General features: G+C 36.7%; 1 long non-coding RNA gene and 1 pseudogene across 1 annotated transcript; one reads left to right on the forward strand and one right to left on the reverse strand.

The window, feature by feature from the left end:
- Positions 1–11,366: 11,366 nt before the first annotated feature.
- On the forward strand, positions 11,367–118,694 carry LOC143441901 (uncharacterized). The gene is made up of 4 exons (XR_013109654.1): positions 11,367–11,536; positions 98,263–98,326; positions 117,797–117,920; positions 118,532–118,694. It is a non-coding gene; the product is annotated as an uncharacterized LOC143441901 (long non-coding RNA).
- A 16,263-nt stretch (positions 118,695–134,957) lies between these two features.
- Positions 134,958–136,940, reverse strand: LOC117707418 (discoidin, CUB and LCCL domain-containing protein 1 pseudogene; annotated as a pseudogene).
- Between the last annotated feature and the right edge of the window lie 7,239 nt (positions 136,941–144,179).

A 144,179-nucleotide genomic window follows, 5' to 3' on the forward strand; every position in this document is an offset into this window, starting at 1 on the left:
GGGAGCAACACAGAAATCATAGCAAAACATTAGACAGGGAGTCCTATGGGGGAGTGGGGGGAGCACTGGAGAAACTATAGTGTTCAGGGACACAAGAATAAAGTCCACAGAATCAATTGACCAGGACTCAAGGCAGCTCACAGAGATTAAGGAACCTGCAGGGGTCTGTTCTAGGTTCTCTAAATATTAGCTATGGCTAAGTAGCTTGATTTTCTGGTGGGATTCCTAATAGTGATGGCGGGGCCATCCCTAACTCTTTTTTCTACTGGGTTCCCTTATCAATCCTTGATGTAATGATATATGCTCGGTCTTATTGTAGCTTGTTATACTATGTTTGGTTGATGTCCCTGGGAGGCTTGTTCTTTTCTGAGAGGAGGCAGAGGGACTATGGATCTTGAGGAAGGGTGAAGAAGACTGGGGAATGGGAAACTTCAGTTGGGATGTAATATATGAGAGAAGAATTTTAAAAATATGATTAATTCATTTAAATGTACTTTATTACCAGTTGATATATTGCACAGCAAAAGAATAACTAAAAGTGATTATTGAATATGGATGAGGTTTCTCCCAAATTGCATTTAAAATGTTTGATTTGAATGCCTGAAGTATCTTTGTTTATGCAAAAGAGAAAGTTAGAGAGTATTCAAATTGTCACTTTTTAATATATAGGTCCTTTAGGCTCACTTATAATTCAAGATAGTATATTAGTAATTTTTCTTACTGCTGAAACAAAACATCTGGTAGAAGTTGCTTAATGGAGTTTTTGTTTTGACACATGGTTTCAAGTCATTGAGTTTTTAATGGCAGGTGTTCTGGTTAGTTTAACTGTTAACTTGATGTAACCTCTACAATTACCTCTGAAGAGAATCTCAGTCTTGAAATTGCCCAGATCAGATTGCCTTATGAGCTTGTCTATGAAGTACTGTATTGATTACTATTTGATGCCCATTATAATTGGCACCATTCCCTAGTCAGGTGGTCCTAAAATATACATATTAAATATTTTTAGATATATAATGCTATGAAAATAGCAAGGAGGCCTGATTTCAGGTTCTTCTATTGAGTTCCAGTCTTGACTTCCCTCAGTGATGGACTCAGTGCCCTAAACCAAATAAACCATTTTCTCCCCTAGCAGCTTTCCCTCAGGATATTTAATCACAAAAGCAACAAAACTAGACCAGCAGGGAACATGTGTCAATAAGATCAGTCCATATTGGTAGGAGCCTGAGCTGATTGATCATATGATGGTGACCAATAAGGAAGAAGAAAGTTCACCCAGAAGTGGAAGCAAGTAGAATTCAAGACAAGACCCTAATGGCCTGTGTTTGTCAGCTGGTTTCCAGATCCAAGAGCTTTGGTTATCAGTCAAGAAATGACAGAAACTGTGGACAAAATGTTCAAACACAGGACTCTGTAGTGGATAGTCTACTCTTAATCAGTGATCCCTGAGAATATAATTTCTGAATTTGTCAACCAAATCTTTTTCATCGAGAGAGAGAGAGAGAGAGAGAGAGAGAGAGAGAAACTAAAATAACTAAAAAAAAAAAAAAAAAAAAAAAAAAAACACAACCAGAGACAGACCATTTTAAAAGCATGAGATCAAATACCCTGTCACACATACACAGACACACACACTCACACCCACACACACCTTCATGGTTGGTAGTCTTCACTCATGTTCTACCACCAGAATGTAGGTTTCACATGAATACCATTGAAAATTAAATTTTGGTTCACAGAATGGCTTCTAGTTAGACAGATCTAGTATCATACATAAATTTATCAGAAAATAAAATGCTTGTGTTCATACTGAATCAGAAACTATGGCCAAGTCCAGCATCCATACTGAAAGTCCTCTTGATTCAGTTCTGGCTAATATCTGAGAACTTCTACTTTGCACTGAGATGTAGGACATGGAAACACCTAGTTTTTGTGCTTTGAATCTTATCTTTGCTTCAAATCCTTTGATGTTGGTCTTGATGCAATCAGTGACATTTTCACTGATGCTATTAACTATGCTTTATAGATAACATTAAGCCTCAAACTCTTTTCTATCCAACTCTACTTTCTTAGGTGATAACTGTCTTGCATAGTCTCAGGCACATTGTGCAGATGAAGAAATCTGATGTCAAATCTGGGATTCTTATCTGTCTTTCTTTTACTAAATCTGCCCTGTAAATCATTCTCAGGGGCTCATTTTGTATGTGTCCTTTCATGCTCCATAGCTTCCCCATTCCATTTGTGACTTCCATTTTGTCTTGCTTTCTCTGGTCTTTCCCTATTAATTGCCATTATTGCCTGCACCTGCTCTAGTTCAGTGTATCTTATTGAATGAATTTTAATACCAAGTTGTTTATAGACCGAATTTGAAACTGAATGGGAGATTTATAGTTCAGGGAGCATCATGTAGAAGAGGTCCTAATTTATTTTCAGTTATGTACAATTTAGATCTCTTGTGTCTGTAAAACCACCCTCAAGCAGCACCACTTATATTTCACAGGCTAGTCTACAGAAATGATTTAAACCAGACTCTAGACCCTTTCCCCCTAGGACAAATTTGAATATTTTGTTTATAGGTAAGGAAATTACGTTAGACTATTCTGAATAAAAACAAAATTAGAATGCCCTTCCACATCAAGAACCACTGTCCATAGGCAGGCAAACTGTATCAAGTTACTCTGTTTCTCTGAATAACATGGATTCATTGTTGTATATTTAAGTAAAGAATATGTTCCATCTGGATAATTATCAATCCCCAGAAACTGTCAATGTGGCCTTTTAGTATGCTTTCCATTCTGATCCAGAGAATACTAAGACAGAAGAACAGCTATCCGTAGTCACCACTCTACCCCTGGTGAATCTTACAGATTATGGCACCATATAAACTGTTCATTTCATTTATACTGACCATTATGCTGTATATAATTAGGTAACTCAGAGACAGGCACAGACTTTAATGACATGGTATACTGACTTCATGGACTGCCCTGGAAGTTACCAGCCAGGAGATTAGCTAAACCTATTTAAATGAACAGCAGTTAACTGAATACTGGCCTCCTCCTCCCAAAACAAAAAAGTCTGAGGATGAATGGAGATCAGTTGTTCTCAAGAGAGTGACTTTGACATTTGTGACACTTAGCAACTTCTGGAGATATTTTTGGTTATCATAACTGGGGGGAGGAAAATACAGATTTATTAATGAGGATGTTGCTATGCATATGCAAGGACAGACCTTTACAGCATACTAGCAGCTAGCCCAACATAGTGAAAACAATGGAAATTGTGGATGGTAAAGCATAGATGAAAATATTGTTAACTGAAAACCCAAATATTTAACAAATATTCACTGTGTAGCAGGCTTTTACTTGGACTCAACATGCTCACTAACCTGAATGCACAGAGCTGAGACACTGAAGTTCAACCATCTTCAGTCAGCTTCAAAGAACCACAAATTTATTTTTGTGCCTCATGTCATAAATGTTTACTTTATTATTCAATTGATTCTGTCAAAAAATATAAAGAGATCTTGAAAATTTTCTATATCTCTTCTTCTGTTGAAAAGGATCCCCAAGTCAATCATAACCACAGTCATTCAAGAGCTAACAATCTGTTTTTCTATCTTCAAAGGTACTTATGGAAGGATATGAACACACAATATATAAGCAGCAAATGTTCTGGAATGGACTGGATGAATCTGTCATATGTTTTTTTACTAGAGAAAAATAGGATTAAGCAGAATACTAAAATTGAATCATAATATCAATAACTTACACAAAAAAAGAACTTAGGGAAAATACACCAGTTGCTTTTACTGAAGTTTGTTTTTTAATTCTCACAAACCAGCCTTTGAGGCAGTTTTTTCTACATTAAATGTATGGAAACTGAGGCACAAAGACATGAGGGAAATGTTCCAAAGTAAAACAACAACAAGTGATGAAGCTAAGGTATGAAGAGCTACTGTTTGGGTTTGTAATGACCTGAAGAGGGTTGGGGTTGTTTTTGTTTTTGTTTTTGTTTTTGTTTTTGTTTTTGTTTTTGCCACATACTCCTAGCCAGGATGTTCTGACTTTCCACAGGCTCAAAAGAACCAGGCCAACTGAACATGAACTGGGAAATAATAATCCATAAAACCAACCTTTCACCTTGATTGTTTCAAATACTTTATTGTGGTAATGGAAAGATGACTAGAGAGATTAGCTCCCAGAAAATTTATGACTTATCTAGTATACCATATATCTTTAAAGACTCCAAACAGATAAATATTGTTTATTTCTTAAAGACATAGCTATGAAAGGCATACATCAAAGAATTAATATATCAGTTTAATTCAGTAAACTATTAAGATCAAATAGTATCCAGTGTTCAATCTGAATGAAAATTGCTCAGACATTTGGACAAAGTTACAACATCTGCTGTGAAGTTATAGCACTTTGAAACACTAAGGCCCTCTGGTTTTGATCAAACTATTTAAATGGCCACAGACATAACCTTGCTGTTGCTAAACATGTCCTCGCTGCAGGTGACATTTCAGCAGCTTTTCCCAAGAAGAAATTATTGCTTTCACTCTGCTTCTATAAATTGTGCAAAATGGCCCATTACCTCTGATTCTTGCAAGAGGAATACTTCAAAGGCAAACTGAAAGAAGAAAAAACTCTCATGTGAATGGTAAACTGTCATTGAGCAGACAAACTGACCCACTAGCCACATAGAAGTAGAGATGAACAGTGTATTATCCCCTCCTGAACAGGCAGCAAATGCGACATTATCTGATTTTCTGTTTTTGCTCCTTCAGCAAATGCAAATGGATGTGTTGCTGACCCTTAACCATAAGTTATTTTCTGTTGCTGAGAAATGTATGAACACTTTATTTTTGTTCTCCCACAGCCCATAGAAACTCTACTTTGTCTCAAGGAGAAGCACACACACACACACACACACACACACACACACACTCACACAGACAGACACACACACACTCACACATGCGAGCATGCACATGCAGGCACATTTACACACACACACACTGAAAGTGGGGAGAATATTGTAGTAAGAAAACACCGAACTTCACTAAATCAGACTTTGTGCCTGCTAAGATCACTTAACATCAGTTGGTTCATTCTGGCTACAAAATACATTTGAAATCAAGCCGATCTTTTATAAAAGGAAATTCTGCTGAAAATACAGAAAAGAGCTCAGATGTATTCATGCACAAGAATCCCATTTTTACAGTGTTTGTGATATGGCTCATTGACCAGTCCTTCAAAACATAGCTATGAACAGCAACAACGAGACCAAAGCTCACCACACATCACATAAGTAGTCCATAAAACAGATGTTCATTGCTTCACACACTGAACATTTTTTTAAATACCCTATTATTTCATTTAACTCCAGCATACTCAATGGATGTAGTTTTATAACAATGAAATTAAATTTCGTGTAAAATGTTAGCAAAAAAATCCTTAAGATGATGTCATCACTGAGGCTTCAACAAGCTCTGAAAGATTGTGAATGCAATGGACCAAACAAATTTGCCAAAGTTCTCCCAGAATATGTTCACATGCACCTAACCTCAAAGTAATAATCAGAGGAAGGAAATTAATGCTCGTTCATTATGATTACTGGAAAGTTTTGAATACTTAATATAAACCAGTCTTTATATTTTACTCCATGTAATTGGCATATGGAGTGCAAGATTTCTCCTAGTTGACAACTAAAAGGCACATACATAGAAAATCCCTAACAATGCATAATACCTACAGTACTTGATAAGAGACTTAGATTCTTTTTTTATTTTCATGGTTATCAAATTTTTAATATATCTTTAAATCTCAATATTGCATACAGGGACAGAAACAAATGTATATGTCCACACTTAAATATGTGTTACACCCTTTTCTGCATGAATTGAGGGTTTGTTTTTTTGGTGTTGTTTTGGTTTGGTTTGGTTTTGGGGGGGGGGGGTTGTTTGGCTTGTTTTGTTTTTTCTTTTTTTTGAAATTAATTTTTATTAAATATTTTATTTACATTTTAGATGTTATCTCCTTTCCCCATTTTCCCCTACCCAGAAACCCCCATCCCATCACTTCTCCTCCTGCTTCTATGAGGATGTGCCCCCACCCACCCACCCACTTTTACCTCCCTGCCATCATGGGCTGGAGAGATGGCTCAGCCATTAAAGACTAGGCTCACAACCAAAAATGTAAGAGACTTACATTCTTGTCCCCTGAGTCTCAGCTGGCCATTGTCCTGTTAAACCAGGCATTCCTCAGTGCCCTGTCACAAAGCTTCATGCATGTGCTGAAAACTGGGCACAGTGAAGTTCTTCCTTGTCTTTTAAAATGAAAATGTTCTCTTTGATAATAATTAATAATAATGATTAAAGATAAAGTAGCTTTGTGTATTTTTATTTGTTTTGCTTTTTGTTTTCTGGGTTTTTTTTTTTTTTTTTTTTTTTTTTGCTTTTTTTGTTTTCGGGGGTATTTTTTGTTTTGTTTTGTGGTTTTGTTTGTTTGTTTGTTTTTTGGTATAGTGTGCTGGACTGCCTCACTTGTAAGTATACAAGACATAACTCAAACTTCTTTAACACAGGACAATTATTGTCTTGCTGACGAGAAGAAAAAGGTTCACTTTCATAGACTCAGACCAGGCTACATCAAAGATCATCACAGGATATATTTTGTTTCCAGAATTTAGGTCTGTTTTGTGTTTTAAAAGCTTTTATTCTCAGATTTGACATGTTGGCCTTGAACGATTCAGACTCATAACCTATTTATAATCTAACAATTAGAACATTATTTTTGTCTTCATCATAGCTCCACAAATTCTAACTGGGCCTGATTAGATAACATAATTAACCCGGAGCTAATCCTTATACCCAGAAGACATGATAGTCTTTGTCTCCTCAGCCCCTTAAATCCAGATACACACAAACATCACAGAGTAAAAAATGAGAAAAAAAGAAAATCAGGGTTCTGTTACTAGATAGTGGATAAATTTGACTTGAATAAAATGACTAATAGTCATTAAAATATTAGCAGTGCAATACAATCTGTGCAACATTCTAAGTTATAACTCCTTCAAGTCCCAAAGATTTGAAATCACCAGATTGATGATTCAGCACTCAGAAAACATGGAGGATACCTTCACAATAGCCACTGAAGAATTGTTGGATGTCTAAGTAGCTGGTACTGCAACAAACAAATTAGTTGCTTTTCTTCCCTATGTAGAGGCCTCAAGGTCAAATTTGCTTTTAATGATAGCATTGTATGTCTGTGAAACTTATTCCTGCGTTTTACAACATATAGATGTACTAAAAACAAACCTATTTCCCATATAGTATATTTTTGTTTACTTTTATTAAATAAAGACAATAAAGATAAGTAAAATACCCAGGTGACTGCTGTGTATAGATTAAACACAGAGACCCTAATTAAAGACCTGGTATCATTTTGGATCTACATATTATCTCTGTTTGGTAAGTGAAAAAAATGTGTCAGGGTTAAACATACACTTTAAGAACATAGAAAGAATAGCATTTAAAATTGTCATATTTATAAATTTTGTCAGGGCTGGAGAGATGGCTCAGAGGTTAAGAGCACTGACTGCTCTTCCAGAGGTCCTGAGTTCTATTCCCAGCAACCACATGGTGGCTCACAACCATCTGTAATGGGATCCGATGCCCTCTTCTGGTGTGTCTGAAGACAGCTACAGTGTACTCATGTACATAGAATCAATAAATAAAATTAAAAAAAAAATAAATTTTGTCTAAAATTATTGATATGATAACCCTAGGAAAAAAATCTGAGAGTAATCACATTAACCCTATCATTTACCACTTCTTCATTTTGTACATACTTCTTTATGTTTCTTGCATGTTCCCAGACAGTTCATTGTAAAAGTTGTAAGAGTCATCAGTCAGGGAGGATAGAAGCAAAACTGTGTCTTCTGGACATGGCAGCACATGTGCACTCATGACATCACAGCAACTCTGGCTGTCTAGATATAATTAATGCAGTCAATATTGTAATATAGAATAAAAAAGGAGTTTGTGAGTTGCCATTCCTAAGTAGCTGTCAGTTTTCTTTAAGGGCGTGGCTTCTGAAAGGTCAATCATGAACTACTGGATGGCCTCATACCCAGAGTTGACAGAGTTGACATTCTCTCTGTCTCTCTTTCTGTCTCTGTCTCTCTCTGTCTCTGTCTCTCTCTCTGTTTCTATATATATATATATATATATATATATATGTATATATATATATATGTGTGTGTGTGTGTGTGTGTGTGTGTGTATGATGAGATATAACATCCTTGAAGAATTTGGCAGAAATGTATGTATATATGTATGTATATATATATATATCTACATATACATATATATATATGTATATACATACATATGTATATATATATATATATACACATATATGTATATATATAGAGAGATTCTATCTATATAGAGATCTCTATATCTCTCTCTAATGTGTGTGTATATATATATATATATAGAGAGAGAGAGAGAGAGAGAGAACTTGAGAGTAAATGGCCAAAATATACTGTATGAAATTTACAAAGAACAATTTAACAATTTAAAAAAGAAAACAGTTTTAGATCACAAATAAACATTTCTAATGTGAAATTTATGGGTCCAAAACTAGGTTAAAGGTTGTTTTGTTTTGTTTTGTTTTGTTTTGTTTTTCCCAGATAGAGAGCCAGATCCTTAAAAATTAGAGGAGAATTCTATTTCGTAATAACCTCACCACATAATCAAAGTCTGGTCCAGAGAAAAATAATTTTAAAAAATGGTATTTGTTTGTATTATTATTTTAATTATGGGTGTGCGCTTGTAGGTGTGTATTTAATATGGATGCACATGGTGTTCAGTTGTTCCATGTGTCGTCTTCTTTGATGGTGGAATTTCAGGCTCATAGCATCATGTTAGGGTAGATTAATAGACGTCACATTTAGTTCTTCATGCTTGTGCAGCAAGAACTTTACTGGCTGAGCTATCCTCTAGACCCATGTCAAGCAACACCAAATATTTAGGCCATATGGATTATGCAGTTATGTGGGATAATGCTTACTTACATGTGAAAGATGAGGGATGTAGGTCACAGATTGGAGACCTCTTGAGGAGTTTGGACAAAATGTAATGTAAAGTATTTACTGAATCTGAGAGCACTCACAAGTGTCACCAAGGTACGGCAATCCCCTTATAATTCTGTTATTATCATTGTCATCCTCATTTTTATGGGAGGCACTTTATTGAAGCCTTTATATGAATTTCTACTTAATGCTGCGCAGATGTATTTTTATGTATGCTCACTTTCAGAGTCCACAACCTTGAGTTTGCCCTCTGTGTTTTCAAAGTGTTTTCTTGGCAAAAACACATTGTCGGAAAGTTGCCCCTACTTTTAAAAGTCTCTCATTCTGAAAGCGACTGGTTCCAAAGTCAACCACCTGCTTTCATCTCCAAAGCTCACTTCAAGTTTAAAAACTCGCTCAACTCCAGTCTACTACCTCACATGAAAAGTTTGGGCTTGAAAGGACCTCCAGCCTGTGCCTGCCATCAGGAACCACAAAATGAGCAGAGGTATCTCTGAGCTCAAAAAAAAAATGTGTCTAAGCATGCTCACAGTGTGAGCTTTGCAAAAATGAAAGGACACTGCAGAGGTGTCCCCGCTCAGGGAATTGGATAAATGAGCAGGCAGCTCTATGCAGACCACAGAAACAGATTAATCAGGTTTTGGAACAAGTTTATTCTAGTTTGTATTCTTTAGGGAGAGCTTCCTTAGTTGCAACTAAATGGGGATCCCTGAGGCCTGCCAAATATCCCATTTAAATTAGCATACATTTGCATATGTTGACATACAAAATGATAGGCTGCTAGAAGATATTCTTCCACAATCTCAGGTAGGTTTTATTTGTTGCTTGTTTTGTTTTGCTCCATTGTCTGTGACTATCTTGCAAATACAGCTGAGACTTCCAGAATCTATAACCTGGGTAAAGAATATCTTCTTGCACTGGATAAACCTTCAGCTCTCAGAAATATCCTCCTTTAATGTAGGTCATAGGTTTCTTATTTAAAAGGAATAGTGGAATCTCAGAAAAGTTCTAGAAGTTTGATGCATTTAAAATTCTAACTCCAATTTATTACATCTGTCTGGGATACATCCTGGTGAGCTAAGGTAGAGATTGACAACTCCCTAGATTTTCCTGTTACTCATTTACTTAAGTAAAGTGTGTCTGACTTGTATCGCATGCACGCATCCATCCATTTATGTCCAGTCTATGACTGCTTTCTCATTACAGCATACCCAAGTGTATCACAACAGACTTCTCACTTGGGTGAGCCCCAAATATTTACCATTTAGTCTAAATTAAGTCTAAATTAAGTCTAAGTTACCATTTGGGTCTAAATTAAGAATAACAAAACCTTTCATTTTCAAGTCAATCTATTATACTAATAATGTCCTACATGTAAGTAAATTGAGAGGCCATCAGGAAAAAAAAATAGGGAAGGCATGTTGGAAGAAACCTGCACAGATACTTTTTCTGTTCTTAAGTAATATTTATTCAAACCAACAAAAGACATCTATGGCAAATTGCTCTGATGCTCAAAAGCATTGTAAAATGCTATCGTCACACTCAAATTAGCTTTTCAGACAAGTGTGGGCATAATCTAAATTGAGAGCCCAACTGTCATTTTATTTTAAGTCATTTTCTGACACAATCTATGTGAAATAGGTCACAGTTTGCTGTATGGGTCATTCTTATAGTCTTTACCAGATGAAAGTGATTTTTTTTTTATCCTCTACCTCTCCCCATTCCTGTTAGAATGACTTCTTAATTAATAGCTGAAGGAAGTAGTTGAATGAATTCTACAGTAGGTCCTATTTTAATTATATCAAAAGGGGTGATGTTAAATCATGCAATGAATAAGAAGGGAATAAAAGAAACTTAGCCTAGATAAAATAATTATAGAATCTAGATAAAATAATTATAGAATAAGTCTCATCTAGCTTGGCTTTAAGTATGACTCTTCTACTTAATATAAAAGAAGAACAAATATTAAGACCATAGTTTTAACCTGGACATAGGAGAAAGTATAGAAAAATATCTATCTTGAGGTCTGTGGAAAATGTCCTCATTCAGTCAGTTTAAACGTCATGATGCCTGAAGCAGAAACATTTCCTACTCTGAACTTTATGAAAACTCTTCCCTTTGCTGTCCCTTTAATTCTAGTCCCTAGTGTTCACTAAGTGGAAACCTCTGTTCCTTTGGATTCATTAAATTATATTATTTCTCTCCTTTTTTCTTTTTCTTCACTCAAACAATGCTGTGCTTAAAATAAGTGTGGAGCCACAGAGATCTGAATTTGATTTCCAGCATTCTGACCTTGAGAAAGTTTTTGGAATTGACCAAGCAAGCTTATTGCTTCGAAAGAATGTCTGACACTGGGCATTTATAAAGCTGAGACATTTGTGTTTCATCATTCCGGAAACTAGGGTGTTCAAAGTTTAGTGAACTATGTTTGGTAAGTTTTTAAAATTTCTTTGTTTTTTTTTTTTTGAAAAATTTAGTCTGTTTTGGTTTAAAGTAGTTTATTTTTCATATAATGTTTGGATTATGGTTTCCCCAGCTCCTCCTAGATCTTCCCTATTTACCCACCAAAGCAAAGCAACTCTTTTTCTCTCTCTGTCTCTCTATCTCTTTCACATTAAGATATAAACAGGCATCTAAATAGTAGTAACAAAATAAAGTAAAATGAAATTTAAAAACCAAGTAATGTTCTTGATGAATTATTCCATGACAGAAGGCAGGTAGGAGGCAAACATAGAGGGAGTGAGGCGGGGAGAAGAGATGAAAATAAAAATACATTTTTTTTTCTTTGAGAGCTGACTTTTATAGTAGCGAAATCACTCACAGTATGTGTAACAACCCATTCACCATTTACACTGTTTTTCATCATTATAATCTGGATTAAGCTTCCAACTCACAAAACTGATTTTTGTGCCATAGTCACCCACTGAGAGACCAAACCTACTCCATCTTGGGACCAACATCCATTTTAAAATAAAAAGAGCCCGAGATTGTAGCTGAACCCAAGCTGTACCCAAGTACCAGGAAGAACCCCATGGCTTGTCCCTGGCTCATACCTCAGAGTTACCCTCAGAGCAATAGCCAATCACGAGTAGTCTGACTGTTCCAGATGTACTTTCAGACAATTTGTGATTGTTCATGGTTTTGCTTCAGAGCACTCCCCACCTGTTGGCTTACAATAGTCATTCAATGAGCTCCTTCCCAGGGAAGAAACCCCCTAGCTTGCTTGCTTGCCATTTCCTATAAAACTTTGTCCCACAGAGGGCTCAGGGCTTCACCCTCCCATTCTGCTGCATCATGATTGGCTGTGAACCCAAGCTCAAGTTTGAATATAAGAAACCCTAGTCCAGTTGCATCAAAATTGGGTCCTTGGTGGTCTTTTGGGGTTTGTGATCCTACATAGGCACAACAATACAATGCCTTGCTTTCAGTCTCTACCTCAGCCATACTTTCTCACACACATAGTTTACAACAACAACAACAACAAAAAAATTATAGGGACATATTCAAGCCACACTATTCTACTTTAGCTTACCAAATCTATGTAACAAGCAATCTAAGATATATTCTTTACATTCAATGTCTCCAAATGTTAACTGACTTAAGTACCAACTCAAAACCCAAGAGTTCTGAATCTCCCCCAAACCAGGTATGAATAAGACTCAAATCATGAATCACCCTTTGGAAATTTTCTCTTCAAATATTAGGCTGTAAAATTTGCCATCTACGTGTTGCAAAAGTACTGTGAGAGAAAATGAATAGGACAGAAATTCTATTCCATAGAGCATAACTAGAAAAGACGAAAGAGGGTGTGTGAATGATTTCAAAACCAGTTCAAAGTTTAGTGAGTTCAATGACATTAAGGCCACAGACCCCAGACTCTTCCTTGAGAGTCCATATTCCACTTTCTAGGAACACTAGGATGGAAGTAATGGAAGGAGGCCATACTCAATATTTCATCTAGAAGCCACGCCTGCAAAAACTTACTCCTGCAATCGTGGCATTAGTTGGATCGTGAGGGAAGGGTCTCAGAATGTAATCACTATTAAAGGTTTCTCCTCTCAAAAATGTTACACTGAGGATTAAGACTGCAATAAACTTTAGGGAACAAAATGAAACCACACTACCAAAGCTTCTGTGCAGTCAAATCTGAATGATAATAGTTGCAATTTCCTGCTGTCCCTGAGAGAAGTCTACAGATGAAATGTGTAATTCTGGTATGTAGCATACTCATACAAATGCCATTAGTGAGCTCACCTTCCACAGAAGATAAATGAGACTTTCTTTCTCCTCCTTATATCCAAAGATTTTTCCAAAACTAGAATATCTCATTAATCATTCATTCAGTAAAGTTTACCCACTGTGGTCTCTCAAGTATTTAACTGGTATGTATCCACCTAGTCTTTCCTTTACTAAGATTTTGTTTTAAGCAAAACTATCAGAATATCATGTGACTCTTTCTAAAATGGAAATAAGACTTGTCTTAAAGACACTAGGCTTCAAGTCTTACTAATGAGATCCAGAAGATTTAAAATGTTGTGAGTCTAGCAGTCCATGAAGGCCTAGTGGATCTCTGTTACTTCATCATTCTTGACAGTAACCTAAGTGGTGGTTAATTATTTTCTACTTTCCTGAATACATCAAGTGTAAATCCACAGAATAGATTAGCCAAAGTCAATAATCAGAGAGGAATGAAACACTTAAAAGCATTACATTGAGACAAGGAAGGCCACTCTAGCTATATGCATTTAATCATGTCTGTTATTTTAAAGGTCAGCATTACAGTTCAATTAGTAGTTTTATTTGTTAGATGCATTTTTCTTTACAAAATTATTCACCCCAGCTTTTAAAGCATGATCAATCTTCAAGTGTGTGTGTGTGTGTGTGTGTGTGTGTTCTAGAAAGAGTTCCTATCAGATCTCTTGGTTCTATTTCAAGCTTCTCACTGAAAATGTCATGTAATACCATTTAATCTTGTTATCTCATAGTCGTCTCTAGCAACACATGGGATGGGAAGAATTTTTACTAATTAGATAAATGAATTAAGCAACAATTACAGTTATAAAGATGTGCAGACAATGACAATTTCTTTGTTCCATTAAATAAATAAATAACTCACTAACACCTAAGAATTTAATCTAAAATAATTTAAAATAAGAATAAGATAATCTTGAAGAGAGTACTCAAAAGCTTTCTTTTCACACACATGGCATGCACTCACTGATAAGTGGATATTAGCCCAAAAGCTCGGAATACCCAACATACAATTCACAGACTATATGAAATTCAAGAAGGAAGACCAAAGTGTGGATGCTCCAGTCTTTCTTAGAAGAGGAAAAAATACTCAAGGGAGCAAATATGGAGACAAAGTATGGAGCAGATATTGAAGGAAAGGTCATCTAGAGACTGACCCAACTAGGGATCTATCCCATCTGCAGACACCAAACCCAAATACTATTGTAGATGCCAGGAGGAGCCAGATATAGCTGTCTCCTGAAAGGCTCTGCCAGAGCCTAACAAATACAGAGGGAGATACTCACAGCCAACCATTGGACTAAGTGTGGGGTTCCCAATTGAGGAGTTACAGAAAGGACTGAAAGAGCTGAAGGGGTTTGCCACCCAGAGGAAGAACAACAATATCAACCAACCAGACACTGCCTCCGCCCCTCCCCCCCCCAGAGATCCCAAGGACTAAATCACCAACCAAAGAGTACACATGGAGGGACTCATTGCTCCAGCTGCATATTTAGCAGAAAATGGCCTCGTAGGGCACCAAGGAGAGGAGAGGCCCTTGGTCCTGGGAAGGCTCTATGCCCCAATGTAGGGGAATGCCAGTGCAGGGAGGCTGGAGTGGGTGAGTAGGTGAGTGAGCACCCTCATAGAAGCAGGTGAAGGGAGGATGGGATTGGGAGTTTCCAGAGGGGAAACTGGCCAAAAAGGATAACATTTGAACTGTAAATAAATAAAATATCCAATAAGAAAAGACAGAGAGAGAGAAAGATTTCTTTCCACAGAAAATAACTTTAACAATCTAGTCTTTTATCATATTTAACACATTACTATGACAGGAAGAGTTTATCATACCCTGTCGTGTAATAGCAGGAAAGGTAAAATTTGAGCATTATATATCTTTAAATATACCAATGAAACAATACAGCTTGAGGCAGGCAAGCCAGATACAGTGAAGAGTGGGTGAGAACATTTCTGCTCATGGTCACCTTTCAAGTTGGAAACACGAGTGAGAAGAGGAATGTGAGCCTGTGTGGGAAAAATTGTCTCCTCAAATTCCAGACATACCAGATCTAGGCTCTGAAATTCTGGTTCATATGACCAAAACATAAAGACTAATGCTAGAGGTACAAGATAGTTTTCCTCTTCTATGAACACACATGGTGGAATATTCAAGGAACATATACCTTGGCCAATGCTTCCTTGACGATAATATTAAAAGTGTACATACATGTGAAGTGAATGTGTGGGGGTAACAACCGAGAATATAGACAACATCTGCCACCAAATAAAAGCTGAAAGTGTTCAATGATAAAGATAAGTCATTAAAGTGTTGAAAAGACTTCATTTTGTGAATTTTCCTAGATAATGGAAGCCCACACTCAGGTATCTTTTTGAGCTGTCCATGTGTGAATATGCTCCTTGGAGTTACTCTTCGCTCATAAATATTTTCTGAGTAAATTGCTTTATTGCAAATTGATCATTTCTAACTAACTAGGTTTCCACTGCTGCAGTCGTCTGATAGGTTGGCAGTGACTTCCATTGGTTAATTGGCAAGTTTAGTAAGTCCACGCTTAAAGAATTAGCAAAAATGAAACCAAACTACCAGCTTAATAGCACAATTTATACCTCATTACAAGACCATACCACTCCACATCTAAGGCCTGCTACATGGAAACAGAGACTAGAATATCATCAGAGGCCTCTCCTTTGGAGCCTAAGTCTACTCCAGCCCAAATAGAGGTGTTAAACGTACTTCAACTTTCCAGGGTTCTAAGGTAGAAAACAAATTATACAATCACATAGGATACTGGTAATTATCACTTAATGTTAACATAATCGTGCTAGGCTTTTCGCCCTTTTAAGAATCTAAACTTTCTACTCATGGTTAACTATGTGCACTCCCTGTTACACCGTGTTTTCATTATTTACTTAGCATTCCTTACTTCATCTCTTGACCACCAACAGGCTTTTTGAAAGTGGGGACGTTATTTAACTTGTCTTTGTATGTACTCCCAAAAAATGGAGTAATTCATTAAAAGTTAATTGAAAGAGTGACTGGGAAAATAATTGAAACATGCTTGCACCTGAAAAAGTAGAAAGAAATTCACATAGGAATTAGGATAGATGGGCCAGGGTTAAGTAGTTATACCAATTAAATAGACATTTCTAAGTGGCATTCTCTGAGAGTCTCTGAGGGAGATTGATGGTCTTTAAGCCAGGCAGTTCCAAGATTAAGTGCCACCTAATGGTCTTAGGCAGAAAAATGTTGAAAAAACACCAAACGTTCCATATCCATGCATGTTCTTAGACGAAGGGAATATTTCCTATGGTAGATCTAGGGTGAATCTTCATGACCTCTAACACATTGAACATTGCTTAGGTTTCCATTCATCTAAGTAGTATGCACTCTGCTTATACATCCATACTGTTTTATGATAGCTAGGTAGAAATCTAGGGTTCTAGTGATCTATTGAGAAATTGGAAATATTCCCTCACTACTTACAAGTCATTATATGCCCACTTTATACCAGCTGTTGCTCTATAGTCTCACAACATGAAAGAACGAAACAGAACAAAGAACAAGCTAAGAAAGTTAACCCACAAACAGATATAAAATTGTAGTAGGAGACACAGCCAGGGAGTTATTTATTATCTTTTAGCATCTTACTTTCAGGAAGAAATCTTTAAAAAAAAAAACTCATCTATAAAGATAAATTCTGTTGTTTTTAGTTAAACCACATGAATAATTTTGCTAATGTTCAAGAGTAATTGTGGCATGAACTATTAAACAAAACTGCATAACATGCCATGAAAAGATTAACCTGGGGATTCTGATTCAATCTAGAGGTGGTTGAGGGACAGGGCATGGTGACTTCCTTAAGAAACAATATGTAAAGTGAAGACCAGGGATATATATATATCCTGTTTATATATAACAGGTCATGTGTTTAGAGAGACAGAGCATTCTAGTCAGAAGAATTGAGCATGGACAGACTTGCATAGGATAGAAACATGAATGTTGGCTAAACTGTCATAAAACCAGTTTTATTCTGAAGATAAAAAATGAAAAGGTAAAATCAAAGTATGAAATGAATTAAAGCACATTGTACAGAGCTGAAGTCCTAAGTGAGCTGTAGACTTACACTACAGGAATAATTAGAATTCATAAGCTCTTACAGGTGTAGCATGGTTGTACTTGTAAGATAATAAAGATCAATCAGGCTGCTAGCAAATGCACTGAAAGTGTTGAAGATTAGATCGTGGTCATTTGAATCCTCTGTATTCTACTTCTCTTGACTACTGTGATAGAGAGAGTGACAGAAGAAAACCCAATCTAGCAACATGTGCAACCCAAAGAAACTGGGTGTTGAGTGAGAGGAGGGGAGTGAAGCAGGGAAGATGGAAGTCTGAAGAAGAATCACAGTAGTTCTAGAGTGAGCTAAGTAGCGGAAAGGTACTGAAGTAACATAGAGAATGGAAGCCTCATGAAGACACACAGGGTTTACAAGAACAACACAGCACCCTATACAGACCCCCCCCCCCCCGCGCCATCTTTCCCCTTTTTAGTGTTTTACTTCGTGCTTTTCATATGGAGTAGGAGAAAATATTAAGCCAGGTATACATAAACCTCATATGTGAGAAATGTTCTCATATACTAGTTCCATTAGGGCATTTTAAAGTATGGGAGAGAAAAGTACATTATTCCATAGAATATCAAATATCTTCTAGCATTTTAAGGCCTTTTCCACTCTTTGTATGAGCCCCCAAGGATCTAAAACAAAATGAAGCATACACACACACACACACACACACACACACACACACATACACACACATGCCTTCACACACCTTTTAATCAACTAAACTACTTTTGATACTCAAAGTTGCCAAAACTAAGGCATAACTTAGCCACTTAGTATTGACAATGCTAATGTTCTTTACCGATTATTGATGGTTATAATCATTCCTACTTCACGGATTTACAGTTAGAATTAAATGAGGAAATCTACCTGAATTCTAGCATTGAAAATGTAAATATATTAGCTAGTCTTAAGGTAACACATTGGTAATATATTTACTGGAAAAAAAAAAAACCTTTAATGAAATAAACCCAGAACTGTTGTTTTCCAAATTTTGCTCCAAAATATTTACATTCTTCCCCCTTTATCATAATAAACTAATTTTTCTCACCTAATAACATTTTACACAGTCACAGCAACTTATATATTTCAAGGTACTTTCAAGTGCATTGCTTCATTTGAACATTACCATATCAGTAAAAGATGATCATGGCAGGTATTGTCACTAAATTTGTGGACCAAAAAAAAAAAAAAAAAAACAAAGCTTCAATAAATTTCTCCAATTATTATTTATGGGTTCAACAAATAGTGGTCAGAACTATAAACCAGGTTTCCTGATACTTATGTCAACAGCAAAAAATAGAATCCTACACAGAATCCTAGAGAAGCAATTGCCTTGTGTGTGGAGAAAATAATTCACTCATGCAAATGAGCTTCATCTTTTCTGTATTTTAATACTGTGCCTCTGAATTCCAAAAGCAGAGTCTGCAGTGGAATTTGTGAACTATATTATGCTAATTTTTCAAAAGCACCTGGGATTCTGTTTCTGAGTTTATAATCTCATGGAAATCTAAATCTTATCTGGGAGCTAATGACAGCTGCTTATCTTAGGAATGAAACACCATCAGAAATAAATTGATTGTTATAAGAATTGCATTCATTTAGTGTGCATTGAACAAACATCTATTCTGCAATAAGCATGTTTATTGATAATTAGGTTTGACATCAAAGACCTAAAGATAAATTAGCTACAGACATTATCTGAAAATCACATACTATTCAAAAGAGTAAAGATACATATAGACAAATTATTACAATGGGACTCTACCAGCACATCCCTCTGTGAAATCTATAGATTCCTGTCTCTCTTCTGGGTGAGAGACCTTCATATGTGATCACTACTTCCTACGAGGCACGTGAGTTAGGTTGAGTAGGAGGTAGGTTCCAAAAAGATTGTTCCAAGCAAAGGAAGTGGAGTGTGAAAGGGTGGGAGGTGGGAAGTCCTGTGTCCTACAGAAAGAAGTGTTCCCAGCCAGGAAGGAGAGAAATAAGCCCACGTAGTAGGTAAGAAAGAAGTCTTTAATTTCTTTCTTTATTTCTTCCTTGACCAAGTCATCATTGAGTAGAGCATTGTTCAGTTTCCACGTATATGAGGGCTTTCCATTGTTTTGTCATTATTAAAGACCAGCCTTGGTCCATGGTGATCTAATAGGGTGCAAGGGATTATTTCAATATTTTTGTATATGTTGAGGCCTGTTTTGTGACCAATTATATGATCTATTTTGGAGAAGATACCATGAGGTGCTGAGAAAAAGGTTTATTCTTTTGTTTTAGAATGAAATGTTCTATAAACATTAGTTAAATCCATTTGGTTTATAACTTCTGTTAGTTTCATTGTCTCTCTGTTTTGTTTCTGTTTCTATGATCTGTCATTGCTGAGAGTGGGGTGTTGAAATCTCCCACTATTATTGTGTGACGTACAATATATGCTTTGAGCTTTAGTAAAGTTTCTTTTATGTATGTGGGTGCCCTTGCATTTGGGGCATAGATGTTCAGAATTGAAAATTCATCTTGGTAACCAACAGATTGGGAAAAGATCATTACCAATCCTACATCTGATAGAGGGCTAATATCCAATATATACAAAGAACTCAAGAAATTAGACTCCAGACAACCAAATCCCTATTAGAAAATGGGATACAAGCTAAACAAGGAATTCTCAACTGAGGAAACTCGAATGGCCAAGAAGCATCTTAAGAAATACTTAACATCCTTACTCATCAGGGAAATGCAAATCAAAATAACCCTGAGATACCACCTCACACAAGTCAGAATGGCCAAGATCAAAAACTCAGGTGATAGCAGATGCTGGCAAAGATGTGGAGACAGAGAAACACTCCTCCATTGTTGATGGGATTGCAAGCTGGTACAACCATTCTGGAAATCAGTCTGGTGGTTCCTCAGAAAATTGGACATAGCATTACCTGAGGACCCAGCTATATGACTACTGGGCATATAACCAGAAGATGCTCCAACATATAACAAGGACATATGCTCCACTATGTGCGTAGCAGCCTTATTTATAATAGCCAGAAGCTGGAAAGAACCCAGATGTCCTTCAACAGAGGAATGGTTAGAAAGAATGTGATACATTTACACAATGGAGTATTACTTAGCTATTAAAAATAATGAATTTGAGAAATTCTTAGGTAAATGGATGGAACTAGAGAATATCCTGAGTGAGGTAACACAATCAGAAAAGAACACACATGGTATTTACTCACTGATAATTGGATATTAGCCCAAAAGCTTGAAATACCCAAGATTCAATTCACAGACCACATGAAGCTCATGAAAAAGGAAGACCAAGTGTGGGTGCTTCGGTCCTACTTAGAAGGAGTAACAAAATACTCAAGGGAGCAAATATGGAGACAAAGTGTGGGACAGAAATTGAAGGAGGGGCCGTCTGGAGACCATTCCACCTGGGTATTTATCTCAAGTGCAGACACCAAAGGGAGTTGCTGATGTAGATGTCAGGAAGTGCATGCTGACAGGAGCCTGATATAGCTGTCTCCTTAGAGGTCTGCCAGAGTCTGACATATTCAGAGGCAGATGCTCACAGCTAACCATTGATATGATCAAGGGGTTCCCAATAGAGGAGTTAGAGAGAAGACTGAGGAAGCTGAAAGAGTTTGTGGCCCCATGAGGAGAGCAAAAATACCAACCAACCAGAGTTCCCCAGGGTCTAACCCACCAGCCTGGGAGCACATATGGAGGGACCCATGACTCCAGCTGTATATGTAGGGGAGGATGGCCTTATCAGGCATAAGTTGGAGAGGAGATTCTTTTTCCCATGAAGGCTGGACACCGAGTGGGAGAGAATTCGAGGGTGGGGAGGTGGGAGTAGGGGGTGTAGGTGGAGACACATCCTCATAGAAGCAGGAGGAGGTGAGGATGGGATAGAGGAGTTCCTGGGTGGTGGTGGGGAATGGGGTAAGGGGATAAAATCTGAAATGTAAATGTAATATCCAATAAAAAAAGAGAAAAATAAAAAACAGGGGGGAAGGTAAGAAAGAATAATTTAGTGCTTTTGTATACTCAGTACATATGACAAAATCAGATTTGGGCAAAGATAAACTTATAAATGTCATGTGTGGAAATTACTGATGGCGATGACATTGAATACATAGGTTTTTCAGTCTCCAAATTAACTATTGTAAAATCTTTCTTGTGTCAATAGGAGTTAATGCAATTTTCTAAAAAGAAAACTTGTTCTAGAGTCTCTTTCAAAATAATCTCTCCCTTTCATTGCTAATAATGTTGCTTGCAGTTGAACTATCATATATTCTACAAGGAAACAGCAATCGGAGAGTGCTAGATTGAAAAACTTGTATTCTCACCATATGCTGGAATTAGAGGGGAAGTGACATGTTTCATCTCCCCTGTGACATTTGAAGGGAGTCTGACATGTAAAAGAGCCAGTTACCTTCTATTAATGCAAATGAAATATTGGAGACAAGGGTGTGGATGCATTTTTTTATCCTAAATTTGAAGGAAGGGAAGGAAGGGACAGGGAGCTTCTTAGAACAGCCTTTCTGGGCTCTTTCAGTTCTGCTATGTGTCACCTCCCTTTGTAATAATCCTCATCAGAATGTGTCTTACAACAAATTAACATCATTCTCACAGTTTCACTTAAAGGCATTCAGTCTGAATAGCTTTTTCATAATTGTTCACAGAGACAATTTGCCCGATTATTTTATGATGGTTTTAAAATTATGCCAGAAGGATAGAAATAAAGTGAAATCTATAATGCTCATTCCCATATCTTAAAACAATGCCATGAAACTGGCACTACAAGAATAACCTAACATGAAGTAAAAATACTAGATTTTTATAACTGGTCTAAACGTGTCAAGCTGGAAACTACACCTGTTTGTTTAAGCTAGTGTAGAAATTACAGTTCCATAAAACCTTCCATATCCATATGAACACAATCCCAAAGTACATTTAATCCTGATCTCCACAACATTAAATCAAAATAATAATCTTAAATGAATCAATAGAAATGCTGGAACCTGCACTTTATGTTTGTACTTCTCTAAGCTGTAGTCTCTCAGGATCAAGAAACCACCCTGAACTGCTGCCTGAAAGCCTTTGAAGATAATTAAAGTAACACAGTAGCTTTTTACTTTACCAAGGTTTCTTCTAGGGAATGGCATGCCAGAATACTACCGTTAATATTAGAAATAAGGTCCTTTTAATTTTTAAAATTTATTTACATCACAAACGCTGCCTCCCTTCCCGGTTCCTCCCTCCCTGAAACTCCCTTCCATCAGACTCCCTTTCTCTGAAAGGCTGGGGCCCCCAGGGTATCCTCCCATCCTGGTGGGGATCAAATCTCTGCCAAGCAAAGCACAAGGGGCATTCTCTTTCCCCCTACCCACCAAGGCCAGACAGGGCAGCTCTGTTAGAGAACACATTCCACAATCAGGCTATCAGGGCCTTCAATCCTTCCCCAAACTCTTCCATAAGAGTCTCCTACCCTTGTCTAATGTTTGGCTGTAGGTATCTGCATCTGCTGGATAGAGCCTCCCCGTTATGCTAGGCTCCTGTATTCAAGTAGAACAGAGTATCATTAATAATGCCAGGAATTGATGCTTGTCCATGGAATAGATTTCAAATTAGGGTGGTTATTGGTTGGTGTTTACATTATACATTGCACATTACCTTAGTGTACTTGTCATTTCCATGAAATAGAGAAAAAGAAAAAGGATGGTGGATTATAAGAACAAGATGACTAAGGGCCAACTGTATTGTTCTATCTTTGTGTCTCCGTGATAAAACTTGATCTTCAGTTTAATGTTGTTGAGTGACAATGGGGCCTTCATGAGCTGCTTGGAGAGAGATTAACACTACTCTTCTGGGATCTCACAGAAAGGAGGTCCTCTCTGACAGAACAAGGTTACTCCTGAGACAAGTCTGTTATCATGCAATGCTAACCCTTTGGCATTGTCTCTGCTGTGTGTGTTCACACAGCTACCTGATCTTGAATCTCCAGCCTCTACAACTGTGAGAGAAATGTCAGTCTTGAATGTGTTGTTCCAGCAACAGTGAGCACACTAAGCCACATTCTGAGAATTATATCCATTCATGTGTCAGGAAAACCTTGCTGACAATCTATATGGGACTATTATAATGCATTAGAAATTGGATTAGATGGGGTTTCAGAGTACTTCCAATTTAGGAGAAGTTACTATTCATAGAAAGTATAACAGTATGAGCTGAAGTTCCTATGGCAGATATTTGATATAAGAAAGTTTTAAATATTGGTAATGTTTATCAATTATTAATGTCAATATAATAATTAAACCCCTGGAAATCAACCTTTCAAAAACTAAGAAGTATTAACAGTAGCACCAATAAGTGTAATAACTCACAATTTTAAAACTTGGGATGAATCATTTGATCTATATATTTAAAGGGAAATAGGTCTATTATTCTATTTACTTTTATTATCTAGAAAACAGCTTATGAAACAGTCAAGTAATTTCCTCTAGATTATAAAGTTAATTGCTGAGTTACTCACCAGAATAAACAATTCTTAGTATAAATATAAAATATAAGACATACTTTATTCAAATATTTAACAAGATAAAAGACTTTGAAACTATGAAAATAGAACTTTTTTTTCTTTTTTTTACTAGATATTTTCTTTATTTACATTTCAAATGTTGTTTCTTTTCCCAGTCCCCCCTGAAGTCCCCTATCCTATGCCTCATCCCCCTGCTTCTATGAGAGTGTTCCCCCACCAACCCAACCACTCCTGCCTGCCCACTTTTGTGTTCCCCTACACTGGAGCACTGAGCCTTCACAGGACCAAGGACCTCTTCTCTCATTGATGCCTAACAAGGCCATACTCTGCTACATATGTAGCTTGAGCCATGGGTCCCTCCATGAGTACTCTGGTTGGTGATTTAGTCCCTGGGAGCTCTGGGAGGGTCTGGTTTTTGATATTATTGTTATTCCTATGGGATTACAAACCCCTTCAGCTCTTTCAGTCCTTTCTCTAACTACTCCATTTGGGGCCCCATGTTCAGTCCAATAGTTGGCTGTGAGCATTTCCCTCAGTAGTTGTTAGGCTCTGGCAGAGACTCTCAGGAGACAGCTATATCAGGCTCCTGTCAGCAAGCACTTCTTGGCATCCACAGTAGTGTCTGGATGTGGTGACTGTATATGGGATGGATCCCCAGGTGAGGCAGTCTCTAGATGGCCTTTCCTTCAGTCTCTGCTCCATACTTTGTCTTCATATTTGCTCCCATAAGTATTTTGTTCCCCCTTCTAAGAAGGACTGAAGCATCCATACTTTGGTCTTCCTTCTTCTTGAGCTTCATGTGGTCTGTGAATTGTATCTTGGGTCTTCCAAGCTTTTACGCTAATATCTACTTATCAGTGAGTGCATACAATGTGTGTTCTCTTGTGATTGGGTTACTTCACTTGGGATGATATTTTCTAGTTCCATCCATTTGCCTAAGAATTTCATGAATTCATTGTTTTTAATATGTTAGAAGCCATAATGGGACAAGCTAATAATTAGCAGGTGGTCATCCTGAAATGCTTGCCTTGGATTATTATATAATCTGCAACAAGTGAGCCCTTATTCAGCAAGGTTGTGAGGGACTTATTTTAGGAAAGATTCCTGTTATTAATATGCTTCTCCTATTATTATTATTAAACATATGTAACAATCACTAAGCATTTTCACACCCCTTTGGAGCAGATCTCTGCATATCCATGAAGATGTACTGTCTTCTAGTGATGCTTTATTGACAAATAGATGACTTCTTAAGTCTTAATGATGATCCTATAAGAATTCCTAAAATTATATAAATGATTATTAAGCTCTTTTATAATGGAACTGCTATTAGATCCCTTTCTGATAGTCAAAACTGCAATGAGAACTCTGCCAGTCTCCCAAGTGTCATCAGTTAATGGCTCTTAAATAGTTACCAGACTTTCTCCTACTCAGAGCACATTCCAAGAGGTTGTAAAACAATTAACCAAAGGTCACTAAAAGGGAAATAATAATTTATTATAGGTGCTAGGACAGAAGATAAAATATTGCCAGGGTTTATCTATACAAAACTTTACTAATTTTTTAGTTATAGCTTTAAACCTTCAGTGAACCTGTGGAGCTGGACAGGTGATGGATGTTTAGCTAGATAATTACTCCTAATGAATATGCATGTAAACATTCTCTGTTGTAAACTTCTGTTTCAATTTATGATTTGATTTTTGGTGTGACCTTGTGATGAACTTTGTAACATGTGACCGTGTACTCTGAAAGATGCATAAGTACTGAAGACAAAGACAAAGAGAGTAGTAGCAGCAGTAGTAGCTGTGATAATCATAGTAGTAGTCGTAGTTAGTTATTTGTCCCTTCCTTTCCTTTTCCCCTGCTTAGAATCTTTTCACTTAGAATTTTTCCTTTCTTAGAATTTTTTCCGTTTTTCCACTTAGGATCTTTCTACTTTTCCTCTTACATAGCTTCCATAGGGAACTTTTCACACTTAGTAATAAACTCTATAATAACTTCTCTAGGTGTTTTTTCTTCCTGGGACCTCAGACTAGCAGACTAGCAGACAAATTTAGAGCCCAGCAGTTTTTGCTGAGATAGTACAAAGGCTATTTGCCTAATTCTCTTCTGTTTGGCTACAGGTGTTAATCACCTAAGCCAGCAGTCTTTTACCCTCAGAAGTTTCTAGGACTTTTTAGAAGTTATCATCAGCATTTCAGTACAGGTCAGAGAGCCAGAAAGCCCTGAGACCCTCAGACTTTAAAGCCATCACCAGAGTCCTACTCTGTGCCCCTTCCACTACCCTCTCTGGGCTGGGAGGCTCCTGGCATTAATAGCTGAGTAGTACTCCATTGTGTAAATGTACCACATTTTCTGTATCCATTCCTTTGTTGAAGGACATCTGGGTTCTTTCCAGCTTCTGGCTATTATAAATAAGGCTGCTATGAACAAAGTGGAGCCTGTGTCCTTGTTATATGTTGGAGCATCATTTGGGTATATGCCCAGGAGTGGTATAGCTGGCTCCTCAGGTGTATTGTGTATTTATGTATTAATAATAAGCTAAGAGAAATCCCAGAGGCAGACTAAAGGCAGAAATGGAAACATGAGCAATGATCACACACAAGCTACTGCAAATCTAAGATGATTTACTGATCTCAGTCAAAGAGTTTTTACTTTTCATGCCAGTTATAGAACAAGCAGAAACACCTTGGTGCAAACATAGTGTAGGTTATAGAAAATACCTCTTGCAAAAAGTCCCATGTTTCTCCAGTTATCTCCAGGATCTTTAATAGGTGTGAAACCTCAATATTGTCATCAAAAGAGAAAGCAAAAAAAAGGTTAAAATTTATATGAAAGCTAAGTATAAAATAGAGTTCCCCTGAGAATTTCTTTGAGTCACATTTACAATAAGAACTCTAATTCATACTCTCTACAAGCACCAAAAGGAAAAATAGTGAAGTATTAATATTCCTCAAACTAAGACAGGTGTGTGTGTGTGTGTGTGTGTGTGTGTGTGTGTGTACAAAAAGCACAAACATCCCATGAACCAAACAAATGAAATACAAAGAAAATTATCCATTCTATGCATGAAAAGAAAAATTCGTATACATGGATGTAGACCCCAAAAGTATAGAAATTAATGGGTAGCTTTTCAATTTATCAGTCCATTTGCTTCCTTATATGTGGAATATGAATGGCACATCTATCTATCTTATATCATCTATCTATCTATCATCCATTTATAATTTATTTTTAATTTCTTGATTTATGGAATTATGAGGTAAATATATTATATGGTCTATAAATATTCAAGCAGTACTTTTGAATATGCTTATAAACATATTATACTTCAGCAAGATATTTTTGTGAGCCTATATCTTTCAAAATTGATTAGATATACAAATTATGAGATTCAGGATACTCAACAAATCATAAGCAATAAAATGGAATAATAAACTTACCTAGAATTACTCAAAGTTGAAAAAGGAAACTAAGAGAATATCTTCAAAATGTGGAGAAACAAACAAAATTCCATTTAAAAAATATGAATTCACTTGTTGTATCATTGTGACAAGACTTTGACCAATAAAGAGGCATCAGAGTCTCACAGTGTGTCCCTGACAATCCACTGCCCGTGCAGTCACAGTAGGAGTTGTTTCTTCCATCCACACATAGACCTCCATGGAGTCATGGCTAACTGGCATGTTCATCAAAGTTGAGTTGATGGTGGTCTTTAAGGAATCCAGGTGCACAGTCAGAAAAGTAAGCATGACTGACTGGTACACATGTGTCTTCCTATCTCATTGAAGCATACAGCATTATTCATGCAGGGATCAGAGGAACACTCATCCACTTCTAAGTCACAATGCCTGCCTTGGTATCCAGGCACACAGAAGCAGGAGTACACATTGATTCCATCCTGGTGCACAGCTCCATTGTGATAAGATCGGGGATTGTCACTGCTGGCCTGCTTGCAGAGGTGCCCTGTGTAAGACAGACATAAATGAATGCAGTAGTAGTTCCTGCCAATTTGGGGAGGAATGTGCTGAGGTGTCCTCAGAGGATCAATAAGGATATGTTGGAGGCCTGCCTTCCTCCTTCAATTACTTTGGAACTTTAGGCTATGCTTATATCTGTCAGCCTGGATTCACACATAGAAGCCTAGCATAAGTGTCTTCAGAGAAGCTCAATGAAACAGATGCAGCAAACTACAGCCAAACAATAGACTGAGCTCCGGAAGTTTTATGGAAGAATTGGGGGAAGAATTGAGGAATCAGGAGTGGATAGGGACTGCACAACAAGACCAACAGAGTCAACTAATCTGTACTCTTGGGGGCTCCAAGCAAAGAGCATACAAGGGCTAGACCTAGGCCCCTTGTACATAAGTAGCAGATGTGCTATTTGGCCTTCATGAGCATCTTCCAATAAGTGAACTAAGAGCTGTCCCTGACTTGGTTTTCTGCCTGTAGATCCTGTTCCTTTAACTGGGCTGCCTTGCTTGGCCTCAGTGGGAAAGAATGTGCCTAGACCTGAAATGACTTAAGGTGTAAGGGTGGTTTGGAACCCAGGGGGGAACCTCCCCCTTCTCAGTGTTCAGTGAAGGAGAGGGATGACGGATGGGGTAGTGTGCGGGGGCAATGGGAGGAGAAGGAAGCTTCAATTTGGATATAAAGTGAATAAAAAATAATGGAATAAAAGAAAAGAAATGTGAATTCAATTACCCCCCAAACCCAGATGTTTAGGTGCCAGCATAAGAGCACCTAACAGCCAGGGTAATATGTCTCCACCAGAGTTTATCTATCCCAACACAGAAGCCCCAGAATATTCCAACATACCTGAAACACAAACAAACAAACAACAAACAAACAAACAAACAAACAAAAAAAAAACTTAAAACCAACTGCTACAGCTCCTTAAAGAGAAAATGAAAAATCCCTTAAAGAATCCAGGAAGAAATAAGAAGGTTGGAGGAAATGAAAAGTCCCTTAATGAAAGTAAAAAATAATTTTTTTAAAAAAGGGAAAGACAAAAAAAGAATTTTAAGGAAACAAACTACAAACTAAGGGAGTTCTGAAAATGAAAATTTAGAGATGTGGACAAGAACTATGAGGCAAGCTTTGCCAACAAAATACAGAGATGGAAGAGAGGATTTCAGGCACTGCAGATACAATTGAAGAAAAGAAATGAATACATTTGTCAAAGAAAATGTTAAATGTAAAAAAAAAAAAATCTTGATTCAAAACATCTAAAAAATGTGGTACCAAAGCTAAGAATAATGGGAATAGAGAAAAGAGGGGAAAAAACCCAACAACAACTCCCCCCCCCAAAAAAGAAAAAACCCAGCTCAAATGCCCAAAAAAGTATTTGCAAAAAAATCATAGAAGAAAATTGTCCTAACATGGAGGAGATGTTGATAAAGGTATGTGTGAATGCATGCATGTGCATGTGTGCATATGTGTGTGTTGCTTGCATTTAGAGGGATCTCCTAGTAGCCATTGGTCACTCTTCATTTATTGATAAGACCCATTTAAATTTCCTTCAACATTACTGGCATGTCAACTGGTGTTGTCATTATGATGGCTTTATTTACAGAACCATAATGTTGAGATTTCATGAGTACAGCTTTCCTATCAAGGTTAGGAGACACTATCTCACTAGAGCTGCAACTTTCCCTAAGCCTTCTGTGTATATGTTGAATTATAGGTGCATCAGTAAGGGCTGAAAATTCCATGGTCACCATTATTTTATAAAGTAAAGTAAGATAAGTATATTTTTACACATTTTTAACAAGAAAAATCTGATGTCATTATGAGTGCTGAATAGGTGATATTTAGGAGGAATTTATATGTGATTATAAATTAAAGTTGATATTAAAAACAAATAAAGGATTTTTTGTAAAATTCACCTTATTAAAGTCCTTAGGGTATTTTTGGATGATTATCTTCATCATTGAAATAATGAGTCATTGTAAACCGTGTGAACCCATTACTACACTATATTTTTAGAACACCATGATGGTGAATACCTTTCCTGGAGTCTTTTGCTACCAAGTCTTAGTTCATAGAAAGTGATGCTCTTGAGATACAGACCTGATCATTTCACTTTGAGGTAGAAACAAAGTCAAGGTTTTAATAATATGTTCAGTTCCAGTTTTTAAAAAACAATAGAAAGTAAATACAGGAATATGAAATTGTACTAAGCTAGCATGTGTGCACACAGTTAAATTTTTATATGAGAATTGAGCACAAGTTTACTGAGTATTTTTGAATAAACCATTTATGTCACTTGATATTTTAAATAAACCATTTATGTAAAGAGTTTTTAAAAGCTGATAGAAATTACATTTCTAATTATATTGTTGTGCTTAAGGAAACAACTAATTCAGAATAGTTAGTAATATGTCACTTATGTATTTCCATGTAGTCTTTGAGCTCTATATATACTATAAATATACTTTATATAAATGAAAATTTTATCTATGTAAGATAATTAGGGAAAGATATTTTACATAAAACATTTTTAAAAAATTATTAATCTACGAATATAGTGAAACATGTGCCCCTGTGGCATTGTGGGGCATCTTTTGAGTATATGCCCAAGAGTGGTATAGCTGGATCTTCAGGTAGATCTATTTCCAATTTTCTGAGGAATCTCCAGATTGATTTCCAAAGTGTTGTACCAGTTTGCAATCCTACCAGCAATGGAAGAGTGTACCTCTTTCTCCACATCCTTGCCAGCACGTGCTGTCACCTTATGTTTTGCTCTTAGCCATTCTCATTGTTGTAAAGTGAAATCTCAGGGTCATTTTGCATTTCCCTAATCACTAAGGATTTTAAACATTTCTTTAATCTCAGCCATTTGAGATTCCTCTGTTGTGAATTCTCTGTTTAGCTCTGTACCCCATTTTTGATTGGGTTGTCTGTTTGTTTGTTTGTTTGTTTGGTGGTTAGCTTTTTGAGTTCTTTATATATTTTGGATATTAGCCATCTATTGGATGTGGGGTAAGTGAAGATTTTTTTTCCCAGTCTGTAGGTTGCCGATTTGTCCTACTGATAGAGTCCTTTTGCCTTACAGAAGCTTTCCAGTTTCATGAGGTCCCATTAATCAATTCTTGATCTTTGAGCACGAGCCATTGGAGTTCTGTTTAGGAATTCTCCCCCTGTGCCAATAAGTTAGTAGCCTTGTTTGTGATAGTCAGAAGTTAGAAACAACCCAGATGTCCCACAACAGAAAAATAGATATAGAAAATGTGATTCATTTACATACTGGCATACTACTCAGCTATTAAGAACAAGGTCATCCTGAGTTTTGCAGGCAAATGGATGGAACTAGGAAATATCATCCTAAGTGAAGTAACTCAGACCCCAAAGTACATGCATGGTATGTACTCACTAATAAGTGGATATTAGCCAAAAAAGAAAAAAAAAAAGAAAAAAAGAAAAAAGTACAGAATATTCAGGATACAGTCCATAAAACGCAAAAAGGTTAACAAGCATAAGGGCCCAAGTGAGGACACCTCAATCCCACTTGGGAGGGAGAATAAAGCAATCATAGGAAGGGAAGAGAGAGGGGGTCCTGGGTGGGAAAGGGGACAGGGAGGGGAATAGCTGAGATGATCAGATACTGGGTAGAAGAAAAGTACTGCTGGCCATCAGAAAGAATGGCAACAGGTAGCCTCGAGAAGTATGAGGTGGGGGGACCATCAAGAATGTACCCAAGACCCAAAGACTGGGGAGGTGAGAGACTCTTAGGACTCAAAGAGAGGGACCTTAGATAAAATTCCCTACTGTGGGGAGAGGGAACTTGTAGAACCCACAGCTAGCAGAAAGAAAGGGCATCAAGTGAGTGATGGGGTGGGATGCCATCCCACAGTCAAAGACTCTGACCCATAATTGTTCCTGTCTGAAAGAACTGCAGGGATGGAAATGGAGAAGAGTTTGAGGAAAATGATGTCCAGTGACAGATCCAAAGTGGAATCCAGCTCAAGGGGAGGTCCCAAGGCCTGAGACTATTACTGAGGCTATTCAGTGCCCACCAAAAGGGGACTTACTATGACTGCCCTCTGAAAAACCCAACAAGCAGCTGAGATTCAGATGCAGATATTTGCACCCAACCAATGGACAGAAGCTGCTGAACCCTGTGTTTGACTTAGGGAAGCGATAGAAGAAGTTGAGGAGAAGGCCAACCCTGTAGGAAGACTAGCAGTCTCAATTAACCTGAACCTCTGAGATCTCTCAGACTATGGATGACCAACCAGGCAGCATACACCAACTGATATGAGGCTCCCAACACATGTACAACAGAGGACTGCCAGGTCTGGTCTCAGTCAAAGAAGATGAACCTAACCCTCAAGAGATGGGAGGCCCCAGGGCATGGGGAGGTCTGGTGGGGTTGGGGGGAGTGAGGCAAGGTGGCAGGGGTAGGAAATATAGGATGTGGAACAGTTAGAAGGTAGACTGGGAGGGGGATTAAATCTGGAGTGTAAAAAAAGATTAATTACTATTTAAAAAATATTTATCTAATTAAGTTTGATAGATGAAAATATGTAATAGTAATTTGAAAAATAAAATGATATATATATTCATAAGATGTAAATTGTGGGAGGAGGGTATATCTTCTCCAGAGGTATAGTCTCAGATAAGTTGGTCTACTCAAACAAATAAGTCCTCATTCATGCTTATCCAAGCAATACTAATCTAATGTACTAGTTCACATACATACTAGGCATGAAAAGAGGTAGGTGATATGCTGGGAAGATGAAGAGTCTTGACAGGTTATTACATTTTATAAATTAATTAGGTTTGTATAATATAAAATTACTATGTTATCATGTATATAATATATAATATAAATTATCTTTTGAATATGCTATATATATATGTAATATTATTATAATAAATTATTAATACACATAGATGGTATCTTATCAAGATATTTTATACTCTCTCGTAATGTTCTTAAATATTGAAAAAAATGATATTTTTAGTGTCTTCACTTCCATTTTTCTAAGAGAATATTAGGAAAGAATATACCTTTTTACTTCACAAATTTGTAAATTTTATAACCCTGAAATTATAGCCATAATAGTGATTATTAAAAGATTAAACTTAGATCTAGATTACAACTGCCATAGTCCTCTACTCCATCTTCCCTTAACTCACATACCAATGCATGCACTTGCCCATTTTTATAGGGGAAGTGGAAACCCTGTTAAATATTGCAATCTATAATGAAAGTAGACACATATTTCCAAATGTTAAAGCAGACACAAACGGAAACTTTATCTTCCCATTTATTTTGGTTTAATTTGTTTTTTGAGACAGCATTCTGTGTATCCAGCTGGTCTTGAACTCCCATTTTCTTTTATTTATCTTAATCAATAATGCCCATATGTGCCACCATGCCTCACTTTGGAAACTAGTCAATAAGCAACTTAATATGTGCATTTTAAAAATAAAATAATCAATATGAACACAAAACATTATGTAAGTATTTAAATAATGGTAAAATGTTCCAGTAACAAATAGAGGATAACAAAATAGCATAGTAACACAGATTCACTTTTTCTTATCTTTCCATTTTAGAGTTCAAGCTTCACAGAGAACTATCTGTGCACACCACCTAGAAAGTGCCTAACTCATAGCAAAAAATTATATAGAATTGATTTTATTGGTTGGCAGAATGGTTCAGTAGAAAAAGGTGCATGATGACAAGCCTGATACATGTTCAGTTCCCAGAATGTACATAATAGAAAGAGAGAATAGACTTCTGAAAGCTGTTCTCAGACATGTATACACATACATGTACACATACACACACACAAATTAGACATACATGCATATATACACATATACACAAACATACACCACATACCCACACATAAACATACACACATACACAGTAACAAAATTTACATTAAAATTTAAATATTTGACTAGCTACCATTTAAATTAAATGGTGGTTCAAAATCTTTATCTTCCACGTTATTGATTTTTAGAAATAATTAAGGGCCTTCTTACACGTTCAGGTATGAAAAGAAAAATCTCACTAGTTTCAAGCTATTCTTATTTGGAAAGTGAACTTGTAATTTTAAGTGCATTATTATTGCAATAAAATATTTGACAGCATTTTTTTAAAAAGTGCTAGAAAAGTCAGTTTTATAAAATGAGGTTGAAAAATACCTAGAGTTAGTAGGAAAGAATCCTGATGGAGCTGTGTGGCAGGTCCGTGAGGAACCTCGGCTGCAGGAAAAGTGCTCTCCACCACAAACTTGAAGAAAAATAGAAAAATTATGTTTTGTGCAATAAATAATTTTAAACCCTAACATGTTCCACCATGTTCCCATGCCCCAATCCTATTTCATACAGAATGCTATTTAGTTCATGACAAACAAATATATTCAACTTTCCCTCGAGAGTCTCTATCGCCTAAAAAAGATGTCACTAATGTAGCTCTTCTCCTCACTAGTTGGAAATGAACATATGACATTGTCCCCTTTGTCTCACAAACTTCTGTGAAATGAGTAGTTACTTTTTTATTTATTAAACTATCTCAGAAACATATGTCAAAGGAACCTATTTGTGATACACCACAGTTCTGATTTTTGAGCCTGTAAACATATTTAATATATGATTTTATGGGCCTGGAGGGGATAAAAATAATTTATGGACTCTGCAGTTTACACACACTCTTAAAATGCAAAGCAGTGTTTTCCTCTGGCCAGGCAGCTTTAGGGCCCAGGAATGCTTAATATGCATTGTCCCTTGTGTTTAACTTCTCCCCAGTAGAACTGAGTAACAGTGAATTGCTACTAAGGACCATGAAACAAAAGTGTGTGTGATAACTTCTAAGAACTTGTCACCGATTCTGGATACTTAACTAAAATGATTGAAGTTACACAGCATCAAGGAGTATGACTCCACTCTGTTCACAGAGCAGTGTAGTTTTCATCCGGAGCAGGCAGATATAATTATGACTGATCTAACACCAGTATTCAGGTGAACTGTTTTCAGACTGTGTCTCATAAATATTTCGTTTAGTCTTTCTAATGATTCTGTAAGTAAAATAAGTACATTGATAGATATAAAACACCCAAATGTGCTGAACATGTAGTATTACACAAGTGTAAGATGGTGTTTTTATTTTTATTTTACTTTGAGTTACACAGAAATTCTAGAGATAAATTTAGATGATATCTTACATGACTGAGTCAGATGTCTACATATAAATTTTTTATAAAGGGGTCTTTCCTATTTTCTTTACATATATTACCATTATCTCCATTTTAAAATGACCTTAAGAAAATTCTGCATAGGCAGATCCCAGACTGCAGCTCTGTACCCAATCTCATAGAACCCAGAAGAAGCAGGGCTCACAGGAGCTCTAACATGGGCAGTATCTTAGGTAAGGAGACAGCAACACCCGCCCCAAACAGAGAGTAACTGGAACCCACTAGGACCCAGAAAGTCACTCCTGGCCTAGAGCACTGGTTTCTTTCGGTCTGGGCCAGAGCACTGAGCAGATCTTGGGCCTCAGCTATAACCCCAGTAGTAACATCCACCCCACACAGTTCTGATACAACCAAGATAATAGGAAAGACAGGCTCCAGTCAAAGACAGGTTGGGTAGCACTAAGAAGATGAAGATGGCAAAAGGCAAACACAAGAACATAAGCATCAGCAACCCAGGGTACTTGGCATCATTAGAACCTAGTTCTCCTACACTAGAAAGTCCTGAATTCCCCATATCACCAGGAAAGCAAGATTCAGATTTAAAATCACTTCTAATGGTGATGATAGAGTACTTTAAGAAGGACATAAATAACACTCTCAAAGAATTTGAGGAGAACACAGGTAAACAGGTAGAAGCTGTTAAGGAGGAAACACAAAAATCTCTTAAAGAATTACAAGAGAACACAACCAAACAGATGAAGGAATTGAATAAAACCATCCAGGACATAAAACTGGAAGTAGAAACAATAAAGAAATCACAAAGGGAGACTACCCTGGAGATAGAAAACCTAGGAAAGAATCAGGAGTCATAGATGCAAGCATCAGCAACAGAATACCAGAGATAGAAGGGAGAATCTCAGGTGAAGATATCATAGAAAATATTGATACAACTGTCAAAGAAAATGCAAAATGCAAAAAAGTTCTTAACACAAAACATCCAGGAAATCAAGGACACAATGAGAAGATAAAACCTAAGGATAATAGGTATAGAAGAGAGTGAAGATTCCCAACTTAAAAGGCCAATAAATATCTTCAAGAAAATTATAGAAGAAAATTCCCTAACCTAAAGAACAAGATGCCCATAAACATACAAGAAGCCTTCAGAATGCCAAATAGACTAGACCAGAAAAGAAATTCCTCCCGTCACATAATAATCAAAACACCAAGTGCGCAAAACAACAAAAGACTATTAAATGCAGTAGGGAAAAAGGCCAAGTAACATATAAAGGCAGACGTATCAGAATTACACCAGACTTCTCACAAGATACTATAAAAGTGAGAAGATTCTGGACAGATGTCATACAGACCATTAGAGAACACAAATGCCAGCCCAGGCTACTATACCCAGCAAAACTCTCAATTACTATAGATGGAGAAACCAAGATATTCCATGACAAAACCAAATTTACACAATATCTTTCCACAAACCCAGGACTACAAAGAATAATAGTGGGAAAGCTCCAATACAAGGAGCGAAATTATACCCTAGAAAGAACAAAAAAGTAATCCTCTTCCAACAAATCCAAAAGAAGACAGCCTCACAAAGATAATTCCACCTCTAATAACAAAAATAACAGGAAGCAACAATCACTGTTCTTTAATATCTCTTAACATCAAAAGACTCAATTGCCCAATTAAAAGACATAGGCTAATTGACTGGATATGTAAACAGGACCAAGCATTTTGCTGCATACAGGAAACCCTCCTCAGTGACAAAGACAGACTCTACCTTAGAGTAAAAGGCTGGAAAACAATTTTTCAAGCAAATGATCCTAAGAAACAAGCTGGAGTAGCCACTCTAAAATCTCCAGGCCTAGAACACAAAGTTAGGGGCTCATGGCTCCACCTGTATAGGTAGTTGAGGGTGGCCTTGTCAGGCATCAGTGGAAGTGGAGGGCCTTGGTGCCTGAAAGTTTGGATTCCCTAGTGTTGGAGAATTCGAGAGCAGGGAGGCAGGAATGGGAAGAAGGTGGGAGCACACCCTCATAGAAATAGGAAGAGGGGGATGGGATAAGGGGTTTTGGGGGGGAATGGGAGAGGAGATAACATTGAAAGGTAAATAGATAAAATATTCAATTAAAAAAAAAAACAGATAATGGATCCGGCAACTGTTCTTGAGCAGTTAAGACTTTTTGTCAACAATTTATTATGGGAATTTCATATAATCCTCAAGGACAAGGTATTTTGGAAGAGACCTATGGAACTTTACAAAGATTGGTGAGACATACTGTTGCTGAGACAAAGAATGATGCTGACCTGTGAGCTTGCTGAGTCCCCTGACAAGAGTGACGGGGGAGCTGTATTGGACATATGTTCCTGACCCACCTTTGCTTGACTATATCCCAGATGGGACAAGCTGCCTTGCCTCAAGTTTTTGGACCTCGTAAGACAGAGAATTGAAAAGAGAAATTATGTCTCTTGTATTCTTCTTAAAGGTTCCCAGCTGTTAGAACTCAATTATGTACTCCTCTAGAAATCAATCCAATATGGGAAACAACAGTCTACTTTTGGAAGACTGGATCTGGACCTGGTCAGAGACATATTTGGAAGCTAGCTGTAGCTCGCTATGATGTTAGGCTAACAAGAAATAATGTTGAGACAGGATCTGGGTTTCAAGCAAGGGTTAATGCATGTTTTAAGGCTCTTTTAATTGTCAAGCTAAAATTGATTTTGTCTCTTCTTCAGCATTTTTTGTAAATTGCATTGAGTGTATAATTTTTAATTATATTAGTTTGTTGAAACCTGGCATGCCTGTTATGGGAGTCTATCAACCAGCTTTCATCTCACTGCCCTGAGTATTAGAAAATCTTGATTCTCTGAAAAAAGCTTGAAAGTGCTGGAAGAAGAGATTTAGACTTTAAGCAGAAGCAAGAGGGTAGTAGGTTTGATTATTGTTGGTATAAGAGCTTTATTTTCATTAATTCTTAGCATCACTGCTTTTGCAATAGCATTGACACAAGGAGTTAAAACAACTATTTTTGTTAACCAACTAGCAAAAAAAAAAAATGTTACTAATGTATTGAGAATACAAAAGGATTTATACAGGTATCTGGAACAACGAATGATGTTCTATAACCCATTCAAATTCTCTTAAGGAGGTTCAGGGTTGAAGAGTTAGAAGCCAACCCAAGTGTCATGACAAATATCATTGGAGTACTATTACTTTTGAAATTCACAATGATTGTCATTATAATTAGAAAAAAGTTTAAAGATGCCTGTAGGATATTTGGCATAATTCTAACACCTCTCTGGTGTGTTAATTTGCATGGTAAGATTATGAGTTTAAAGAATGCTGCTCTGTTTACCTTCGATGCTGCAGATAATGCTGATAAAATTATCCATGGCCTGAGCTCAGTAGTTCCATTTTGGACAAACCCTCAGGAATGGAATATATAGCTTGATCAGGCTAACCCTTCTTGTCTTGGGAACAATTTTATTCCTGCCCATTGTGGTAAAGCTTATCTTTAACATCATCAACATGTTGGCAGCCAAAGTAGATGATTTAAACCTGAAAATGGACCCCCAGACAGAGTTATTAAATTAACAGGTTGGCAAGCCAAGGACGGGTAAGATTCTGCATAGAGCCTTACCAGCCTAAGACAGAGCACATTGCCTTTGATAATGCATATCTATGATGGGTAAGAAGGGCATTCTTGTCAGAATGACCCAAGACAGGCTCAGTCTTGTTAACAAAATAAAAAACAGGGAGAGGTGGAGAGCTTTTGGGGCTGCTTGGCAAGAAGCTGACATGGGCCAAGGACAAGGAAAGAGGTTGCTTGGCATGAATATAACATTGGCCAAGGACAAGGAAGTAGGCTTTAAGCAGGAATCTGACACTAGACTAGAACAAAGAAGTAATTTCAGGTAGGAGTCTAAATCTTAGGCTAGAACAAGGAAGTAGACTTCAGACATGAAAATGACCTTGGGTTAGGATAGGGAAGTAGGCTCAGATACTTTGGTCATCCTGATAAGTCTTTAGAAACAGTGATCATGGGAGTGTTCATGTAACTGGGTTTAATGCCTTGCTTTTTCTTTGACTATTTGTGTTTATTGTGTTGCTTGTTCCTTGACTATTTGCATCTATTGTATTGCTAGACCCTCAACCTAGAACTGAGATTAATATATGCATGTAATCACAATGGTATAAAATCATAAAGGAAGAGGGAGTACAAAATAGGGGGTTCTAGGGAGGAGAAATGGGGAAAGGGGATGACATCTGAATGTAAATAAATAAAATATCCAATAAAAATGGAAAAATAGACAGTTCTGCATAAAGGGGAATGCTTATTAAATATTCAACATCTAAATTGTATCACCTGGCATCTACCACAGTTATTTTTTGTTTAACAGATTCAATGCTTCATCAGTTCATGAATCTATTACTAGATTAGAAAATGAAGAATACAGTTTGAAATATGTTTGTGTACTGTATTCTAGTATTCATTCCAAAATAGTATATTGCTTTCTGCTTTTGTCAGATGCCAAAGTTAACTAATGTCAAGAAAATGATGAGTGAAATTAATAATGAGGCAACAACAGCAAATTCTAGGTTCCTGTTCTTTGAATATTAGCAATTCACAGAGCAAAAATGTTTCTTTAGGACATGCTGCATAAATGTCTATTTATAATACCCGATAACACTGTGACAGAATTGAGTATGATATTCTAAGAACTTTTATAGGGACAATTGATCTAGTAAAACATATCAAGGATTGCTCTCTTAGGATACTCTGTTGGGAATTAAAAGTAGCTAATCTGTGCTGAAGTAGCATAGAACTAGTACATAATAGTCACTTTTATTCTTGTGTAAAATTGTTGTCTGAATGCTCATTGCCTCTGCCGGTATCCTCAATCTAGTCCTGGAAGTTTCCAGTCTCTGTACAATCTAGGCATCAAATGTTTTCCTACTCTTGCTAATACTCATAGAGCAGCCTTGTGACAGGATACATAAGAACTTGCTTTACTACAGCACTTTTTGCTACTTACATGAATCTTTTAATTTTCTTTTGTGTACATTGAATATTGTCCTACAGTTATTTCTTCTGAACTGAAACATTCCCTCTTGAAGGGGAGATAGATTTTTAAAAGTGCAAGCTGGCGATCCCAACAGAATTCAGGATGTTCAGAAAGTCACAAGCCTCCCCATCTCCTTCCTGTGTTTGTGTGAGTGATAAACAGCTGCTGGGAGAAGGGCTCTACCTGCAGGATGGGCAGAAAGCCAAGGATACAGCTCTGAGGAGCAGTCACCTATACCAGAGGGAGCTCTTAGTGATGTGATACAACCCCCTTTGATACAATCTACACTTCTGGAAGTAACTCCCATAAACTCATTCTGTAATGTATATCAAATCATTACATCTACATAAAACCTGTGTCACTTTACCTACCTATTATACTGTAATGAAGAACAGGATCAACAAGCATAATTAATATTTGCTGAATTCTGGATGGCTGCAGAGTTAATTCAGGAAAATTATATAAAAACATTTAGCTTCCTTTCTATAACCTTTTTAACTCTTTTCCACAGTGCATAGCATGAAACCCATGAACATGCACATGAGAGACAAGTTGTACTTTACAGCTGAGTTGCATCAACCAGCCTTGATCATTTAAAATCACTTACCCATGTTGTTAACGTTCATCTCTGTAAATGTATTCACATTTTGTAAAACAGCTAGTTAAATACACAGGTAACTTTTATTACATTTTAGTTTTTAAATCTTACTTTTAATATAAGAAATTTTGAGCTCCAAAAAGTGAAAATACACATACCACCTAATACACACACACACACACACACACACACACACACGTTAAATATCCACCAAATATTGGGATACAAAAGTGAAAAAACATAGGATACTATAAGTGAAAAAACATAGGGTCAGCAAAACTAAGTAAAATGCCTTACATGGTCTCACATGTACTGACTGTGAAGTTAAAATTTACTTTACACTTATTCTCAGTTCAAAGCCTTCTTATAGTGGTCCTCAGATGTTGTGCCTTGTGGTACAGGACTAGATGAAGTAGGGTAGAGATAGGAAATAAAAAGAAATAAAAGCCAAACAAAGATATCCATATTGTCTCTGTGAGCTCCTTTTCCTGCCCACAATGCCTGCACTCTCCACCGGCATAAATTCCCAACACCCCCAGGAAGTTACCGCATATGTATAAAACAAGTTATAAACAAAGTACTTCGATTAGGTTTCCCAGCGTGTGGGAGGGGCCAATAGGTGAATTGCACACCTGATTCCATGACTCCAAACCAGTTTTATCGTTGTAGAGTTAATAGGTAAAGATGCTTCAAAAGGCCAAAGATATTGGAGAAGACCAAAAACAGGAAATACGATGGCAAATTATTCAGGAAATACCAAAGTGGTTCTATTTTAGAAGAAGTTGTGTTGAAATCTATTCTATCGTAACAAGATATCATCTCTCATGGTGAAATCTGTCTCACCTGTTCCATGATACAGAAGAATCTATATAAAAACTTCATATTTAACTAGATCTTTTTGAATGATAAATTTATTACTAATATAATACTCAAATTACTATTTATTATGACATTTTGATTAGCCTAGCACTGTTTTCAGGTAGAACTAATCTATTCTGAATGTATACGTAGCAAAACTGTCAAATGTACCCACACCCATGACACTTAGATTTTTAGTTAGAATGCATTCATTAAGCATATTTTAAAAATTTATTTATTCAAGTGTGTATTTGTGTGCATGTCTCTGATTATATATATGTATGTCTACCACACAGAATGCCAGAAAAAAAAATGTTGAATCCTCTAAAACTGGAATTACTGGAAATTGTGATTCCTTGCATTTGGTGTTGGTATCTGAGCCTACCTAGATCCTCAGGAAGAACAAATCTGTACTCTCAAACACTGAGCCATCTCTCCAGTCCCTCCTTGAATATTTTTAATGAAGGAAGAAAATGTACTGATTAGGAATTTGTACAAGAAATGATATAGACAAAAATAAGGAGTGAACCAAGATAGAAGAATACGCCTTTCATTTTATTAACTGTTAACAGTTAACAGGTCAACTTTTGGAGCCTATGGACCACAAGGGAAACACAGAGGGAATAACTTGGCATAGAACTTTCTATGAACTGCCAGGGATTCCCTTCGGTGACTATGTGTGCTTAGGTTCTTAGATTACCATCTAGATATTCACAGTTCTGATTATTATACATTTGTGTAAGGCTTATTTCCTACTCCCAATCAATAACCCTAACTCAGTTTCTCCATCTGAACTTGAATATGCAAACAGTGCCAACACATGGTCTTTCCAAAACATGATTATTTCCACACACTTTACTTGTTAAACATGCTTGTTTGTCAGCCCATTTCTTTCCACAAATCCTAGCTCTGAAATGGCTCACCAAGCCTTCATGAGCTCACTCAAGTCTATCTACATAGGGTTTTATCTTTGAAGACTATGATGGTTTGTATATGCTTGGCCCAGACAGTGGCACTATTAGGAGATGTGGCCTTGTTGGAGTAGTTGTGTCAATGTGGGCATGGGCATTAATACCCTCATCTTAGCTGCCTGGAGGCCAGTTTTCTGTTTACCTTGAGAACAAGATGTAGAACTCTCAGCTCTTCCTACATGATGCCTGCCTGTACAATGCCATGCTCCTGCCTTGTTGATAATGGACTGAACCTCTGAACCTGTAAGCCAGCTTTAATTAAATGTTGTCATTATAAGGGTTGCCTTAATCTGGCCTAAAATTAAGATTCCTGACTGAAATTAAATCTTAGGCCAGAACAAAGAAGTAATTTCAGTCAGGAATCTAAATTTTAGGCTAGAACAAGGAAGTAGGCTTCAGACATGCAAATAACTTTGGGCTAGGACAGGGAATTTGGCTCAGATATTTTGGACATCCTGATAAGTCCTTAGAAACAGTGATCATGATCACAGTAGTGTTCATGGAATTTTGTTTATTGCTTCGCCTTTTCTTTGACTATTTGTGTTTACTGTCTTGCTTGTTCCTTGACTCTTTGCATCTATTGTATAGCTAGTCCCTCAACCTATAACTGACCTTAATACATGCATGTAATCAAAATGGTATAAAAGCAAAAAGGAGGAGGGAGTATAGGATAGGGGGCTCTAGGGAGCAGAAATGGGGAAAGGAGATGACATCTGAAATGTAAATAAATAAAATATCCAATTAAAAAAAAAAGAGTTGCCTTGGTCATTGTATCTCTTCACAACAGTAAAGCCCTAAGACAGAGACCAATAATAGAAAACATTTTTTCATGCTTTCACTCCAACTTTCCCTCCATTCAGGTTTTACTTTCTTCCCATAACATTCCTTTTACTTCTGATAAATTTTTCATTCTTTAAGATTCAAAGAAATGGTACCACGTTATTAGAGAATGACCCCAACACCAGTCATCATATTTTCCTACCAGAGAGACACACAGGATCCTGTAAATTCTACCTGTACTGTGCCCATGCTTTGTTAAATTTTTTTTGTTTTTTTTTGTTGTTGTTTGTTTTATTTTGTTTTTCTTTTTTCGAGACAGGGTTTCCCTGTGTAGCCCTGGCTGTCCTGGAACTCACTCTGTAAACCAGGCTGGCCTCGAACTCAGAAATCCACCTGCATCTGCCTCCCAAGTGCTGGGATTAAAGGCATGTGCCACCACTGCCCAGCCTTTGTTAAAAATTTTAATTTGATAGCATGCCTTCCCTACCATTGATAATCTTCAAAATGGCAACATCTGTGCCAACTTGTTTATTTCTATATCACTGCAGTCCATGTTACCTCACGCATATAAAGAGTACTGAGTAAAATGAGCAATTAAAATAACACTGCTTTTTCTATTCTTGTGTAAAGCATCATGAAAAAGGATTATAACAAATACATATCTTCCTAGTTCTCAAGGTTGTGAAGCCTATACACGGCTTCAGTGGATCTCCCTCGGAAAAGCAAAGCTGTGGTCAAGGAGACTTCTAAAGCTGTTCTTTCATCTAAAAGTCTGACAAAGGAGGAATTTCCTCTAACATCCTGTGGCTGCTGGCAAGCTTTCATTCCCAGCATATTGTGCAGAGCTTGAGAGACAGAGGTTGTCCTTAGCCAATAGGCAGGGGCCAACCTTCCATTCCATATGTTGTTTGCTTCACTAAAACCAGCAAACAAGAAAGACTTTTTTAGTCTAGTGACAAATGACCTCTTTTCCACACTAGGTGCCATGCTAGTCAAAAGCAAGCCAGATAAAGAGAGAAAAAAATATCACCCAAGTTCTTAAGTTTTAGAAGTGAAGATTATTGGGAAAGCAGGGCTTGTCAGGTCTCGGATTAAACTGGAACATCTCTGATTAGTACACTATTCAAGGCCATGTTGTATGTGGCTCATTTAGCCTACAACTTCTAACAAACTGAGAAAGCACCTACCTCACAGACTGAATTGGCCTCAGACCGTCGTTGAGTTCACCCTCTCTAAACTTATTTAAAGTGCTTGAATGGTAATAATTAGCTTTAGAAATATGTTTGTAAAAGGTATAGTATTGTGAAAAAGTGGAGCAGAAAGGAAAACATAGGAGTGAGTCAGTGAAGTGTTAACAATTGTGTAATGCTCCTTCTCAACAACTGCAGGTACTGGTTGATATAGCTCTGATCCAGGCTGTATAACTTACTGAAGAATAAAGTATGTCCAGAGACATCTGAGCATGAGTGAGAAACTCACCTCAGCTATGGGAAGACTGGGTGATACCTGCACTGAACTGGTGATAGGGAGGGAACAGTATTGACTGATACCTAAACTATGTTACACTACAAGAATAATCCATTCTAGAAGTCAGTGTGATGACTCACTGGAGACCTGAGTTCAATTCCCAGAATCTATTAAGGCTGTAAAGAAAGAAACAACTACAAAGTTTTCTCCTGGCATCAATTACACTCTGGCACGTATACCATCCACATATTAATAATAATAATAATAATAATAATAATAATAATAATAGTTATTATTATTTATTCGGATATCTTTGTTATGTGGAATCATTGATGCTTAAACTAAATCCCAAACTCAGGCCTTTTATCTATTAGCCTATTTCATTGAAAAAAGTTTATTCTAAGTATATTGGCAGAATATACATAAGAAACTAAGAGTATAAGAAATAAACAATACTTAGTGTATTAGCTCCTGCGTTTAATGCCAGTAGTGAAGCAGAATGACTGTTGTAAGTTTGAGCCAATCCTGGGGTACAGAATGTGACCCTGTCTAAAACCCACAACTCTGTGGGTGGAAGGGATGTGTATGTAGAAGACTCTGAGTTCTATTCATTTCCACAGAGCTTCTCTGTGACTCATGACTACCAGTCTAAAGTGACCAGATCTCTCATATTGACAAAACTTAAAAAATTTAAAGAAATGTTCGACATCCTTAGTCATGAGGGAAGTGCAAATCAAAAGAACAATGAGATTCCACCTCATACCAGTCACAATAGCTAAGATTAAAAACTCAAGTGACAGCAGATGCTGGCAATGGTGTGGAGGTGTGGAAAAAGAGGAACACTTCTCCATTGCTGGTGGGATTGCAAGCTGGTACAACCACAATGGAAAGCAGTCTGGCAGTTCCTCAGAAAACTGAAAATATTTCTACCTGAGGACCCATCTATAGCACTTCTGGGCATATAACCAAAAGATGCTCTGCATATAATAAGGACACCTCTTCCACTATATTCATAGCATCCTTATTTATAAAATCCAGAATCAAGAAAGAACCCAGATGTTCATCAAGAAAGGAATGGATACAGAAAATGTGATACATTTACACAATGGAGTACTACTCGGCTACTAAAAACAATGACTTCATGAAATTCACAGACAAATGGATGGAACTTGAAAATATCATCCTGAATGAGATAATCTAGTCAAAAAAGAATGAACATGCTATGTCCTCACTGATAAGTGAATATTAGGGAAAACAAAACAAACAAACAAAAAACCAAAACAAACAAACAAACAAAAAAAAACCCAAACCCTCAGAATACCCAGGATACAACTCACAGACCATATAAAGCTCAAGAATAAGAAAGACCAAAGTATGGATGCGTCAGTCCTATTTAGAAGGGGGAACAAAATAATCATGGGAGGTAGAGAGAGGGAGGGAGGGACCTGGGATGGAGACAGGAGGGGGAGGGGAAAGGGGTCAGAATTAGGTGTGGGAAGAGGCACAGGGGAGAAGTACAGAGGGTCAGAAAATTGAACGGAGGTGTGTAACAGTGGGGAATACTGGGGATACCCAGTAGAAAGGCCCAGATGCCAGGAAAGCAAGAGGCTCCCAGGATCCAACAGGAATGATACTAGCTGAAATACCCAACAAAGGGGTGAGAGAACCTGTAGAGACCATATCCAGAGGTTGGGCACAGCCCCAAGTTGAGGAATGGGGTCACCCACCCATTTCAAAATATTAACCCTGAATTTCACGTGTCTAAAGAAAATACAGGGACAAAGAATAGAGCAGAGACTGAAGGAAAGGCTATCTAGAGACTGCCCCATCTAGGGATCCATCCCATCTGAAGCCACTAACCCAGACACTATTGCTAATGCTAAGAAGCACTGGCTGACAGGAGCCTAGTATAGCTCTCCTCTTAGAGGCTCTGCCAGAGCCTGACCAATACAGACGTGGATGCTTGCAGTCAACCAAAGAAATGATCTCAGGGTTCCAAATGGGGGAGTAGGAGAAGAACTGAAGGAGCTGAAGGAGTTTGCAACCCCATACGAAGAAGAACATCAACCAACCAGACCCCCAAAATACCACTTTTAGTCTCATGTTTTGAATGTAATGACAATTTTATGATTGCTTTCTGAGTTAAAAACAAACAAAACAAACAAACAAACAAAAAAACCAAGTGTTACAATTCCTTCAAACAACGTGAAGTATAGAATGGACTGTCTGTGAGCTTCAAAGCCAATCACCTGCTCTTTGTTTTTTTCTTTGAGGTCTTTCTTGCATACAACTCAATCTTATTTCAGCTTTTCTGAACAGTCAGAAAAGCAATATTCTGGCAAGAACACTGCTGGGAACAGTAATTGAATGAATCATGTCTGAATCTTTACTCAGTTCAGGTCCAGAAAATAGATGACATTTAAGAATAGCTGTTTCCCCTTTGTATTTGTATTAGCTGCAATCCTTTCTTTTGGCAGCATACAAAAGAATTCTGTAGACTGGGAGGGGGACACGTGTTTTCAAGCGTTCGCTTTGCTGAAAACCATTGCTGAGGAATCTCTGCTTTATGGGTTTTGTTTTTGGTTTTTGTTTGTTTGTTTATGGCTTTTGTTTGTTTTCAGATATAAGGGCTGTTGTTTATTTGTTGATTTGGGGACTTTGCTTGGGGCTTTTTGTTTGTTTTTGTTGTTTTTGTTTGGTTTGGTTTAAGCATGTGACCACTTCAAACAATTCTAATTCTAATGAAAACAAACACAATTTCAAACACATACATTTGTTTCTGTTCCAATTAAGACAAAAATTGAATTCATTTTCGAATGGAAATACATAGCCAAGTGAACCTTAACAACGACGAGCAAACTTATTTCCAGGTATCTTTCAATTTTTCAATCTCAATCTATTCTCGGTAATAGAATATGGGTGCTTGGTTCTCTGCGTGAATAAGTTATTAAAAATGTATGCATTGGGTTCAATAGAAAATGGAGTACTTCCTTTTTTTATTTATCAGTTTCTAAGTTCTCTCCTTTACTACATACATCTATCAATTTTCAAACCAGGAAGCCACATAGATATATTCAAGTGATGCTCCAGCTGAGAGTCCAAGCCATAGACCTATGCACCTAGACTTCTTGTGCAGCTCACACTGGCAGGGTTGTTTGTGGATTTGAAAAACTGGGGAGAAGCAAGCTTGTCTCTTCTCCTCCAGTAAGCAAGATCAAACTACACCAGGCAGGTGGTTTCAAGACAGGAGCCACGCCTTACCATCTTCTGAGTTACACATATGAATGGATCATTTTGCAAGCTGAAGAGTGCTAGTTAAAAATGCCTTTAATTTTAAGTTTTATTTTGAAATATAAATCAACTAATCTGGGAGTGTTTCTTTGTTTCTTTCTTTTATAAAAAGTGCATCTGTAAAAAACATTACTTAGCCATTCTAATATAGATAAATTTTCGAAAGAAAACTGATCCATGAAAGCAATGTTACTTTCCTCGTACAAAGTAGCTTTCTAGAATGAAGGTGGTTACCAAGTCATAAAATTAAATGTATAATTACCCCCTTTATCTTTCTGCACATAACTGTTAATTAATATACTTTGAGACTGCTCTTTTTTTAAAACATACTCTTACCCTATGTTTCATCCTACACCTCCCCATAAGTTAAAGTGTAAGATAAGGGATAGATGGAATAGAATTAATGTTTGTTGCTTTCTCTACTGGATTTGGATGCTCGCTGGGAAAGTTTCTATCTTAAGCAGGTAGAGCAGGTTAGTTGCTGGCAGGTAAGAAAGAACAGTTTTGTTAGCTGAGGCTGAAAAGCCTGTCTCTCCACTACTTAATGGCAGATCCTATCTGTCTAACCACCTCAGAATTCTGCCACCATGCCTCCTGACGACCTGATGGATTGTATCTTTTCAAATTCTAAGTCAAAATAAATTCTTCCTCCATTAATGTATGCTGCGCTTCTCATTAGATATCTGGTTACGACAATGAGAAAACTTAAACAATACGTGGGATCCACCTCTCCCGCGTCACTTGACTTCTGTTGGGATCCACCCTCATTAGCAGGTGTATTTTATTCCTCCATTCCATCTGATAAATGCTTAAAAGAATCTGCTAACCATCATTTCTAAAAGGGCATCCCAACAGGGTGAGGGCTACTTGGTTTCTGTCAGACCTTAAGAATATCTGCCTTTTCCATATAATAGGTTACTTGTAGAGAGAACTGTTGCACTAAACTAGTCCATAGTCAGTATAGTAGCTGAGTTCTAAATGCATTTTCTAGAACTTTAAAGGAATTAATGAGATTCTTGATAAATCTACAGGGGTAAACACATACATAAGGCTTCTCTAAGATTACCACCATAATGGTATAGACAGTTTGGAATTTCTGAGATAATTAAAGTTACTCAGTCTAAATCCCACACAAGAAGATTTTGAAAGCTTCCAGCTCCATATATTTGTTGTTCTTGCACTCTTTATCATAATTTTCTTCTGAAACACTGCATAAGAATTAGAGCTTGAGCCCATCAGGATTGCCCTGGATCTGTTATTATATTACACTGCAAAAGATTGCTTTGTGATTTACACTTACATATGAAAAAAAATGTTTTTTCCCTTCCTACAGTCCCCAAAGCATTTCTCAAAAACCCAGATAAACTTAATTTGTCAGAGACAAGAAAGAGGATCTTAGCATATTAAAAAGAGAAACTCAGAGAAAGGTTTCTGAAGCATATACTTTAGAGACATTATTATTATTATTATGTTATAAATAAAAGATTCATTTTACAAAAGAACATCTTCTTCAGAAAACTCTTCATATATTGAAAACAACTTTGAATATATCAAGCTAAAAACAAATTAATGACATTCTAGTTCAATATGACCTACATCAAAATATTTTATCTCTGGCTTTTCTTCCTGGCCTCTATATTTATCTTTATCTCCATCTCTAGAGAACACATTTTCAACTGCAATGCCTACAGTATATAATAATAATAATAATTATTATTATTATTATTATTAATTATATATTATTATTATTAGACACTAACCTAGAATTATTAATTTAGTAACTCCTGATAAAATACCCTGATAAAACAACTTAAGAAAGGGTTGGTTTGGGCTTACAATTGCAGTGATCAGTCTGATGGGGTGAGGGAGCCATACTGGCAAGATCTCGAGCCAGTGAATAACACTGCATCCACACAATCAGCCTGCAGTAGGAGATGATCTGGTATTCAGCTGGATTTCTCCCCTTTTTTTGTGGTCCAAAACTCAAGCCCAGGGCTTGAAGCTTCCTCCCCAATTGAGTTTATTAGAATAATCTCTCTAGGTGCTGCCCTATAATCCAGTCTAAGCAATCCCTCAAAGATATACCAAGTGGATTAGCTCCTATAGACCCCGTAAAGTTAATAATCCATATTAATGATTACATTTAAGATATTCCAAAGATGTTTTGAGTAACATATATAAATATATGCATGTATATTCTTTTACATATTGTTTATACCTATAGACATGGTATATAAATAGCACATACATCATTAAAACTCACAAAATAGCCTTATTAGCTAAATACCAACATTTAATCTTTTCACTTAATACATAACATCAATGAAGAACAGACTCTTTAAGGATCTTGCTACTAGCCACACAGCTTAAAGCCAGCAGAAGTGAAAGATGAAGCTTGGTGCTCTGGCTTCAATGTTCTTTGCAGTCAAGCTTTTTAACCTTCAGAATCCCTTAACTAAAATATTATGGATTATAGGGACAAGTATATATTCAAATGTCAGCCAGACTACAACAATCATGGTAATTTTCTGTGAGCAATAAGAACATGAAAATGTTTTAACTAAGCTGATTACTTATCTGTCCAAAGAAATGGGTTAATGTGATGATGTTTTATGGAAAGTAAAGTGAACACAAATATATAAGATTTCCAACATGGTGCTCACTTTAAAGTAAGTACCAAGTAAATGTTAATCCTCTTTCTCTGTCCCTCAGACACCTAAAATTTAAAATGCCATAAGAAATCACAGATCTCTGCCTCCACTTTCACATGTCTTAAGGATTTAATGTTACATGTGTTTGCACTCACGATACAATTTCCTATCATCTTCCCTTCCTTGAAAACAGTTCAGCCATCAAACCCACACCCATTTCTTATATCCTCTCAGAAATTCTCATCTAAACCACCATTTTAGTTCCCATCATGTGTAGCCATCCACTTCCCAGCTTGCTGTTGGCTACTGAAGTCACTAAATCTCTAAAATATTAATCTGAACCAAATCATTTTTCTTCAGTCAACACCTAGAATCCAAAGATGAGCTTAGGAACCATGGTTTCCTCTGCCATAGAAAATTCAGTTCCTATTACTCCATTTTCCATACTTAGACCAGACTTCTCATAATTCTTGTTACATGGGAGAGTGTGCTGTAATGGTTGGTTTCCCTACTCCATGTCCTTTCCCTACACTTGTATCACTGAGAGCTCTGATGCTATATAGATAAGTAGACCTATAATTAGTTACAAAGAATTTACCAATGATACTGTTGTTTATTGCATGTTTTTTATTCATTTTTTTCAAACACTGCTCTCATTGTTTAGATCCCATATCCTTCAGGAAAAATGTATGAACATATATAGAATATATATAAACATACAGAATCAGAAGCAAACTGACAATTATCTGAGATTACTAGGTTTTCAGAATAGCACAAGTATCAGATGAGAAATTCAGAAAGGAAAGACAAGATACCTTCGATGCATTACAAGACAATGCTTTGGGAATGCCATACTCTTTCTTAGATTTTACTACTATAATAGGAGTCACGGGCCTATATTTTACAAACCTCATCATAATCTAGAGCTCCACAAAATCTATATATTTTAATTTTTTATTTATTATTTTTGGAGAATTTCATGCATATATGTATTTTCACCATCTACTACTCTTTCATCTCTCTCTTATGCATGCTGAACCCCATCTTCTCTCCATAAAGTTTCTCTCCTATTTTCATGGATTTGTTTAGTTCTCTCTCTCTCTCCTTCTCTCTGACTTTGTGTGTGTGTGTGTGTGTGTGTGTGTCCCACTGAGTTTAATTAAGTTTGTTCATATGAGCATTGCTTAAGGTGAGTGGTTTATTTACCAAAACATGAAGAACTTAATAATACAATAGCTGCATGACTGTATAAAATAACTGTCTTCTCCCTGCAACCCTTAACTGCCAACAATGCTTTGGGGAGGGTTAGACTCTCATGAGTTTCCTCCATTCATGATAGAATGTCAACCCCGCCCCATCTTTTGTGGGAGCTAACCAAAGCTACAATGAGTTCATAAGTGCAACGGCCATGTGACAACTAGAAAGATATCATGAAACTAATGTTTGACTCTTAAAGTCACATTTTATACTTCTTGTATGCCCTAGAATTATAGTAACCATGAGGGGAAAAAACTGGGTTCAGGATGGAGATATGGCTTAGTAGTTAAGAAATATTTGTTACTCTTGCACCAAATGAACCTGGGTTCATTTCCCAGAACCTACATATGGATTTAAAAACATCTGTAAATCAAGTTCCAGTGGATCTATTGTTCTTTTCTCATCTCAGGGGCACTGGGCACATACATTGTGTACACACACACACACACACATACATATACACACATATGCAAATCACTCATACAAATAAAATAAATCTAAATAATATTCAAAAGATAAAGTGAGCAAAAGTCTCAGGATATAATACAGCACATCTGGGTCTGTGGCACTGCATGCTGTATACAGAAGAGATGGACTAAGTATTAGAAACAGAGATGGAAGCTCTGGAAATATTACTGTGGTACATAACCTTCTACTTCCCACTCATTATGCAGAATTGACAATGTACTATGACTCACTTATGAAGTCAAGGTTACCAACAATTGAAGCCAAGACGATTCCTCCAAGAGGCCTCATAGTATGAATGGCCATAATGCGTAATAAGGAAAGCTAAAGGTTGAAAATAAGAAAGTGGCTTCCAGAGCTCTGTGCCAGGATGCAACAGACAGTGAAAGAGGCCAAGGACCCAACATCCATCACCTATCTACCTGATGGAAAACAATGAGTTTTATTTGAACATGAGCAAATGGAGAAAGGGTCATGAGATTTATGAAAACATTTAAACTCAAGACTAATAAGAAAAGAATAAGCACTGAAAATACATGTTGCTAGGAAATCAGCAAAAAATTTGCTCAAGAAAGCAAGGCTTAGAACAAAAGGGAATGGCTTGCTGTGAGAACAGGTACACAAAAGGATCTGCTGCACTTCAAAATGCCACAAAAGACTTCAACCATAGTGTATAATTAAAGCCCACTAAGGAAATGAACAAAGCAAAAGAATCACCACAAATCATCGGATGGGTGTTATGGAGAGTACTTAAGGAAGTCAGTTTAAAAACTAGAGAAAGGTGAAGGCACTGAGATGCTAGAGACGGGATACACATAAGGAGCTAGGAGCATGATGGCTGATGAAACCAACATCGAGTTTCCACGGGACAAAGTCAGAATAATAAACAAGGAAAATTCAAAAATGTAAAATTAAAAACTAATCTGAGTTTGAACATATTAGTTTCTTTTCTCATCTCTATGAACAAATATCTGATAGAAATAATTAATAGGGAAAAGGACTTTATGAAGAATTTTTTCTTTTTATTTAGGTTTTTTGTTTGGTTTTTTCTTTTCTTTTTTTTATTGGATATTATATTTACATTTCAGATTTTATTCCCTAACCTCCCTTCCCCCCACCACCCAGGAACCTCCTATCCCATCCCCCCTCCTCATGCTTCTATGAGGATGTGCCCGCACCTACACCCCCACTCCCACCTCCCCACCCTTGAATCCCCCCCCCCACTCTGTGTTCATCCTTCATGGGATAAAGAATTGAAGAAATTTTTCTTTTTTCAAAACATCAAATATATGATGTCTTAATTAGGGTTTATTTGCCGTGAGGGGACAATATGACCAAGGCAAATTTATAAATGAAAACACTTCATTGGCACTGGCTTACAGTTAGAGGTGTAGTCCATTATCACGTAGAGAAGCATGGTAGCTCATCAGCAGACGTGTGCTGGAGGAGGAACTGAGAGATCTACATCTTTATCCACAAGCAGCAGAAGGAGACAGTCTTCCAATTGGCAGCAAGGAGGAGGCTCTGATACCATACTGGGTGGAGCTTGAGCATAGGAGACGTCAAAGCCCACCTACACAGTGATGTACTTCTCCAACAATCTCACACCAACTCCAGTACAGCAACACCTCTTAAGAGTGCCACTCCCTACAGCCAAGCATTGAACCACGTGAATCTGTGGGGTCCAAAGCTATTTAAACCATCTCAAGTAAGATTCACCATTATGGCAGATACTGTACTCCATGATTGAAGTTACACATACAGCTTATAATTTCTTGACATCAGATAAACAGTTTCCAGTCTCTATAAAACAATCCAGAGAGCAGAGAAGAATGTGGAACCCAATTTGGAGATAAAACTCAGAGCCAAACCCTCAAATAAAAGCCTGCTTATAAAATGAAACACTTAAAGTTAATTATTCTAGGGAGAAATATTTTTGCGGTGGAGTTTCACTATGCTGCCCAGGCTAGCCTCAAACTTACACCAATATTCCTGCTTCATTGTTCAAAGATATAGAGTTAAAGATACATAGTACAATACCCAGGTTTTGATTTAATGAAATATGAAAGTGTACTTTTATTCTTCTGTATTTGGACATCAATTTTCCTGACTCTTTTTTTTAAACAGATTGCCATTGTCCCAAAGTTTCTTATGATCTTCTTTGTCCAGATAATTGACTATATGTTTGATAAATCAGTGAAATAGAGAATATTAATTTACTACACACCCAAACCACAGTAGCTGTTACACAAAATGGGGAAAGGATAAAAAAGTAATCATAACAATGTTAGCAAATGCTTTCTAAGTGGCACTATATTTACAAAATAACAAAATGCTTTAAATGACAAGAATCTAAGGAAACAAAATATATTGGATAAAAACAGGAGTTTTCTCTTTTAGACAGGATCCTTTATCCCTCTCCCTGTCCTAAAAATATTTCCCAAGGAAAGTTGAAATTAAGAAGCCATACTTAAGAGTGTGATGAAAATCTTCCAGTAAGAAAGTCTTTCTTAGTGGATCAACAGTTGAACATGTGGGTAAATGTGTAATATGATTACCATTGGAATGTAGCAACAGACCTATTCTGAAGTCAATGTCTTCAATATGATATAAATAGCTTTAATTCTTACAGTTGAAATAAAATTTAGGTCAAAACACTTCAAAATTCGAAATGGAGACAGGAAACTAAATATGGACTGAGGACAAGGACAAGGCTCTGTTTGCTCCCTCTGAAAACAACATTCTCATTTGTTATTCTGTCATTGTGTGAAGCATGTTTTCATCTGCAAGAGCCCTGGCTGTGTTGTTGCCAACAAAGCATTCTGATTTGTTTCTCATTGCTTCTTTATACTAGTTTAAAAATCAATCCAGTTATTCTGGAATAGTAGCTTGATTTCGGAAATGAGTTTCTAGAATGATCAGAATACTAAATGCTTTGTTAAGCGCCAGATTTGAGGATCATCTTAGAGTAGCATGAATTAAAAAAAAAGAGCATGAAGAGATTCTGAATCTGGATTTGCTCTATTTCCTGTCATTTATTTTCTTTTTTCTTTTTTAATGTGTTAAAAGTTTTTTTTTTCCGTTTTTTTATTGGATATTTTATTTACACTTCAGATGCCATCCCCTCTCCCCATTCCCCTCCCTTAGAAAACCCCTATCCCATCCCCCTTTTCCTTTTTACACTTATACATTTTTTAAAAAATGTTAATCAAAGGCTTTATAAGTTTGGTATTGTTCAATCAGAGGTGTAATCCACTACCCAACCTAGATATATCAACTATCTTTGACTGGTGGAGATACATGAACATCTGCTTCCCTGTCTCACCCCTTTTTGTCTCTCTCATCATGTAGCTTCTCCTCTCCTTCTTCTCCTCCTCTTCTTACTACTTCTCTTCCTCTCAGTACTCCTCCCACCTTAGTTCCTCCTACATATCACCCTTCCTGTTAAAATGAAACTTTTCTCTCAAAATACAATTAGAGCATAATTATTACAATTTGTACCAGTGAGGTACAAGATAGTCCTAATACCCAGTCCATCATTTTGTTGACTAACCAGAACCTCTGTCGTCTATTCTAACTAAAACACTTAGTTCTGAACCTGGCTTTTTCCTTGGCTTTAGGATGAATGTCAGCTGACAACCATCCACTCAAATCTTTTCTCTCAAGGTAAATAGCCAGGATTGGCTATGAGACTATAAGTTTTCAACCCCGTCAGAAATCCAGAATGACTGAGTTAACTATAATTGTGGGAAGCACAAAGCATAGCTTCTAAAACTTAGCCAATTTATAGAGACCTCTGAACACCTGGACACTCCCGCTACTACAAAATGTTGGAGCATCTATTCTTCTGCCTTCTGGCCCAGGATCATCTGACAGACCTTAGTGCTGCAGAATTATTAAGGGCTTATTACTCTGTCTAGGCAGATATAATCAGTTGACTATTCTGCAAGTGTGTCCTTTCCTGGACAGTAATTTGTCTGTAGAAGGAAAGAGGCAATTCTTGCCTAGTGGCTGTCTCACCACAACTGGAATAACTCCAAAGATGCTCAATTTCTTCTTAGAATTCAATATAGGAAGCTGTTAGGAGCAGACAGGTCTCTAATCAAAATGAACATTAATACAGAAATGTTTGTCACGTCAATTCTGTGGATTTCTGATGTTTTGAAAACCAGCTATCCATGTAAGGTAATCTGGTCTGTTGTCTGTTAACTCCACTCAGCTATTTCTAAATAAAACATAGAAAACACCCTAACAATAACTCCAAGCCATGAATTTGCTATAGTCCCTTAACTCACAGGCTGAGCATCTCAAATCAGTTAAAAAATTTAAAGGACTGGGTCTAACCTTGTATTCTTAAATGTGTTATACTGGTACAATGGAAGTCATTGTGCTGAAAAACAAAACAAAAACCAAAATTCTCTCTCCCTCCCTCTCCCTACCTCCATCATTCTCCTAACATCTTTTGGTGAATCATTCAATATTTTAGTTAGATATGACATTTGAACAATGTTTCTTTCATCCCTCCATTCCTTTGCCATAGTGTGATGGCCTCTTCTGAACACATTGCAAAAGAGTAGACATAGATTTTCCCTCACACCAACAGAGAGCAGTACTGCCTTGAGAATTTGATGGCACACCATAGTTCATCACGCCGTGGGACAGAAATACCATTGTCCTTTGTGCCACAGCATGGGAAATCTGGGAACCACTACCTTAAATTCGGTGCAGCCTCATTTACTCAAAAAGGACAGTTTGCTACCACTATTCTCTCACAGGAAATTTTGTGTTTGTGTTTTCACAACAAACTCCTCAGTACTTCATGAAACAACTACCCACTTTGAAAAAGTTTCTAGAGAAAGACCTCTTTCATTTCCAAAACATCACATTTGGTGTGTGTGTGGGTGTGTGTGTGTGTGTGTGTGTGTGTGTGTGTGAATTATAGCTGCTTTATCTTAGTTACAGTGATAAAATACCATGACCAAAAGCAACTTCAAGGGAAAAAGTTTTGTTTTAAATACGTACTCCAGAAAGACTGATTCCATAATGACATTGAAGTCATGGCATGGAGGCAGTCATTACAATAGAGGCTGCCTGATAACATTGTGTCTGCACACAAAAAAACAGAGAGAGAAAGGAAGGGTACGAAGAGGGAGCCATAAATCTTTAAACCCTATTTCGAGTAATATTTTTCCTCCAGCAAAGCCACACCTTCTGAAGGTCCATAACCTCTTCGAACATTGCCACAAACTGGGAAAACAAGTACTCAAATGGATGAAATTATGGGGAACATAACTCATTCAAAGTATCATATAAAGTGATATAAATTTTTACATCTATCACTAAAGTTGATATAAATTTATGTGATAGACTTGATTTTTGGAAGCTGATATTTAGTCTTCTTTTCCATGTTTAGCTATTGAAAGTCCTTGTAACACAAAGGTCATTACTCAGTTTGTTTCACAATGAATTTATCTGATATTACATATATTTAATTCTAAAAATAGGTTCATATACATTGTTTTTTTAATTAGATATTTTTTCATTTCCCATTTTTTCTCTGCTCCCAATGGTTTCTTTTCTTTTATTGAAGATAGATTCTTCAATTCCTAAAATATACACTGATTATAGTTTCCCCTCCCTCCACTCCTCTCAGTTTGTATCCATCTCCTCTCCCCTCTGGACCCACCCCCTTCCTGTATCTCATTGGAAAAGAACCAGCTTCTAAGATAGAACAGCCAAACATGACAAAATAACATATAGACAGAAAAACTATTATATCAAAATTGGAAATAGCAACCCACAGGTGGAATTCCAAGAGAAGACACAAGAGTCAGAGGCATACTTATTCTCAAAGTCAAGAGTTCAATAAAATACCAAGCTAATAGTTAAAACATATTTGGAGAGGACCTGTTGCAGTCCCTTTCAGGCCCTGTACATACTGCTTCAGTCTCTGAATTCATTTGTGCCTGGCTTAGTTGATTTGGAGGGCCTTGTTCTCTCTTCTCCTGGTGTCTTCTACATCCTTTTTTTCTTCAAGCTCTTACAATTTATTTACCTATTCTTCCACAGGATTCCCAGAGCTCAGAGGGGCCAGACCTGATGAAGGCTTCCCATTTAGACTTTCTCTCTGCATAATGACTGTCTGTGAATCTCTGCATTTATTCATATGTGCTGTCAGAAGTCTCTCTGATGATGACTGGATAAGGCATTAATCTAGGAGTATAGCAGAAGATCATCAGGAATCATGAGTCTTGGGTGAATGGATCTATGGAGCAATAGGAGACGTATGGGTTCACTTTCGGCCTATTCGTTGTCCTGGGAGGAGCAGCTGTTGAGTTAGCTGGAATGCCTGCTAGAATTGGGGTCTGAGGTTAATAGGAGATGATTTTTGTGATCCATAGAAGTTGTGGGCAGGTGGTGGGGAAGCTGCATCTAGTAATCTGGTACAACACTAGGAAGGAGAATGTAGAACTAGTTCTGGGAGAAGAGAGACAAGAGGTCTGTGGGCAGCCTACCTGATATTCTTGCAGGTATGGCTTAGGTTGTGCCTCCTGGAGCTGGGAGTTGGGAGCTGGGATACAGAGAAGAGCTGGGTGAGGAATGTTAGGATGGGATGCTCTGTGGGATCCACAAGAGATATGGAAAAGGAGGGGGGAAGGCTGCAACTGGTATTTTGGTATAGTGCTAAGGACAAAACTTAAGCATTAGGTCCTGTCTTCCCTTATTAACTTCTAGAATGTGGCTTTCTCATAGTATTTTATGCAAACTGCTTCTGGGTCATATCGTTGCCACCCATGGCTTACTCATTTTATTGAACATAAAGGCAGCAATTTCATATTCTTGCTCCTGTTTTCAGTTTAATCATATTGTTTTGCCACTTGAAAATAAAATTTTAAGCTATTGTGTAATCAACTAGCTTTCATTGTTGATAGACCTGGCAACTTTTATTGGTTATAAGTTTTTATGCAAATAAATTTCCTAACCTGTCTTAGAAAATAAATAGGAGAGTATCATTTTTATTTTCACATCTAACCACTTAATTACCACCCAAGTACATGTTCAATATAGCATGTCTAAGTCATTAACTAATTAACTTGAGCTTACTATAACAAACCAATCTAAGAAAGCTTAAATTAAAATCTTTGATTGTCTAAAACACTCAGGCTCATTCTATCTATGATTCTGCTCTACCCAGTATGTATCTCCCAAAATTATCATATCCCCCATATAGAACTGACAGGAAAGAGGAAAAAGCCAATGAGAAAAGCACCTCTTGATTTCTAAACATCCTCACAAAAAAAAAAAATAGAAAATGTATGAATTGATTGACTCAAAATGTGCATCTGAGAAATGACTCCACATTCATTATGGAGAGAGAGAAAAAATTTTATATGAAGCTACAAGCTTCTCTTGCCATTTTATTCCTTTCACATAAGGCATAGTAAAGTGTCAAAGATGTAAAGTCTTCAAGGAAAACTATTCAGATTTTCATCAAGAAATTATTTCCAGGTCCAAATTGTAAATGTGAATATAACAAAATACAAATTTCTTTATCAATTTTTATAAATTACCACATAAATAAATGTATATTCAACACATATTTCCCCATTACCACCCTCAGCTGCACCTACTTCCACCCTCAGCTCCACCCACTTCCATTTCTTCCTCTCTCCCTACATCCCTCTGTTTAGGAGGAGCAATGAGAAAAACATGATAAATACTATAAAATGTAATTTAAAAACTACTAATAAGAAGAGAATGGAAAACATAAAATCCACAGCAAAAATTAAGTTCACCTTCACTCCATCTTTCCCAAGCCGATTTTAACATATATCCATCCAACTTGATACTTTCCTATTGTTGTTATAATTTAGTTATTGCTATCTATACATACATGAGTATGAAATCATCCACTAGGATCTGGGTAACTTACCAGAAACCATTCCCAAAGACAAGTAGATAGCATCTATTTCACAGGGAAGTTCTCATAAAGACACAATTGCCTAAGCAAATATTTAGACAAATGTTTTAGAGCATGAAATAAGATACATCTAGATTTTAAATTGTACTGTTTGTGACAGCATGTACAAAATCTTCAAGTTCAAACCATGCAAAAAACCAGCATGGACAAAGGGAGTAAGCACAAAGTCCCACTTCCAACTAATAATCTTCAATGATAGTGATAGGCTCCTCTATATATGTTGGATGGTCTCACACAAGATATGTTCAATGCAGTATAGTAACTCTCTGGTTGTCCTCTCAACAGTTTTTGATATCCGAACCTACTCCAACAATTAGCTATCATTACTTATCATTTTCAAAATTTCACAGCAAATAAAATATATCTTCTTAGCCAAAATATCTAATTCACTGGCGTTAATCCTTTTAAAAAATTTTAGAAATGACTAAGGTATTTAAATCCATATTAATGAATCCTTAAAGGTCTATAAAGCAATAGTCCATTACTTTCAGTACACAGGTGAATCTGTGACTTCTTTATGATCAATAAATAAACCATGTTGAAAACCCCCCAAAAATACTAAGCCAATCTTTCAGTGTAAAAAATAATTAAATTATTTAGATTTAAATTGTGAACACTTTTTGTGTATTTATATTTTTCTCAGTCTTCTCCATGGGTCTCAGTATTCCTCCTACAAACCCTCATAGACATTGACTTTGAAGGTGAGCAAGATCTCTTGCTGGGTTTTTAATAACTTTCGTCCAAAAGCATTTGTTTGAACTTTGAGCTTTGGTTTTTGAGGGTCAGATAATCTTTGATCTTTTCTGTCAAGCACTTGAATAGGTACTGGCTATACAGCAGTAATGGTCGTGAAACCCTTGCCCTCAAAGTACTAGTAGTTCAGTAGAAGAAACTTTAAAAGTAATTGTGACAAACTCAGATATACACAAAATGAAATGAATACACTGAAGATGTAAGAATCAATTTAACTCATCAAACCAAAGACTTCAGATAATAGATCTCACCATACCCAGAGGCGGGAACAGTAATGACTTACATCTGTGTGGCACTTAAAGCAGCAAGCATCTCGCATATGCTTCATATTTCCTTAAGGAAAAACATTCCTGATTTTTATATTGCCATTATTGTTATTATAGTTATATGACAGGCACTTTATTACCTGGAATATTAGGATTCAGTTTCAGTTCTTCTAGGGTATAAAATTTAAAGGAAAGATAGAAAGGTTTGTAACTGTAGGACAGCATCACTACTGATAGTGATAGTGGACTCTATCACTACCGTAATAAAATTATTTATACTCTCTAAATCTTAATTGTGTAGTATATAACATAATACTTTCTATTACTCGGGAAGATTCCAGCTTATACTGGACTTGTCAACAACATGGGTTTTATTTCTTGGGTCAGATGCTGGAATATAAAGTGATGATAAATTAATGACCTAGATGAGAGATAGTGAAGCAATATAGAATGAATGGTAGTCTAGCTATAAGATGAATGCCATAACTAAAGCACGTGAGATGGAAAAGAAAGAAGATGATGGGAAACACCCCTAAAGCAGAAATGTCACCAGATGAACTTCATGTTAATGAACAAGAAAAGTGATGCTGCTGCCAGACATCGATAGGATCGTGGAAGGATATGATCATTTGAAGGTGGATATTCAATTTTATTTTAGAGAATTATTTAGAGAACTAAGAAGTTTGGGTAAAGAGATGTAAAATTCAGAAAGGAAGTCAATATTGTTATTTAGATCTGAGGGTCAAGACTTGTAGGAGATTCTGAGACATGCTATAAACTAGATCAACAAAAGATGAGAGGCTCAAGATGTGAGGGATATAAACATTTAGAAAAAGGTCATGAAGCAGGGTGGAGGAATCTAGGAAAAGGCTAAAAGTGTTTTCTAAGGTATTTGAAAATCAAATAGAGATTTGAGACAGAAACCAGTTGAAGGCAGACAAATGGAGAAGCGTTAATAAATAAAGTAGATTAAAAATATTAAACATGTGCAGACTATGAGCTCTTTGGCAAGCATCAAAAGCATCAGTAAGTTATATAATATAAATAATTGGTATAAACCAGGAACATGTATATGCATATGCATATGTATATGTATGTACGTATTTATCAGGAGAAAAACAGAAGTAGGAGATGAAGTGTTTTCAGTGAATACTTGAATTAACAAGCCCATCTGAGGCTTATATCAGTTTTGTGCAATGCAGCCACGATTCTAAAAGCAAGCACACAGGAAGTGTGCGAGATGAAGTTCAGCTCTGCCATCCAGTAGCTTCTGTGTAGCACAGGGACTGCACAACCATGTAAAACAGCCCTTAGTGAGCAGTCTTCATAGTTGAAATGCAGGGCACAGGAAGTACACTGCTGGGACATTAATATAGATGGCATCTTCTACAGACCCCGTAGAGAGCCTAGAAAGCCAGGGAGACTTTTGTATTGAATTTAGGAGACCATGGGGAACCATCCAGGACACTGAGGTTCACTTAAGGAAGATGAGACTGGCAGCAAAGTGGGGATGGATGGGAGGCAGAAACCCAGATGGCTGGGAAACTAGCTAGGAAGACACTTCAATTAGAGAGCACAGGTTCATTTTCCCTTTGATCTGGTTTAAGATGTTTTAAATGAAACCTAGGGGAGAAAAAAGAAACAAAAGAGGTCAGGGAAAGAAGAGTGTTTATCCACAAAGCTTTAGTTCCTAAACTTTGAAAGAAATCAGCTCCTCCAGGAGCAAATTAGGCAGATATTGTGGCAGGAAGTCCCACTCACCTGGGCAATGTGATTTAGTGCCTTGCCTTTCTACCTCTCTGAAGGACTAAGATGCTTTGAAGTGCTATTTGTAGCCCTTCCCTGGGGTATTCTTGTTCCCTGCTACTGGAAGATAAGTTGAATCCAAGGCCAGTTGATTACAAACAAAAATGTTAGTAAAAGCAACTCACACAGTATAATTCACACCATTGCTCAGTTGTTCAAGCCCTTGGCTTATAAGGTGAAAGCTACCTGATTTTTAATTACCCTCCTGCCTGATTTAGTAAATCAGTTGTCTGGATTTGAAGAATCCAAAGCGGCAAAATAATGAAGCAAAATTATAAGATTAATATAAAAAAGTATAGGAAACTAAATTGAAGTCAATGAAGAAATTTTAAGGATCAAACAGTATATACCCTGCTCCATTTGAATATCATAAACCATCCTGACAATCAACTTATTATTCACATTTTACATATTAAACACATCTAAATTTGTGCATTTAATTTTCAAATCACATTAGTGGTTTGAAAAGACTGTCAAGTTCATATGGAAATAAATAGTATTAGCATGATATTTGCACAAAGATTTAAATGAATTTCCTAAGTCTAATGAATCAACAGAAGTCAAAGTTTATAGAAACTACAGTGAAGACAGACTAAGTTTCAAATCAACACTCACAAAATGAAAATATACACATAAATATTTGCTTACTTGTATGTGTATATATATGCATATACATCATGCACATTTACGCATACATATACCTCATATATACATATACACATGCACACAGCTACACATATCCATATACATATGAAGTTATATACAAGTGTGGAGATGTAGGATAGCGATGGGGCTGTGAGAGATGTGTGGGAATGTAGGGTGTGGGAGTGGGTGTGTAGATGTAAGTGTGTAGATATATACCTATGGTGAGGGTGAGGAATATGGATATGAGAAGCTGTATGGGTAAGAATATCACAGCGTATAACTTCCAGCCAAAGCAACAATTGATTAAATGTCCCTTTCATTCTCCTTCCTATAACTGAAGATGTAAACAACAGAAACAAGAGATGTTAGGGAGCTACTGCTTGCTGCATTAACAGAGGTTTTAGGTTGAGACAAAACTAAGGGTGGAATTTAAAAGGCTTCATTTGAAGAGACCCAACTAAGATTCTGGGGAGATTAAGATAGCCCAAGCATACAAGAGAAAGTACCGATAAGGATAGTGGTGTCTAGAGAAGCCCCTGGTCCATTCAGAGGACCTTGTTTCAAATCCATCTTAAGTAATGAGAATTCAGCAAGGCACAAAATCACCATAAATGTGAAAGAATTATCCACTGGCAGAAAAAAAAAAAAAAAAAGGGTTTTCAGAAGTATTTGCTGTAATAATGTGCCACACATATGACCCGAGAAGCATTTCTGTTCGGATGAGTCAGACTGTAGCACCTTTTAATTCATGGAGCATTGGTGTCTGAATTCTATTTCTTGTTTGTGTGAGTAAAAACAAAATAAGAAAACAAACATAGGAACAAAAAAAACCTGTCAAAAGAAATTTAAGAAATAAAGGGTTTATTTTGGCCACTGTTGTAGAGGGATAAAGTCCATTGTGGTAGGGAAGATAGGAAAGTAGATAAATAATCCACAGAGGCAGAAACATGAGGCCAATGGGTCACTTTGCATCCACACTTGGGAAGCAGGACCTAGGCCAGGGCTGCTAAGTCTCAAGACCTGCCCACAGTGATTTACGTACTGTCAAAGGGCCATTTACTAAAGGCTTCACAGCCTTCTCAAACAGTGCCACTCTCAGGAGAATAATTGTTCAGACATGTTGAGCCTATATAGGGCACTTCAGATGCAAACTACACTTGGCTAGAGGAGCATCCTGGAAGAACCTAAACCAAGATATAGAATTAACTCTGAAAGAGAATTGTCCCAAATCCACCTCAGGTCATTTTGTGACTTGTCATATCCTAAAGAGACAAATGTTTACAACTAAAAAATCAAAGATTTGTTATAAACAAAAGTACCCAGTACCAAGAAAATAAAAATTCGAAACACTTTAGTTATCACTAAAAAATATTCAGAAGTGGAAGAATAGCTAAAAAGGACAGCCAATAATAAAAAAATAATAGATTAATTTTATTAATTAATAATTGACATGGGTAGTTGCAGTGGTTTGAATATGTTTGACCCAGTGAGTGGCACTATTAGGACATATGGCCTTCTTGTAGGAAGTGTAGGATTGGGCTTTGAAAACCTCTTCCTGGCTTCCTGAAAAGTCTTCTCCTGTTTGCCTTGTAAACAAGATATAAAACTCTCAGCTCCTCCAACGCCATGCCTGCCTGGGCACTGCCATGCTTCCTGCCATGATGAGAATGAACTGAAACTCAGCACCTATAAGTTAGCCGTAATTAAAGGTTGTTTCTTGTAAGAGTTACCTTGGTCATGGTGTCTCTTCACAGCAATGGAAACCCTAACTAAGATAGTAGTAGAATTAAAAGCCAAAGACATTGAAACTTTAATTATAGATCTATTTTATATACCAAGGAGTTGAGTAAAAATAGGAGGCTAAAAATGACACAAATTAAATTTCTCAGGTAAAAAGTATGTCAGAAGGTAAATTCACAAGATTAATGGCTGACACAAAATTTCAGAGAAAAGATCAGTGATACGTAGGAATAGAAACAATCCAAGAATAACATGCAGAGGAGATAAACACATTTTTAATAAAACAAATACCATAGAACTATAGTACAGCTGCAGTATTTGTTTGGGATGTTTGTTGTTCTTGCTGTACTATACCTTTGGTTGGAGCTTTCAAAGAACAGAGTAAGAACAAACAGTAATCAAATAAATAACAACTAAAACTTTACAGAGTTAAAAACAATATTAAACCATATAAATTTTGCAATAAACCTTAAGTATAATAACATGAAAAAAAAAACTATATCATTGGATATCATGTCAAAATATACAAGCCAACCCTGAAGCAAAAACCTTGAAAGCAGTCATAGAGAATGGACATTATGTAATGAGAAATAGATCTAAAACCTATATGATATTTGTTCATCATAAAGAATGCAAGTGTGGAGACATGGAAGTAGAAGGTTAGCAATACTGAGAAAAAGAAGAACTATCACCCTAGTACTCTATGATCAGGGAAAACACTTTACCAGACATAAAAACAAAATAAAAAGGGTGTTAGATTTGGCCATAGGTTCAATTTAGAATTGAAACAATTAATCTATGGGCACTCTAACAAATGTAAAAGGAGGTTGTTTTAGAATGTCTAGGGTTCTATTCCTTTGGTTGTGATAAAAACATCCTAACAGATGTACCTTGAGAGAAAGGATTCATTTTGTCTCATAGTTCTGGTGCATAGTCTATCACCATGGGAATGTCATACAGCAGAAGCTTGATTCGGCTTGTCACATCACATCCACAATCAGGAAACAGAAAAGTGAGGGTTTACTACCATCCAGCTCACTCTCTTTATTTTTGGTAGCCCAGGATAACATCCAGAAAAGAGTAGCATCCACAGTGGACAGGTGGAAGGTTCCAACATCCATCAACCTATCCATATTAATCCCAAAAGGCATGCGCAGACTTCTACCTCTCAGTAATACAATATTCTGTAAAGCTGACAATTAACACTATCTACTGAAGAGTAAAACAAACAAACCACAAAGCTATGCACTTATAACTAAGCAATATAAGACATTGACTAATGACACAGAATCTGGGAATAACTTCATAATCTCCTAGCTATGTGACTTGGAATAACTAACATTTTGAGCTTCAGTTTTCTCAAAAGTTAAAGTTGATAACAATGCTAGTACCTATCACAGAGGATTTTTGTAAATATTAAATTTTGGAGGGTATACCCCTGTGTGATTGTGAAGAAGTTTCATTAGTTACCATACCAAAAATTTTAGCCCTCACAGTAATATAATGCATCAGTCTGGGAGAAATAAGATTAAAACTTGGAAGTATATTTAATGACATTGTAGAGGAATTTTAATCCAGCAAATGGCTGCTCTAGCAAGGGATCACATCCAAAGACCTAGGTCTGTATGATCCGGCTGGAATGCAGACATGGCACATACATTAATCACTCTGGCTGGAATATAGACATGCCTTTAGTGCATAACTTTAATCCCAAATAGTGATGTCTAATTGAAGAGCAAACAAAGAAACAAATCTGAGAAAGATTTGACAGACTGAGAAAAATATAGGATATGCCCAACTCTCATGAGAACAAACAGGAAAGAGAGGTTACTTAAAGAGCAATGAGGGAGAGAGAGTAGACTTCAGAAGTGGTGTTCACTTCATTTCAGTGCAGTGCAGTGCAGAACAATTCAGTCAGATACAAAGAGAAGCTAATTTAAATCAGTCAGCTTGGACAGGAATTTGAGCCTGAATTGAACCAGCCAGCCAGAACTCAGAAAGAGTTAGAAAGAGTGAGTTTATCCAGCAGTAAATTTTGAAAGCTGAAACATTCTATGTTGATACAGGCTGAGGCTAAATGTGGAAGCCTTCAATGTTCAGTGGACTTACAGAAGATTGGATCTGAATAAGGCTAGAAACGTTAGGGCCTAGGCTTAGGAACATTTAAATAGAAATCCTCTAGGTTAAGCCCAAGCCATGTTATTTACACAGCTTGGATATGGATTTCACTTCATCCCATCATCTGAGGAAATGAAAGTGACTTTTACATTTACATCTGGCATCCAAAGTCATTTACATTTACATGACATTGTATAATTCAGAAAAACTAGTTCTAGCTTTATAGAGCCCTGGAAGTTTTCTCAGTACTTCTTCTTATTTAAATGCTTTAAAAAGTTCACGTTGGCACTAGACTATAACTAAATAGTTAACTAAAAGAAACATAATCATTGTAAACACTAACCTTTGGGAAATCAATACACAGCACTTAAAATATCCTCAATTTTAAGAGAATTCTCAAATGAATTCAAATATTAATTCTAACAGTAAACTTTTTACCCAAGCAAAAAATATTTCTCAGTTGTATATTTATTGATTGAGCTCTCAAAATTCTTAATGTGTTATTTATTTGATTGTTAGGACAAATACCTGCAGAAAACAACTTAAGGAAGGAAATTTTTCTTTTGGCTTGCAGTTTGGAGATTTTAGCCTGCCACAGCAGGGAGGTGCAACAACACAGGGTAATTCACATCGTGGTGACTGTCTTAGTTAGGGTCTTACTGCTATGAACAGACACTATGACCAAGACAAGTCATTTTTTTTTTATCATGATTCAATACACTGATGCATATGTAGTCTTACCCTCCTTCATTCATCTAATCCCATCCAAAGCCATCTGTTACAGAGGAAAGAGACACACATGTCCACAAAATATGTGCATGAAGGCAGGGAATTTATGTAAGACATTCTCCCCCCTCTTATATATATGTACACATAAACACACACACACACACCACAATATTCTGTCTTTGCCATAGTTATTATTTTGTCAGCAATTATTCCTGAAACTTTGCAACTGTAAGAGTTAACCACCAAATCTTATCTCTTAGTTGATCAAACAAATAAACAAACAAAAAATGGCTCTGAACCACATCAAAAAATAATATTGTTCACTGTGGAGATTCTGACTTGCTTTGCAAGGAGAGTTTGGATAGCACATTAATGATGAGACATCTTCTTGAGAGATAGAACTCTGATGAAATTCTTTCAGTGTACTTACTGTTTCTACATACACACTCATTAAAGGAAGAGTCTGGGTTTTTCTACCAAAACTCTCATAAAAAGCTCTTTAAATATTAAATATTTCCTGCAAATGCTCATTAAATGCAAAGTTGTAGAAACATTCATGTTATTCTTGGCTATTTCCCATTCCTTACTGCAATGAGGGTGATCTATGAACAAAGCCTATGAGCCACTTCTTAGTTGTTTTGTTTTATTTTTTTTTAAGAAGGGGAGGGGCAGTGGATTAGTGGAAAGAAGGAAGGGAGTAAAATATTAACCTGAAAGTCTCACTGCTACCCTTTTGATCCTTGTACTAGTGCAAATGTGGCTTGTAAAGCCTTCATCTCAGAAGACTCAGAAACTTGGCTAAGATAATAAATAAAAATGATTTCAAGGAAAGTACAGTCTTCATGATGTTTGCATTCCACAAAAATGGAATATGCTGAGCATAATGTGATTCCTCCTGGGAGCCAGGAAACAAAAGACAGGAAATAAATGAGTATTGTAGCCAATGAGGAGGGAAGGAAAGAGTGAGAAAGAGGGGAAGGAAGGGAGAGAGTGATAAAGAGAAACAGAGAGACAAACCTTAACACATACGTGAAATATGCATCCTAGGACTTTTAAACGTAGTATATTACAACAAGCTTAAGTAGAGAGTTTGGAAGAGCCAAGCATAAACAGATCAGATAATTGTAGTTCTCAAACCTCACCAACACCCCGCCTCACAATACCCTTAATCATTCATTTATCACAGTAAATATGATATTCTTTTACTTCTTCAAGGTAGATCATCAGCTATAGAATTAAATTTTAATGAACATCTGTCATAAATAGCTAGTAGTTACTCAAATGTACATGTCCTGATCATTTTCCATAGGCTGCCACTCTGCTACGAAGCAAAGCTATTCATTCCTCTTGTAGGAAAGTCCACAGTAGATACATGTAACCAAGTTGTGAATGACATTGTCAAGGCAGCATGTGACATAAAAATACAATGACCAACAAGACAGTTAGTGTCTCTAGTCTCATAAAGAATGCATGCTAAGAAGATAGATTATGAGAAATGATTGCACAGTTACTTAGTACAACCATGAAAAACTGTACCAGCATACAATACTGACTTCCATGACGAAATAGGAAAATCATTTTATACCCTTGACCACATCTAAACTTTAGAGGCATCCCCAACTTCCAAGTTCCAACTGAAGGTCCACTTCAGTATAACCTGTCACAAGTCACTTCTCATTTGTTCAGTACCTCAGTTTTATAACTGGCAAAATAGAGACAGAGATGAATCAGTATACACGTGAAGTTTTAATGATAGCAGAGCAGACATGTACTGAAGAAAAATGCTATCAGAAATTACATTCAGCAAAACGATACGGTGTAAGAGAGAAGACTGGGAAACTACAGAAAAGAAAAGGCCATGCTGTATAGTGGGAACGCTACATCAATAGACCTGAAAAAGGAAACTTGACAAACTGTGGTACTGGTAAAGGAAGGACTTACTAAATTATTCTGGAGAGCGTGAAAGAACCCAGATCAAACCAGAACTTTCAGAACCTCAAGACTCTTAGACACTAATGTAGTCAGATTTTATTTTTTTAAATCCAGTAGAGAATAATATGATTATACTTTGATTTTTGAATAAAGAATAATCTCTCATTCATAAAGTAACACATAAGGGTAAAATTGAAGAAAAATATAGAATATATATCTGCAGTATCAGTACAAAATAAAAAAAATGACAGCCTTGAAGTCCCTGATTAGATACAAAATGATATTGAAACTGAATACATAACTGATGATAGGATGCAGAATACGATAAGATAGTACAAAGAGCAAAAGTATCAAGGGGACACTTCAACGACTTCACAGTTTTGTCAGTGTACAAACTTCACAGTTTTCCTATGTACAGATTCTCTTCTTGAATCATTTTTTTGTAGATTTCTACCACAGTTCCCAGGCAGGTAGACTATATAAAAGTCTCAGCTCAGGAATATTCTTCCATCAACAGCAGTTGACGGAAGCCAGCAGTTGGCTTAAAACTGTATGTGGGCCAGACACGGTAGCTCACACCTTTAATCTTAGCATTCAAGGAGGCTAAACCATCCTGAGCCACAGATTAAGACCTATCTTAAACCACATCTTAGGCTAACTAATGACATTTCCAGATAGCTTCTTTATAAAATAGTCCACTTTCATTTAATAAATACTAAGTGAATAAAATTTAATATTTTTATTTAAATATACTGTCTTCTAAAGACTGAGATTAGGACTAAGAAATGTGTATTCCGTTATTCTCATACATGGAAATTTTAAGTGCTACCCAAATAGCCATTTTTTTTTCCTAAGGTAAATGTCAGTTTGTTGACACATTTCTAATAATACACTCATTATTAGAAATGAGCTGTGCCTGGAATTAAGGAATATTTTATTTTCTCTTCAGCAAACAAGAGCTATTTTGAGTGAGGCTGTAATGAGCAGCATAGCTTTCCCGAATGGTTTACAAATCTTGGGTCTAGATAAAGCAAGCAGAGAAATTACATATCTCATAACTCAGGAGACTCCTTTCTCAGAAAAATACAAAAAAAAATGTATCAGCAAAAGCACTGGGAGCCAATTATATGCTTGGTAATCGTGCAGTCTTAGTTAACACCAACATGAGGTTGATCATACATAGAAAGCCAAGCAGATATTCCTTTACAGTAAATAGGACTACATCTCAATAAACTCACAATAAGCTTAACTATCGGGTCAGAAGAGCACTTGATATATCAGATATCACAGCCTAGCAATACAGTGCACTACAAGGTAAGGTACTTCTTTATTCGAATCACATCAGTAATGGCTCATTGCCAACTCTGCTAAATGTTATGAGAGAGCATCAGTGCATACTGCAAGCTGGGGAGATCAAAATTCAAAATATATGTTCTACTAAATGCATGTCACTATAATACTATCAGAAAGAAAGTCACTACATAGAAACTTATTGAGAACCATGTGAACTATTAGCTGCGCACTCACCTTCTGTCATTTTACAATGACCACTTTTCATTGACCAGAGAAAGAAAAACATGATGCAAAACCCATGAACTAACTATATACGTCTATGTTCGGCTTCCTATCCACATTATATGTACTGAAGCCCTACTCAGACCATGCTGAAATAGATTCCTATAGTCAGAGGAAGCTTATGAAAATTACCGTGTCTTTTTTTTTTTCCTCTGAGACTTGTGACACATATCCTAATCTAAAATCAGTGGTGCGGTGGATAGATAACAAAAGCTGTTTTCTTATTCATATATTCATTCCACATTATCTAATTGAGGCAATGCTCTATTCTTAGCTCTATACAGACCTGAGCAAAATAAATTCCCTGAATTAATCAGTTTTACATTCTAGAAAGATAAAGCAAACAACACCATCTATACACAAAGGATCTAACTTCAGAGGAAAAAACAAATACAGTCACAAGAAAATGTTAAAAGCTGCTGATACTTTAATTAGTGTTGTCAAAGAGGGCTCTCCAAGGAGCCAGCGATTTGAGATCTAAATGGTGAAATAGTCTCACACATCAGAGAAACTGTTCCAGGAATAAAAAGGGGCAAGTTCAAAAGTAAGTGAAAAATCTTGGTCTATGCATTTGAGCAACAAGAAAAAAAAGAGCAATTGGGATTTATAAAATGAGTGATGTGATTTGACATACATTTAAAGAAAATCCCATTGCTGACTAGAGAAGAACTTTATATGTAAAGGTTAAGGACATGGGGTGGGAATAGGGGTTGGGGCAGTTGAAATTTCAAGTACGAGTCTTGCTGTAGCAAAAAAAAAAAAAAAAAAAAAAAATGCTGACCTTATCAATGTTTTAAGTCTGTTGATAAGGAATTAAATTTAGAAAGTTATTCAAGACAGTTACAATAAGAATTTTGGATGTGATATAGATCCCATATAGTGTATCATGTAGCATCAGCACGTACTATAAACTCTATGACACTCACTGAGATGATTGTTGAGCACCATCTAGGATAAAAAATCATATTTAGAGCAAAACTGTATGAAAAAAATACATGACCATGTGTTAAACATGATAATGAATTGTTATGAGATTATTTTCCTTCTTTTTTTTTTAAAAAATACTAAGGCTAGGGAGTCACACTTTGATGTCTCCTAATAAGCTGCATATAAATGAATCCCTTTGAAAGATTGCTTTCAATCTCTTCTAAAATCATAGTCACTTGTAAATATCTTCTTTCCTTCTACTGTAGTTAAAGAAAATGCAAAATTCCCAGACCTTTTGAAGCAATATATTAGATTCTCAGATCCCATTTTTCATTCATTTTTATCATACATGTTAATTTTTAGATTCTAATTGTAACACGTTATATTTACTTTTGCTTGAGTAATTTACCCTAGAAATTAAATTTCTATTTAACAATTTCTAAAATCAAATTTCAAAATGTCCATTTTCAGCGAAGCATTTTATTTACATAAAGACACAAGGAGGTTGCAGCTTGTCAAACATGTTAGCTACTGTTAATAACCTATTGATTCTATATAAAGTCATTTTTAACTATGTTAAACATATCACTTGCTTAATCTCCTATATAAAGACATAACATTTAAGATTATAATGTCAGTGTATTAGTTTCCAAACGTATGAATGTTGTATGTGGCCATTAACAATGGAAACAAAGAACAGGTCCCTGAAATGCAGTCACATCCATGTTCAGGGTCCATAGAAGATTATGTATTGCACAATAATCCTTTTGAACACTAATTGTTAATTTTATTTTTCTGAAATAAATGAAATTCCCCTTATAATTGTTTTGAATAGTGTGATCCAATTTTCCATTCTGTGTAAGTAGATAAAATAAGATATTTTAGATTATACAGATGATATTTAAACATGCTAACATTGTTCTTGATTTTCTTCTTTAGATTTTTTTAGATCCCTTGCAATGTTTATTTTTATATATCTGGTAAAAACCAATGTTGAATAAATCGTTTGACCCCTACTGATATCATTTTCTTTATTCACAGTAGTGCAGATGCTATAAACCTGGTGAAAACTCCATGTGGAGGGAGATTATAGATCCTACTGGGAAGCTGAAACTGTAGTCTAGCTATCTACCTGGATCAAACTGTCTTCTAAATAGTTATGTTTGCATCCATAGATAAATGCTATTCACGTGTATAATACGCAAAACCTTTCATTCCAGTGTGTCTTCGTTAGAGTTTCGATTGCTGCAACAAAACACCATGGCCAAGAAAGCAAATTCGTAAGGAAAAGACTTTTTTGGCTTATACTTCCATATTGCTGTTTATCATTAAAGGAAAGTCAGGACAGGAACTCAAATAAGACAGGAACCTGGAGGCAGGAGCTAATTCAGAGGCCATGGAGGGGTGCTTCTTACTGGCTTGCTTCACACTGCTCCATCTGCGTACATATAGAACCCAGGAACAGCAGGCCTAGCATAGCACCACCCACAATGGCCTGGCCCCTCCCCCAATGGTCACAAATTGATAAAATGCCTCATAGCTGGATCTCACACAAACATTTCCTCAGTTGAGGCTCCTTCCTGTCTTGATGACTCTAGTTTGTGTCAAGCTGACACACAAAACTGGGCAGTACACAGTGAAAGATGGAAAAGGCAGAGACTCATGGATATATAAAGTATGAGATAAATGACTAATGAGTGCTAAATGATAAACAATAAATTCATACATTCCCTCAGAGCTCATTGTGGGGGAGGAGTTAAAAAGAATTTAAGAATCTGAAGATATAGCTAAAGACTGCACGATGCCATTGTCTAAGTATGTCATCTACTAAGCTTGTAATGGCATAGTCATTACAATCATGAACCCACAGCTGCAATGCCTCTACTAGGTCTGCACAAAAACTGGCCCATGAACAGTCAGGTATGGATATAGAGGAGTCTCAGAAGGCTTTATCTCTCACTGCTGAACTAGTTACTATGTGTGATAGTTATTTTTGGTTGTCAACTTGACTACATCTTAAATTAACTAAAACCCAAATGGCTGGAAATATCCATTAAAGGTTTTTTTCTTAATTAAGTTATTTGAAATGAGAAGACACACTTTTAAGCTGGACCTTGGAGGTAAGAAGATCCACATTTATTCTGAGCCACACATTCTGCTGACAGCCTATAAAAAAGACAGGGAAGGACAAAGAAGCTTACTTGCTCTTTCCTGCTTGCTCCTACTCTTACAGTCTTTATAGCCTACTTCTTCAAGATACAGGCATAAAATAAACAGCAGCTGAGACATCTTGTCTCATGGAAAAAACAAACATTGGATTCTTGAATTTTCCATTGCTAGTCAGCTATTTCTGGACTGGCTGGGCCACATCCAGAATATACATACATATATTTTTATATCTATATACCTATATATCTATATATCTATATATAGATATATAAAATGAACATATGTATACATTATGTGTGTATATATATGTATATTCATATGTGTAAGTATATATGAGTATATATGTATATATGAGCATATATTCATATATAAGTATATATATGAATATACATATATATATACACACACATATGTGTATATGTATGTATATATATGTGTGTATATATATATACACATAAACATATACATATATGCTGAAGCGATGACCTTTGTCAATCTACACTGGCCACAAACAAACCTAAAAGTCATGAATATGGTAGTAGATGGTACTAAAAGGAAATGAAGGATGTGAAAAGTGAGAGGAGAGCATAATCAGACTACACTATATACAGATACAATATTGTCAATGAACAAAGTTAAATAAAATGAGAATCGAATAGAATTTCTCAGATTGCTTAATTTCATAATTGAGATTATTCAGATATTTGAGACATAGGATTCATCTTGGGGTAGAAAAGGAATTTCAGCGTCTCTTAAATCTAAAAACTACATATAAAATGAGATCCACCTCCAGAAAATGAAAAATACTCTTTCTATACTATATTGTTAAGTTGCAGACCACACACAATTAAGGAAGCACTCTTCAAAAATATTGTTGAGTTCTTGCAACTTATGAAGTCACTATGTCATAATAAATAGCTCTGTACCAATATGCCACCTACTTCTAAGCAAATATTATTGGTATTGAACAAAATAACCAAATTAGGAAATAAAATGTTTTGTTGTAATTAATTGGAAATTTGAGGAGGTTATTTTAATTTTACATGAACTATGATTTTTGAGTCCAGAAAACTATAAAGTAAAATATGTTCCCTAGACTAGATACTACACTATATGTTATCTCAGGCTACATTAGCCAAAACTAATAAGAAGAGGTTGAAAAGGTTGTAATTAAACAAAAGTAGAAAAGGGAAGAGGAAGTGGAGGAGAAGGAAGAGGAGGAAAGAAAGAGGGGGAGGAAAGAAGGAGGAGGAGGAAAAGGAGGAAGAGGAGAAAAAGGAGGAGGAGGAGGAGGAAAAGGAGGAGGAGAAAAGGAGGAAGAGGAAGAGGGGGAGGAGGAGGAGAAGGAGGAGGAGAAAAGGAGGAAGAGGAAGAGGGGGAGGAGGAGGAGAAGGAGGAGGAGTAGGAAAAGGAGGAGGAGGAGGAGGAGGAGGAGGAGGAGGAGGAGGAGGAGGAGGAGGAGGAGGAGGAGGAGGAGGAGAAGGGAAAAATATCCATCTGTAAACTAAAAGGAACTGTAAAATAATGCAAAGTTTTAAAGCATTTTGTGTTATTCCTTACACCAAGAGTTCTAACCAAGGCTGCTCCAAGTACTGACTATATTTCACTCTCATGTATCTCCCAGTTGGAGTTCTTAAAGTGATTTACAGACTCAAAGATGCTGTGGATGACTGATGCAGGGACTCTCACAGCACTGTAGGCAGAGTAAGTAATGGGAGAGTATAGGCAGGGAGCCTCAGGGAGTGCATCTTCTACTTAGTAGACTTTTCTGGAGCCTAATTATAGTTTTATCCACCCCTAGGCCTTCTTGCACCTTGTGTGGGAAAAAGTGATTCAACTTTATGCCTTGGGTTGTCAGCCCGACTTGTGAGTTTTGCTATAAACCAAATCTTCTCTTCTTTGTCTGCTTTGGGTCTACTCCCTGCTTCTGTCTCAGTATGATATTCACTTAAAGAAAACATCACAATGATTTATAGAGATAAAAATGCTCTTCCCTTCATAAGGTAGTAATAAACTTGTGAACAAATTTCCACCCTTGCTATGTATTCTTTATTCACCACCTACTCATTCTGACTCACATTTAAGTCAGATGTTTTCAAATTCTTTCAATATGGTAACAATGCAAAACAATGGTACACACCAGAACAAAAACTACAGCACAGATGACTACATTGCACTAATTTCTTTTGATTTTGAATTTTTAAAAAAATAGACATATTCTCTTGTTTTTAAGTAAGTGTATGTGGGTTCATGCACATAAGTGTAGGTGTCTGAAGAAGGGTTTAGAGTTCATGGTGCTAAAGTTATAAGCCTCCTAAAAATGCTTGCTGGGAATTTAATCTCAAGTCTTCAGGAAGAAAATTGCTTACTTTTAACTTCAGAGCCATCTCCACAACTTCATAATAATTCATAATTCCATTCCTCTCTTTTTTCATTTGTTTTGATGGTAAAAAGAATAGGAAATTATTCCCATTATCATTGTTAATTGACTAGGAACCAGTGTACAACTCACATCAGACACTCAATGGGTGGGTATGTGTGCATGCTCACAAATGCGAGCATGTGTGAATGTCAACAGAAGGCAACTTGACAAACTGGACTGCAAAATCACTCACATGGAAATTAAGAGGGATAATAACATAAATATTAAGCAGTTAGTATTAAAAGAGAGTAAGAGAGGATCTGAAGGGTTGGGGGACCCTGCCAGGGACTAGAGGGAGAAAAGCAAAATGGGGAATATGATTAATTGCATTTTGTTTAAAAACTTAGTTTTTTAAAAGTATCCAAATATACAAGAGTGCTTTGCTTTGTGTAAAATGTACAATTAACTATGCATCTTGGCTTAACTCATTCTCCTTTTCATGCCAAATAATAAGAATATATTGTTTGGAGAGAAAGACAGAGAGAGAGAGAGAGAGGGGGGGGGGTATTAATTCTAAATCTTTCAAAGAATCCAAATGATTTGCATTAACAGAAAGCAAAAATGGAATAAACTTGAAAAATTATTTTGTGAAAAAAAGGTTAATTTAGAGAGAAAATTCCTTCCCAAAAAAAGGTAAATTTGAGGAGCTTTTAATCATCTTCAAATATTTTAGCATTTCCATTAAATAATTTAAATTTTACAATTTATAATAGTAATTTGTATATCACTAATGTGTAATGAGTAAAGTGTAAATATGATTTAAGTCACTGTTATCTTAACTCATTTGTTTATTAGCTTTGTTATTTATAGTCCAGGAGTTTGACTCCAGAGACTTGGGTACGCTAGGTGAGCAACCTGTCATTGAGTTACAACTCATCACAACAATTACAGCAAATTTTGAGGACTCAGAATCTGTAATATGTCCATGAGGATATTGGAGGATCTTGGGAAACATCTTAGAACATCCTTCTAGTGCAAATAATATGGAAAATCTGACTGACTACTCTTTATTGAATGGAAAGTTATCAGCAAAGTACAAATACATTGTCATTGGCAGTGTGACAGAAGCTATGGGAGAGTCAGAAGTCAAATTACTTGAAGAGACGTTTTGTTCATAGTATCACATTCTAGTTCAGAAATTAATCACAATGTTGTACAATTCAAATAGCTGCCTGGAGTCAAAATGCTGAGCCACCTTTATAATTCTTTTTGAAACAAACCCAAAAATCAAGACTTATACATTAGAATTCCTATTTAAATAAGATCAAGAATTAGCTGGTCACATATTAAAATCTACTTTCACACTAATGTGTTATCCAATACAGAATGGTCAGCCCTGAAAGGATACCTACAAGTAACATAACAGAGAGTAAAAAGCTACCATTCAGGAATGTGTGTAGTGTGTACACATATATGTATGTAACAGCAATTTTTAAAAAGGTTATGAATTTGAAAGCTAGTGAAGGGAAGTACATGGAGGTTTTAGATGGAGAAAAAGAAAAATGGTAATTATAATATATAATTAAACATCTTAAAAAATTTTTCAAAATTTTTCAAAAAATTTACTACAATAAACAACATACACTGGAGATAAAGAATATGAATGTAGTAAACTTACTGAGCATTCAGTGGTCATTTATAAATAGTTAGTCAAATAAGAGAGTTAGGGTTACCTGTGTATCCTGAAATTACAATCACTTCAATGGTAACTTCTATAGAATGCATCGTTCTACCAGAATGCTCTGAGATTGCAGACAGTAAAAAATTAAGAGTACATTGAAAGGGGGCTGGAAAGATGGCTCAGTGGTTAAGATCACTGACTGATCGTCAGGAGGTCATGAGTTCGATTCCCAGCAACCACATGGTAGCTCACGACAATCTGTAATGGAATCAAATGCCCACCTCTGATGTGTCTGAAGACAGTGACAATGTACTCCATACATTAAAAAAGTAAAAAATAAAATCTTTTTTAAAAAAGAGTACATTGAAATTCAGTCAGGATTTTACGAATGTGAAAGCTTCATTTCCAGTTACAACATGCAAGGAGGACTGATTTTTCTAGAAATAGTATGTATAAAGTGACTACAAATACATTCTAATGAAAGTATTGAAATGAAAGCGGCAATAAGCTTGTCTCTGAAAACACAAAGCTATCCTTGGGCCAAAGCAAGACCCTCTGTGTTGAGGATCATTATTGGAACAGGAGTCACAGCAGCGAGAACATGTAAGAGCCAATTGTTGAAGAGGAACTCTCTTCACCGTAGCCAGCTACTAAAGGTCAATAGCTTTGTGGTAGCATTCCAATCTACTGTTCTAGCCAAAGTAGCTGTCTTAGTAATTCATTGTTGTGATGACCCACCATGACCAAAGAAACTTTCATAAAGGACGATATACAACTGGGCCTGGCTTAAGTTTCAGAGGTTCAGTTCCATGTTATCATGGCTGGAAGTCATGGCAGGGTCAGGGTAGACATGGTGCTGGAGAAAGAACTAAGAGTTCTACTTCTTGATCTGAAGGTATCAGGAAAGAAGACTTGTTTCCACAGGCAGCCAGAAGGAGGTTCTCTCTTCTGCACTGGGTGGAGCTTGAGCCCAGGCGCCCACCAAGCCTGCCTACACAGTGACATACTTCCTCCAATAAGGCCACACCTCCTAATACTGCCACTTCCCATTCTTTCCATGGGAATACTATTCAAACCACCACAGTAGCCCAAATAGATATCACCCACTGCTGACTTCACCCAGCTCAGTTAAAAGCATTTATGTTATACAGTAATGGCACAAAGTTTAATGGATTTTGATGTAAAACTTTAAAATAAATCCAGTGGACATTTTATTGGTGAAACTATAAAAAGTTATTTCAAAAAATTTTTAGTGAGGATTTTGTTTGGGGGATTTTAGAGACAATTTTTGTGAGTTGATGTTGGTTCAGACTCTTATGCAGATGGGGACAATCTTGAACTGCTAATCTCCTTGCTGCCACCTCCCAAGCACTGGGATCACAGGTATGCAAGACTATGCTCAGCCTGGATTTGGTTTTGACTCATCTTTGGTCAAAAGGCAAATTCTAAAATTCTATACATTTAAGAATTTTCATTACCTGACATTTCATTCTTTGGGGTTTTTAAAATGCTATAAATTATCTAAATAATTTAAGATGGAGAAAAGAAAAAAGAAAAATTGTTCATAGGCAGGAATTGAGAAGGATGTAGATAATAAAGTATTTGCTTAAAACAAAACAGATTTCTTCATCCATTTCAGGTTGGCATTTAGACAGTGTCACTACATAGAGCAGGCTGACCTCAAACACTTGATCATCCTACCTCAGTCTCTAGAGCATGCTAGAATTACAAGTGTACACTACCACAGCTGCCACTCACTGTGGATGTTCATGAGCCTAAATAGTGAAGAGCTGTGCCATTTTATTGATGAATGGAATTATTTTTGCTACTGTCTTAGGATTTCTTTTTGCTGTGATATGTGATATGTGATATGCGATATGCGATATGCGATATGCGATATGCGATATGCGATATGCGATATGTGATATGTGATATGCGATATGTGATATGTGCCATAAACAAAAGCTACTTGGAGATTAAAGTTGATTTCAGTTTATAATCCTTGGGTAACACATCATCAATGAAGGAAGTCAAGCAGAGGAAGCACTTGGAGTTAGGAGATGATGCAGAGGCCATGGAGAACTGCTGTTTTCTGGTGTGCTCTTTGTGGCTTGCTTAGCCTGTTTTATTATAGAACCCAGGACTATCAGCCCAGGGATAGCACCACCCACAATGAAGTCATGTGTCTTGCCCACATCAATCACTAGTTGAGAAAATGCCTTACAGGCTTGTCTACAGACTGAACATAAGAAGGCATTTTCTCAGTTGAGGTTTGCTCCTCTCAAATGACTCTAACTTGTGTCAAGTTGACATAAAAACTATCCAGCATGATGACAACAGTAATCAGTATTTCTATTCACACTACTTGTCCATAAAATATACTTAAAGTATGAGCTGGAAAGATAGGTCTGAGGGTAAGACCACTTGCATTAAAATCAGAACTTGGTACCCCCCTCAACAAACACACACACACAGCCAGGTATCACCACACCTACCTATTGTTCCAGTACCAGGGGCTATGCTTCAGGTCTATTAAAAGATGCTGTTTCAAAGGAATAGGAGAAAAATGATCCAGAAGGACATCTGTGGTTCTCTGTCCTCGGTTAGTACAAGCACAGACACGCTCATCCACATTTTACATAAGTAAAAATTCTTATACTCTACAATGCAAACATGCAAATTATATATATATATAATAATTTGCATGTTTAATAATATGTATATTACACATACATACAACATACATACACACAACAAAAATAAGTAAATAAATAATTGAAATTTTAATGTACTTAAGGTAAAGCCATCATTGCCTCCATTTTATTAAAACTTATAGCTCATTTGAATTTATATCTCTAAGTGTATTTATATTAAATATTAACTCTTATGTGTAGTGATTTGAGAAAAAGTGTTTGGGTGAACATACTTTGGACTAAGCTTTATACATAAAAATAAAAGTTATGTGAAAAACTAAATAATAAAATATGTCAAGAAGCAATTTATTCAAGGGAAAAATAAGGCAGACAGGTTAGGAGCATAACTTCACATATTTATAAAAATGAACATAAATATTAAGACACAGCGGAAGAGCCTCTTTCCTTCAAATTGCATCAAATTGTATATTTATGTTTATATTAAATTCTAAAAATAAATTAGACTTATTCCCTTCAAAAAAATCTTTCCTAGCCAGGTTGTTGATACCCAAGTATAGCCCCCAAGACCAGGAAAACACAGGTTCTAAAATTCAATGCTTTCTGGGACTACATAGTGAGACATTAAGTCAGAACATCCTGAGCCAGCTAGATAGCTCAGTGGGTAAAGCTGCCAAGCACACATCTCCCCTGACTGTGCTTTTAACACTAGTATTAGAAGTGAAAGCAAACTGACTCATTATTCATGCATGTTTCATATACGTGAAAAACCCAATTTAAGAGGGTACTTACAATCATATTTGTAACCCACAATAGATTTAGAAGTATAGTTTCTGATTTTAACCCCAGGAATTCACATAGTTAAGGGAAGGAACTGGGACCCACAAAGTGTTCTCCGATGTTCCCATATAACACCACTACATTTGCATGACAACACACACACAAAACACACAAACACACACATATGTGTATAGAAATAATGTGATATTTTAAAAATTCTTATACTCTACAATGCAAACATGCAAATTATATATATATATATAATGCAAATTTTCAGAAAGACTAAATTTCTTAAAGACAAATTCTTAAAGCCTTAATTTTAACACTAAAGAAAGGTTTGATTCTTTTTTTTCATGTGAGTATGTTTAACAAAAGGAAAGAAAGTTAGGAAACAATGAAGGAATCAAATAAAGGGGCATGAGGACATTATGTAATGCTCTCTTCAAATGACAAGTGAACTTGCATAAATATAACACTCTCAGCTGTTCCTTCCTGTAATGGGTGTAATTTTTCTAATTGCTGCCCTCTAACTTTAAAATTGCACACCCTGCTGCATTTGACCTCCATTGGACTGTGAACTATTTTTAAAAGCTGTTCAGAAAAATGAGCATTTTAAATATTTTAACAGTTTTGCATCTATTTAAATGATTCAGCAGAGTAGGCACGAGTCTCACTAAAATAGATTCAAACAGAATTTTCAAAGAGTCAATGACCTTTTCTCTTCCTAAATAAGCTCACATGAGCAGCAGATTCTCTAGAATAGCTTCAGAACTAGTAGACAGAGTTGTAGTCATCTCTGCAACGACCTCAAAGCAGGGGACATTCCAGTTCTGACTTCATTTATTCTATTTATTTGTGCTTAGAGAAGTGCAGGCAGCACAAAGACTGGAATAAGTGGATTATCGCACTTCTGAAACGTTTCTCCTATGTTATGATCAGCTGAGGTTAAAAAGAGAGAGTCATTAAGTCACATGAAATTATGTTGACAGGCATCCTAGGCTTCAGCAATCTTCCTGCTCCTCTTAGCCACACAGCACTGAATTCTATTAAATTCCTCACAGCATAGAATCCAGTCTTATTCTCTTTCAGGTTGTCGCCAGTCGATGCATATTTTCTTTTCTGGTACATTTGGCATTACAATAATATAATGAGTCTTCAATTATTTGTTCTACCCTAATACCACTATTATGATGGCTTGAAACTCAGCCTTGTGCCTCTGGTATTTATGGTTCCCACTGAACTCTGATCTTCTGGAAGAATCACAGCTTCAAAAATCCTGCCCCATTGTGCTTGTAAATTCATCCCTACTTATCAAACCATCTGTCCTGGGTTTTGGATTCTAAAACAATACTTTGGGTTGTTCAGCTAGAATTTGAAATGCCTTTTTCCTCATGAAATAAATATCTTATATGTTCATTAGACTCCTGGGCAAAGCTGAGCATTTCTTTAATCTATAGTTGGCTATATCTCTCATAATAATAATAATGAGTTAATTCTCAATTCACCCACTATCCTACACTGATTGCATGGTGGGCAATGGGTTAAGGAATGCTTCAGCATTGTAGGCTCCACACTGTTATAGATGTTATAATGGAGTTGGGCAAGTTATACTGGGGGAAATACAAATAACAGAAGTCCTCTGTGAGTTAGGTTTTTTTCAGGTTGCCAGGACCAGAGACACAACCAGTTCCTTTCAAACACAGAAAGGTTGTGATCTGGAGGCTCAGTCACTGGAGAGCTGAAGTCATGCAACAGAGCCAAGCTTCTCAAGCGCTTAGGCATATACAGCCTCTGCTGCAGAGATCCAGCTCTCTCTCTATTCTCTGCAGCCTAGTGCTATTAGGTGACTTAGCTGTTTCCCTTGACCTCATTCACCCTTTCTTACTGCTATCTGACTCTCAGGCTACTTTGCATTTAAAATGCCCCAGTAAGAAAATATTATTGTTTTAGACAGCTCTGAGGAAACACATTTAGAACCACATCAGAAGCTGCCATCCACTTAATAGACAACTGCTTTGGGGAATAAACCAAACTTTCATCCAGTCATTGCACTGAGAGTACTAAATAAAGATGTCCATATGTCCTGGTTTGTCTACTCTGGCATCTATTATCCTGGCATCAGGAAAATGCTTACATTTTCAAAAGAATTTGGTTTGTATTAAAAGTCACATGGTTGCTCCACACAGAACCACAATGAATCAAAGCATGAGACTGCAGATGAGAAAAATGTCTGCACTGGCACCTACCCTAACCATCTGTCCAGTTCAATTTTTTATTTCTCTCAGCCGGGGCCAATACATTAAATTACTAGATGTATGACAAACTGCTACCAATAATGCACAACTCATAAGTTCTAAATTCAAATGTTACATTCATGTATTTAATATATTTTTATGGACTGCATGCCTGCCAGACATTATTCTAGACACTGCAGATATGGCAATGAATGAAAAGTACAAAATATCTTTGTGGTTTTGGGTTTATAGACAAATGCTCATTGAGCACTTGTCGAAGCTGGGCACTATTTTGGACATGTTACATATATTATCACACTGTGTTCTCAAAATAACCCTATTGAGTGGCTGATATTGTTATTGTCAATATCGTCATCACCATCATCATTATCATCAAGGGCTGTGCTGTATAGAAGGTTAGGAATATAGCCAAGTAAACCAGCTGATGAATGGTGGACCTAGGATTAACCCAAACTGCCTGGTTCTCAATTTCTGTTTATAACACAGTGCTCCCCTATACCCCAGTGAACAGGAAGTGTAAGTTTTCTTTTGTGGGTTCCCTAGAGTTCTAGAGTTCAAAGGAAATTTCCCAGCAGGACAAGGAACCATTAGTGTGCTGAAGATTCCCCACATCTGAATAATCAATCTGAATGTTTTCAATGCTGAAGAATTAAAATGCTACAGATCCAGAGCCAATTTTCTTGACGCGTTTTTAGTCACCTAATAGCTGCTCATTGCTTGACCCTGTGTCCAACCTGACATTCTTTTGATTACTCAGGACAGTAAGTTTTTTGGAGAAAACAACAGTTCCAAGTAAACGGACCTACTTTATTTGGAAATTAGAAGTTTCATAAGAAGCATTTTTAAACACAGTTTTCTTTTCAAAATTATTTCATTTATTTTTTGATATTATAATATAATCATATAATTATACTTTTCCCTTTCTTCCTTCCAAACCTTCCCATATATCCCCTTCTTAATTTTTTTCAAATTTATGCTCTTTTTTCCATTAGATATTATTACATATATATAATTATATATATATATATATGTTTTTATACACACATGCATATATACACACACATATATATGTATACATATAATTATAAATGTAATTCTAAATACATAAGTGCCAACTTATCGATTTGTATAATGTTGCTTATATGTATGTTTTCATTTCAAATATTGTCCCCCTTCCCAGTCTTCCCTCTACAAACATCCATCCCATTCCCTCTCCTCTTTGCCTCTATGAGGGTGTTCCTCCACCACTCACCCATTCCTGTCTCACTGCTCTAGCATCCTCCTGCTCTGGGGCATCGAGCCTCCACAGGACCAAGGGCCTCTTCTCCCATTGGTGCCATATAAGGCCATCCTCTGCTACATATGTATCTGGACCTATCAAGGTATATTCTTTAGTTGCTAGTTTAGCTCTAGGGAATTCTAGGGTGTCTGGTTACTTGATTTTGTTGTAATTCCTATGGGTTTGCAATCTTCTTCAGTTCCTTCAATCCTTCTTCTAACTCTTCCATTAAGGTTCCCAGGCTCAGTCCGATGATTGCTGAGTTCCATTAACACAAACCTAAGAACTATAACACAGATTTACTTTACCTCAAAAGAAATTTTCCATTCATATTTGTCTAAAGGTTAAACAACAAAATCTTATTCCTTTGAGGGAAGGGAAGTTTGGGTTTACAGGAAGAATCTTAAAATTTGCAAGACCTACTTAAAAATGAAAAAATAATATCTAATTGAAATGTGGGCAGGCTACTCTGTTTTCTCCTATTACTGTTCCACACTGATATGACACAAATGGAGAGACTATTGTACATTCAGTGGCAGAAACAGATCATTGGCATGTATGTTATGCACACATGAGGACCACATTTTCTTATATCACTCTCATATTCGTGTTTAGTCACAGTTTCCCACCCAAGTCGTTGACACATAAACACAGATAATTCTAAGGCACCTGGCACATTTGGGGAGAAACCTACCTTCTTATCTGTGGGGACAATTAAGATGTCTTCCCACAAAATCACTTATTGAGTTGTTACCTTTCCTTAAACTATTAACTTAAACAACACATATATGTGTGTTCATCTCTCTAGTTCCTATCTGCAGTATAATTTGTAACTATAAAACAGGAGTTTGAAAAGCTAGAGAAGTTTGTGCCAAGAATTCAAGAGAAGGTTAATATTTGGAAACTAATCAATGAAAGTCATATTAGCATAATTAAAGACAAACATTTTTTGCTTCATTCAATAGTTATATAAAAAGCAATTCATAAGTTTCAATTCACATGATAAAAACTTCAGAAAACTAAAATGCAAGAAAACTATATTAATATACTAAAAACATCCATACAAATTCGTTAGTTTACTTCTAGAATGAGATGCTATAAATGCATTGGATCTAAAATCAAGAACCAATTTAGAATCGTTGGTTTTACTTTCAACTAGAAGGCAAGACAAAAGTAACCAAAAATATCAGAAGAATCAAAACTAGCTCTATTTGAAGATCATATTTTTTTCAAATAGAAAAACCTAAGATTACAGAAAAAATGTATTCAATGTTTAAATTTAACATGATTTTTAGGTCAGCAAATTGATATGCACATATAGCATGAAACCAATCTGGACAATTATATATCTCTTTCTGTACAATGCCAATCAAAGCCAGAAACTAACTTTAAATTGCAATAGTTCAAATAGCAACAAAAATCATAAAAATGGAATTTTTATTAATATATAAGAATTTTACATTGAATATTAATTTAAAACACTAAGATAAATTAAAAACAAATAACTAGGTAAATTGCATTAATGGATTGTAAGACGTAATTAAATATGTTACCAGAGTAGTTAAGCAAGATCTAAAATGGCAATGTTGATATCTGAAGTTTATTTCAGGAACGTGGCATGATATTGCTCTCATTAACAGACTAACAGGCTCTGAAGTTTGAGTGAAGTCCTACACAAATTTTAATTGTTTGTTCTCTGTAGAGTTTGCAGGAAGATATAGATATAGATATAGATATAGATATAGATATAGATATAGATATAGATCTTGCAGGAAGATACATACATATAGATATATAGATATGTATTTCATTAATCAAACTCCAAAATATCTAGAGCAGCAAAGAACCAAGGAATCTAGAAAAGCATGTTAGTTGGGATTTCTTACTCCTGCCATTTACATGGGCATTTCTGAGATACAATCACCTCCAAAAGCAGGGACTTCTGGAAGTCTTACCGATGTCAGAATTAAATTATCTATCTAAAGTCAATAAACAAAATTGAAAAGTTTGTAGATAAACCTCGATATTCTTGGAGTCATGACTATATTGCAAAAGCAATAATATTTCATGCTTCATACAGAGATAAAAAGAATGAAAGCACAGTAGCAAAAAGGAGCAGGTCAAATCCAGTGTTGCTGGAATTAACCTTCATGAAGCATCCATCAACAGGCCTAGAGTCAGCAACATGTCAGACTTCTTTACATCCAGACCACCATGAGAAGGTACTGTCCACATTTACAATAAATTTTCCCACTTTTCTTAACTTACCAAGAAAATCCCTTACAGATGGGTTCCTGGAGACTTGTCTCTCAGCTGATTCCAGATCTAGTCAAGCTGTCAACCAAATGTAACAACAGTACCTCACTCAAAAACATGCAATTTGGAACAAGAAAAGCCCAGAATTGAAACTCTAGTAATGTAACTCCAAAGATTCTTTCCCTGTTTGCTTTCTGTTCCGGGATAGAACACCCTAACAAAAAGTAATTTAGGAAGGAAAAGGTTCCTTGAAACAAGAACTCAAGAAACTCAGGAGAAATGTTGTGTACTGGCCGGCTCTTCATGGACTGTTAAACTTGCTTTCTTATATAACCCACAACCACCTGCTCAGTGGTGACACCACCCACAGTGGACCGGCCCCTCCCTTATCAATCAAGAAAAAGCTGCCATACATATATATAACCAATGTGTATTTTATCTGGGCAACGCCTCAATGACACACCCTCTTTTCTCTAGTTGTGTCAAATTGGCAAGAAAAAGCTATCATAGATCCATAACCACGCACCATTACAATCATAGAACTATCTATGGGTCTCTGTTTACATTTCAAATGGTATCCCCCTTCCCAGTTTCCCCTCTGCAAAACCCCCATCCCATCCTCCCTCTCCATTTGCCTCTATGAGGGTGCTCTCCACCCACTCACCCACTCATGCCTCACTGTTCTAGCATCTCCCTATACCGGGGCATCAATCTTCCACATGACCTAGGGCCTCCTCTCTCACTGATGCCAGATAAGGCATCAATATGTAGCTGGAGCCATGAATTCCTCCATGTATGCTCTTTGGTTGGTGGGTTAGAGCCTGGGAGCTCTGAGTGGGCAGGTTAGTTGATATTGTTCTTCCTATTGGGTTGCAATCCCCTTTAGCTCCTTTAGTACTTCCCCTAGCTCTTCCATTGGGTCTCTGGGCTCAGTCTAATGGTTGGCTGTGAGTATCTGCATCTGTATTATTCTTTTTAAATCTTGTTTCAGTGTATCTTCAAATTAAAAATTCAAACTTTACTTCATTCATTTCTCCAATTTTCAATACATAGTATGAATGTAGTATGAGACACACTTATTAGTAAACTGAAATTTAAATTTGATATTTACAATATAATGCATTCAATGTTGCCTTCTTTTTTTAACCTTCTTTATATAATCTCAAATTCAATCACAACAGAAGCCTATGATATGATTATTATTACACCATTATTGAAGGTGAGACATTAGTTTCTTCTCCATTCCTATCTTTATGTCCATGTAGCATCAATATAAACTTCTGTATCAAGCCCAAAATATTTTCTATATTTAGTTTACTTTCCCATGGATATGATGAAATCAACTTAGAAATAAAATAGGTTGCTCACCTATTTGGAATGACAATAACTATATCCAGAGATTACTCAACAATTAAAAAGTGTGCCTCATATTGCATTCATACTATATATTGAAAATTGGAGAAACAAATTAAATAAAGTTTGAATTTTTAATTTGAAGATACACTGAAACAAAATTTTAAAAGACTAATATAGATGCAGATACTCACAGCCAACCATCTCAATTAGAGCCAATAGGGCTGTAATTCATTTGATATGATGCTTATGTATATGATACCAAAAGAAAGAGAGAGAGAGAGAGAGAGAGAGAGAGAGAGAGAGAGAGAGAGAGAGAGAGAGACAAAAAAAAAAAAGAAAAAAGGAAAGAAATGGATTCAGGTGCTATTTATGCACAATTTAACAAAAGACTAAAGGCTTTTCCTTTCATTGTACTGATATTTTCTGAGACAGCAGTGAACTGACAAAAGCTTACATCCTAAAGAAACCTAATATATGTTTTCTTATTAATTTATTTTGGAGCTGAGATAACAATAAAAGCTTAGTGTTCCTGTGTGTGATTCAGGAGGTCACCTTTCCTGATGGATTTTCTTCAGTTCTAACATTGTCTTAGATGGACTTTTAGAAATTGCCAGAAGTGTTTCTTCCCACTATCTAAAGCTGTTATTCTCACCTGATTTGAAAGATGCCAGGCAGTTCACTTCTGGCTGCACTCTCAGGTCCCTTGACTCAGCTGAATCTCCTGCTCTGAAAATAAATTTGCCACTAATACCTTGTTCAGGATTGAAAGACAAATGTCATTTTGTCTCCCTTAAGCTACTTGTAAATGGAACAATTCTCCTTTTTACTAAGGTATTTCCCACTAATTAAGTACAAAATTAAAGATTGCCTCTTCTCAACTAATTTTTGTAACTCCAGAGCATTAGTTACTCAGTAAAAACCAGCTAAAACTACACATGTCTTAACTCTCTGGAGTCTTTTCCTTCCCTGGCTTTAAATAGGAAAGAAATGGTCTTTTGTACAGCAGTGTAAATGGGAGGCAGTCTCTCTGTGAAGTTTACTGGGGTCCTCAGATCTATAAATAGGAAAAATATTAATAGTATAGATTCAAAATCAACACAATCTAGTCTTCATAAAACCTTAAGTTGAATATGTACCATATTTGAGTATTATTGTCTTTATATCACTAAATACTTTCCTCATGGGATATAGTAGGTTATAGAAAGTGTGTGAGGGTCTATGGGGAGTGTGTGTGTGTGTGTGTGTGTGTGTGTGTGTGTGTGTGTGTGTATGTGTTTAGTGCTACAAATAGATACAAACTTCTGTATCAAGCCCAAAATATTTTCTATATTGTTTAGTTTACTTTCCCGTGGATATGATGAAATCAACTTAGAAATAAAATAGGTTGCTCACCTCAGAATGAAATTTGAAATGTCCTGTTTAAGTAACAGTGACACCCAGGCAGGTATATTAACCTCAAGATAACTACCACAGACATGCCCACGGGCCAAACTAGTGCTCCCAGAACTCTCTTCCCAGATAACCCTACATTGCATCAAGGTGACAATAACACTAACCATAATATATATTAAAGTGCTTTTCTGGAAACATACAATTTTAAATTTTAAATTGGTTTTAAACACAAACCAATTGTGGTATCATAGATATTAAATTCGAAGAACATGAAACTAAAGAGAAAACTATCCTAAAATCTAGATCTAGGAACCATGCTTTTATTATGTCCTGCATCTAAGTAGGATTTTGCATGCATAATTAAAATTTTAGAGCATAAGTCTAAAATTGCAGCATCTTAGGCATAGATTTAAGAATTGAACATTAATAAAAATTAACAATCTACCAGCTTTAAAACACACACAAAAAGGAGCTGATTATTGAACTAGAAGATGTATCTGATTTCATATTCAAGATCTGGAGGTTCTATCTTATCTGAATTACTTATAAAGAACAAGAACAAAGATTATATTATTTTACTTTTAATTAATTGGAACATATTTATGTATCAGAATAAATAACAATTGACAATATCAGAATAATTGCTGAGAAAAGCCTCCAGGGAGTTAAGAAGATTCAATTTTGTGGTGAAGTCCAGGTAGTATAATTGACTCCATATACTGTGTTGAAGAGAAACTGATTGTTTTTTCCTAATGTCCCCTAACGACAAGCACAAAGAACAATGAGTATAATTACCTTAAAGGCAGACTAGATTTTAGTATAAGGAAAAACTTCTCAATAATTATATCTATTGTTAAACTGAATAGAGTGTCATAAGATAATTTCAGGTCACTGGTAATCTTAAAATAAAAGCATTTAAAGTTTTCTTTCATCAGCAAAAGACATCTGTGAACCTTCCAACTACAAGTGTATCATTTTATGACAGCTTTTCCTTGAACCCCATCAATTATCCTTGAGTTGAAGCAGGGAGACTGGGCTTGAGTAATTGTTTGTGGAATTTCATCATTCTTGCATATGTTACTCACATTTGTCTAACTTTTCTTTTGAATTTTATTGAAAACAGGTTTTTTTTCATATCATATATGTTAATTATGGTTCCCCTTCCCTGGCTCCTCCTAGTTCCTCCTTCCAAGCTCCCCAGATACCTCTTTCTGGGCCCATCCACTTTCTGCCTTTTGATAGAAAGCAAACATACATCTAAGGAATAATGATAAAAATAAAATACTATAAAGCAAAAACAAACCAAGGAGAATAGGACAAAACAAACAAATAGAGGAAAAAGGCCAAAAGAAAACAAGAAAAACATATTTATGCAGACACAAACATGTCTGCAGAAATCCTGTACAAACACAAGGAGAAACCAAATATAGACACAAAGGATCTGTAAGATTAAAAAGTAGTGCTTTGACAATTATAAGACAAAGAACCTCTAAAGATGTCATTCAGGTTGTTTTCTATTGTTCATCTACTGCAGGGCATGGGGCATATCTTTACAAGAAGTTTGTTTCTCCGATGAGACTCCCATGTAGAACACTAATCTTTTCATTTACAAGGGGTTATCAATTGGAAATAGCTTCTAGATTAGGGATGGGACATTTGTTCACTTCTCCTTTCAGCTCTAAGACCTCATTTGGTACAGACTACTCCTGGCCCTATACTTGCTGCCTCAGTTTCTGTGAGTTTATAGATGAGTCAATGCTGCTGTGTTTAGGTCTTGTTTCTGTGGTGCCCTTCTTCTACTCTGGTAGACACTTTTCCCACATCCCCTTCCTCGGGGTTCCCTATGCCCTGTGGGTTAAGATAGAGACATCCCATTTAGGGATGAGTGTTCCAATGTCTCTCACTCTGAATATTATCTGGCAGTGGATCTCTTTATTTGTTCCTCTCTGCTTCTGGAGAAAACTCTCCTGATAATAGCCAATCTATGAGTGCAACAGATCATTAAGAATCATTATCATGCTATATTCCTTTAGTAGAACAGTACATTTTCCCCTATGTCTCTGTCTATCTGGTCTCAGGCTCTTGGTCACACAAACAACATCCAGTATGTGTTCCATCTTATTGGGTGAATCTTACATCAAATCAGATATCAGTTGTTTACCCCTACAAGCTTTTTGCCAGTATTGCACTGGTATATCTTGCAGGAATGACACCATTATAGATCAAAATGCTTGTTGATTTTACGTTTCTCCTTCAGTACAATGTAGAGTACCTTCTCACACCCAATACACTATCCCATATGACTGAAACTACCAGGTAGGTAAATGCTCTACTTCTTCATGTACAATGAATGGTGTAGATGTTATCATCAGCAATAGAACAATGCCATCTATTTTTGGAGAGTAACATATAACAGTAACATATGCCTCAGTTGTTTTTGAAGTCTTTTTACTAGAACCTGTTTGACAAGTGACTCAATTAGATGTAACCCATTTTCAGTTCTGTAAACTATATTTGATGCTGAAAGATGTTCACTTGGAGCTCTGTCTCTGTTATTATTTATATCACTTTCATATATATATATATATAAAAGCTTCTACAATATTAGATTAACAAAAGATCCCCCAAATGATGCTGAGCTTTAGTTTTTCCTTCCCATATTTCTTCCCCCTCCCTGTTTGGTCCTCCTGTTTCAGTTTCCCTATTGTTCATTCATCTTTAACTATTCTATTCCCCCCTCCCTAGGGAGATCCATCCCTTCTACCTCATCCATTAGTCTATCTATACCTAATTTCTTTGGCTCTATGGATTACAGCTTGCATACACTTAATATCTAACGTCTACATATAAGTGAATACATACAACATTTGGTTTTCTGGGTTTGAGCTGCCTTACTTCATTTATCTTTGTTGCCTTACAAAACTGTAAATTGCCTTTACAAGATCTGTAAAGAATTGTGTTGGAATTTTGATGGAGGTTATGTTAAAATCTTTTTGTTATTGTTGTATTCATTCTGTCACATAGAAAAAATACTAACAATGGCTAGCTAACATATTTCAGTACATGTGTACATGATATTTTAATCAGTCTTCCCACATATACACTGGTGGTCCCATAAGATTATATCACTACTGATGGTATAAACATCTCAATTTTGGAAGTGTCTTCTATGATAGATAGAGAATGACTATATTGCTCATGAATGCATTTCTAAGAAAATATTACTATTGTTCAATGATACATAATTTAGTTCACTTTCTGTGGGCCACAGTCCAAATAATTTTCCTTGATTATTCAGCTTATTTTTCACACCCATAGCATTTCAACATAACCATACTCTCAACATACCCATACTCTTAATCTTACTCAGTACTATTTCTCTGTTCACTTTACAGATGACAAAGAAGAAGATAATGAGCATTATTTCTCATGAATTACTTTGGGACACATAATAAAATCAAGGCTCTCTTTGACAGGTTATGGGATGCCACTCACATTGTCCTACCATTCACATAAGAACTAATTGGAAATGTTTCCTCTTACCAAACATGTTCATATTCCAGAGTCTATGGTCCCACTGTTTTACCTTTTTTATGTTTAAATACAGAGGTACTAAGGGAATCCCCAAGAATACTTTCTGTACTGAAAATTTTAAAACAATCATTTGATTCTCCATTGATTCCTAATTTATTGATTTCTGTTACAGATATTAATAGCTATTAATAAATTTTGAGAGGTGGAAAATAATGTTGCCACAAGAATGACTATTATTCATGAAAAATAACTGCCTTGGGTTTCTCTGTGATTCAGTGTGGTCTCTACATCCAAATACTAAATTATTGTAAGGAAAATTAATGATTTATTTCCAATAACTGATTCCATAAATGAAATCAATTTTATATACAAACAGTTACTGGATGACATAAGATCATGTTTACATAAATTTATTGTAAGTTGAAGTGCCATGGGATGAAAAGCACTTAATAGACCCAGTGTAACAAGCATCATAGAGTAGTTACACAGTATGTTTCTGTATCATGTGGCTGTTTGTAAGCTATGGATGATCATGTGACTGTTTGTAAGCTATGGCTTGCAGCCACTGATCAGTATTTCTGGTATCTTGTCACATATTGCAAGATATAATCATAATCTGAATTGAAACAGTTTCTGCTTATTGAAATATACTGCTCTCACATCATTACAGGTTCAAACAGACATATAAAATGAGCCACTGTACATGGGAGAGGACATATACATCTCAATATTAAAATAGAAATCCAAAATTATTATCTAAGGGATTGCACTATTTGTATCTAGTTGTACTTCTAAATGTCAAGACAACTAAAATGTGCTCCCTTAATCATGTCTAAAAAAATAATAATAATTCTTATCGCAAATGATTTGGTTTTAAACATCTATAGTAAAATTGTGTCACTGAAATAAAGTATCAAACTAGATGTCAGTGCACAGCAATATGTGAAACAAAAGAATAAAAATTGTATTATGCAGGACTCTTGATTATATACAAACAAAATTTTGAAATAAATGTTCTCTAGTCGCAAATGATTTAATGTTTGTGGTAGAAAATCAGAAGTATGCTGAAGAACAGAGAATCAGAAAGAAAAGGTGTAGAGATTATTACAAAACAGTGTTAGAATAAAAACGTCATTGTATACTATAGTGATAGAAACTCAGTGTAGGCATTCACTAGAATGCTATCTCATGTCTTTGCACTTCTTTAACTACTCTTATTGTAATTCTCTCTCCTAATTTTCCATCTTAATGACCTAGTAAGATCTCCCCTCTCCCAATTCTGTTAAAGTGCCTTCAATGAAGAACTCTTGCATATCTACAATAATCAGAATTTTCAGATCTGTAGTAGAAACAAGAGAAGAATTGAAATATAGCAAACGAGTAATATTTATTTCTACACAGTTTTACTGTTGACACTTTAGCCATGAGACTGGTTCAGGAATCTTAAGAGGAAGCACCAGCATGGAGCCTTTCAAAACCATTGGCTCAATAAAAATTTTCAAAGGGATAAAATATATTCACAATCAAAACAGTCAAACAAAAAGGATCTGATAATAAACTGGATACCATTCAAGGGATTACTGACAATGAGCCTGGAGTGTGAGACAAGAGTCAGATCATGGAAAATCTTAAACATGACCCTGTACGTTCCAGCAACCTAATCCGATTTTGAATTCTAACATCTGCCAAACTAACGCATGCTATGTGACTCACATTCAAAGCATCTTCCTCTTTATCAAGACCCATAGGTTACTTTTGTTATTTAGTCGGCACCTCTTGCTCCTTCATCCCATCATTCCTGTCAACTCTGGTAGTATCATTTACTGTCCTGTTCTTGTAACAAGTTGAAGACCATGCCACAGTGGTGACATCTTAGGCTATTCTTCCTGGCATGGTGTCTTTCTACCATTCCATTTGAACTGAGGGCATAAAACTCACTGAGTTTGCCAGTCTGTTCTACATTCTCTCACTTGAAATCCATCCAAAAAATTATCTAGGAAAGAAATCTTTCTTAAGGCAGGCAGAAAGTTTGTGCCTTATAAAATAAATAGAACCTGTGGGGAAATTAATGTGTTTCAGTTGCATTAAAAATCTGTACTTGTGTTTTGTGAATCTTTTCAAACTCAGCTTCCCTCTACCTTATAATTAATATTCTGGAGTCCTGATCGCAGAGTGTGCACCCATCACAGGAAAACTGTGCTGTTCTTTCTTTTGATATCTTTTTGTTCACATGCCAAGCACTGCTGTGCAGTCTTCTCAGGGGAATTCTATTTCAACTCCAGAAAGTTGTTAACATAAGGCTGAGCCTGTTCTGTGACCTTATTATGACAGCTTCTTCAAACTACCAAAGATAAAAGACAGGGGAAGTTCAGAAACTATGTCCGCTGTGCACACTCATGGTCTTGCGATATACTAACTTTGGAAATAGAGCATCGGTCCTAGAAGTAAGACAAAGCAGTCAATCACACCTCAGTCTTTTCTGCTATGCTAATCATCAGAAATTTTTTCAAATCTAAAATTAACCTATTAAAATGAAGACATAACAAATATTCAGACAGGAAACATCCTCAAAATTGTATAGCCCTTTGATTCAGTGTGTTCGGCATGTTACATCCATCTGCAGTTTTGGTATGGAATTCTCTCTACCCAAGATGATAAAAATAAATCCTGGTGTCACCCCACAATACAGAGAGGCTGTAAATTTTGAATGGCAGGTATAAAATGACTGTATGATACAATATCAAGATTTTAAAAAGAACCCAAAATTATATGAACATATTTACAGAAGCTCTATAATGTCCAAGTGCTGCTTAAAGTGGTGAAAATTCATAAGCAACAAAAATAACCACCAATGAATGCATGATTATCTTTATATTCGTTAACATGAAATACAATATATTGGCTTAAGAGGACATTAATAAAGTTGATAATATGAAGATAGTACATTTATAATATAATGCATTCGAAAATGAAAGAAAAACATTAAAACTACAATATTGCTTATATTTTCATGTAAGTGCTGGGATTTTGGTCACATTGTCTCCTCAAGCTGCCCTCTCCCCACGATCCATTCTTCAGTTTCCACTTATAACCCAGCCTTAATTTAGATTTCATGTCCAATCTAAGCATAAATGAATTTATCTGTCTACATAAACTCTAGGATCCACAAATGAGAGAAAACATAAAATGTGTCTTTCTGAACCTTATTTATTTTGTCTAATATGATGATCCTCCTATTACACCATGTAGGCATTGCTGTGGAAAACTGTCTTAGAGATCTTTCAGTACATAAACACAAAACATTTTATGTTTTCTCTCATTTGTGGATCCTAGAGTTCATGTAGACAGATAAAATCATTTATGCATAGATTGGACATGAAAAACAAATTAAGGTTGGGTTATAAGTGGAAACTGGAGAATGGATCATGGAGACAGGGCAGCTTAAGGAGACATACACAGTTGTGTATGTGTGATATACTATAGCTTTATTTTTAATATTTCAGGGAACATCCATATTGATTTCAACACAGGGAAGACTATTTTATGTTCTCACCAATAGCATATAAGGTAAGGGTCTTCCTTCCTTGTATAGTTTCCTAAATGTATTATTATATATTTCCTTAAGATAGCCATTAGAAATGGGTGTGGTAGAATCTCAGCACTGTTTTAACATGTAACATCTTGATAGATAATTGAACATGTACAGGTGTTTATTGGCCATTAGTTTTTTATAGACTTAGAAATATGGACTTATTTTCATTTTTCCTTTCTATTATTTGTTAGCCTAGCTAAGTATTTTTCACCCCTATACTTTTCAAAGAATCATCACTTTGTTTCATTGATTCTTCTTTTTCTTTTCATGTTATTGACTTCTGCCTTGACCTTTATTGTTTCTTTCCATCTACTTATTTGTATTTTAATTTTTCCGTGTTTTTGCAACATCCTGAAGTGTTTCATTTCATTATTTGACCTCCCTGATTTTTTAATGCAGCTGTTAATAGTTATGAAGTTGCTTTTTGAAAGTGTGAAACACATCCCATTGGATCTGTTATATTATGTTCATATGTTTATTTGACTCTAGAAGCTTCTTAACTTCATTCCTCATTCATTTTTTAATGGGCAGGTGGAGGGTGTGTGCATGCCATATCATACATGTGAAGTCAGAGAAAACTTGGCAGGTTCATTATTTTATGTGTTAGTTTATTTATTATCATCAACTTCTTTCTATTATAGTACATCTCCTTTTTCTTTACCACTTTGTTATCAAAACCAACACTAGAACCTCAAAACAAAAAATATTTATAGAGAAAAAAGAATACATATCTAGAAGTGAAGGAATCATGATATAATTTAATTCCTATTCTTGACTAGGCTTTGAAATCAGTATCTATTACAGATGTGATCAAAGGGTTGACCTATTGTAACTTACATTGAATCATTTGATGGCCCAACATCAGCAGCTCCTTCAGAACATGCTTTATATACCCACAAGCTTTCTTAATGGTGTCATGCTGTATCATATGAACCTACTGACCACAAGAATTGACTATACTAGTACCAAACAAAGGACACCCAGATACTAGCTCTGCTTAGCTAACCATATACTCTCAAGAGGATTCGAATTACAATCACAGAAAAACTTACCAGATAATGGTACCCTAACATGATTTTACAGAAATTATAAAAGTGAATTCACTTCCTGGCTTTTTGATCCTAAATTCTACTGTATTGAAATATGTCAGACTTGTCTTGGGTTATGTCTCAGGGTTTTATTGCTGTGAAGAGATGTCATAACTAAGGTAATTCTTATTAAATCAATTTAATTGGCTCTAGCTTAGAGTTTCAGAAGTTGAGTCCATAATCATCATGGTGAGAAGCATTGTAGAGTCCAGGCAGACATGGTGCTAGAGAAAGTGCTAAAAATCCTACCTCTGGATCTGCATCCAGCAAGGAGAAAACTGTGGCTGAATTTAGCTTGAGCATAGGAGACCTCAAAGCCTGCTCTCACAGTGGCACACTTTCTTCAAAAAAGCAACAAGGGAACACCCCCTAATAGTGACACTTCTTGTGGGGCAAGCATTCAAACACCTGAGTCTTTTGGGGTCATTCCTGTTAAAACCAACACAGGTGATAACAGTTCTCCATGTCTCATAATGAAATCTCCTATTCTGCTAGTGTGAAACTCTGATTACTATTCACAGCCAAAGGAAACCACACTGAAATCAAAATCTTTCTATTTGGTGTCAAAAATGGTACAAACTTATTTTAAAAGAAAAGAAAACTCCAGAGGAGTAAGCAGTAAACAATAAGCAAGTAGAAATTCAAATCAACTCAAATATTAACTGACATGGGAGAAATCACTAGAAAACCTACTGTTCATTCAAATCCTTAGACATGACCTAAACTTCTCTGGTCTTTCCACATTATTCATCAAGGTTCTAAGAACATAGTGGTATCTCAATAAATATTAATTATTATTATTGAACTTCAATACTCTGAACCTCTTCGATTTTTTTCCTTTTATCTCTGCTTGCATATTTCTCTAGAGCAGATGGGGTATGTTTTTGATAGTTTTTTACAATACAAAATCTTAACACAAAACCCCTCTAGTACCACATAATAGTTATTATCTAAGTCATTTTCATCCTGCTAGATTATGTTGCCTGCCAAGCAGACCAATGCCACAAAGAAATGAGTTATATATCAGGTTTAAATTATTGGGAAAAGTTAACTTTTAAGAGGATCAACAAAATTCTTTAAATGTAAAGACTAAAAAGGCCCTAATAATCAATTGCTCCCTTTGAATCTGCAACAGTCATTACAGAAAGCCACAGTCTATTTTCCAAGTGAGAAAAAAGCAGTCACGCCATAGCTTCAGCAGAATGACAAAAATGCAATGCCAGAGGCTATTTATCTTAAAGATTCTGAGTACTACTGAGCAGTCAATAAAATACAAATGCAAATTATCTTGAGTTTCAGTCTGAAACATGTCAATAAAATTTGGCTGACTGAATGTTATTTCTTATCATCCACATGTTAAAATGTAAAAACATACAATGGAAAAGATAATACTGAACACTTCGTGTAATCTAGACACGAATCAGTTCCCTTGAGCATCAGAAGTCTTCATTGGCTCCAGTATTTCCAGGGTTTCCAGTTTGACATTATCCACAGAACACCATGGTTTTCCTTAGATAACCAAAAAGAAAAAAAAAAAACAGTTGTGACCCTGTGACCCTGTGCACAGAAAATTTACATACTGTACCAAAAAATACTAAAAATGAAAACATTCTAGCATAGAAATTTTTCCTTTGTTTCTGAAAGCTTATTTTATCATACACTGTGAATTCAAAAACTGCAAGTATTTTAAGTGAAAATAAAGCTAAATCAATGTACTCTACATGGAGTTTTATACTGCCTCTCTACAGCTTTGTGTGTGTTTATGTCGACATATGCACATTTTTATATGTGTGTACACATGTAGGTGTGTGTGGAGACCACATATTGGCATTAGGTATTTTTCTCTATTTTATATTTGAGACACAGCTTTTTATTGAACCTGGAGCTCACTGATTTGGTAACCTAGCTGCCAAGCAGATCTCCTAGCTCTGCCACCCCAGTTCTGGTTTTACAGGCATGCATTGGTGCTCCCAGATTTTACATGTGACCCAAACTCAGGTCCTCATGCATGTTCAACAAGCACTTGATCAACTGAGACATCTCCCCAGCCCCTCCATGCATTTTTGGCAGAACTGATGAGTACAACGAATGGATAATCCTAGGACATATAGAGCTTTAGAGACTTCAAAATTTGAAATTGCTTCCATAGAGCACAGTGGGTAAAAATAAGCTTCATATATGCCAATTAAACCATCAACAAAATATATTTGAAAATCCCTGGAGAAGAGAGGCTACATAAATTCCAAGAATGATTAGCATTCAAGATTAGTACAGTGAGAAGATTTTGAAGCTGTCTTTAATTAATTTTTTGCTGATATAGAGAGGGAATCCTATTTGCCTTAAAGAAAAACCAAAGTAAAGAGAAGCTATATTTAGATTAAAAGTAGAGTAGCTAGAGCTTGCTTCAGCAAATTTTAAAGACTTTGTCTACTTTCCATCAATAACCCCTAAAGTGTCATATTCTTGTTAGCTTCCCAAGCAAAAGCAAGAAATACTCTATTAAAATTTTTATAGCTGAGTAAACCAAGTCCCAAAGCACAATAAAAAATACAGTAAAAAGAACAATAAGTTTTCACACTGTTACTTTATAAAATAAGTTTATTTCTGGTTTTTTGGCTTTTTTTTTTCCACTGAAAAGAAAAGTGAATTTTGACCAGAATTGACCCAAATTAGGCTTTAAATCTTTCTCTATTCAAACTACCCACTACTTCATGAATTCCTTTCAATAAAATATATTCATAATTCTCCTATAAATTAAGACCTGGGGGCTGGAGAGATGGTTCACTACGTATGATCATTTATTGCTCTTATAGAGGCCTAGGGTTTGATTCTTCGTACCTACATTAGGCAATTCATAACTGCCTGTATCTCTAGTTCTAGGAGCTGTTAAGTAAAATATCTACTGTTAAAGAACATCATCAAATTTTAAGTACCATTTGACAGAATGTTACACAGAATTTAAACAGTGATAGAAAACACATTCAGCTTAAGAAGCATTCACTAATTCACTAATTCAGCTAAAACATTCACTTTGGAATCAAGAGAACTCAGCTCCTAGATTACCTAAATGGCAATACATAGAAAAGTCTGATCCCAGGGAACCTCTTGACCCCTGACTGATCTTTAGAAATAGATAAGAAAAGGTTAAGAAAACATGAGATATTACCAAAGTGCTAACTCCCGGAGAAGAGCATCATTGTAATTGTTTTCATCAGGTAATGCTGAGCTTACTCTTACTGTGGCACAGGTACTACCATAACCTTAAGAGAGATGGAGAAGTTACTCAGAGCATATAAAACAAAATCAGCATACTTAGAAGGCTTTCAATTATTGTCCTAATGTGGGACTTTCCATTCATGAGATTGGTTGAAACTTGGTTAGTTCTCCACTAGCCATGTCAAAGTTCCCTTAAAACAACTTCAGAAAGATGAGGTTTATTTTGGTCATAGATGAAATGGGGATGTCATGACAGCAGGAGCTCCAAAGAGCTGGTTGCATTGCATCCACAGTCAGGAGGAGGCAGAGAAGGAGCAACGCTAGTGCTCAGCTGGCCTTCTCCTTTTATTCCCATCCAGGACACCAACCCAACTGTACATGCTTCACAAGTTTTGTGGGTCTTCCCACTCCAATTAATTTAATTTAGATAATCCCTCACAGGCATGACCAGAGGCCGATTGTCTCCTAGGTGATTCTAGACTCTATCAAGTTGACAAGATTAATCATGATAAGAATAATCACATATATGTATATCATTGTCATAGCAACTTCAAACACTCTTGAGAAGGAAGTGGTCATTAGAAGCTATGAGTTGAGAAGTTAAGTAATTCTGCATCGTTTAAGCTATTTTCTAGAGAATATTAGCAAACCGTAAAGTTTCTTAAAATTTTGATGTCCTAGGAAGAGTTTCCTGGAAAGTGGTAATCAGGTGGGAGTAAAAAAGCTTTATCTTAGAAAGCATGCCGTGCAGGTGCAGAATCATCTCTCAAGTTCCATGGAAGCAAAGATCATAGAATATTACCCAAATGAACACACCATTGAAATTAAAACTAACTTCTGTTAATAATTGTACCCAGATCACAAATATAAGCTGAGAAACTGTTCTGGCCTGGATCTGAGATATGCCCTAAAGACTTGACAACCGATGAGATTTGAAGTGACCTTGGAAGTCCTGAGGACTAATTCTTTTATCAATTCATAATTTAATGGGGCCTTTGAAAGGTGGTAGGAAATAAAAGTTAGTGGTTAATCACATGCCTTTGAATTGTTCTTTGCCTCTGATCTCTTCCTAATTCTCTTCTTTGACTCTTAGCTGTGATGAGATAGTTTTTCTCCACCATGCATTTCTTCCATGTTTTTGCCTTGTCATAAGAAAAAAGAGATTGACTCAGTCAACCACAGCTCCGAGTAAATCGTTCCTTCTCCAGTTAATCCTTTCAGATATCTGCCACAGCAATGGAAATCTGAACTAAAACACATGTTCCCAAGGGGCCTGGTGAAAATAGATAACCTGTCTATAACAATATTTCATATTTCCTAGGTACATTATATACGTTATTTCTCTGTTCCAAACAAAAAAACCACAACTTCCAAAGAATCAATTTTGCTCCATTGATGACTTAGACTTGCAATATCTTTCAGTACATTGAAACTTAACACACCCCCATGCTTTAATCAGACACTGCAGTAAAAAAAAAAATTTGAGAATCTGTTCTTTTTTCTTAGATTCACTTTCCAAAGATCACCATAAATATCATATACAGTAAAATCCTAGCTGTGATACTTAAGAACTAAGTGAAAGCATGTTATTTAACAAGATTCTACTTAAATTTTCTCATCACTAAAATGGAAATAATAGTCACTACATAGAAGGCTATTGTAAGGATAAAATAGACATAAACTAACAAAAACAAAGTAATTTGAGGAATGCTAAAGCAAAGGGTTGGAAAACTACATCCTAGGTCCATTTTTGATTTTGTACAATGTCTTATTCTAGCTGATACATAAAACTTATATTTATTTATGAGGAATCCATTGTTTCAATATATATGTTGGCTTACATAATGTTTAATATATGTATATATGTATATACATATATATGTATATGTATATACATATATATATATTAGTTTACATAGGGTGAGTGTATCTGTGTTCTCATTGTTCATTTCTTGGTGGTAATAAATCTAAATAATCAACCCTGAAAGCATATGGACAAGTAATACTATACAGACTGAACAGATGATCTTTAGTAATATATATGCATATATATTTACATATAGGTATACAATAGCAATTAATGAAAAAATAGGCCAAATTTTAAAGAGAGCAAAAAAAGTTATAGAGTAGGGTCTGGAGGGAAGAAAGGGAAGGGAAAATGTTGTAATTATATTATAATCTCAAATTTTTAAAAAATGCAAACTAATAATAGAAAATAATTTTAGAAGTATAGTAGTTAATGTATACATCACACTTTTCCCAAGTCCAGATGTGCAATGCACAGAGAGTAAAGGACTACATAGCTTTGCAGTGGAACCATAAGCAAGCTTAACCCAGTGAATTTTTATACCAGGGTGGTTCCATAGGTCTCAGGCTCTAGACTCAGTCTAGTACCAGGTCAAGACTTATAGCCCAACAAACTATAAGAATTAAAATGTAATGCATAGGAATTAAATAAGCTGTGCATGTAAAAAAAAAAAAAGCTATGCGCAGAAACTGATGAACTGAGAAAGGAAATTGGGGAACAGACGTTAATAGAAATACATGTCATGGATTGGGAGAACTTATAGTCTTAAAACCCCCATACAACCAAAAGGGACTAACATGTTCACAACACTTTTCATATGTATAAAGACAATGACAATCATAAAATTTATGTGGAACCATAAAGTGTTTGAACTAGACAAAACAACTTGAATAACAAAACAAAACTAGAGTCAGCAAAATACCTCATCATGGAATGTAATACAAAAGTGTACCAATCTGAACAGAATGATACAGGAACAATGGAGGAGAATGTATTATAAGAATAAATGTATGCATCCATTGTCAATTGGTCCTCAACAAACTGTCAAGAATACATAAGAGGGACACATGTCTCTTGAATAAGTAATTTTGAGAATGATAGATATAAATAGAGCTAGAACTTGAAGCTTTACTTCATAGCATGGACAAAAAGCATTCAACAGTATATTTAAAAGCATGATATTAACTGTCTAAGTAAGTAGAAAAAGAAATAGAAAAAAGATTATTGACATTGATCTGGGCAATGGTATTTCTATTTTCTTTCAAACCACAGGAAATAAAAGCAATAGAAACAAACTGGATTTTATCAAACTAAAAATATACACAGAAAATAATAGAGTGGAGAAACAGCCTTAGAAATAGAAAAAATAGATATGATGAAGAATTCCATACTGAAATGTATAATAAATCATCTGTAAAAAGGAAAAGTAACCACTAAAAATTCAGAAGGGTAATTGACCAGATTGTCCTCAAAACAAACATATCATTACACAATACGTATATGAAAAAACAAACATTTTGCTTTACCAACAACCAGGATTGCAGATCAAATTAGACTCAATTATTACCTACTGCTTTTTTTTTCAATCTTGATCATTTGATTTTACCAATGAAGACCTGGGAGACAGATGCTGGGGTGAAAGTCTGCTAGTTCAGAAAGACAGAAAGCACCCAGATGACCTTCCTCCTCAGTCAAAAGGAAGTTCTCCTTCATGCTGCCTTCTCAAAAAAAAACAAAAAACAAAAAAAAAACCAAAACAAAACAAAAAAAAAAAAAAACCCTACAAACTGAATGTCCGAATGTCCTTCTCTTCTCCTTCCTGTTCATCTCTCTTTCTATCCTCCTGACTTCCTCTTACGTAATATGTTTTTTTTTCCTATGTTCACTCACTATCAACTGGTTGCTTCCTCCACCTCTTGACTTATGGCTGACTTTATAAATCCTATTTAAAATACCAGAAAGCTTTTGGATTAAAGGTGTGTGCTAGGGCTGAATCATGTCACAACTAGAACTAATAAACAATACAATCTCGGAGTTCACAGTGTGATCAAATATCCCACAACAATCACCTCTTAGAAGGCCTACTGCCTGCTCCCCTTCCCCCCAAAAAAAGAAAGGAGAAGAGAGTAGAGACAGAATGAGGGGAAGGGAATCCCTAAAGACTGTCCAATAGAATATAATTTGATCCAGCTATCATATAAAACAGTCTGCAGATTCTTCAAAGGAGTGAAAATAGAGCTGTCATCTGTTTCAGCTATTCCATTTCTGGTCACACAAACAAAGAAAATGCAGTAAGCATTTTCAAAACATATCTGCATTCCCATCTTCCTTGATACATTATTCAATGGATATGTAAATATAAATGAAAAAGAAAATGTGACCCATTTATAGACATATATAAGAATATTATTCAGTCTTAATAGGAATCCAGCCATTTTCCATAACATGGATAAACACTGATTCTATCATATTGAAATAGCCAGACACAATAATGTCATGCTGCATAATCTCACATGCAGAATTTTAAAAAATGGAACTCATAAAATCATAGAGTAGAATGGCAGCTACTTTGGGTTAGGAAGTTAGAGAAAAATGGATATACTAACCAAAGCCCACAAAGTCTCAGTGGTCAAACAGGATGATAAATCCTAGAGTCTCCAGCATAGTGACCCGTAGCTAATATTATTTTTCATGATATAATCAATACTTGTTAGAGATCTTAGATATTCTTAATAAAACCATGATGTGATGAAACTACTAATTAGTTTTGTTGTGACAGTTTTTTGACAATACATATGAATAGAATATTTTATATAGTATAAACATCATATATCAATTATGCCTCCATAAAGCTGCAAAAGGAGCCCAAAGCTAAATCATCCTGTTTAAAACAGTATGAAGCTTTAATAATGAAAGTAAAAGAAATGTGTGTTTATTCTAGTGCAAACAATTTATTGTATAATTGTTCAGATGAAACTGTATGTGTAATATCTAAATATTTACCTTACTCCAATTTTAGAAATTCCATGAATACATGATTAAATTATTATGTATAAATGCATAAGTAGTGACTTTTGTATACTTCATCTTTTCCTGTCTGTTGGTCTTTTCTGGAATTATGCTTCCCCACAAAGCCTTCCTCCAGTACAAATAAATAGAATATTCACACCACCAATAAGGTTTGTATATTTATCTTATGGTAAAAGATATGAGGAACCCTTCATAGCCTGGTTGGTGCTAAACTACAAGACTCCAAAGAACACTCCAAATGTTTCCCTGGAGTGGGCCTAAATTGTCTTTTGAAGGATGAGTGACTGAAAGAAGTGGAGGTTTACAGACAAAAAACATTGTATGCAAGCATATGCAAGATAGATAGATGTAGAGCAATCTCCTCCTGAAAATTTTCCAAGACTCATCAAATAGCAGAGCAGTGGGCCCTACTCATCTGTGTAACCACTACACAGTCCCTTTCAACCCAGATCCAACTTCAATGCAGTAAGCACTTCTGATGGATGAAAATGAATATGTGTTTTCTTTGAAAAGATGTTTTTCCATTTCCTTCCTCATCTCCTTAATCATTTTTTGTTTATCAGTTGAATCCCATCACTGAGTTCTCTTATCTCTTTGGGCTCTGTTTCAGCTGTCATTGTGTAAGTGGGAGCCAATTGCAAACCAGACCCAAGGTCAATTCTACATTAAAATTCTGGCATTCAGCACTTATGGATTTAGAAGAATAAATGCTAAGCCTTTTAAAGAGCTGAAAAGCTGGCTTCAAACTTAAACCTCACCATAAACACTGTTTTATTTTTCTTTCTTTTTGCTGTATTTTGTTGTGAGTATATAAATACCTTAAGAGCAACTTTATAAGAAATTGGGGAATTGAGAGGAAAAATAAGAATAATTTAGAACTCTCCATAAGAACAAAACTAAACCATACCTTTAACACATGGGGAGAAACGCCTAAAAGTGAAAAATGTATGGCTTCTTCTCTTATTCCTATTGATTCCTAAGAGCTTCTTCATTAGCCAAATATAAATATAAATGTAAATAAATCTTTCCTCTCTAGACAGCCACATACTGTACATCATGGCAAAAAACTTTTGCATGCATGCTCAGAGATGCATTCACAGAGCCTGGCTCTCCACTAAGTATTCAGAGTGAAGGGATCCTTGTACTACAGAGTGTTCCCCTCTAGAGCTCAGATTAAGCACAGACCACACCCAAACACCAATTACAAATACAAAGAGGTTCTTTATTAAGCATTGCAAAGAGAGAAGATGGCTGAATGTGAATAGGGCAGAAACAGCAGGAAATAGCTTTCCAAGTGTTCGTTTTAAGAGGAAAAAGTGGGTGGTCTGTGTTAGGACATGTTGGTAAATTCTGATTAGGTATTTTAATTAAGTTAGTCAAAGTAATAAATGTTGATTGTTGAAAGTTGTCGTTTTGATAGTTGGACATTGGTGATCAGTCTCAGGAATGAGTCAGGTATAACAGTGCCCAAATAAGGGAATAAAACTTGATGGTTAACTTTAGGAATATAATTGTTTAGGAAGTGAGAGAGAGGGCAAAACCTGTTGGTGACATGTTTGTCATGCTCTGGCCTTTTAGAGCCCTTCACAGACCTATGAGACAGTATCAAGCTCAGGGTCATACTGTCTTTACATAGTTGATCTATGATCAAAGAGGTTGATAGTCTGCAGTCCCCTTGAGTAGCTACTAAAGAGGGCAATGTAGTCCCCTCCCCCATGAGTCCCCATCATTTATGGGGACTACACCACCCACCGAGACCCTATTTTCTTAACTGTTACTTGATTGCCTCATTATCTGAATGAGAAAATAACTACAACATACAATGGGAACGTCTGGTGTGTCGTCTTAGCTATTGTTTTCTCCTTTACCCATCCTGAATGTGACACTTACTCTTTCACTTTGGCACACTGAAGTTCATGCAGCAGTGACAGACTTTCACGTGCTGAATCAGTTCCTCTCTTGAAATGAAGATCCTCTCCTTGATGGAACTCTAGCCACTGTTTACTGAGACTTCTTGTGACTCTGCCTTAAAAACTGCAAATTCAGCACAAGTGATGTCCTCAGCCCCAGCTTCACCCTGAGGTTCCAGCCAGCACTGAAATTTTCCTTTTCAAGGACACAGTCCTAAAATGTCCCTAGTTCTTCTTTAGGGTGTCTGCCAGGGGCAGCTTAGTACAGCTAGGAAATCTTCATTCTAGAGAATTCGGTGGAGGCACCCTAATATTCCCTTAAGACAGAAATTTTTATTATTTCTTTTTTCCCCTTTAAGGTACAACTATGTTTTCTGCCACTTAGAACTTGTACCTTAAAGACCCAAATAATGTTTCTTTTAAAAACATGCAGGAAAATGATCATCTACTTCATTTACTTCCCAGCCCATTAGTTGGGTTAAACTTTGCTCCAAAACTATGGCTTCATTTATTCTGATAATTCACTAATTAAAATTTTAAATTCTGAGCCCTGATAGAAATCCTACTTGTTTTCCTCTCCTCTTCCTCATTCCTCTTTTTCAATGCCCATGTCTGGCTGGTGAGGTGGATGGCGCAGCAGATAAAAGCACTTGCTTTCAAGCCTGATAACTTAGTTCAATCCATGAGATCCATGTAACGGAAAGAACTGACTCCTGCAAGCTGTCCTCTGACCTGCTTGCCCAGCATAGAAGGGCACACACACGAGAGAGAGACAGAGAGAGAGAGAGAGAGAGAGAGAGAGAGAGAGAGAGAGAGAGAGAGAAATTTAGAAAATAAACATTCTTTTAAATTGCCTACCACATTTGTGTTTACTCATCCTCTATAATGCAATTTAGGAGACGCAGCGCATACCACTGAAAAACATGCTGCTTTGCAGGAGAACTGTTTTGAACTAAAGGTAATTGAAGAGTTAAATCATTATAAATCTCTCTGCCTCATCCACTTATCTAAAGGGAGAACACTCACTGGTAAGCATGTCTCCACTTCCTTCTTTACCAGGGATGATACAAGTTAATAAGCATAGAACATTCTAGAGCTCCATCATGTCAGACAGAGAGAATAAACTCCACTGTAAACTGTTTACTAGCTTTTATCTACCATTACTTTCCCCATATGTTACCTTCTGACCGGTGACTATCCTAGAAACACAAAGTCCTTTGACTTTGTCTTATAGTTTTCTAAAACATTATTGTTCTTTACAAAAATAAAATGAATATTCACACCTGTTGTGGGCCGACTTTTAGCAGAAAGCGGCTATCAGCTTTGCAGCCATCTTGAGCCATATACCCTGACATGAGATTTGGATTACAATAGCCTACAACAACTGAGCACACTCCGATAATCTTGGTTTAGATACCTTAAGATTAAAGGTGTGTGAGATTAAAGGTGTGTGAGATTAAAGGTGTGTGACTTAAGAGTATGACTTAGAAGTATAGAGATCAAAGTTAGAGACAAGACCTAAGGGCATGATTAAAGGAAGTGAGACATATAAAAGGCAGAGACTAAACAGATCAGAATCAGACTATAGAGAGAGAATCAGACACATCAGACATTAGGTAGAGTCTTCCCTCACCCTCGCTCTTGCTGAACCCCAACCCGCAGACCGGAGCGGCAGCTTGGGCTGGGATACAGTGGCCGCCCAAACATGGGTCAGCCCGGGCCTCAACATTTTGCCTGGGCTGCAACATTATTTTGGCCTCCCCAACATGGGGCTAGTGTGGACCCCAACATTATTTTGGCGCCCGAACAGGGACTCAATCTTGGGCCCCAACACACACCTGTGAAGTCAGAGGCCAACCTGCCAGAGGCACTGGATTCCCAAGATCTAAGGCAGGCAGTCACAAGTGGCAGTAAGAACTTACCTCACTGAACCCTGTTGCTGGCCCCATGTTCTTTTTAAATGATGCCATAGGACCCAGAGTTCTAAACCCCTGTCACATCTACTCCTGCTGTTTTAAGAAAGTTCCACAGAGTAACTTATAAAGAGCAGAAATGTATTCTTTCATAGTTATAGAGACTGAAAAAAAATCTACAATCAATGTATTGACAAAGGACATGTGTAGACTTACATTTTTCAAAATCTACTTTTAATAAGGGTTCTCAGATGCTTTAACCTCCCTTCTAGCCCACCACCTACCAGAGGTAGTAGAAAGAAAAGGTTGATAGAGCAAAGGAGGATGTGGACCTGTTTAGAAATAGTTCTTTGAAATATATCCAATCTGCATCATCAGGATATCAGCAGTTCAGTTCCCATAAATCAGCAGGTGCAACCTGATCAATTCCCAAACACCATTTATGACTTAGCAATGGTGGATTGATCCAGAAGAAACCACAAGGCTCTGTCAATCTGCCCCAGTCCACAGAAGTTCGAAGAATCCACTAGAACATCACCAGAAGTTTTTTGGTGAGTTTCTATGAAGTCATGACAAACAATGATCAGCAAAGAGTCACAAAGCAAACGAATACCACAAGATACTGTCAATGAAGACCAGCATAAGCAAAGCCCAACAATGACCAGCAAGGAATGGTAAGGCTCACGAATACCACATAGCCTTGTCTGTTGGGTTATATTTATACCCTTTCCAAACATCACATGTTTTTCCAAGTGTCTGCTCTAGCAAAACAACACGTCCTACTTCCAGGCTGCTTCCAGAAAAACACCATGTGTCTGTTCTCAGCCAAACATCCTCTCAAGTGTCCTCTTCAGCAAAAACATTCTCTTGTAAGATAATTTCCAGAAAAAATCAAATGACACAACTGAGTTTCAAAAAAAAAAAGAAATTTCCACTTCATATTCCTCTTCCTGTTTAAAAAATTGTCTATTTCTCTAACATTATCAATTTACACACAATAGAAACAACTATAATAACCATAAAACTAGAACCTTACATCACACTTTAAACAGTTTATGTATAAGATAGTTAAACAACATTCTTACAAAAGAACTTTAATTTCTATCAGTATATAGAAATTAAACAAAACAACCTTAAATTTCTATCATTATACAATAATTAGGTAAAACAGCCTTAAATTTCTATCACTATACAATAATTGAGCAATACAACCTACCACCCTAGATGATAACAACCATAACATATCAAATGACCAAAACCATGTAGTCCAACTTAAGGGATTGGGAAGACAGTCTTCTTATATAATTGCTTCCTGCTGAATTGGGGCAAAGAAGTCATGTTTGTGGCCTAAAGAAAAAAAATAGTTTTTTAAAAAGCTAGCTGTAGCATTTTTGTCCAGGTTCTATATTACCTAGTCTTAGTTTATCTGTCCAGTCTACGTGTTTTCTGTCCAGTCTATGTGTTGTCTGCCCAGTCTCTGTGTTGTCTGTCAAGTCTCTGTGTGATTGATCATTTCGGCTGGCCATTTTGAAGTAGATTGTATGCATATTTTGGAGAAATCAGTTACTCAGACAGTCTGTCAGAGTGAATCACCTGGGCTGTTTGCTTTTTGAAGACATCCATGTCTCAGCTCATTAAAAGCTCTTCCTGGTCAGATTTAATTTTTATGAGTTTTGTTGGAATATTTTTTATTCCCTGTAGATACATTAACACCACAACATCTCCTTCTTAAAACTATTGCAGGTTTCCATTTTAATGTCAACGTATCCTTATAGTATATTGGGTGGGTTAGTTTCTCAGTTTTTTCAATAACCCTGTGTCTCTTAGCTACCGTTTTTCCTTTTTCACCAACATTAAGAAAATTAAGAGTTAACAAAGCATTATTTAGTCTGTTCTTGGGCATTTTACTCTCACTTTTTGTTTAATAATAATCTCATTTAAGGTACAATTGGTTCTTTCTATAACTCTTATCCTGTGGGATTGTGTGGTATACCAGTAACATGCTTTACATTGTAATATGAAAAAAATTGTTTCATATTATTAGATACATATATGGAAGCATTATCAGTTTTAGTTTGTGCAGGTATCCCCATAATTGTCATTATTTCCAATAAATGTGTAATTACACAGTCAGCCTTTTCGGAACTTAAAGCAGTTGCCATTGAAACCCTGAATTTGAGTCAATGGTATGGTGTATATATTTTTGTTTTCTGAATTCTACGTAAAACAAGACATTTGCCTGCTAGGTATTATTCTTTTTGGTACCCCTAGGTTTACTAATAGCAGTCATATCTGCAGAATGAGAAGTCTATGATTCCTATACAGCACCTTGACCCAAGAATCTTCCAGAGAGACTAAATATGAGGTGTCACAACATGGAAGATAGCAAAGGAAACAGAACCTACTGAATTCCCTCTAGTCCCTTCATAAATTTGCTTAATCTCATTCACCTAATCATCTCCCGAGGGTCATCACCACATCAATGACTAAATGTCAACATGTGTTTTGAAAGTCCAACATCAAATCCCTCTTTACCCACTGTGAGCTATTTGTCTTTCCAATCTCTTAAAAGCACACACTTCCCTCTCACAAATCTACCACCAGTGAAATTCTCACCACTACAACATAAGTGGGGACAAAGATGGAGCAGAGATGGGTTATTGGGGGCGGAGAGATAGGGGTGGGGAGGAATGGCCAGCCAATAACTGGCCCAACTTGAGACTCATCCTACGGGCAAAAACCAATTACTGATACTATTAATGATACTCTATTATGCTTGCAGGCAGAAGCATAGCATAACTGTTCTTTGAGAGAATCCACCCAGCAGCCAATGGAAACAGATAAAGCAGAGACCACAGCCAAATATTAGATGGAGCTCAGGGAGTCTTGTACAAGAGTTGGATGAAGCATTGAGGGACCCAAAGGGGAAAGGGACTCTGCGAGAAGACCAACAGAGTCAACTAACCTGAACCCATGGGGGGCTTCCAGAGACTGAGCCACCAACCAAAGAGTTAACATGGGCTGGACCTAGCATATGTAGCAGATATACAGCTTTGTCTTCTTGTGGGGCCCAACAACTGGAGCAGGGCTGTCCATGAATTTGTTTTCTTTCTGTGGATCCCATTTCCATAACTGGAATGCCTTGTCTGGACTCAGGGTGAGAGAATATGCCTAGTCCTACAGAGACTTGATGTGCCAGGATGGGGTAATACCCAGGGAGTCCTCCCTCTTCTTAGAGGTGAATGAGGGATAAGGGCTGGAGCCTTGTGAAGGGGGGCTGAGAGGAGAGAAGCTACAATCTGTACTTAAAGGGATTTAATTAATTAATTGATTAATTGGGAAAAAGAAAAAATATCTAGTAACTTATTTCCCCATCATAGAGACTAAATGAGTAGACATGGGTCAGTGACCCAAATTTATAAGGCTTCAAAGAATATTAGCCTGATCCCCTTGTCTATAGAAAAAGAATTGAAATAGATTCCTAATTTTTTATTTCCAATTTTGTTCTGAGATACACAGCATATTTAATCTTATCTTGTGTCTTTTCTTTGAGGAATAATTGGAACAAACGTTGAAATTCAATGCACAAATCAGGAATCAGAACCTTGGATTGCAATTCTGATAGAAACTAAAGTACCAGCAGCTCAGACTCTATAGCTAGAACAAAGATTGTCACACCAGTGTTATTCTGTTGTCATAGGCTCCAGATGCAATCAAATACCAGGCCAAATTAGTTGAAAAATTAATCAGGACTCTTATAAGCTCTTTAATCCTATAAGTCTGTTTTGTCTGGACGTAGATCAGTTTTACACTGTTAACATGCCACAGTATGTGGATGTTCTTGTTACTTGGCGATCACATTATCCAAAAGAGCTAGCTTTGTTTTCAGTTAATAAGATCACATCATAAAATGTCAAATGACTGATTTGAGGGATTCCAGGAGCAGATTCTTTATCTTTATAAAGCTCAGGAAATCCTATTATGCCAGTTTTGAAGTATATTAGATATTTAAGTAAGTGTTTTTGTTTTATTTTGTTTTTTGAGTTTTTTCCCTTTGTTTTCAAATTAGAGAAATCATGCACACATTTATTTCCTCTGTCTTTGGAGATTATAAATACCCAGAGGCACCTCATTTTTGCAGAGGATCTGCTGTCAAGAAGCAATGAAGTGCAAATAGAAGGCAATTGAACTTAGCAATTTGTTTACTCAGGAAGAAAACAGCTGGAAGAAAAAAAAGTATTTTAATAATTAGTCAGTCATGTTAGATAAAGGGCATTCTAGTGTGTGATCTAGCTTTGTAATAAGGAGACTGACACTTTATATGATGAAGGATTAACAATTAACCTTCTAACTTAGGGAGGGAAATGCAGAAAGAATGTTCAAGAAAGTAATGAAACAGGCTGCAGCTTTAAATTTTATTCATTAAATTTCCAGAGTTAAAATAATTATTTCTGAAAGTTTTACAAGATGACATGTTTTGAGAACATTCACAACCAAGAGGCTTCTTTTGGGCCAATACTGAGAGAGTTTATTTGGGAAGTTATAAACTAGCATAGTTATCATTGGAAACTGTCTTCAAAGCCTGGATCAGATGTTCAGTTCTGATAATCCTTCACTTTAATCTTTGTAATCTTTGTAATAAAGTAGTAAGGGAATGGAATTAATAAGGCTGGTGAGATTTCCCAGTGGTTTAGAATGTCTACTGCTTCATCAGAAAACACAAATTCTGCTACTATCACTCATCTTGAACAGCTCACAACCACTTGTAACTACAGTTCAACAGGGACTCTAAGCCTTTGGCCTTCACACTACACCCATGTGCATATGTCTACACACACACACACACACACACACACACACACACACACACACACAAACACTCACAAACAATTAAAAAGAAACATTTTTAAAGAAGAGAAGTAAGCTATTATGTAGTGAAGTGGAAATTTCTGGTTTCTTTGGAGACTTTGGAGTTGTGTTATGTGATGTTTTTCTGGAAGCTATCTTATGAGAGGATGTGTTGCTGAAACAGACACATGAGAGGATGGTTTGCTAAGGCAAACACACTTGAGATCATTGTGATGTTTGGAAAAAAGTATAAGTATAACCCAACAGACAGTGAATAACATTCTTGCATTGGTTCACCTTGCAACACATCAGTAGTCTTTGCTGATCTTTCTTTGTCATGACTTCATAGAGAGAAACATGCCAAAGAACTTCTGGTATTGGGCTGATTCTTGCATCTTCTGCATACTCATGCTAATTCGGCAGAACCTCTCAGTTTTTTCTGGATCAAGCTGCTGCTACTGATTCAAGTTTGGTGTTTGCCAGTTGGACTGGATTGCCACTACTGATTCATGTTTGATGTTTTAGACTGGACTGTTGATATGCTGACAATGCAAACTGGAATCACCCCATAGAACTACTTCTAGACAGGTCCATATTCCCCTTATCCTATTAACCGTCTTTCACCCCTACCTTTGGTTGATGAGCTAGAAGGTGGTTGAATTATTTTAGAACTCTTATTCAAATGGGTTTTGAAAAAATCTAAGATATAATGTAGCTCAATTATTAGCTACCTGCTGGTAGGGGATATAGAATCTACTGTAATTGGCAGTCTCCTAGGCTTTACTGCTGGTGGGGAGGGGCATATTGTCTTTAAACATAAAGTCCCCTCATCATTCACTTAGGCAAAACATTTCTTAAAAATACAAAAGACAGAGTCAAAGAAGAGACACACACACACACAGCATTAAAGTATGAGATAGTAGCTACAGCTTAGTGAGACTCTGAGCAATAGGATTTGAGAATAGTGACTTCTACACTCAAATCTTTGCCCTTTTTTGCACCTACTAACTAAGAAAAAACTTGACTCCTTTAGTTCAAAACAAACAAACAAAAAACAAACAAACAAAAAAAGCTTTTTAATTTCAGAAAAATTATCCCAGATTTCAGAAACTTTGCTTTTGTGGAGTAATTTCTCAGCAAGTAGATTGGCTTTCAAAGGCCTAAAAATCTAGAGAATACAAATAAATATAGCTTTTTATATTTTAGGACAGTCTTCACCAGTGTGGAAAGTAAAACCAAGACTATTAAGTAAGGTTGATTTTTGATACCTGAAGAGATGAATAAACAGGAAGGGAGCACAGAGACAAGAAAAGAACTAAGAATAGAGGTGCATGCCTGTAATTCTAGCCTACAGGGGCTCAAAACACAGGAGAACTGCAAATTCAAGATCACCCTGAGCTACATAGCAAATCCTCTTTTCAACAATAACAAAAAGAGATAAAGAACTCTGAAAATAAATCAAGATGCTCTGCTAAACATTCTAGAGTTTAGATATCAATTAAAGTAAAGCTCTCTCTCCATGATAGAGAGAGCTACTGAACCAAAATAATCCAGCACACGTGGTCCTGAAATGGTGGTCTACACTGTTAACATGTGATGGTCATGATTATTACCATTCATCCTGCTGTTGCAGTTTTTCCACTAGAGACTCAGCCCCAGATGAAGGAAAATATTTGGGAACTTCAAGTCTTCACAAGCCACATGACATGACTGCTGAATTGCTCATGGACCACCAACATCCAGACAAATAAGTCCAGGTAATGTGAACTTTCCTCTTTTTTTTCCTCTTTTTTCTTTCAATGTATATTTTTCTTCTTCTTTGACCCCTCAGATGTGAGTATAATGAGATTTTATCACAAGCTCTTTATTGTATTGTTACTTGTGCCAGAGAAATGGTGCACTACAGACTGTTGGCTTTGATGTAGACAATGAAACTTTCTAATAGATTGCCAATTGCTTTGACACAAAAGCTAGAGAGAATGTATCTCACCCGAAAGCCTTGTTCCCAATCTGTCTCCAACATCACAGCTGTCAAACTTGGCCCCTAAACTTTTCCTGCCCTTGATTAAAGGAGTGAGCCAAGGAAAGAGTCATAGTCTGCCAAGTTCAGTGGCCATAATCCTCAATATTGGTAATTACACCACAAATATATTGAGCTTTGTTGTTGAAGCTCGGGAAGTGCTACTTTGGGTTCTTCTAAATCAAAGTTGTTTCCAATCTTTCAAAGGCTCAAAAACTTAAATGTTCTCAAGCATCTCCTGCAGCTAAATTATCTTCTCTGTGATTTTGTCAGATCTTTCAAGGCAATTTGTACTGACGGTGGTCATCTGAGAAAATTTTAGGTGCTCACAGAAAATTTCTCTTACAGCTCATTTTTTCAGGAAGGGAATCAAACTTGATACATGTCTTTATGAGACGCAGTCTGAGGTCTCAGGTACTAATGGCCCTTAGTTCTGAAAATTCATCAGCATCAAGTGAGCTCACCTGCTTCTCTTCCTCCAAACCAGAAGAGGAATGAAGTCACCTTCCAGTGTTGCCAGCCATGTGAGTGACAAGCACATTGAAAGTCCCCATTTACTTAACAGATTTCTTCTATCTCTGGCAGCAAAATCCATTGTTCTTCACTTTCTTCTGTCAGATCCAAGTTAGAGATAAGTTCAGCACCTCTGTGTCTCATTTTATTTGGGAGTTTTCATCCTGAATAATAGAATGAATTTGCTCATGTTTCTATGTTCTATTAGTGAACTTATGACCTAACTTCTCAATCAATTTCAAAGTGTGTGTGATAGAATTCTGATTGTCCTGCTGCTGACGTAGCAATCTCACATATCAGTTCTCACAGTCTCTGAACAGAATTCAATAATTCAACACCTCTGTCACAAATGGCATCTATTCATTTACCCTGGTGGAACTATACCTCAGCTATCTAAGAGAGAAAAAAAGCAAGGATTATTCTGCTGAATTCTTTCCTAATCTCATGAAATCAAATACGTGTATACTCTATATCCACAGGATGGTCTTAAAACTCTCTTCCACTGGAAACTTCTTTAGAGTTTCAATGCCAATTATTGCAAGCCTCCTACAAAATCTATGTTTAAATTATTTTGAAATTTTCATGCTTCAATAAATCACACTGAAAATATTTCCTTTCCACATTGCTTTTTCCAGACATCACCACAATTGGAAAGTGATATGTTGAAATATATGGATCAAGATATTGTTTTAAGTATTAATCTCACCACAAAGTAATGTTTATTGTCATGCCAAAATAGCTTGTTATATATGCTAAGTGACAAACACTATTCTAAAAGAAGCCCTTTGACCTTGAGTTCAAAGATAAGACAGAGCCAGAACAACCACCTAAGTCAATACTGTACTGATTCATTTTTGTACAAAGTCATCACAACACAGTCGGCCATGAAAGAAGTATTCATACATTGTATTTGGAAGCCTGACACATTAGTATTATTAATATTAACTGTTATTGACATTAGTAGAAATATGAATAGAAGTATGAGTTGTTATTTATTGAATATTATCAGAAGCCAAATATTGTATTAAATGCTTTACATGCATCCTCCATGGCCTTTATAATTGAGTGTTTGAAGCAACATTACTTTTAATATGAGAAACCTCATTCCTATAGTAAAAGTATGCATGGTTTTCTATGAAGATTCTTGCTTAAGGCAGAAAGAAAGAAAGAACTTGCCTTAATATATAATTATCAGCATTCTTGAACAACAAACTAGATCATCAGTGTTTTTTAAGAAACAAGCCATGGTTATTTTCAACTAGTCAAAAATATTATATTACAAGTATATATATATATATATATATATATATATATATATATATATATATATACATATATTATTTTTTCAAGAGCAAATCCTTAGGAAGGATAGAAACACTAAAGATGTGTGTAAGACTGATTGTAATGCAAAGTTAAGAGAAGACAAAAAACTATAATAAGTGGTTAAACAAGGACAAAAATTTTATATCATATTAAACATGAAAAAGATCAAAGCAGACTAGGTAAAGGAGGCAGCTTAACTCTGTATATTCATTGACAAGCTTAAGTAAGCATGTAAGTACTTAAATTCATACAGTTATGGATCATACCTGTTAAAGTATATATAAAATAAGAAACTCAAGGTTTGATTGCATTATTTCTCAGCAGTTGAAAGCTAAGTAATAATCTTTTTGATTATTTCTTAGTTATATTATTTTGATTAAGTATTAATCTATTTGATTTTTCTCAGCCTCATCTTTGTACAATGGAAATTAATCAAACCACTTTGCCAGCATAATATTTTTTATAGATCAACGTATCTAAAAATTAAGAGGAAATATTTTTAAATAATAAAGTATTGCATACATGTAGACTACTTTCATTCTTGTCTGAATGCATTTAACTAAAACTCATAGTTAGACACTACCACTCTTCATGAGACCACTGAACTATATTTTAAAAATGGTATCCTCCTCTCAATGACTGGCACTAAAGAGTTTGAGGCGAATGGGCCAAAAGGTTCATGTGGGAAAAGTGCCTAAAGATAGCAAATCTGAGAATTTTCTTCCTATCTTCACTAATGAATTTAATCACTCATTCCTTGAATTTATGGTTTTCTCTCATGTGAAATTACAAACTTGCTTTCACCTCTTCTTTATAAGCAGATATGAATAGGATAATAAAGTCTTGTACATTGCCTGTAATGAAATCAATTTCTAGGTATACATCTCAGATCCCGTTCAGGTTAACTGTGCCTTTGTATTAAGCAATGGGACAGCAAGTACTCAATAAAATGACAACTCATACCACTGTTTTTATTAATAAATAAAAAGTTTATTAAAAGTCTTTTTTTAATAACCATGTTTTATATTCTTCCTGACACTAGGTGGTGGTGACATGGGTTTTTAATCTCAGCACTCAGGAGACAGAGACAGGTAGATCTCTGAGAGTTTGACACCAGTCTGGTCTATAGAGTGAGCTCTAGGACAGCCAGGGATATACAGTGAAGTTCCATTTTTTAAAAAAGGAAACAAAACAACAACAAAAAAAAACCACAGTGTTAGCTAGATTCTCCCTGACCACTATTTTTTTTCATGGCCAAAGTATAGTCACAATTCTTAGATCTTACCTAAGTCCTTAAGTAGTCTTCTAAGAACCCAGTTTCGTCAAGGTTCTTATCCTCCAAAGATATCTGATCATCCTGTCTCTTTGGATATTATTATCCCAAGATGCTATTTGCTACCTTTCACATGAATTGATTTGTTTGGTTAACGTCAAATCCAGGTATAATTGATGTTTTCTGTTAATAAATTTTCATCTACTAATTTGCCTACTCTGCTTTGGGGCAATAAATCCCTATTTTTTTTCTTGTTGGTTTCAGAACTGAGTTAATTTCTTTCCCCTACTGCAAATCCACAGAGCAGTCATGCCCACAAAGTTACAGAAGCCACATATAATCTTGCTGTTCTAAGAATAATTGTCTTTTCTATCACATGACTCAATGAAAAATATTTTATAACTCTTTAATCATTCTCTTTTAGCTCCTTTAGCTTAGGTGGACACTAAAAGTATAGAAATCTAGCGTCTTTATTAAATTCAGTCAAGATGGATCAAATTATCTTTGTCAGATATTGCATTCCAGGAAAACAACCCTGAATAGTTTTCTCTGTAAGATCAATGAACTTTTCAGGTTTGAACTTAATGTCAACTCTGGTTGTCAGGGCCTCATCTTTCTAGCAAAACAAAATGAAAATCCTCTGTGGCAGAGAGTGGCATGAGGTTTGTCTTGAATTATTTTAGCAATTAACTTGCACAACATAATGATCAGCCTGTAAGCTAAGAAAATTGGAGAGGTGGGGGTAAAATTTACTATTCTGACTGTTAATAAATACTCAGACCAGACTGTCTGAAGGGAACAAAGTATTAAGAAAGGGCAGGATGCTGGTATCATTTTTTTATTCATGTAAGTTAATAGATACAGTAGAAAACTGATTTTAAAATGTGTTTTAAGAATAAAGAAAATTAACAGATACAGAACTAAGATAAATACTCTATTTTTTGATACTGTGACATAAAAAGAGGCGAAATAAGGCATTATAAATAAGCTAAAATGTCTATGCTTCAACACTGAGGTCAAATTGATAAATTATGACAGAATATCCTAAGTATTATATTTTGATTTAAAAGTAACTACCTGTCTTAGTTTTATTGCTGCAGAGACACCATGACCAAGGCAACTCTTATAAAGGAAAATATTTAACTGGGCTGGCTTATAGTTTCAGAAGTTTAGTTCATTATCATCATGGTGGGAAGCAAGGCAATGTACAGTCAGACATGGTACTTTAGGAACCAAGGGTTCTACATCTTGATCCAAAATCAAGATGCTGTATAAAAAGGTACTGCTCTCTGCAGGCAGTGAGGAGGAGGCTCTGGATCACAGCGGCCAGACTTAATCATATATATGGGACCATAAAGTCCCACCTCCAATGTGATTCACTTCCTCCAACAAGGCTACACCTCCTCCAATAACACCACACTTCCTCCAATAAGACTGCACCTCCTAATAGTGCCACTTTCTATGAGCCAAGTATATTCAAATGATCAACGTAACTAAAAACTGAAATATACAGTTTGGTGGTATTATCCTAAAAGTAGAATTCAAAGGAGTAAAAGTTGAAATGCATGCACGCTGTTATTTTCAGCTCATTTGTTTGATTATTTTTATGGTCTCAATATATAAAAGAGGTGGGAATGCTAGGGATCTAAACATAGGGTTTGTAATAAAAGAAAGAAAAACAGCTAGGAAATACTTTAAATGTTTCTTATAGTTCTGGATAATTCTAGAAATGCAAATTAAAATATCTTTAAGATATCTTCTGACTACTTTCAGAATGGGTATCAAGAAAACAACTGATAACAAATTCTGACTTGGATATAGAGAAAGAAGAACACTCATTCACTGTGGGAGGAGATTACAAGTTGGTTCAGCTATTCTGGAAATGGAGCATCCTCAAAAAAGCTAAAAATAAATCTACCATATGACCCAGCTGGTACACTCCTTGTCATATGCCCAAAGGACTTGACATCTTCCTCTACAGATTCTTGCTTGCCAATTCCCATTGCTGCCCCAGTCACAATGTCCAGGAGATGAAAATTACCTAAATGTCCTTCAGTAGATGACTGTGTAATAAAAATGTGATACATTCACACAATAGAATATGATTCTTCTGTAAGGAAAATGGAAATAATAAAATATACAGGTACATAGATAGATCTAGAAAAAATATACAGAATGATATTGTCCAGTACCAAAAATACAAGTTATGCATGTTCTTCCTCATCTATAATTCCTAGCTTCAAATTTTCAGCTGTGAGTAGACAACAGGAAGTAAGCACAAGAACCAAGAAAGTATGATGAGATCATAGCTGAGGTAGGGATTTGGAATGAGACCAGCATGAATTTCAGGTGATGTGGAGTGGAAAGAGTTCTAAATGCAGAATTTTAAAGAAGGTCAATACAAAAGGAAAAAAGAGACAAGAGACAACAAACACCAAAGTTGCTTGGTAAGGCCTTAAGAATTCATATCACTTTGTATTCACCTATAATTATGGATAAAACATATAAGTATAAGCACATTTGATATAGAGAGATAGGGATAAGGATAGGGATAGGGATAGGGATAGGGATAGGGATAGGGATAGGGATAGGGATAGGGATAGGGATAGGGATAGGGATAGGGATAGACAGAGTAGACAGAGAGAGAGAGAGAGAGAGAGAGAGAGAGAGAGAGAGAGAGAGAGAGAGAGAGAGAGAGAGAATTATCTCAAAGAAATTTAAGCCAATTGGGTGGAACGTGCTCGCAACAAGAGCCATGGACTAACAAAATCCCAGTACATACTAGACACTCAACCTACTTTCTAGTGGTTGGTCAGGGTAATCCAAGTCACTCCCAAAACAACATTCATGTAGTTCTTGGTTACCTCTCAGAGTTGAGGAGGCCCCCTAATGCTGATGATGTCACACATTTAGGACACAGAGCTCACATGCTTTGAGCTGGATCTGACATGAAAGCCTTTTTCTGGCTGTCTAGAGTCAATAGTTTCAGAACATACTACTCAAGGTTACATGGGAGGGAAGCTATTAAGCAGTCCTACCAATCAGCAACACATAAAAACACTACAATTACTAGCATGGCAAGATATACATAAAAGTGCAGTAATTGGCAATTACATGTTGGTGACAACCAATTGCTACCTAATTGTACTAAGGTCTATTCAATAGGAAGGAATTCATGCCTGATACTAGAAACCTAATCTTCTTTTGGCAAGTGATGTCCTGGACCAAAGAAAAGAATCACTACCCACATTTTGTTAGACCAGCTTAGGTCTTTATTACATTCTAAATCTTATCCTACTCACAGATTAAGTGTGGCCACAACCTCTTCATTAAAGACCTCTGCTCACAGCAAATAGAAGCCATCACAGAAAACAAGTGGACACAGTGTAGAGGTTGACAGAATGTGGCGACCCCAGCCCCAACAGATGAACTACATCAGTGCTCACCCATTTCTAACATGGGGAGCATTGTAGAAGAATAGGAAGATTTTAAAAGTCACAATCCCAGGAAATCAGCTATGAAATAGTCCCTCTCAGAAATAGATGTATAAACAAGTCCAGAACAAAGGCAATATCAATAGACATATGGTAAAACATTTGCAGGAGTCCATGCCTACACAAAGAATTATAGAAAAATAATGACTGCTGAGAGAATTAACCACTCCCAAGAATAAGTACCTTTGTTGGTTTCCAATGCAGTGGTCAGCCTTGAAGCCAAATACATACTACCAACAAAACGTACTTACACTACACAGACACATATGCATTCAAGCACATATGCATGTATTCATGTGTGTGTGTGTGTGTGTGTGTGTGTGTGTGTGTGTGTGTGTGTGTGTGTAATGTGTGTCTGTGACAGCTATCAAACTAGGGTGGGTGCAAGGACATTGGGAAAGTTTCAGGGCTGTTAGCTGGGAGGCACTGGCAGGAGGAAAAGGAACAGGGAAGTGATGTTACTCTATTTCAATTAAAATATATATTTTAATAAAGAATTCTTCAAAGGCTTCCTAGAAGTTCATAATGACAACAAAGGATATATTTGAGTAGAATGTCATAAATTCATCATCTTTTTCAAATTTAATGTTAATTATTGTCTAAACACACTACTACTTTATCTTACATATTTCATATTATGGTTTTTACCCTTCAGTTAAATTAAAAATTTTTTAGGATAAGAGGTTGTCCATTGTCACTAGCATAATTCTGTCATATCAAATGTCCTAATTCCATAGCTGCTGCCTTCATCATCCAGATCTCTGGTACCACAGTGTGCTATTCTCTACTGAGTGTTTGGATCATAGCTATCTCTATAACTTTAGTTCCAGCTATTTTACTACCCCAGTTTCCTACTTTACAGCAGACTGCAAGCTACTAGTCACATTACTTTTAATAACTATGTCAATATAAAGCCACCCAGTCAATCATATAGAACTCAGTAACTGTGAGACAAATCACTTGAGGACAAGTGAAACTTTAAACAAGCTCAAGACACTAAATGTGTCTCCCAAATTAACACAGAAAAACAACCCTGGACCAGACATAAAGAGAAAGAGAAGACAACATTATAGACAGTATGATGCCTAGCGGTATAGCAATACTGTCATGCTGGGGTGATTTGATACCCTTTTTAACTGGGATTAAGTCTTACAAAGAAAGGTACCTCACCTGCAAAGAAGCAAGCCAATGCCAACTTTACCCACAAAGCTGATTTCAACTGAAGGTTAATCAGAAATTTCTATTAGGTAATTATTTTTTCTGTAAGATAGGAGAAACATTTTCTAAAAAGTTTCACTCAACAACATTTTTCAAAATGTTAAATGCAACTGGAAAACATTGGGTCACATTGAAAGTTGTTTCCATAAAAATACATGCTCAGAAAATGCTAGCAACAAATAAATAACATTTGGGGGAAAAATCATTTTGTTCTGACTCCTCAAATGGAGGAAAGTTTCCAAATGCTTCAGTGCCTTCCCTGTGAAAGACCTGTCAACCACAGATGCTGTTCTTGATAATACATTACTAGAGATACAGGCATACCTTGTTGCTTCCACAGCTATTAACCAAATGTTAAATATTATGCAAGTGTCATCTGAAAAACGTGTGTGTGTATGTGAGCTGCATTTACTTCATAATTTATTTTATGATGTTCTTGCAAGGAACTAAACAGAAAAAAAAAAAACTATTTGGAACAAGAACTTACTTACCAAAAGTTTCAAAAGATAAACATATCAAAAACCCATTTGTCTCTAAGTAATAGCAATTAAGTGTGGCAGAGATGGTGATAAAATGAGGGAGTGAAAGAACGTGCTCTGAATCCCACAGCATCCAAAACATGAGTAGCACGGGATGTTTTCTCATTATTCTTGCTACTATCATTAACAATTTTAGGCATAGTTAAGAACTGTCTTTCTACAGTTGGCCTATAGCTTCTTGTCCATAGAGGCTTCCTTGCCTTCCCCAAACATCACAAGGGTATTTGTTACTCTCCATAACCTAACTGTAAGGTCCTATTGCTGAAGGGTCAAATTATTTATATCACTGAATATGGAAAAATACAACTGGTGCTCAACCAGAAACTTCACTCCTACTGAGTAGCATTCATAGTGATGGAAGGCACTTCTTAGTTTGTGTCCATGGTGATGGGAGGCACGTTGCATGGATTTGTTTGGGTAGGGAGGTGAGGAAGATCTGGGAAGAGCTGGGGGAGGACAAAAAACACACTTAAAATATATTGTATTATATATTATATATAATAATATAATATTAGATAAATAAATAAGAACTGTATTTCTATACTTGAAGTCAATCTAACATCCTAAGGATCACCTGCAGAGAGTGATGAATTCTTGCCTTCTCCCAATGAATGCACAGTTACAGGCAGTGTCTATAAAAGTCAGATACTTAATTCATTAGCAAACCTTGTAATTAATCACAAAGCATTCCAGGACTTGTCCTTCTATTTGGCAATTTTTAACATGTGGCTCGGGGAGTAATTTCAGGTGTATTTCCAGCATCTCCTTCATGTCCAAAATCCTTGCAAATCACATCTTTTGCTACTATCATTGTATTCTGACTAAAATGTCCCCAAGTTGTGTTTGTTGGTAATATTCATCACCATGCCCATTTTCAGAAAGGTAGAATATTTTACTTAGACACAACTCTAAAACTTTGTGAGCACTGTTGGCTTCAGTAATAAAGGACAAAGCCTCTAGAGATGAAAGACCTAGAAAAGGAAAACAACTTACCCAAGCTCCATTAGCTTACCTAATAAATAACACAGTCCACATATTGCATATCATTTTACTATACATCAATAATTCAGAAGCTGATTAAATAGATTGCTAGAGCAGTGTTTGCTGTGCCCCTTGAAAAACTGAATGACAAACAAACAAACAGGACTTTCCATTTTTGGCAGTGTTCCTAGCAAATATCATTGTACTGTTGATAATCTCTGAAAAGGGAGACCAGCAGCCATTGTTCCTCAAAGGGTCTGCTTAAAGCATGGATTGACACTGAGACCCAGGAATTTTCCCATTTTACCCTTTAGAGCAGAACAAATAGCAAGTAAATATTATTTGCCAAGGTTCATTAGCTGAATTTTTCCTTCAGGCATATAATAGTCAGATTTGGGACTATGATGACCCATGAGTTAGTTAAGACTATAACAAGCTTCCCTTCCACTATAGAGAGCTGAGGCCAGCCATGAAGTAAGACACACACTGTGAACTCAGGAGTCAGATTTCTGGGAATGGAAGCCACTTACAAAGCACAGAAGTGAAAGCTAATTTTTCAACCTCTTTGTCTTTCAGCGCCTCTACTTGTAGTTCACATGAACAGAAAAGAAACTACTTCTTAATAATATAGTAAACATCAAATAAAATGATACAGAAGGCTAGTATAATAGCTACTATTTTCTTTGCTCCTGATCCTAACTGCATAGAGCCCAAGTAATAGAGCAACCAGAACAAAACTGAAGCTCACACAAACTCAGCTCATAGTCCTCCACCTAGTCTCTTTGCGCATCTATATGTTCTCCTGGACGTTGAGGGATACCCTGAATCAGAGATGTGAATAGGAGCCACAGTCAGCATCCAGACTTATCTAGGTATGTGAGAGGTCCTACGATGATGGTAGAGGTAGTCTGGTGGAAGAAGAGTTTTGCAGTTTGCTTAAGAAAAGAATCCTAGCCAGCGAGTCAGAAGCAAGCAGGAAATCGTCATGGAATTGTAGAGTAGAAACTTTCAGTTTAGATGTTTGCCACCATTGAGAGTAATCATAGCTTGGTCATGCCAATGATATAAAAAACTAAAAAAGTACTATTAGGTTCTGTGATGATTCAAAACCCACATAACACCACTAGGAATGTGCCTTGCCTCCAACCTGAGCATAATGTAGAAGTAGGCAGTGGTACATGGAGTGAATTAGCAGTGAGTTATTTGTCTCTACGTAGATGGAGAGCGATGCGGACACAGCTATTCACCTGCCAAAGGCAACAGCTGCAGAATCCAAGATCAACTCAAAGTTATGCCGATCTTCAGGGTAGCAAGTGCTGAGATGACATGCAGATTCCAACAGTGTGATCCAGGTGGTGCATCTGTCTAGACGTCTAGACAAGGAGACTGCCTGTCAGGTTGCAGCTTCATGGAAAACATCTTCTTAAGCTCCCCAGTACTTGGGAGAGTGAGCTACCAGAGACACTCAGAATTAAGCTTGGATGTTAATAGGCCTCCATTAGTGTTCTCTCGTCACTCACTCCTGGGGTGTTGGCTTCTATTTATGTCATACTTTCTGCTTTCTCAGAAACTCTGTGTTCATTGCTATGACCACTGCTGACCTGACAAGTTGCTACCCAGATTTTTCTGTCAGTAATTGAGGCACAAAACTCATTGGTGGCAATCTTAGAATACAGGTCACAGTGGTTTGGGAGATTGGGATACGACAGCTAAGCTACAAAAAATACGTTCTGTGTTCATACTGGGGGTAGAGATGGTTTGATATGGCAAAAAAAACATTCTTGGTAGGTTTTTTATATTCTTAACATTTTTTTGTCAAGCAAAATATACTCAAGACCAATAAGAAATCTGTGACACATGAAACTTATTGGAAAAGTGTCCCTCTTTGTGGGGTAAGATTCAGTTTATAAACTTGAATATGAGAGAACTGCCTATCTATCATTTAAAGGTACCTAAACATGAGCTGAATAAGAACAACAATAGATGAAAGAGGGTCAGGGAAAAACCCTTGAGGTCTTAGCCACACATAAAAACCTACAGACAACAAGGAAATCGGAGTGGGAGAAATGCGTTTCTCCAGGGAAGATCACATCAATCGGTTACTCAATATCAAATGGTCAACACTAAAAAACATTCACAGGAGTAATACTATACTGACTATATATCAACAATTACTGAAAAGAGAGGTCATGAACTTGAAAGACTGAGAGGTATATGGGAGGATTTGAAGAAAAGCAAGGAATCGGAGGAATTCAGTGCTGAAGACACCAAAGCAAAGAGATTAGTTTGTTCTATTTCATACTCTTAATAGGAGGCAGAGTCTGTATGAAAGCCACGTTCCCAGCTGCTTGTGACCATACTATATATTCCCCCCCAGAAAGTCTGGCACTGGGCTTGCAGTGTTGCAAGGCTCAGTTTACCATTGCCTCCTCTTCTGTTGCTCTCCTATTCTGCATCATCAGAGCTCCCATCTCATGCATGAGACTCAGAGACATGACTTTATTACACTTTATTGCTCCAGCCTTTCTTGTCTCAACCTTTCCTCTTTGTACCCAGCTCCGTTATGACATTCACATTGTCACACTCGACTCAAGACTGCAGGGTAGATTTAATTCCCTAACTCTCACCCTCAGGGCCCTATCACTTCTCCTCTTTGAGCACTCTAGCTAGTCCTGAAGATGAGGTTATAGAGATTGATATTTAACTTTGACCCAAGGCCTGGACAGTGTCTCTATTGAGCTTACTCCAGCATCCTAAGAGAAAGGGTCAGTGCCAGGCAGAATTCCTGGAAAGTGGCACATTCTCTGTCCATTGAAATTAGGATCTCAAAATCCTTTTAATTAAAAAACTGAAGACACTTTTTGAAGAAGAAAGAACCCACAACTGAGCCTTTTACATACCTAATACTTGGAGAGTCTATTTTTATGAAAATTGTGATTTTTATAGTAAATTACACACATTTTTTATAAATTTTTATAGTAATTATCACCACAGAGGCAGCGTGAGACTCTATATTTCCATAGTATGCAAAAGTATAAGAACGTCATCTTGAAGAACTGGCAGCTTTCAGATGCCTAATGACCAACAGGAGTGTGTGTGTGTGTGTGTGTGTGTGTGTGTGTGTGTGTGTGTGTGTACATGGATCTCCTGTCCTTTGGGACATGGATTATTTTACAAAATATGAGAAAGGTTTTTGAAAGACTGTATTCTCAAGTGAAAGGCCCTGGGAAAGCTCTTTCCTCATTCTGAATTAGGATTTATTCATGGAACATGTTATTCTCAAAGGAGTGCTGAGTGATACTTGTGGTTTAATAGAAAGGGTATGTCTTAGTGCTGTTACTTTCTAATTCAAAATGCTACTAGATTAAAAATCTGAGAATAGTACTTAATATTTCAGCATATTACCTGTTCTTTTCCATGCCTGTGTTAAGAAAAATTATTTAATCCCCAAAAGTCTCACAAGAGTAGAGGGAAGGGTTCAGAACAACCTTAAAGTCCAAACAATTCCCCTCACCCAAGTCTATCATATTTCATTAATTTGACAAGATTGATAGCCAAGACCTTTCAAGACAAGGTTTACAGCCTCTGAATTCAACTCAGAGGATTTATTTCCACTGAACTCAGAGAATTAATTTCAACCTAGAGAAACTTTACTGGCAACAAGGACCAGAGAACCTAAATTTTTCAGTGGTTACATCACTGCTCAACACAGGGCTATAAAGAGAGAGAAAAATACATCATGTGTGTAAGAACTGGATACAAAGAAGGTACCAATCAAGTCAGCACAGGTTACTGTGGACTAAACCCTGTGTATTTTTATCCTGAATAATATAGAATGTTTAGGTTGAAATATAATCCTAGATAGAAATGCGGACACACACACAGAAAACAAACAAACAAAAACGAACACCAGTGGTAAAGCACGTAAAAGAACTACTTTTATTTCTTATAAGAAACCTAATTTGAGGCAAGCAGTGGTAGTGCACACCTTTATTCACAGCGCTCAGAAGGCAGAGACAGGTGAATCTGGGTTCCAGGACAGCCTGGTCTACAGAGCAATTAAAATGAAGAGACAGACAGCTCAAATGCTCCACTAGCAATAAATGAGAACTTCCCAGGTCTCTTAGGGGCAGAAAGTTTCATGTTTATATCACTTATAGATAATGTGGTTTCATCAAACTTTTAAGTCTGCATCATCTAGAGTATCATTTAAATCATTTACTTTATCTCAAAAGTACATCATGTGTTTTCCCCAGCTTTGGTTCCTCTTTTATTACAAAGATTATTCAAAACATACTTACCACATAAAGACCATCCTATAATGGATTTGTTTAACTTTGTTACATTTATTTATTCATGTTTATGTGTGTGTATGTGCATGTGTATGTGTGTATGTGCGCGTGTGTGTTTGTGCGTGTTTGTGTGTATGTGTGTGTGTAAGCATGCACACACACATATATGTGGAGTTCAGAGGACAATTTGAGAAAGTTGTTTTCTTTTTCTTTCTACCATGTGGATTCCAGACAATGAACTCAGATTATCCTGTTTTGTAGCAATCACTTTTACACATGTGCTATATGTTGTCTGCTCTCATAAGGAATTTCTGTATTTAACATTTGTACAATTTATTTTTGCATCAGATTGCAAGACTCATCTATTTCCCTTCTTCCTTGCAGCACGAAGGTGAACATGGCTACAGCCAAACTACACAACTATGTGGAAAGGCAAGTTAAAGAAATAATCATTGTTCAAGGTGAGCATATAGTGTTCTGTAAAAATACAACTAACCTCCCAAGCATATCCACATCCTCAAACTCTTAGACAGTAAGCCAAATATATTTTATTCAATGAGTTCTTAAACTTTTCCCATTCACAACACCTGTATGCCCAGAAATTATTGCATAATTCTAGGCATGCAGGTGTAGACAATACATATTCAACAAGTATTTGCTGACAATTATCAAAAGGAATTTTATCTTAAAATTCATATATAGTATACAATAGATAAAATGTAATTGCATATATTTTTAAAGAATTCAATCTTGCCTGAATGTCTGAACATGCAGTATCTGCAACCTTTTTTAAGGTTGCTCAATATTTTGGGTTTATAATTGTCAATATTCAGTCTACCACTTCACACTAATACATAGTACAAAGTGTAGAGTTATGTTTATGGTCATTTTGTAAATTATGGAAAATCCTATCCTAATCCCAAGCCATAAATTCATCCTTTCATTGAACAAACTTTCAACAAATTAGGTAATTTTTTTGCATAATGTGTTAAATGTTTTTCATCATTAAAGGATAAATTTTTGTCATCTGCTGTTCTGTACAAGTTGTTATACTTGTGAAATTAACCTTCATTCAATTCCAGGATAATTGTGCCTTGTTCATGCTGTTTGATCCTTTAAAATGTGCTGTTGAATTAGGCTTGTTAGTATCAGCTGATGATTTTTATATCTCTTCATCTGAGATATTTTGTTTGTTCACCCATAATATAACTAGCTAGATTCCTAAAGTAACCATGTTTAGCTTTTTTTTTTTTTTTTTCAGGCTAGTGCTCACCTCACAAAAATGAGTTTGAAATGTTTTCTTCTTTTCAATATTTTGGAAAAGTTTGAGCGAAATTGTCAACAGTTTTAAGTGCTTGATAGAAACCATCAGTGAAGCCCTGAATCCTCACAGCTATGGGCAAGGACTCCATGATTGGCCCGATGTTCTTACTTGTTACTGACTCGTGTATATTTTCTATCTCTATATTGTTCATTCTTAGTATGTTAGATTACTCTAGGAGTACTTCCATTTCTTCTGGGTTTTTAGGAATAATAGAATTTTATTATTCAAATTTGCCTCTTACGGTTCTTTGCATATTGATATGAATATTTATAATATCTCTTTTTTGACTTCTGATCTTGAGTCCTCTCTTTAATCAGTGACACTTGTTCAATTTATTTATCTCTCCAAGGAGACCTTGCAATCCCATTCATCTGTCTCTATTTCATTTCTTTCTGCTGTGATCCTTGCTACTCATTCCAGTACCAAAACAAGGTTTTCTCTTTTTTCTTTCTTTTCTCATTCTTTTTTTTTCTATGATTTGGCATAGTTTATTACAATTAGTATATACACAAAATCATGTAAACTCCATAACATAAATGGTTTAACCTCCACTATAATCAGCAGATACTCTGCCATGAGCTTTCAGCACCCTATTTTAACATAGATAGAATTCACAGAAAACGACAATCACACAAATAGGATTGTAATACAATTTGGAAATAAGAAAGGATTTTTTTGTTTGTTTTTGGTCCCTGTTTTCTTTTAATAAACAAGACACATACTTTTTTTCTCTTTGTCAAAAAGAGGTTAAATTCCCCCAGTTCATTCACAAAGTAAACTCAAGGAAAGAAACAACACAAACCATGAGGTACAGCTGAGACCTGGGCTATTCTATGAGAACAAGCACAGTCTCTGGGAAAACTGCTTCTTACACTAGGACAGTTACCACTAAAAAAAACTCTGCTTCTACACGTGGGAACACATTTTAAACAGCATTTGTTTTCCAGGGACAGTGGAAGTCACTCACATGCATTATTTCTGGAGAAAGTTGTAAGAAGTAGGGCTTCTGGCCTCAGCTGTATTTTCAATCTTAGGTTTAGAAATACTTGTTATTCCTGCCGCAAGCTACAATTCCTGTGCCTTCTTCATTACAAGGTGTGGATGGGCGGTGTGGATTGCCTGGAGTCTCGGCACCCTGAAAAGGCAGATTTGTTTAGGAACACTGCAGTAGGCTAGGCCCTTTCCTTAGAGAATATGGTCCCTCAGGGTGCAGCTGGGACCCACGCAGGCCCCATGACACTAGGTTGTCCTACTTCCCTCAAGGAAAGCCTAAGAAAGCAGGCTGCAGCTGTTGAAGTGGTATGCTTGCTTGCATAAATGGCCACCATTGCTAGTAATCACCCACCCCAGTGTCCTTTACATGTTTCAAGTAACTTCATTTCTTCCAGGAGAAAGAACGGTAAAAATGCTTTTACTTTATCAAAAAGGAAATGAGCCACCACAACCAACAAGGGTTTTAAACAGACCCACTGCTTATCGTGTCAGATAATCAAACACACTGAGAAACACGAACGTAGGCTACCCCGCGTTTTCTCCTTAAGTCCTGTGTAGAGAACAAACACCACAAACTTCATTACGTTAATTCGTGTTAAATATAACTGTACAAATTGCACATTTTACAGCACAGCATCACAATTAGACAAATGAGAAAAGTCTCTTTGTTCTAGCACAACAGAAACCAACCGGCTCTGCTGGGAGGGTCGGAACACAACCAGCTGCGCAGTTCTGTAAACCGAAAGTGAGGTTGTCTCTAGGATCCTGAAGGGTTACACATGCATGCTCACACACTTCTTCCAGTGACTCACAGCAGCCCGCGCTCAGTACCACAGCAGGTTTCTTTCACATTGGGTTCTCAAAAGAACAGTTATGGCCGTCTGATTGAGGGGCGCAAGGCCTTTTCTGGGCGCCAAATAACCATCATTCTCCCCGGAAGTCATCTGTGACTGAGAGGAGGGCTCTCTGCTGTCGAAGAAGCTGCTGGCAGCAGGCTTGTCTTAGCCACCACCCACAGGCTTGGGGCTTGCTGGCCTCTGATAGCTTTCAATCTGGGTGGCTTCTGCAGCAGGAGGAAAGCCTCCAGAAGAAAGGGAGTGTTTGTGAGTGGGCCTGGGCCTGGGGACTAGGTAGCCACTCTGTGTGGAGAATGCGTGAGCTCGCAGCAGGTGCCACTCCAAGATAGGTGTGGCATACTCAGGTTCTGAGTGTGTCAGGGGCAGTGCATACTCGTGGTGGTCCCCGGGCGGTAAGAACAGTCATAGTGGCCACTGGCCTCAGTGTTCACTCTGGCCTCCTCAGTGTCTACGTCCATGGGCCGGAAGGTAGAGCCCCTTGTCATGACTGTCCCTGTGCAGATCATGAAAGGCTGCCAATATCACTAGTGATGAGATCCAACTTTTGTGTTATCTCTTTTTCATTGTCGTTGCTGATGGTAAATTCCATAGACTGATGCTTGGCCAAGGGATATTTAATCTGCTTCCAACAGCCTGTTTTCTGAGCCTCAGCTAAGACATATGGATTTCCTTTCTTTTTCCTCTTTCTACAGATAGCAAAGATCCCCATTCCAGTAAGAAGGAGGGCAATGACGATCACTGATGGAATAGCCACGGTTGTAATATTCATTCCTGGGCATGTAAACAGAAATCACTTTTCCGACAAACAACCATGCCAGGAGAGCACACCATTGGCCAGGATTCCTTCATAGTGACTTATCCTTTTGCTCTGATGTGGCCACCTAGTTCATCTGCAACGATCCCTGCATGGATGGCAGCTTTGCACAATAAAGAGGTATCTCTGTAGCTATCTTTCATGTTCCAGAAATGTCTTCTGCTATGTCTCTACAACCAGCTGGGCAGAATTTGCTGTATTTTTCCTCGGAGTAATGACTGCCTCGTTCCAAACAGGTTATTAAATCTGGAGGGTCACTGCTGGCATAGGCCAGCAGAAAGCCATGGCTAGAAATGTGAGATCCACTCTGGAAGCAGACACTCACTTCATTTGAGTTCAGCCAGGGCTCTTTGGGAACAGCCCAACTCCCACAATACGGACCATACTGATCTGTCTCGCTGCTGAAGAGGCGATAGTCAGAAGTGTAGGTCTTGGACTCAGTGTTTAAATCTCCCAATCTCAGAATAAGTGTTTTCCCTTCGGAACTGTGATGATCTTTTCGCACACAGTGTGATTGGCATTAAGTCCCTGGATAATTCTTAGATGTTATTGTGCCACTGTCCTGAGAGGTCACTATGTGCCCGCAGCCATCACCAGTCTGGGGTAGCTTTATCCTCAATTTCTACTCCTAAAACTGGAACACAGTATTGCCAACTTGCTGATACTCACTCTGACTCAGAATATGTGATGTGTAAGTCAACAAAGCACAGCCACCAGATCCAGAGCCACTCTGCTATTCATGAATATCAATCAGCTCCTCTGCCTGCAACCAGAGCAGAGCGCACAGGGCGAACAGCAGTGCCAGGACACCTGGCCTACAGGCCCGGTCCCCATGGACCTGCCGGACTCCAGACCCGCAGGTCCCTACGCTGCTAGCTGCTTGGGGCAGCCTCCTCCAAGGCCTGGCTTGGCGCGGGCACCCTGCATGGATCCCTCTGGACTGCCTGCAAGCGAGAGGACGTGTCCCCTTTTCTAATTCTTTAAAACGTGACATTAAGTTGTTTATATGAGTTCTGAGTTCTGTACCTTGATTCCTAAGAGTCTGTTGATAGGGATCGAACTCATGGCCTTGTGTATGTTAAGCAACTCCTCTAGCATGGAACAACTTCTCCAGCCCAGATCTTCTTTCTATTTCATGTAGCCATTTATGATAAACTTCTCTTAGAACTGTTTTTGCATATACCTGACAGTTACTTTTATTACATTCTTAATCCATTTCATCATGGGTTCATGTTTAGTTTGCACACACATATAAATTATTAATTTTTGCATATTTTGAATATTAGTTTAATTGCTTTATTATTATTTTTTTTTTGTTTTTTTTTTATACTCCAGATTTTATTCCCCTCCTGCTCTACCCTCTGGCTGTTCCACATCCCATACCTCCTCCAAGACCCCCTATCTCCACGAGGATGTCTCCACCTTACCCTCACTCCACCAGACCTCTAAACTCCCTGGGGCCTCCTGGCTCTTGAGGTTAGGTGTATCTTCTCTGACTGAATTCAGACCTGGCAGTCCTCTGCTGTATATGTGTTGGGGGTCTCATATCAGCTGGTGTATGCTGCCTGGTTGGTGATCCAGTGTCTGCGAGATCTCAGGGGGGCCAGGTTAGTTGAGACTGCTGGTCCTCCTACAGGGTCTCCCTTCTCCTCAGCCTCTTCCAGCTTTTCCCTAATTCAACCACAGGGGTCAGCAGCTTCTGTCCATTGGTTGGGTTCAAGTATCTGCATCTGACTCTTTCAGCTGCTTGTAGTTTAACTTCTTTACAAAAAATCACTTGACATGGTTTCATTCTTTTTAAGTTAATTTGACATTTGTTACTTAGCATGTTCTACCCTGAACAATGTTCCATGTGCATATGAGAAGAACTTGTATTCTGTAGGTGTTAGAAGGAATACTCCAGATGGGACAAAAACATGGAATATGTTAAATTTATTTATTCCAAACACATGTCTAAACCAATTTTTCTTTACTGATTTTCTGTCTGGATGATCTGTCTTCTGTGGAAAGTAGGATGTTGGAATCTATTACTGTAATGGGATATGTCTCAGATTTATTCTTGTTCATTCTCTGTATCTAAACATTCTAATATTGGCAGCATATACATTTGCAGTTTCTATATGTGGCTGATAAACTTGCCCAATTGTAATTACAAATCAGCACTTTTTATTTTAGTCACAATTTGGATTGAATTTCATTTTTCTAATTTAAGAATAAAAATTCCTGCCTTTTACTATATGAATTTATTTATGGGAGTAGAAATGAACAGTACCACAGCAGAGAAAAAAGGGTCAGAGGACAACTTAGGGTGGTCAGCAGTTTTCTGTGCCTGCTATGTAGGTCCTAGGGCTCAAGCTCAGGTCATCAGGCTTTGTTGGGCTGTGGCGTGAGCGCACACAGGTGTGGGTCCTGTGGGTTGAGTCCTGCTACTGCAGCTCAGGGAGGCAGAGACACTGGAATTTGATTGTGTTCACTCCAAGCCGCCCCCAGGTGGAGGTCAAGCTGTGAGAAGCCGAAGGGAATCACTCCAGGTGAGAGAACACAGTCTCAGATCCTGAGGAGAGCCAGAGCTCTTGGATTTGCAGGGGTGGGGTGGGGTGGGGTGGGGTGGGGTGGGGTGGGGTGGGGTGGGGGAGGAATGAGACTCTTGGTCACAGCAACTCAATTGGCTGGCTCACAGCTGCTCTGCTTGCCTGGTTGAGTTGGTAGTTCTTTATGGCTGGAATGTAGACAGGTCAGCTGCGGGAGATTAAAAGGCTTCTTGGTAGTTGAAGACCTTCTCAATGGTTCTCCATGGTTCCCCATGGCAGGGCCCCAAAGAAGAGAGGTAGTCCATGGTCTTAAAATGTTTATTGTCATGGCAGAAAATGGATGAAGCTATACCTCGTATTCTCCAGGCAGGCCTGAGGTTAAATACCTTTTGCAAGAAGGAGGGTCTGGGAACGAATACTTAATTGGCTATGCCCTCTAGCCTTTAGATATCTCATGAATATGGAGATGTCTTGAGGCTCTGTTGCCTGTCATACTCTCTACCTGTTCTAAGGTGACCTATGGCCTTAAACCTCTCTGTGGAAGGAGCTGTAGCTATGTGAAAGAAGCCAGGAGTCCTGGAGCAAGGCCAAACTCCTGCTGTCCCTGGAGGGTCTCTGGGGTTCAAGGCCTACTGGACCAGGTATCCAGCTGCCTCTCACAGCCCACCACCTCACAAGGCTTATCGGCAAATAATGCCTTTATTGACAAAGCAATCCCCCTGGCTATGTTATTTTGGCTATTTTCTTCATTTTTCCTTTGCATACAGTATTTTTCTTGTTTCATCACTTTTACTTTCACCGTGTTTTTAAATCAAGTACCTGTAGTTAAGTCTTAACTTTTAATCTAGTCAGCAACTTTAATTCTTTAGATTGAAAAATATTTAATTTGTTTATGTAATTAATATGTATTACTACCATTTTTCATTGTTTTTAGTTTTTCTGTTGATATTTTCTTTTTTCTTTTATTGTGTATGTTTGTATGTCTGTGTGTGTAATTGTATTGTTTTTCTATTGAATCATTCTTTAACAAATTATTATTAACAAATTATTTAACAAATTATTGATGTGATAAATATTTTAAATATCTTTACCCTTTAATGTTTACACTAAAGATGTATGTAATTTTTAAGCCACCATCACAATATCAGAGTATTTCAGACTTGACTATGTTCTCAATTTCTCTGCTAACTTGTTATGCATTCCTGTATTTGGGGTGGTTAGTGTTCTTTCATTTAAATTTGCAGAACTGCCATTCATATAAGACAATGCTAGTAGTAATAAACCATCTAGGTTTTTGTCTATGTGAAAAAAAAATCTTTATTTTTCCTTTTCTGTTGAAAGACAGCTTTGCAGAAGAAAGGATTGTGATTGGTGTTTATCCTTTCATTCGTGCATAGAGTACATGACTCATCTCACTCTCTCCTGGCCTATGAAGCATCTGCTGAGAAAGTCTCTGACAGTATTCTGAAGGGGCCCTTGTATGTGTGTGATTTGTGGGGATGGCTCCTGCAAAATCTTATACAAATTTCCTTCTCTCCGTGCTAAATCCTAATGACCTTCATTCCTCTGTTCCATTTTTCTTTGTTCCTTAACTGTATATTGAAAGGTCTTAGGTTGGGTTCAAGGTAATATTAAAACAGATTGACATTTTGAGCAAGAGATTTATCACAAGATTTATTAGTGTGATTGACAGACAGGCACCAACATGGAATTGGTTCTGAGGAGAGTGGGCCCATGTAGCCAAGTCAGAAGAGAGATCTCTCCCTATCTGTTTTCAGAGAAAGAGAGAGGTTTCATGCTGAATGATTGACGAATTGTCCATAGTTAAACTGTCCTTGATAATCTGGCAACAGATCAGGGGCAGAGAGCTCTTGCATTGCCGGGAATGGAGGACAGATACATGGCCTGGCGACTGTGTGAGAAGAATGGAAGAGGAACGCATTCAGCTAAAGCAAATCCACTACACATATAAAGTTATGTGCCCTTGGTAACACTCCGATATCTTGAGGTCTGGTAGAGTGGACATGGAAGCTTCCTTATTGTAGTGAGAATTAAGGAACCAACTATTCTTCTAAAATAGAACACCTGGTGTCTCTGTTAAAGGGTTGCAGAGTTATAAACAGGCTAGTCATGATGTTGGTGATGTGGTTTTATTCACAGCAGCTTATAGGTGGGGATAATGAGGCTGCTGGGGATGGTTGGGGCCTGATTACTTAGTCCAAAAGCTAACAGAAAGCTTCAGATAAGCTGTCTTAATTACACTGCCCCTTTTTTTGCCACTTTGAGCACCACTCTTTACTCTAGTAGCTTTTTCATTATAGTCTTTCTTCACCGTATTCTTCAGGTTAAAAATTTTTGAAAATATATTTTATTTTTATATAAGTGCACCTATATGTATGGATGCCTATAGGAGACGAAAGGGAATGGAAATCTTTTGGAGCTTGAAGTAAGGGAGTTGTAAGTCATCCACTGTGTGGGTATTAGAGGCTGAACTGGTTCCTCTAAAATATCAGCAATCATTCCTAACCACTGAGCCATCGTTCCAGCCCCTGGTTCTCTTCACATATTTTAATGCATATGTCAACTTTTCATTTGTATAATAAATTGTTCTAATGTGTTCAAGTTGTTGCTCTATTTTGAAATTTACTGCAATTATTTAGAAAGAGTATTTTTTTAGATGAGAAATTTTATGAACATTCATTTGTTTGATAGCAATTATTAGCAAGTGGTGTGTTCCTTTGGTGGAGTTGTCTCTGGTTTTTCGTGTTTCTTAAAAGCTTCCATTGATCTTGCACATTAAATGGGGCAGTCCATACTTTACTGGTTGCTTACTATGAGAAAAGATCTCCCTCTGTTGGTAAGTAGAAAATGCCCTCTGGATTGGGTATGGAAGCCTGACCTTGGTAAGAATAAGGGCTAAAGTACTCACTGGCAAAGATAGCCATGGTTCTCCTGGTTTCTTACCTACCACCTGGAAAGCCATGGCTAAGTTATAGCAAAGAGGAAAGAGCAGAGATGCCAGCTCTTAGGAAGGAGCTGCCATGAGATCTTCCTTCAGACTGACTTTATGAAGAAATTGGGGCACAATAAAAAGAAAGCATGCCTGCAAGCAAAGAGAAGCTTCTTCATTCAGAGAGATAGCTGCCAGGAATAATATGGCAAGATGCCTGAAAGAAAGAACGTTTAAATCCTCAAACAAGAGGGTTTCTGATTCTTGCAAGTTATCAGGAGGAGTCATCAAGATTCAAACCATGAGATGTAGCCTATTCTGACCTAGTGACAAGCAGTACCAGATAGGTACTCAGTAGATAGGATTACAAATTTACTATAGTTTGGGGGTGGGGCTAAGGACAGTACAAAGTACAAGTTTATGCACAACATGACTCCTTATCACATCTTTGAGCAAGCAAGAGAGAAAGACAGATAGACAGACAGACAGACAGACAGAAAGACAGCAGAGATGGGGCTGGGCTTGCTTCTACCTTCCCTTCCAGTGGCTTGAGTGCTCTGTCACAGAAGGTGCCTGTCAGTAATTTGTCTAAGAAGACATATAGTACAAGATGGCAGTAGAGATTTCCAGTAGAGAGAAGGGTGCTAAATGGTCTGTGATCTGGCAGTGCTAGGTATGGCTTGCAGTATACTTTCACTGGCAGTCACAGTAAAGACTGATATGATCCAGTGTTAGTTGGTCAGCTCCAGTGGATAGGGGTTTATGGAAAATCTGTAGGTGCTGGTAGCAAAGGCACCCTTACTGTTTTAGTAACTGTATGGGGTGTGGGTACATGCAGAGCCGCTACAGAATCAAGACTTGGAGTAAATCCCCAAACAGAGCTATAGAAGCTCCAGAGTCTGTACCACAGATGGCACACAATGACAATGGGCACAATGCTTGCAGCACAAGCATGTGCAGAGACTGCAACTTTGAAATCTAAAATTTGAACTAGCCAATAGTATGGCTTCAGTGTCTGAGAAACAGGTCCACATGGGATATTCACAGATATAGACTCTGAAGTTCACATATATACTGGACAGCTTATATATGATTCTGTGGTATAGGAAAAGTGTTAACTCTTTCTGGTGATGCTTCAGATGTCAGAGATGCAGGCAAACCCTCACAGAATACCCAAGTAACCATAATCCATAGTCTAAGTCTGTCCATACCAAACATTGTCCAAGGCCCCAAAGCAGAGGTAGTTTGCAGCAATAGTAACTCTAGTGTTTGCATTGTGATTGCACATGACACAGCTACAGAGTTGGGATCTAAAACACAGGAACACACGGAGCAATAATGGAGGCAGCCATAGAGTTCAGGTATATTTAGTGGGGCCATATTCTCAGTGTCTTAAATGCATAAAGGGTTGGAAAGATCAAGGACTCCTTCAGAATGTACCAGTATTTTACAATAGCATTTCCCTCTCTAAGCATTTACAAAATGAATGACTACTGATTATCTCAGAGGCAAGAGTGTCTAATGCGAAGAGGGCCATGAGATTGCTCTGGTGTATACTACTTAGCTGGTACTGATAGCTCCTGTCTGTCTGTGAAGTTACTCTGTATTTGCTTGTTTGCTTGCTTGATCGAACCACTGTGCTGATGCAGATTTAATTGGGCCCATGAGCTTTCCCTGGGCTATTTTCAATTATAGATAGCTGTGTTCTGTTCCTCTTGTGGGAAGCAAGCAGTGGCTCCTACTCTACCACCTTGCATATATGACTGGTAGCATAATAGTGTCATAAAGGTAATATATAAGTTTTGTATAAAACAGTAAAACAAAGTAGATAATCTATTACTTCAATATGGGTTTATATATGAGTAAACAAACAGAATAATTATGATTACAACTTTCTGAGTATTGATTTTCTGGAGTGAGGGACAGATAAGAGTGCCAAAGACCAGCCTGGCTTGAAAGGGGTTCCTGAGAGAAGGGGTGTCTGGGAGTGGTGAAAAGAAACAACTCAAATTCAAATCATGGGTCTAAGCTAGATGCTTAGGTTTTGCTTAGGTGGCTTTCTAGACTGTGCTATCTATCTATCTATCTATCTATCTATCTATCTATCTATCTCTGTCTCTCAGTGTGTCTCTCTGTATGTCTATGTGTGTTCTTCTCTGCCCTAGACAACTTTTTCTTGTTATTCTAAAAACTCTCTGGTTGAGACAGCCCTCTCTCCTAGTAAAAATTCTAAAAACTATCTGGATAGTTCCTGAGTTTTCTGACCAAAGTCAGAAAAGTTGCTATAAAAAAAAATTATTGGATCTTCCAACTAAGTCAGAAATCTGGTTAGAAAAATGCTTAAAGAGCCATTTTATTTTTTGCTGTTCAGAGACCTCCAGATAGCTCAGCTCTCTCTAGAATAAATTCTAAAGAACTGCTATGGCTTTCTGCTGCTTATCTCATGCAGACCAAAAGCCTAGTTTTCTATTTACACATCTACTCATTCATTTACTTCAGGTCTCCTCTTGATTATCGTATAAATCAGCATCACATGACCCTAGCTCTTTAATTTGTAGGACATCACAAGCACGTAATTTTTTTAAATATTGCTAAAGGATTCAGAGATGTGCCTGCCTCTGTTAAACACAGATGATAAGCTGGCTGGGTGGGACCCCATCCTGAAATTAGCTTCTCTACCACACCTGAGCCTAACCTTACTTTGTCCTCGGCTGATCCAGAACTCAGAACTTGTATCTTTCTGACAGCTGGTCATGGTGTAGCTGTCTTCTTTTATACTCATGAAGCCCCTCATAATTCATATTGCATCCTTACTTTTTGCATAGTTAAGAAATTATTATTATTATTATTATTATTATTATTGGTTTTTTGTCGCGAACCCCCCACGCTTGGGC

The sequence above is a fragment of the Arvicanthis niloticus genome, chromosome 4 (genome assembly GCF_011762505.2).
Source record: "Arvicanthis niloticus isolate mArvNil1 chromosome 4, mArvNil1.pat.X, whole genome shotgun sequence".
Taxonomy (NCBI): Eukaryota; Metazoa; Chordata; class Mammalia; order Rodentia; family Muridae; genus Arvicanthis; species Arvicanthis niloticus.